Source organism: Pristis pectinata, chromosome 41, assembly GCF_009764475.1.
Source record: "Pristis pectinata isolate sPriPec2 chromosome 41, sPriPec2.1.pri, whole genome shotgun sequence".
NCBI classification, from domain to species: domain Eukaryota; kingdom Metazoa; phylum Chordata; class Chondrichthyes; order Rhinopristiformes; family Pristidae; genus Pristis; species Pristis pectinata.
The window spans coordinates 4,528,997-4,660,168 of NC_067444.1; the positions used below are offsets into that span (position 1 = coordinate 4,528,997).

The 131,172-nt window shown below is 43.0% G+C and overlaps 1 protein-coding gene and 1 long non-coding RNA gene across 13 annotated transcripts; both read left to right on the forward strand.

Annotated features, from left to right (window-relative positions):
* The first annotated feature begins 32,383 nt into the window (after positions 1–32,383).
* On the forward strand, positions 32,384–119,754 carry LOC127566432 (uncharacterized). Of its 12 annotated transcripts, none has more exons than XM_052008836.1 (12): positions 32,384–32,460; positions 41,221–41,253; positions 41,857–42,150; positions 45,662–45,964; positions 103,313–103,615; positions 110,410–110,499; positions 112,316–112,343; positions 112,625–112,668; positions 113,370–113,397; positions 114,654–114,697; positions 116,778–116,818; positions 117,781–119,754. In XM_052008836.1, the coding sequence occupies exons 1-12, from the start codon at positions 32,430–32,432 to the stop codon at positions 117,844–117,846; spliced, it is 1,305 nt and encodes a 434-aa protein (XP_051864796.1). In that variant the 5' UTR covers positions 32,384–32,429; the 3' UTR covers positions 117,847–119,754. The 12 variants fall into 12 exon arrangements, with proteins under 12 accessions (XP_051864796.1, XP_051864797.1, XP_051864789.1 ...); XM_052008837.1 differs by lacking the exon at positions 45,662–45,964 and adding an exon at positions 72,904–73,206; XM_052008829.1 differs by lacking the exon at positions 45,662–45,964 and adding an exon at positions 100,152–100,454.
* LOC127566435 (uncharacterized) lies at positions 49,056–56,845 on the forward strand. The gene is made up of 3 exons (XR_007955713.1): positions 49,056–49,116; positions 54,179–54,268; positions 56,804–56,845. It is a non-coding gene; the product is annotated as an uncharacterized LOC127566435 (long non-coding RNA).
* Positions 119,755–131,172: the final 11,418 nt, after the last annotated feature.

A 131,172-nucleotide genomic window follows, 5' to 3' on the forward strand; every position in this document is an offset into this window, starting at 1 on the left:
AATCTCACCAATACACGCTGTGCATAACAACACAATGGCATTTGGGACTTGATCAAGTCCCACACTATCCAGGAATATTTCGTACTTGTTCACACCGAAAGAGGTGAAATAAGCAAATGTCCATTCTTATTCCTGGAGTTTAGGAACTTACCCAGCACAAGGGGCGAAGTACCACCGCTACCATGTCGTCCGCAGATGATGATAATGTCATATTCTCTTAATCGATTCGCTGGAGAACTGTTGCCTGATTTCCTACTCAACCGCGACCGTATAAAATGAGAGCAGAAATCGTCCCTCTGGAGCTTCGACACAGCTCCGCCATTCATCACGATCAAAGATGGTTCTCTATTTCTATAACGTGTTCCCGTTGACCACTTATACCTTCTGCGCAGCTCGATCCCAATTCCTGAACTCGGCTCCCAGCCCATTAAAATAAAATGCAGAATCGAATCAGGAATCGGAGTGGGCCAATCCGACCCTGGCTCCTTAGCAACCATTAGAGTCATTCAGCATGTAAACAGGTCGATCGGCCCATCTCCTACATGCCGACTGTGTTGCCCAACGATCTAGCTCCATCTTCCCGCGTTTGGTACATAGCTCTCTAAACCTCTTCTTTTCACGTCCTTATCAAGATGGCTTTTAAATGTTGCTATTCTGTCCGCCTCCACCACTGTTTCTGGTAGCTCATTCCAAATACCTACCACGCTTTGCGTGAAGAAGCTGACGTTGATGTCTCGGTCTCTAGCCTCTGATCTTCAACCTATGCCCTCTTGTTTTTAGCACCCACACCCTGGTAAAATTGCTATGTGCTTTCACCCTGGCTATGCCCCTCATGATCTTCTAATGCTCTTAACAGATCACCCTTCAATCTCCTACGTCCCAGGGAATAAAGTCCCAGTTCACACAACCTCCCCTTGCAACACAAGCCCCTAAATCCAAGCAACACCCTAGTAAATCGGTACTCCAAATGCGACCGGACCAACTTCTAATATAACTGCACTACAACTTCCAACCTCCTGTAAGCAATGCCGTCACTGATGAAGGCCAGTGTGTCAAACGCTTTCTTCATCACACTATCTAACCGGGATGCCTCTTTCCGCGAACTCTAAACCAGAACTCATTGGTCTTCCTGTTCCATAGCACTTCCCAGGGCACTGCTATTCTCTGTTTAATTCCTGCCTTGGTGTGATTTCCCAAAGGGCATTCCCTCACATTTATCTCGATTGAAAGCCATTTGCCAATCCTCAGCCCACATTCCTGACTGATCAAGACATCTTAGGCGTGGTTTAAAGGTCGGCACAACTTGGTGAGCCGAAGGGCCTGTATTGTGCTGTATTGTTCTCTGGTTCTAAAGTTCTAATACACCATGTATTTTTGTAAACTTTCTACACTACCACCGCCACCTATTTTATTGTCCGCAAACCTACTAAACATACCTTGCACATTCATATCAAAATCGTTGATATAAATTACAAACAACAGAAGTCGCCAGCACCAACACCTGTGGCACACCACTTGCACAGTCCTCCAGTCCGAAAAACAACCCTCGACCATTATCCTTAACCGTCGTTAAGGCTTTTTGTCGTCCTACTACTCAGCCAATTATGTGTCCAATCCACTATCTGACACTGGATTCCTTGCGCTCTAATCTTACAGACAAACCTGCAATGAGGTACCTTGTGAAAGGCTTTGCTGAAGTCCATATGGACAACATCCACATCCCTACCCTCTTGATGACCTCCTCGACGAATTCCATGTTTTTTTTCAGAAACGATTTTCAACGCTCAAAGCCGTGCTGACTATCCCGAATCATACTCCGTCTCTCCAAGTGTTGGTAGGTGCTGTCCGTCAAGAATACCCTCCAGCTATTTACCCATCACCGATGTCAGACTCACTAGCCAGCAGCTTCCTGGTTTGTCTTCGCGACCCTTTTAAAACCCTTGTTAGCCTCTCTCTACTCCTCCAGAACTTTACCTGTGGCCAGAGATGAAGAAAAATCTCTGTAAAGGCCTCCAGAAATCCTTCTCGAGCTTCCCACAAGGTGCAAGAATAAACCAAGTCAGGCCTGGACATCCATCCACGTGGATGAACCTGAAGGTCGAAACAACGGCGATCCATTTTTGTTGACTTCATTTGCAGTGTGAATATCATCGATGGAAGTGACGCGGATGAGCTTGTCTTTAGTGGGTGTGGCAATTATGACTAAGCAGAAAGATTTGAGGCTGATAGCCAAGAAGATTTAGTTCGTTATGGATGTTTAGTTCCATTGTCTTCCAACAGCACGTTGCATCTGGTGTAATCTTTACACTGGGGCATCTTTATCATATTTATCTTCTCGTGATATAGTATCCGCAAGAAATAAATTTAGAACAGATAAGACGTCGGAATCTTGGTACTTATCGCATGAAATAGCTGACTGAGGTGACCTGGCGGCGCTGAGGTTAATGTCAGTTGCAGTATGTTCTGGCACCATGAAACTGAACATTAAGATCTCTGAACAGGTAGAAATATCATTGATGTCCCAGGGACAAGAAGGAAAGTCATTTCCTCTCGAAAGTGAAATGTCGAACTGTGCACAGCAGCTGAAAATTTTGCGAATCATTTGTCAAACCAGCACCAACATCTGGGAACCTCTCATCGGAAGGAATAAACTCATTCAACTGTATTTCTCCTTTTCATCAACAGAATCGTTGGACTATGCGCAAAATATGTTTTCTTTTTGTTTTTCTCTTGTTTTCTGAACGTATCAACTTGTTTTCTCTCTCATCTTCTTTTCTTTCTCTCTTTCTTTCGCGCTCGCTCTCTCTTTCTCTCTCTCTCTCTCTCTCAGTCTATCTCTCTCACTAACACACTCCTAAGAGTCTGTTGAATGTGCTTGATGTATCCGCCTCCACCATCTCTGATGGCAGTGCTTTCCACGCTCCCACCACTGAAGTATATCCTCAAGTACTGCAATGAGCACATCCCTGTGGATTACATTGAATAACGTCGTTTTGTCGTTCGCCGCATGGAAATATGTTGTTTTCATGCAAAAATGACTGTATTGAATGGAAAAAAAACGAATATTTCACAGCACTGGCGTTCCGCAACAGGACGAAATCTTGTGACACAATGACTCAATAACAACTGGTATTGTTACACAGTCCTTTCCAGTCTCAACAATTCGTGATCTACTTCCAGAAGTCGACGGGAATGAATTTGAAGTTTACAGCAGATAAGACATTTTGATTGAAGTTCGACGACTCTCGGCGGTGTCGCATTGACTGAGGCATCACGTGACCATGTGCTCCTCCCCTTCTGCCATGATTCCCTCAGGCCTTCCGGTTACGAGTAAACAACTCAGGCTCTCTTCCCCAGAACACAGTGATTTGTCCAGGCAGCCGACAGTAAACCATGAATCCCGTCTCTTACTTTCTACTCTTTGGTAAGTCGTAGAACAATTTTCTGTCTACGTTGACCTGTTCTCGGTCTACGCGTTACCGCAGTATTTTGCGTGTGTCGCACTAAATCTTCAGTTTGATCTGACATGGTTGAGTGGAAGCCGGTAAATACTAGATTGATCCTCAATATTTCGGTGAACATTATTGACCCATACTTTTGAGGAATTATCAAGGGGAATTTTACGGGACTATGGGTATTCTTCAATGTGTGTTTTCATTGTTTGTATAACAGACTTCATATATGTCTGTTGTTCATATTCTACTTCTCTCCGTTATTGTCGTGAATAAGCGATATCTTTCAACGCAGATGCATGTTAATGAGTAACCTTTGGTGGAGGACTCCAAAGAATTGTGGTGTTACCAGTTTGGCAAACCTCCATTAATATTTCTACTTCATCAGATGCAGTGTACTGTGCATTTTGAAAGAAGAAGTAAGGAAGGTATCGAGTTAACCCAGCACTGCAAAGACCACTGCACACAGCGGTGAGCATGCATCCAATATAGAACCACATGTGTAGTTGAGTTCAACAACCGAGATGCTTCGAGGGGTAGATGGCTACCAAAATGAAAAAAAAACTAGTAAGGTCTCATCATTGGAAGGATCTTGTTAAGGTGTATGGGAAAGTAACTCTAAATTATTTTCAAGGCATCTTTCATAGTTCCCTGAAACCTAACTACAGAGCGTGAAAGTATGAGTGAAAATCGCAAGCCACTGATCAAGCGTTAGTGAAACCTCTCGTGTGTCAAGTTAAATTCTGATCTATGATAAAAGGTGGGCAGTCAAAACAGGGAGCGTTGTGGCAACATTTCAGTGAGGCCAAAATCCGCTCCCCGCACCAAACCTCATCTGCGACGTGAAGGATCATTTATGACAAACCGATTCTTGCCACATTCACAGGTTACACTGCAATAGACCGCCAGGTCCTCATATTTCCTCCAAACATTCCAGCAATGGTATTGGAAAACGATATCATGGGCAGTCAATGTTTTAGTTGCATGTTTTTAGCTGCTTCATTCTAAGTAGACCAAGTTCCTTTTTTCTGAGAATTAACGCTTCTCTCGGTTCATCCTGCTGACATGACTCAGAAATCCCACAGCTCTTGTTGGAATTAAAGGTTTTCCAGTTTTTTAAAAAAAAATTGTTCTTTATTCTCTAGAATTTCTTCAATTCTTATGAAAAACGATTGTGAAAGTCGTGAGAGCACATTTCTTTGACTGTAGAACGGAATGCTTGTGTGAATGTTGATATCTGAGAAAACATTTTAAGACCAATTTCTCATCTTGTCTGTCGGGTGGAGCACATCATTGAGACATACATCTCTACAGTGGGCGCACGCAGACTAAACAGCAATGTCAAAGGAATAGCTGCCAAGTCAGCTGATTATTCCTCAGCACACAACATTTTCAGTGACACATCTACATCCATCACAAAAAAACAGGGCTAACTTCTATTTCGCCGTCAGCTGCATTGGTGCAGTTCTGTCTCCGTGAGCTACAGTGGCATGCAAAAATTGGGGGTCCACGGTCAAAACTTCTGTTACTGTGAATAGCTAAGCGAGTAAAAGATGCCCTGATTTCTATAAGTCATAAAGTTAAAGATGACACATTTCTTTAATATTTTAAGCAAGATTACTTTTTTTCATTTCCATCTTTTACGGTTTCAAAATTCCAGGATGTATTAGGCTTGTTTAGATGTTGCTTTGCAAACTTTTGATGCAGAATTTTGTGGTGAGAACGCAGGTGTCGCTGCACAGTAGAACAGTGCAGCACCGCTCAAGAGTCTGCTAAATCTTCCTGAAGGTTTTTTGCAGTCAAACGGGGGTTTTGATCTTCCTTTCTAGAAATCCTACGAGCAGTTCTCTCGGAAAGTATTCTTGGTCTTCCAGACCTCAATTAGACCTCCACCGTTCCTGTTAACTGCCATTTCTTAATTACATTACAAACTGAAAACGGCTCCCTGAAAACGCTTTGCTGTCTTCTTATGGCCTTCTCCTGCTTTGTGGGCATCATTTATTTTAATTTTCGGAGGGATAGGTAGCTGCCTATAGGAGCCCATGGCTGATGATCGTTGCGAAAAGGTTTGAGGATTCAGGGTATTTATAAAGCTTTGTAATTTCCATCACCTAGTTTTCCTCACGATGACTGTGAACAAGCCAGAGACCTGACAAGCTAATGAAGGTCTGAGGCATTGGGAAAAGTTATCTGAGAGCTCAATCTCTTGAGGTGCCCAAACTTTTGCATGGAGTTCCTTCCTTATTTTCGCTCTAAAATTCTACAAAACAAAAACAATACACTAATCTTGCTTAAAATGTTGAAAGGAATGTTTCATCTTTACCTTTATGACTTTTGGAGATCAGTTCATCTTCTGCTCAGTTAACTATTCACAGTAATAGAAATTTTGACCAGCGGTGCCCAAACCTTTGCATGCCACTGTACCATTGCATCTTCAGAGACAGCTTCGCCAAGGCGCAGATGGAAAATGGCCTGGTCACGCATATTTCAACGGGACATTGTGGCATTTCGCCCTGTTTCTCATTGCCACGATCGGAGAAAATGTGATTTAACCGCATTGTAAAGACGTAGAGACTTCGTTCGCCAGGGCATATTTCCAAGCCGGAAAGAAGTGAAATTAAAAATAAAATGGTGGGATAACTCAGGCAGCAACTGAGCGGAGATAAAGACAGAAGTATCTACTTGCAGAAGTTTTAATTTCATTTCAAACATGCGGTATTTTCCTTGCTTTGTTTGCTTGTTTCAACATTTCAATTGAGGTGGTGGTCACCACTATAGAATAACCTTATGTTTTCCCAATATGGTATCCCTTGACGTGAAGTTCCATTTCTTCTAATGCCGTCCTTTGGTCCCGCTTTCAAAACACGAGTTGTTCATCCTATTCCAGTTCGCACACAGCAGGAAACCAGAGATTAAAAAAAATGAGTTTTACTGTGAAAAGAAGTTCATACTTCTGAAGCAGTAGCCGTTTCATTCTCTCCCATACATCACTGGTTCCTAGGTGCACGCCGACAACTCAGTCTTTCCCCTTCACTGCAAGACTGCAATACCATCTCTGTTCCAGAAATAATGTTCTGAACTGTGGCACCGGGCGGGACAAAACTTTGTCGTTCGTGCTAATGTGTATCACAACTTCTGGCTGCCGACGCTCACCTTTGAAAATGTTCTGCACCGGCACCAAGGCATCCTCGGCGCTGGCACAAGGGAGTCAACACACCATCCTGTTGTCTCCTGCGCGTCCCCAGAATCTCCTGTCTGTCCCCCGAAGTACTGTTGCACTCTCTGACTTCACCCCTCCCTGCTGAGCCTCAGAGACGGCTACAGTGCCATTGACCACACTGCTGTTGTGCCTAAAAAAGGTCGTCACAAGATCACAAGACGAAGGAGCAGAACTAGACTATTCGGCCCGTCGAGTCTGTTCTATGAGCCAAAATAAAACTATTCCTATCTAGCCCCAATTTCCAGCCGGATCCCCACATCCCTTGATACCTTTACTAATTAGATACCTCTCTATCTCCTCTTTAAACGCCCGCAATGACTGGGCCTCCACAGCTGAACAGAATTCCATAATTTTACTACCCTCTAGCTAAAGTAATTTCTCCTCATTTCTGTTTTAAACCAGTACCCTCTAATTCTAAGATTGTGCCCTCTAGTCCTGGACTCACCCACTATGCCCCCAGCAGTATACTAGAGGTATACATCTTGCTGAGGAGAATGGCCACAGGGGAGAGGAATTGCCACGGTGTCTGTTGATCTTTTACCCTTTTGTTGTAAATATACCTAACTAATATTTTTGTACTCCCCTTTAACTTATTTGCCCAAGATATCTCACGTCCCATTTTTGACCCCCGCCTCCGCCCTGATTTACATCTTAAGTGTATACCTACATCACTTAAATTTGCATATTTTATCATTGTATCCCACATGCATTGACCTGACACCGTTCACAGGCACAGCCAGGAAGGTGGGCTGGGGGGTAGGAAGGTAGACAGATATGTGGATTCTACATATTGGTGGAGAAATAAAGGAACAGAGAGAAAGAACAATAAATGCCGAATTGCACCGCCAAAATGTGCCCCAAAACGCATAGAATCCTTCAGATTATATCCTCTTTGGAGAAAGTATGAGTTGCCCAAACGTGCAAATAATAATTTGCATCTGCAGATAGCCGACTGATCTCCTCCAAAAGAGGAGATTTGGAGCGGGACCTTTGAAAAGAGGTGAGACTCTGTGCCTGTGCTTGTGAGTTTTACCTTGCAGATTCGGTTGGAGTGAGATTTGGAGCGGGACCTTTGATAAGAGATGAGTCTCTATGCATGTCCTTGTGAGTTTCACCTTGCAGAGTCGGGAGTTGGAGAGATATTTGGAGCGGGACATTTGAAATGAGGCGGGTCTCTGTGCCTGTGCTTGTGAGTTTCACTTTGCAGGAATCGAAACGACGCACATTTGCAGATTTTACCAGTCGATTGGCTGAATAACAGCAGCAAATAAAGCGAAGACTTGTATAAGCGGAGCGGCAATGTTGCGAGCGGCTATTGTGTGCATAGGCCAGTGTTAGAGTGGGGCACTAAAGCTTTGGCTCAAGAGGTTTCAGTGAGAAGAGGCGAAGTTAAGTCTCTGGCAAGTGCCTTTCTTTCTTTGCTTTGGTGTTTCCTTCAGTGCTAGGCCAGAGTAGAGAGAATGGCTCCAGGATCAGTGATGTGTTCAGCCTGTGATATGTGCGAGATCTTGGAGATATCCAGTCTCCCTGAGAACTACCTCTGCACGAGATGCATCCAGCTGCATCTCTTTATAGATGTGTTAGGGAACTGGAGCTGCAGCTGGATGACCTACGGCACTTACGGGATAATGAGGAGTACATAGACAAGAGCTACAGGGAGGCAGTCACGGCTAAATTGTAGGACGCATATAGCTGGGTGACTGTCAGCAGAACGACGGAGAATAGGCAGGTAGGTCAACCTGCCAGGGGAAATCCGCAGTGACCAGGTCTCTGGCACTGATGCAGGTCGTGTGGTGCAGAAGGGAAATGGGGAGAAGAGGAGGGGGGTAGTGATTAAGGATTCCACACAGGGTAGACAGGAGATATTGTGGAGGTGAAAGAGACTCCCGGATGGTATGCTGCCTCCCGGGTTCCAGGACCAGGGACGTCTAGGATCGGGTCCACAGCAATCTAAAGAGGGAGGGGGCACATCTAGAGGTCGTGGTAAATATGGTACCTGTTGCATAGGTAGGAAAAGAGATCAGGTTCTGAAGAGGGAATATAGGGAGCTATATACGAAGCGGAAAAGCAGGCCATCAAGGATAGTAATCTTTGTACTGCTGCCTGTGCCACGTGCCAGTGAGAGTAAGAATAGAATGATTTGACAGATGAATGCGTGGCTGAGAAATTGGTGTAGGGGACAGGGTTTCAGATATGTTGATCATTGGGATCTCTTCTGGGGGATGTACGACCTGTACAAAAGGGACGGGTTGCACCTGAACTGGAGGGGGACAAATATTCTTGCGGGCAGGTTTGCTGGAACGGTTGAGGAGGGTTTCAACTAGTTTTGCAGGGGGATGGGAACCAGAGTGATAGGTCAGATGTTGGTGCATTTAGTGTACAAGTAGATGCAGAGTGTAGAAGGACTGTTCTTGGGGAAGTGCACAGCGGAAATGTGGAGACAGTTCAGGGAATACTTGCATGGGGTTCTGGATAGGTTTGTCCCATGGAGTCAGGGTAAGGATGGTAGAGTGAAGGAACCATGGTTGACAAGAGATGGAGAATAAATTGTGAAGCCGAAGAAAGAAGCTTACTTGAGGTTTAGAAAACATGGATCAGACAGGGCTCTGGAGAGATACAAGGTAGCCAGAACGGAGCTTAAGAATCAATTTACGAAAGCTAGAAGGGGCATGAGAAGTCCTTGGCGACTGTGATAAACGAAAACCCCACGGCGTTCTACACGTATGTGAAGAACAGGAGGATGACTGGATTGAAGCTAGGACCGATCATGCATAAAAGAGGAAACATGTGCCTGGTGTCAGAAGAGGTAGGGGAGGTCCTTAATGAATACTTTGCTGTAGTATTCACCAGAGTGAGAGACCTGTAAGTATTGCGTTGGACAGGCTGATGGGCTGGGGCATGTCGACGTGAGGGAAAAGAATGTGCTGGAAATTTTGAAAAACATTAGAATAGAGAGGGCCCCGGGGCCGGGCAGGATATATCCAAGGTTATGGCGGAAAGCGAGGGAAGAGACTGCTGGGCCTGTGGCGATGATCTTTGCGTCCTCACTGGCCACAGGAGTAGTGCCAGATGATTGGAGGGTGGCGAATATTGTTCCTATGTTTAAGAAAGTGAGTAGGGATAACCCTGGGAATTACAGATCAGAGAGTCTTACTTCAGTTGTAGGCAAATTACTGGAGAAGATTCTGACAGATAGGATTTATGGACATTTGCAGAAGTGGAGGCTGAGTAGGGGCACTCAGCATAGCTTTGTGAGGGGCAGGTCGTGCCTCACGAACCTAACTGAATTATTAGAGGATGTGACAAAGCACATTGATGAAGGTAGATCAGTGGATGTGCTGTACATGGATTTTAGTAAGGCCTTTTGATAAAGTTCCAAATGGAAGGCTCATTCAGAAAGTTAGGAAGTATGGGATCCAGTAAAACTCGGCTGTGTGGATTTATAACTGGCTCGCTCCTAGAAGACAGAGGGTGGAGATCGATGTAGCGTATTCTGCCTGGAGGTCGGTGAGAAGTGGTGTTTCACATAGAATCTGTTCTGGGACCGCCTGCCCTTTGTGATTTTTAGAAAATGACTTATATGAAGATGTAGACGGGTGGGTTAGTAAATCTGCTGATGATACAAAGGTCGGTGGTGTTGTGGATTGTGTAGAAGGTTGCTGCAGATTACAACAGGATATTGATAGAATGCAGAGCTGGGCTGAGGAGTTGCAGAGAGAGTTCAATCTGAGAAGTGTGAATTGATATACTTTGGGAGATCGAATTTGAAGGCAGGACTCCCAGCAGTGTGGAGGAACGGAGGGATCTTGGGGTCCACGTCAGCAGATACCCCAAGATTGCCACGCAGGCCAATAGGTTTGTTAAAAAGGCCCATGTGTGTTCGCCGCTAGTCAGGGTATTGAGTTCAAGAGCCGCTAGGTAATGTTGCCGCTCCATAGAACTCTGGTTAGACCACGCTTGGATATTGTACACGCTTGAATATTGTGGATATTGTCGCCTCATTGTCGGAAGGATGTGAAAGCTTTAGAGACGGTGCAGAGGAGATTTACCAGGTAGCTGCTTGGATTGGAGAGGATGTCTTATGAAGATAGGTTGAGTGAGCTAGGGTTTTTCTCGTTGGAGTGAATGGAGGATGAGAGAAGAATTGACAGAGGTTTCCAAGGTGATGAGGCATATTTCGAGTGGACAGTCAGAACCTTTTCCCAGGGCGTCAATGGCTAACACGAGTGGCAGAATTTTAAATGATTCGAGGAAGATACAAGGGGATGTCAGGAGGTACGTTTTTAAAACAGAGCGTGGTGCGTGCATGGAACACACTCCCGGCCGAGGTTGTGGGGTCAGATACATTAGGGACATTTGAGAGACTCTTAGGTAGACACATGAATGATAGAGTAATGGAGGGCTACGTGGGAGGGAAGGGTTATATAGATCTTAGAGCAGGACAAAATGTCGGCACAACATTGTGGGCCGAACGGCCGGTAACGTGCTGTAGTGTTCTATGCTCTGACATAAAGTTTGTTTTTTGTGAATTTAAGATGAATGTTGTTGGCTTTATATTATTGAGTTTATCTGTATAAATTTATTTGAAAGGTAGCTTACTTTTTGTCAGTGCTGAAACAGCTCAGAATTGCCACTTCAGATTTCTGTTATTTGCTCTCACTCCCACGGATAAACTTAGTTTCTGGTTATTTGTGTTTTACAGTTTCAGTATTACTACTATCTTCCCTATTTTGTAGAAATGACTCACGAACAAATGCACATCTGACAGCGAGATCAGCAACTATAATAGGAATAGGAAGCAGTCATAGGAAGCGGCACAATGTTCTAATTGTTTGGACCTACCTTCCTTCTTTGTTCGGTTCGAATTGGACCCCTCACCAAAATATGATCAGGACAGTGGATGGAGACGAATGCCCTCATGGAAAACACCTCTGGGTTCTTAGCCGCCAGCGTATTTTAAAACAAATTGCCACCGATTAACCGAAATTTCCACTCATATTTGAACATTTTCAGTTACAAACTGCTGCTTTGGATTACTTCAGTGCATTATATCACCCTTAATCTGTACAAATCTTCCACGCTGTTTAGCCAGGCTTGAACGTTTCAGACGCTGCAGCTATTAAATCGCAAGTTTCAGACGCTGCAGCTATTAAATCGCAAGTTTCGACCGGGGCATGTCATGTGCGCTGCCTTTTTAACTGCTCATTATCCTGTATGCCTGGGGCAACGACATCATTTCTTGTCGTCGGCAGAAATCCCGCCTTTGATCTAATCGGAGGGAAACAATCACTTCATATTTTGCAAAATATAACACAGAAATATCCTCCATTCGCTCCAACCTCACAACCAAGAAATGCAGGCAATCTGTGGAAATCATAGAATGATACAAAGCAGGCACCGCGATAAAAAAAAAAGCAAGAGTTTAAAGCAACATACAGTCATCATATTGCACCCTTCTTGTCCAGATATATGAAAATCTCCCGTTCATTATTTTATTTTGATCCCTTCTGAAAACCAGTCACAAATCAGACTCCCGTTGGACCTTGAGAGGATGCAATCAAATGACGGCAAGCCACGACGTAAAAATATTTTCTTCTCATCTTCTGGGCAGATATTTCTCAATTTACTCTAAATCCTTCTTAAATTGTCTACATACTATCTAAACTTCAAAACCAGTATTCGGGCATCGGCCATCAACGAGGCCGAGAAATGCATTGATTCAACGACTGGTTTGACTACCAGGGAGATGGACTGTTGACATGAAGTCAAATCTCACGATGCCTTTCGGGAATGCAAATCAAGACATGATCAAAATCAGTAATTAAATGTGATTGTCTTTTCACGGGAATAGTGAGGTGCCCTAGTGCCTTTTACGAATAGTTTATGTGGTCAGCCCTCCTCGGTCACACATATACCTGGTCTACCGTACTGAGGCTCGAATTTGTTTTTTTATTCTTTTTGGTCTGTAAGGTTCTAATTAGCAGTGCAGAATAAATGCCGACATCAGGTGTAACGTCTAAATATTGTGTAGAAATTAGAAGAGAATTTAAAGGTTTTAACTGTCAAACATTAAATACAAGCTTCAACTGAAGGAATGCTTTACCGCAGTATGTTTTAATGCATTGTGTTTCAACACACTTTTGCTTGCTGCACTGACTGTTTTGTCGGTGTTAACCCCTTACAGTGGTGACCACGTCACGTAAATTAATATATTCCGCAGGGTTTGACCATCTTTGAGTCTGTGTTTCAAGCAAGTCTGCACCATGACCTCAATCTCAACCAGAATTGACCTGTGTTCCTTCGGCCATCACTTACACATCCCTTGTTCGTATTATGGCTTCGCAAACTCACTTTCAACCTTCAATGGGATACGGGGAGGAGATAGTCCTTGGAATTGCTCGACACATTGATGAACCAACTTTACTGTTCCATCAATTCCCATGCGGACACATCCATCCATTTGTAAGGAGTGTTTGCAGGACTGTTTTGAGAACAATGTCTGGAGTCTTTTTTTGCTGATAACAACCCAACTGCAGAAAACAACGCTGCTATAGACCTTGAAAAGTACACCTCATTAGTACTATCATATATCAACTTCTGCATAGATAATGTTACCACTGTTAAGAAACTTCGGGTGTTTCCGAACCAGAAACCCTGGATGAATACACAGGTTAGGAAGCTGCTAAAGATTAGAGGTGCTGCTTACAGAGCTAGAGACACCATTGCCTATAGTCTAGCTAGAGAAAATCTTTAACGCGGCATCAGAACAGCTAAACACGACTACAAACTTAGGATCAAGGACAGTTTTAACAATAATATTCCCCGTCGCACGTGGCAAGGAGTACAGGCTTTCAACGATTATAAAATGAAAGACACTCAGCCTGTAAACAGTAACATCTTACTGGCAGAGGACCTTAATAAGTTCTTTGCCCGCTTTTACAGGGAGAACTACAGCAAGGAAATGGTTAGACTGCCTCAAGATTCTTATGGACTGATACTTGATACTAATAAGGTCAGTAGCATACTACACAGTGTCAACGCAAGTAAATAAGTGTTGATGACCACGCACCTGATGGTGTACCAGGGCGTGTTCCTCAGGCATGCGCTAACAAATTATCTGTGGTTTTCATTAACATCTTCAAGTTCTCCCTGACATATGCCGTTGTCCCTACGTGTTTTAAATCAACAATAATTGTGCCCATTCCTAAGCAAAAAAAGATGTGTGCTTCCTGAATGATTATCGCTCGATTGCACTTACACCAATCATAGCCAAATGCTTCGAGAGACTGATTTTGAAGCACTTTAAACGTGCTATCCATGCCATCGTGGACCAGCACCATTTTTCCTACCGGCAAATAGATCAACGGAGGATGCACTTAGTCTTGCCCTCCATACTGTTCTGGCGCACCTGGAAAGACCGGAAACGTATGTCAGGATGCTCTTTTTGGACTTGAGTTCAGCCTTTAACACAGTTATTCCCAGCAGACTAGTGTCCAAACTCCACAGCCTGGGCCTGAATACAACAATCTGTAACTGTATTATGGACTTTCTGACCAATCGTCCGCAGACTGTCAGGTTAGGAGGGCACACATCTTGCGCCCTCACCCTGAATACTGGTGTTCCCAGGGGTGTGTGCTGTATCCCTTCCTGTATGCCCTTTTCACTCATGACTGTTCATCCTTCCATGAAACAACACCATCAATAAAGTTTGCAGGCGACACGACAGTCACTGGCCTGATTATGAACAGTAATGAATTGGCATACAGGGATGAGGTACAAACCTGACAGCCTGGTGTTCCGCCAACAATCTCATTCTCAACACCCAAAAGACTAAAGGGATTGTGGTGGATTTCAGAAAGTCAGGAAAATAGATCTTGGTCCAGTGTTCATTGGATGGCAAGGCTGTGGAGAGAGTCTCCAGTTTTAAATTCCTGGGGCCATACATCACCGAGGACTTTTCCTGGGCAATACACAAGTCAGCTGTCATTAGGAAGGCACAGCAACGCCTCTATTGTTTGAAGAAATTGAGGAGGGCCAGACTGTCTCAGAACATTCTGGTGAACTTCTACCGGTGTGCGGTGGAGAGCATCCTGGCATACAGCATTACTGCTTGGTATGCCAGCTGCACTAGAAGGAGCAGAAGGCTCTGCAAAGGTTCATCAAGATGGCCCAAAACATCATTGGGACTCAGTTCCCAGCGATGGAGGACATCTATCAGGCTCGATGTCGGAGCAGGGCTTTTAACATTATTCGAGAACCAGCTCACCCTGTTCACTACTTTTTAAACTACTCCCCTTGGTAGGCGATACGGGACAATACATGCACACACGACAAGACTGAAACACAGCTTTTTTCCCAAAGCTGTTCAATCGTTGAACATGGACTGACACCTCCTATACATACATACACACACATACTATGTCTTGCCCCCTTTACCGGCTGGACTCATCATGGTATTATTTAATATATTGATATTGATATGCTACCGATTAGCATTATTATCATGATTCATTTCCACACTGCCTTTTTATTTTTTATATTTGTGTGAGTATGTTTGCTTTATTTATAGTTATAGTTTCGCTTATCAATTAACCGTTTTGGTTTTTATTAGGCAATGGAGTGCCATAGTAATCTTGTTGTGTTGTTGTTGCAACAGTACAATGACAAATTAGAATAATAATAATGATATCGTTTTTGAACGTCATTTTTCTCTGAGGCAAAGTGGATCGGCGTGTTTTTCTTTATTATTTTTCTAGGTGCATCTAAATTTCTTTCGTTCAGCTCAGCAACCAGACAAATGAATCCTCCATCACTGGGCATGGCAATAACGCTGTCCAACTCCAGAACTCCTTCCAAAATTAAGCCGCTTTAAATCTTCTAGAAATTAAATTCTCCTCAAATATTATTACTTACGACTTTTCTTTGGTTATAAGGTCGTCTGTTGTGCCAGCTGTCCCCAAATCCTGAAGCTCCAGCGTACTTATTTCCTGGCAACCCCACACATCATTCTGAACATTATTTGAATAAAAGCACAAACAAAAAACAAATTAATGCGTATTTGGATCCCCAAATCCCTTTCTTGATTTCATCACTTATCGCATAACAGTTAGGAAACCCCCTTATTTTGACGATCAACATGAACTGCATGAGCCATATCTACGTGAAAAATAATTTCGCTATTTACCGTCGGTTCTGTGACATTTAATTCATATTCCTCCGCAAAAGCACACAACGTACTGCAATGCAGACGTTGCTTTACTCTTTCCTACTCAAATCGAATGTTAATTCTGAGTAACACTGAATATGTCAATAATCCCGGCTGAATTCCCCTTCACATCGTTCTTACCTCATGTCTGCCTTCATATTTTCCTGGTTGTTTGGCTCCACCTGCTGCGAATGCGTCCAATATGCAATGAACCATTTGAACACAAACCTTTATGAACCCACTGCTGCTTGTGCTCACTATTCTGTAAATACTGGGCTCCAAATTAAGGGCATGAGTCAAATCTGCAGAAAGAGCAATAACCTCGTGCGTAGCATTTACATATGAAAGAGTCCATGCCTTTTCCTTGTTCCCAGTCTGAACAGTAACCTTGTTGTTTCACCGGTAACTATGGATTGGAGTAATTTGGCCTTTCCCATGTGTCTCTTTCAGAGTTTCCGTCCCTATCCCCCACTTCCGTTGTGTGCATGTGCTGGACATCAGAGAATTGTGAAATTATGGGAAGCTGACACAAAGTTGTGTTGACAATACACGTCTACCCCTGACAATATACAATACCAGAATATGATTGTAGTACGATTTGACCTCCTCTACTTTGCTTTCGTGCACAGCGGGCAAGAAATCCGTCGGCAAATTGACATTGAAGAATTGTTTTTAAAATGTTGTCATTAGAGTTCATTTAACTAAGTATTGTTTTCTGTCTTTAGTGTTCCCGATGGTTCAGAGGAGCGCTGCTCAAGGTTGGTGTCATCTTCTTACCTGATTGCTCAGAAAATGATAACATTATGTGGCGTTATGTGGTCACAATACTTCTCAGATTTGTACTTGAAGTTAATTTCTGTCCCCAAATTTTCGATCATACCAATGCAAAGATGCAACTGTCAAGAGTAGGTAAAATAGGGCTCACTTTGTTTCAATTAATTACCATCTTTCCGTTCGGGAGGTAACCAGAAAGATCCATAACTCCGTAATTTTGACCTAATCTGCACAGATCCCGAAGAGTTATTTTGTCAAGGGTAAACATGGGTAAACATGAGAATCTAGTCCTACAGCAGGATGCCAAGTAATCCAATGGCAGTAGCAGGCTCAATGTCAGGACGAAAGAGGTATAGTGTCCTGGGTGCTCTTATGACTGGATTTCAATAATTGCTGGGGTTTCCCAAGGCTTAGAACTCGGTACCTTGTTTCAATGATGTGCATTAGTGATTCAGACTTCAAGGTAAGGACATGATGAAGAAGATTATAAGAGTTTCCGGTTATTTTTCGCCAGTTGAGTGTAAGATCCCCCACGTACCTCGTTGCAGATGAACTGAACAGATTTCCTTTACTTTCTTCCAGCTCTTGGTAAACTGCGACTATTTCCTGACCGTGGGGACAAGATTTATTTGAAAGGAGAATCGGTCACTTTTCGTTGTGAGTCAGATCATGCACTTGCACTCAGTGGATTTTCATTGTATGGCGGAATATTTCATTTGGAAATAAAACCCCAGGCAGCCAGTTCAAAGACAAAAACTGCCATATTTACCATCACGGACATGCCAAATGGACCAAAAAAATTACATGTGCGTTTATGGAAACGGAGTTTATATGTCCCCGTCGACGCGAAGTGATGAAGTGGAGATAACGGTTGTGGGTTAGTCTGAATTTGTATCAATTTTAAATTATCCTGTTTACTTGATGCGTTCACGCATGATATGAGAATATATGTTTGAAAATGTGGAATTCTAAAGTCATGCAAACAGCTGAAAAGTATTTATCTATCATATCGTGAAGGTTATTGTCCTGTTCTCGGGCGCTACATAAACAAGCACAGCTCTTGACAGAAACAGCCAGAGCTCTAATTTTCCCAAAGTTTCTCTTTGTCGCAGGCACGCTTTCTGCATGCGAAGCCCAATGATCCAATGTGCAGAACAGAGACTGTTCGGAGTTTGTCGAACTTTGTTCATCGTTCTAGTTTCGTTCGGTTCAGTATCAATTGAAAAGATGCTGCATTGTAGTGTTGGCAATTGCACTTGGAAATCCAGGTTTTCCACTGTATGAAAGGTTTGGTTCCAAGTTCCAGATATTAGTCTCAACCATGCGCGAATCCAATGTCCTTAACCAGGTAGCACCTTCAGGACAGGCGTCCAAACGTTAAGTAGCAGCACCACCCACATGGGTCAGAATGACTTATTGCAAGTGAAACTGTATCTCGGCTGACATGAAAAAGGAAGGACTGTTGTGAGATCTTAAAGGTAGTCTCAATTCCTTTGGGTTTTTTAATGTTTCAGTTTGTTTCTTTCAGGTTTGCCGAACAGCACACATGCTTTAGTACCCTCAGTGTGGTATTTTCTCCTTCAGAGAAAGCATCACGTGTAAAATATTTAATCAAATGTATTCAAAACAAACCTGGAGACTTTTAAATCTGTTATTAATTCAGCAGCATTGAGACGGTGTCGTCGAGTTGTAATATTTTTGACAGCCGTCAAGTTCGGGAATTGGCGTTTGGAAAAGTTGGCGTAAACATTTTTAGGTATTGATTTTGAAAGGAACTTCTTTCGGTTATGCAAACGTCATAGTTATGCACATCGAAGTTGTTGATATACAGACGACAGCTGACCTGCAATTCGAGACTGAGTAAGAAAGCGGTGAGCAGATTTCAAGAACGATGCCATTTGTTAATTTTGGAATTTCAGGCGGTTGAACAAAACACAATGAGCACCACAGTAGCCAATGTTGTTCCTTTGTTCATGAAGGAAAACAAGTATAATCCTGGAAATGTCCGTCCTGTGGGGTAACACATCCGCGTATTCGGAATAATGAACATGGATTGCATTGAGACCGTGAGCATAGCTTTGTGCAGGACAAATTTCGTTGAGTGTTTTCACGATGTGGCAAAGGTAATAGATGAAGGTAGGACAGTGGATGTTTTCTGCATAGATCTGAGAAAGGCATTTCATAAGGTCCCTCATGGGAAGCTGATTCCGAAGATAGATATACACGGGATGTCCGGTGTCTTGTTAGTTTGGATTCAGATTTGTATTGACTGTAACAGCCATAAGGTAGTGGTCAAAGGGTGTTATTCTGGCTAGAGGTCCTTGACCAATGGTGTTCTGCAGGAACAGGTACTGGCGCCTCTTGTTACGGTGATATATGACTTGGTTGCAAATGTAGATGAGTGGGTTAATGGTACCCAAGGCGACATAAAGTCTGGGGGAGATGTAGACAGTGAAGAGGGCTGTCAAACGATACGGCACAAAATATATCAGCTGGAGACATGGGAGGAGAAATGACAGATCGCGTTTAATCCGAACAAGTGAGAGGTATTGTCTGTAACTGAGTGGCCAATGTAATATCAGGGTATACGCTGAATGGGAAGACTCTTAAGAGCAAAGTTGCACAGATGGGTCTTGTAGTCCAAATCCATATCTCACTGAACGTGGCCACGCAAGTAGAAAAGTAGTAAATGAGGTATGAGGTTGCCTTCTTTTTTCCGGGCATCAATTACAATAGACACATCGTCATGTTGCAGCCATATAAATCTCGGTTCAGGCCGCACTTGAAGTATGGTGTGCAGTGGTGGTCGACCCATGGCAGGAATGACGTGGAAGTTTTGGAAATGACGTGTTATCTCAGACGGATGCCTCGATTGCATGGTATGAACTTGGGTTGCTTTCTCTGGACTTTCGGATTCTGAGTGGAGACCTGATCGAAGTTAATAAGATTATGAGAGGCATGGATAGGGTAGACAGCCTCATTTCCGCAGGGCTTACAGATGACGTATTGGAGGACATGCATTGGAGTAAGAGGGTGAAAGTATTAAGGAGATGTGACGGCAATTTTCCTTTATACAGAGAGTAGCAGTTGCCTGCCACGGGCTGCCGGGGGGCGTACTGGAAGCATATACGATAGTAGTGTTTGTGAGACTGTGAGATGGACACATGGATACTCAGGAAATGGAGGGAGATGGATCATGTGCTGTCAGAAGATATTTACCTTAAATCAGCATCGTGTACAGCACAGGCATTGAGAGGCAAAAGGCTTGTTATGATGCTGTACTGCTCCATGTTCTGCTGAGCGTGTCAAGGTCGAAGGTTGGTTTGATGGACATCTTAAAAGGGAAATGAAATACGCAAAAAGAGAGCCAAAAGGATTGAATGTCATTGCTTAGCTTCAGCTGTGTCAGTTATCTGGCTAATTGCATGTATTTAGCAAACAAGATATTTCCAAATCATCTCCGGAAAAAAATAAACTGTCAAGTGATATATTGCAACCCTGACATGACGCTCACTGACAGAGAGCTCCGAGGAAAGGGAGCGAAGGGGCAATCTCTTCCGTTGTCAGGAAGATTCGGAGGAATGGGACTTATCCTCCGTTTGACTCGACTTTGTCTTAATAAAATATTACTTCTTGCTTTATATCATTTGTTGATTAATTTTATTGAATATTGTGCAAATGCTCCGTTGGAATTTGCCACGTTATCTTTTTGACATGTATTATTCCAACGTCCATTCACGTTGCTCCTCTCACATTTTCCTCCAATCTACTTTAATCCAGTTCCTTGGCCCCTTTCGCTTGTCTTCCCATTCCAATTACCACTCTATTTCAGCAATCCATTCTCTCTCGCTCAGAGGCACGTTTATGTCAAATGATCGGGTTTTCCCCCATGAGTTCTGCGCAGCCTGTATCAGTTCAGAATCATGGAGGATCAGAGAGTAATACAGCATGGAAATAGGCGCTCCGGCCCAACTGGTCTATGGCCAACAAAATGCCCAAAGATGCGAGTCCCATTTTCGGCGTTTGGCTCGTATCCCTCTCAACTTTCCTATCCATGTACCTGTACAAATTACTTTAAAATGTCCTATTTGTGCTTGACACTTCCACTGACAGCTCGGCTCAAAAACATACCATCTTTTGTGTGAAGAGATTGCCCCTTAGGTCCCTTTGATCCTCTCCGATCTCACCTCAAACCTACGCCCTTTTGGTTTCGGTTCCATTTCCCCACCGTATCCATTCACCACATCTATGCCCCTCGTGATTTGTACACCTCTATACCGTCATCCCTCAGTCTCCTGCGCTCTACTGAATAGAATTCTAGCCTGTCCACTCACTCCATGTAATTCTGGTCTTCGAGATCCGGCAACATTCTCGTAAATCGCTCCACGCTTTCGAGCTGAATGACGTCTTTCCGATAAGAGGTTAAACAAATCTGTACACAATGATGCAAGTTGGGACTCACCGACGTCTGGTACAGCTGCAACATAATGTCACTAATGATATGCTCAGCACCTTGAATGATGAAGGTTAGCTTTCCAAGCGCCGTCTTCACCTCCCTGTCTGCGAAGCCACTTTCAGTGCACGATGCACTTGTAATCCTTGTTCACTGTTCAGCAACACACTCCACATCCGCAAAATTAACTGTAAAAGTCCAAACATAGCTTGACTTTCCAAAATACAACAACTCTCATTGATCGGAAATCAACTCCAGTTTCCATTCATCGGTTCATCTACTCAGCTGATCAAGACCCCCTTGTACTTTTTGGTAAATTTCTTCACTATCCACGATACACCTATTGTAGTGTCATCTGCACACTTCCTCACTATGTCTTGTAAATTCTCATCCAAAGTTTTAATAAAAATACGAACAACAGAAAAAACATTTATTTTTTCTTTGCAGATCCTCCAGCGAAACCACTCCTAACAACTGACGGAGCAGATAAAGCATTTGTGTCAGGTGAAAAGGTGAATTTTACTTGTGAATCAATCCATCCTGGACACTCGAACAACGGTTTTGTCCTGTATCGAGACGGGCAACCTGTGTTATCAAAACCCAGAGATAGTCGACTGGTAGACGGGGTCAACTTCACCATCACAGTCAGGGGCTCCGGGTCACAAAATTACTGCTGTGTTCAGACATGCATGGTGTCTGGGAGAAAAGTATCCTCAGAGAAGAGTGAACCAGTGAAGATAAAGGTAGTGGGTAAGTTTTAGTTTTTTCGCGATCGTAGTAAACAGATTATTTAGTTATTGCCCACCATTACGACAAAAACGCCATGATGGACAGGTGTCTTCAAAAGCAGTGCGAAAAAATATTTTCACTCCAGTGATTACTTACGTTTTCAATAAATGTTCCATGAACTGATGCAGCTGTCCCTCCACTGATCGAGAAGAATGTGAAAAATTGCTCTGCTGTGGAGCCTGTTATTGCAAGCACACTTTCAAAGAAAGAGGGTAAAACCTTATTCAACCAAGAGAAATTTGCAGTTGTGGAGAAGGAATCCTGCACCATGTTAATACACCTTTAACCCTCGCTGCATTCTCATTGGGGTTAGCTACGATTGAGAAAATTGCGTGGGAATTACATTTTCGTTTAATGTCCAAGTTTGCTGCAAAATTACTTGGATTGCACAAGGAAACACGGCATGCATCCATGGGGCCGATTTTGTTAAGGGGTCCAGGAAGTTCTCTCAAGCAATATGTAGACGGCAGTAATAATGAAGGCGCAACACTGGACCTCCTGCTTGCTGAAGAAGAGCGATTCACTGACGTGTCCGTGGGCGAGCACTTTCGATGCGATTCTGAAAGACACGATCTAACTCTCTGGAGAAAGGCAAGGAATGATGAGGCGTCTCCTATGAGGATAGGTTGAGCGAGCTGGGACTTTTCTCTTTGGAGCGAAGGAGAATGAGAGGTGACATGATAGAGGTGCACAAGATGATAAGAGGCATAGGTCGAGTGGACAGTGAGAGCTTTTTTCCCAGTACGACATCTGCTAACACGAGTGGACATAATTTCAAAGTGATTGTCTGAAGGAATGAGGGGAATGCCAGAGTAAGATCTTTCACCGAGAGTGGTGAGTGTGTGGAACGCACTGCTTGCAGAGGTTGTGGGGGCATATTCATTAGGGACATTTAAGATACTCCTAGATAGCTACAAGAATGATGGAGAAATGGAGGGCTGTGCGGGACGGAAGGGTTAGATGGATCTTAGAGCAGGATAAAATGTCCGCACGACATTGTGGGCAGAAACGCCTGTACTGTTCTGCAGTGCTCTATATTCTATGAATGTTCAGCATGGTTTTGTGGGTGGCATGTCGTGTCTCGTGAACTTTAATGAGTATTTTCAAGAGGAGGCGAAGACGACTGACAAAGCCAGGGCGGTACACATTGCCTGCATGGACTCTAGCAAGGCCGCTGACAACGTCCCGAGCGGTAGAGTGGTTGGAAATGTTGGATAATGTTCTACTGCAAGTCATTGGCGAGACTGCAGTTGGAGATTTTTTTCAGTTCTGGCCACTACGCTTTGGAAGGATGTCATTGAGCTTTAAATGGTGAAGGAAAGATTCAAAAATTTGAGTGCATGAGGCTTGATACGTTTTTTTAATGTATTGGGTGGGCAGATTTGCAGAACTAGACATAACAAATAAATACTTCCACCCCTTGCCTCTCAGATGAAAACGTTGAGACCAACGTCAGTCTTTGCATGTGCGAAACTCGCAGTTTTGTGGCATTGACGCGTCCATTCACCAAGAATATTTCCATCGTTCAGCTAAAATATGGGCTGATAGGCTGTGTAGTAGAATGGGAAGTAATGATCCAAGTAAAATAACCCAACCATTCAATTTTCATACATTTGTCTCCATGGTATAACTCCTTCGACACGGGCAAGAGTATTGGATTGCCTGCAATCGGCTGATGGGATAGTAACATTGCGCTGTAAGTTGCTGCAGTTCCTAATTGCCAGTGGAACTTTGGTTTTGATCACTGCATCTTCTTCGTGATAAAACCGCCCACATTAAAATGTTCATATGTGCAATCATGAACCCATCACATAACGGAATATGAAAATAATGGAAATTGGAATTTATTAATTGGAGGCGGTGGGGGGGGGGGGGAGGTGGGGGGAAGTTGCCAATATCTGTATGAAATCTCCGACAAGAGCAATAAGTGAAAAATCACGGACACCAGCCTCCCCTCCGTGGAGTCTAGTGTTTAGCTGTCGTTGTCTCGCTGAAGCAGCCAGCATAACCAAAGACCCCGCCCACCCCGCTCAATTACAACACCCTTTAACGATCATTATAGCAGAGCAGAGGGATATCGCAATAAAAACCTCTGCAGCTCTTTGGAATTTTGGTTCAATTGAGCTGTGCTTAATAGACGCAATGTGGGTGCACTGGGTTGGTATAAGAATAAGTCTCTGCAAGGATACACGAGAAGAAGTGAGGGTTACAGCTGTTAAAATATCGTCGGAACACATTGCTGTGAAGGCAAGATTCAATCATGGCAGTGAACCTGTACTCAATCATTACAGGGAGGGGGAAGCAGATAAGCGGGTAGCCATGTGACACGTTGACTCAGTTATCAATGAAACAGAATTCAGTTAAAGATCATGATCTATTAAATAACAATCCGTTTCACACCTTATCTGTTTACCTTTGACCCCAAACATGTAAGCATGGGCGAGAGTTGCCGTTTGGGACAAAGTGACCGAAGCATTCTTAGTTCCAGGTTTTAAAAGGGGCTTTTTCGTGTTGGTAAACGTCATAGCCATGCGCATCAAAATTAATTGGAAAGAGGCGACAGCTGAGATATGTCATTCCATACTGAGTAAGGAAGTGATCAGCAGATTTCCAGAACGATGCCGTTATTAACTCAGGCATTTGTGGCATTAAAAACACATTTAAGGAGCGCTTTAAATTGAAATTATACGATGCAAATCTTAAGAACAAACAAACGTTGGACGAACACAACGAGTTAGGCAGGATCAGTGGAGGCACATGTGGTAAGTCACTGCATGAAGACCAGTGTACATGAACAGAAGGTTGTCCTGTTTCAGGTAACCAACACCTTCGGTGTACATGTCCCACACACAGTCACCCGTCCAACCTGTTTCGTTCTCCCAGTTTAAGTAATCCCCACCCCGCTTCCCCACAACTCCCCCACCATGATTCTTCACTTCTAACCTTTCCAAGAGAATCTGCCTATTTTCCATCCTTTTTTTTCCCTTTATCTCCTTAATCTGACCTATTCCCCAGCGTATCTGCTCTCCCCTCGTCCACAGCACGTACCTATCACTATCTCTTACCTGCATCTATCCGTCACCACCTTGTGCCCACCCCTCCTCCCCTCTTTTGTCCACCTTTCACTGCTCTGCTTTCCCCTCCTAAATATTGCGCTTATGCTTTTCCTATCTTCAATCCGGAAGACGGCTCCTGACCCGAATCGTTGACCGCCTTCTTTTCTCCACGGATGCTGCCTGGCCTGATGAGTTCTTCCAGGATCATTGTGATCTTCATCTGGATTCCATTATCTGCAGTCCTTTGTTTCTCTCTTATCTCTATACCGACCATTTCCATGTTCACAGACGTAGGTCCCAGAAAATTTCCCTCTCCCTCCCCTGGGGCGATATTCAGGAAACCAAATGAGTCACTTTGATTAGCACAAGTAAGCTAGCAGATGATATTGTTAGGTTGTATTTTCAAAAGCGAAGGAAGCTATTAAATATTACAAGGAGATTTTGCTCAGCTCGATAAGTGGGCAGAGAAATTGCAAGTGCCTTTCAGTACATTTTAATGCAGCAGGGCACTGGGGGTTATTGTAGGAAATAGTGCCGTTGGAGTACAAGTATGTAGCTCCATGCAAGTGGCGTCGTTTGCAGACAGGATGGTGATGAAGACCTTTGGAACACTCACCTTCACCGCAATCAGCATATGAGTTGGAACGTTATGTTGAAGCTGGACAAAATGATGGTAAGCCCTCATCTGCAGCGCTGGGTACAGTTTCGGTTACACTGTTACAGGAAACACGTAATTAATCTGTTTAGAATGCAATGAAGATTGTCAAGGATGCTGTCAGGTCTCGAGAGCATGAGGTATTGGGGGAGTTCGGGCAGGAGAGGAAATGGTTTATTGGAACCTACAAGGCTGAGGGATCTCTTGCAGAAATGTTTAAAATCATTAGGGTGTAGATGTGATGAATTCAGGACAGTCTTTTTCCCAGAGGACGGGAATCAAGACCAGAGGCCAGAGGTTTAGCATGAGAGGTAAAGGATTTAAAATGGGCCCGAGGGGCAACTTCACATGAAGACGGTGAGTTTATAAAACAAGTTTCCAGAGATAGGCGCCTGAAGCAGCTGCAATAAAAAAATAAGATATTTGGATAAGTCCATGCATTGCAAAGGTTTACCAGGATATGGGCCAAAGACAGGCCAGTGGGACTAGATTAGCTGGACACATTTTGCTACCGGGATGAGTTCGACCGAAGGGTCTGTTGCTCTGCTGTAATACTCCTTGTTTCTCCACGACTCTAAAGAGCTTCAGACTGCGCACAGGCCGCCCTAAAGAATTTTCAAGTTCATTTGACAAAAGAAACGTTCGACTGGGCGAGATGACTCTTTCAGATTCGGCGGGGACAGCTTCGGCTGATGTCCCGTTTTGTTGTTTCACTTCTCAAACCTGTTGACACCCAGCGTGCGAAACTGCATCCAAGGTCGTTTTTGATATTCACTGTGTGAAATATTCATGGAAAGACAACTCAGGCAATTAACTTACTTTTACGAAGACGAGACTCGAAACTCAATTGTTGGTGTCCACCAGATGGATGAAAGTGCCTATCCGGGTATTATCCAAAATCACGCCGGTGGGGCTTTAGTGACACAACCTTCCACTTTATGTCTACTCTCTCCCCATTGTTTGTACGACATAGAAAGTTGTAATGTCCAGCCATTTGCACTAAAAGGATGCTTTCATAGAGAATAGTTTAACATCAGTGTAAAAGTTGTTAACGTTAATTCCGCTGATGTTCAGACGCGTACGTGTCTTGTGGTGTCAGGGCTGGACACATGTGTTGACTTGTTGTCATTGGCAGCGAACAGGGGTCCTGAAGAAATCCTTGTGCCTTTCTTACCAGCAGTGAAGTTGGATTCCGCACAAGAGCTTGCACTAAGGTTACTGTAGATGTGGTTTGTTTCACTCAGTTTATGGTTCACTTTTAACGCCGCATGCTTGCGGAAGGCATCTGACTGCACAAGTTAACACATCAACATTTTATTTCGATTTCTGCCTTTCAGCTGAGCACATTCGTGAGTGGATTCCGGTTTTACCAGCGGTGAATTTGAGCCTCCTGATTACTGCGACGGGAATCTACTGGTGGAAGATCGGTAGGTTAATCCCTGCGAATAAGAATCCTTTCGCAGAGCAAAAATTAGCACGGTTGTTTCAGCTTTCAGCCTTTGACACTGATCCCCGTCTGGGCTCCGAATGAGAGGTAATGTGCAAAGATACAATGGACTGACAGGTGCCATCCCAAACGTAATGGAAGATTGGTTGTTTGGCCACCTCAAATTTCTTCAAGTCCGTGTGTGATGCGGAGCATCTGTTGAGTGAATTTGTGTGTAGTTGACGGGCTAAAGGGGAGAATATAATGGGGTCAATTTGCGATTGGTGTCAAGAGGCCTATAGTTGTCTGTACACCGTGGGCCGAAACGCCTCTTTCGCTGCTGAATGATTCTGACATTTTCATTGGGCCTTTTACGTAACTGGTACCTTTCATGAAACGAGTGCCCGGCAAATAATGACAAAAATAACGAGAAGAAGCCAACATGAACTTTCCGTTGCTTTCCGACTGTGTGTTACCAGTGTACGAATATAACGCACTCAGTCAACTGTAAGGGGTGCTTGATCCACTCGAGTTGCCTTTCGCATCACCTGGTCCTCTTTTGATACATCTGCACTCGGCCCCATTGCAACAGATCTGGGGGATTCCACCTCAGAGCTGATTGTCTACATTGATTCATCTCCTGAATGCCACTGAATCCTAAGCTCTATCGAGCGCACAGACAATCGGTTGTCTGAATACCTCATGGCATTCTTATCAAACATCCCTACATTCTCCATCGTGGCTTCCTGAGAACACGTTCGCTGGTCCTTCTGCCTGTTGTTTATCTTGACGATATCTCTATCACCCCTTCGTGACCGGTTTTCATTTCCTACCTCCCAGCATACGAAATCCCCCGGAGTCACCATGTGACTGCCCGCGTATCTTGTGGTCACTCCGTCTGCGCCCTTTCACTGCTTCGTCCATTGCGCAATTGTCTGCCCCTTAGGTGGAGTCTCCTTTGAACTGTAGTTTCCCTTCTCCACTCTTGTGACGTACTGCTCTTGGACCCTCGTCCATCATGCTTTATCATGTCTTGAGTGGCTCTAATATTGATGACGCAGTTTGCTTGTATCTGTTTTGTCCATTTCCAATTTACCTCAAGTAACTGTGTATTTTCTAGTTTTCCTTTGTATGTTGCAGAGAACAACGTACTACAGCACAGCAGACAACCCGGCATTACCCAACACTATGCCTTCTCTTTTGATTATATTCACTCTCTCACGGCAGCCATTGTTCCATCGAAAACGCCATTTCTTGCCACATGTAATCATCCTAATCCCCTTATCTCTCCCTCCAGTTCGTTTTATGCAACCCGGGACGAGTTGTATCTCCTTCTGAATACTGATGAAGAGTCTTCCACCAGATTCATTGACTCGTTTTTCTTTCCATGTTCTCTGACCTGCTGACGTTTCCAATATTATCTTTTACCCTCAGACTTCCGGCAACTGCGGTTTATCCAACATTTTAATTACTTCAAATTCCCTGTCTCCCTAAGCCGTATCATTATCATGGACGTCTAGTCCCTAAACGCTTCCATTTCTCATCATGAAGGCCGTTTGACTCTCCGTTTCTTTTTTTAATTTCCATCCAATCTATTGCCCTCTGGTTACACTCTCCTCCGCCTGCCGGGAGTTGTGCTTCCCCTCAAAACTTCCGAAAATCCTCTGCCGTTTTTTTTCCGATCGGAATATCACACTTTGCTTTCACGAGAAGGATTGGTATTGGTATTGGTATTGGTTTATTATTGTCACTTGTACTGAGGTACAGTGAAAAGCTTGTCTTACAAACCGATCGTACAAGTCAATTAATTACAAAGCTAGTTACATTGAGTTAGTACAAAGTGCATTGATGTAGTACAGGTAAACACAGTAATAGTGCAGAGTAAAGTGTCACAGCTAAGAGAAAGTCCAGTGCAATAAGGTGCAAGGTCACAACAAGTAGATCGTGAGGTCATAGTCCATCTCATTTTAGAAAGGAACCGTTCAATAGTCTTATCTCAGTGCGGTAGAAGCTGTCCTCAAGTCTGGCGGTACGTGCCATCAGGCACCTGTATCTTCTACCCGATGGAAGAGGAGAGAAGAGAGAATGTCCCGGGTGAGTGGGATCTTTGATTGTACTGGCTGCTTCACCAAGAGAAATAGAGGCAAAGACAAGAGTCCAAGGAGGGGAGGCTGGTGTCCGTGATGCGCTGGGCTGTTTCCATAACTCTCTGCAGTTTCTTGCGGTCCTGGGGCAGAGCAGTCGCCGTACCAAGCCGTGATACTTCAAGATAGGATGCTTTCTATGTGCGTCAGTAAAAGTTGGTGAGAGTCAAAGTGGACAATCCAAATTTCTTTAGCCTCCTGGGGAAGTAGAGGCGCTGGTCAGCTTTCCTGTCCGTGGCATCTACGTGATAAACGCACATATAAGGTCTTCCTTAATATTAGGCCCTTTTAACTGTTTAATTTTGGTATTTTAAAATGCTACCTGCCTTCTAATAATCTCCTTATCCATTGTGTTCCTAATGTCTGCTTTCGCTCTCTGACGGTTCACAGGGAATTTCAGAAGACGTTGATGAATGAGATGAAATCCAAATTACGCGGAACGGGATGGAAGTTACAGTCACGCTCAAATATTCTGAGACGATGATCCCTTTCTGACATCTTCGTTTGATAACTGAATCCCAAACATGTTGGACAGCCGCGTATTCTCAACCAGCCGTTTGTAGATGTCAATGGCAAAGATCGAATCAGTGAAGGGAATATTTTAAAAATTTTGTCTTTGGACTGAAATCATGTTGCAACTAACACCCCGGGATTCTTTGGCCTCCGAACTGCTTTTTTGCTGCTACATTTTAGCTGTAGTGACCGGTGCGCAAAGTTATACAGATTCCACTGTCCAGCAGCGCTGTAGATCTTCTGTAATTGAGGAAATTGCTTTGCATTTTCTGTACTTTTTGAAGAAATATTCCTGATTTCCCATTTCTGCATTTACGTTGTGTCTGATCTGACATCAACCGTGTTGTTACGTGACCATGTTGCGTCTACATCTTACTTAAAAGCCACGCCACAGAATTATATATTTTATGTATGTTATTGGCTTGGTGAATAATAAATTTTATATATTTTATTGGGTTGATGAAGATAAACACACACACACACACAAACAGACACACACACACACACACAGACACACACACACACACACACACACACACAAACACACACACCTGGTACATCAATGTGTAAAATGTTCATGGCTTTTAAAAGTGGAAATACGATAACATTACTTGTGTAACGTGTAATGTTATTTTAAATGTCACATCGTGTGCTGAATGCTGAACCAATGACAATTCCAAATAGAAGACTTTTTTGATGCTTTGATTACTTAGAAATACACCTGCTTTGTGTGTGTTTTATTTCTCAGTTCATGCATCAGACGAAATAAATGGTGTTTGTAGAATCAACAGATGTCTTTACAGTTTCCGATCATGCTCCAAATCTCTTTCAGTATCAATGCCCAAAGTTTGCACGAGTTCCCCCAAATCACGTGAGCTCCCGGGTATGCTTCGTGGTTATTTTATCTTTTTATGAAATTTCGATGTGGTGCAGATGTGGTGAACGCTAGAAGACCATTGCAGCGGTGTAAATGGAGATAATGTTGTTACTGAGCTGACACCGCCGTCCATATGGACAACATCGGCTGCCCTACTTTCAGCTAAGCTTTTGATGACCTCTAGGAAATCCAAGAGGTTTTTCAGACACGATTTTGAACGCTCAAAGCCGTGCTGACTGTCCAGAATCAGACCTGGTGTCTCCAAATGTTGGTAGTTGCTGTCCGTCAAGAATACCCTTTAGCTAGTTACCCATCATCGATGTCAGACTCACTAGCCTGCAGCTTCCTGGCTTGTCTTCGCGACCCTTTTTAAACAATAATGACACATTAACCTCTCTCTCTACTCCTCTGAAACATTACCCGTGGCCAGAGATGAAGCAAATATCTGTACCAGGTCCTCCTCAGTATATTCTCTAGTTTCTCACAAGATCCAAGAATGCACCCAAGTCAGGCCTGAACATTTATCCAACTGGATGCACTTCGTGGACGAAACAACGGCGATCCATTTTCGGTGACCTCATTTGCAGTGTGATGATCGTCGATGGGAGTGACGCCGTGAGATTGTCCGAGGTGGGTGTGGCCAGCAATAACTACTTGAGCAGAATGACTTAAAGCTGATAGGCAATACATTTTGTTTGGTGAGGATGTTTATTTCTACTGTATTCCAACAGCACGTTACAACTGGTGTAATCTTTACACTGGGGCAAACTGCCGGCTTCTCTGTCATACTCATCTTATCGTGATTAACTATCCCTATGAAATATATTTAGAACAGGTAAGACGCCGCAAGCTTGGTACTTGTCGCATGAAATAGTGACAGTGGCGACCTGGAGGCGCTGAGTTTAATGTCCGTTTCAGTATATTCTGGCACCATTAAAACTGAACATTAAGATCTCTGAACAGATAAAAATAACATCGATGCCCCAGGGACAAGAAGGAAAGTCATTTCCTCTCGAAAGTTAAACGTCACACCGCGCACAGCAGCTGAAAAGTTTGCAAATCATTTGTCAAACTAGCACCAACAACGGAGAACATCTCCTCCCAAGCAATAAACTCATTCAGACTTCTTTCTCCTTTTCATTAACGGAATTATCGGACTATGCGCATAATTTGTTGTTTTCTTTTTGTTTTCTCTCGAGTTATCTTAACAAGTTATCAGCTTGTTTTTCGCTCTCCTCTTGTTTTCCTTTTCTCTTTCTCTCTCTCTCCCTGTCTCTCTTTTTCTCTCTCTCTCCCTCTGGCTCTCTCTCACTCACTCTCTCTTAAGAGTCTGTAGAATATGCCTGATGGTTCTGCCTCCACCACCTCTGCTGGCAGAGATTTCCATGCGTCCACCACTGAAATACATCCATAACGGCAGTGAGCACATTCCTGGGGATTGCATTGAATAACGTCGTTTTGGCATTTTGTCGTCCGTCGCATGGAAATATTTTGTTTTCATGCAAAACTGATTGTATTGAATGGACAGGAGCGAATATTTCACAGCACTGCCATTCCGCAACAGGACGAGATCTTGTGACACAATGAATAAATAACAACTTGCATTGTTACACATTCCTTTCCTGTCTCAACAGTTAGTGATCTTCTTCCAGAAGTCAAGGGGAATGAAGGTGGCGTTTACAGCAGATAAGACATTTCGTTTGAAGTTAGACGACTCTCTGCGGTGCCGCATTGACAGAGGCATCATGAGACCATGTGATCCTCCCCTTCTGCCATCAATCCCTCAGCCCTTCCGGTTCTGAGAAACCGTCTCAGGCGCACTTCCCCAGAACACAGTGATTTTTCCAAGCAGCCGACAGTAAACCATGAATCTCGTCGCTTATTTTCTACTCTTTGGTAAGTCGTGGAACAATTTTCTGTCTGCGGTAATCTGTTCTCGTTCTACGCATTACCGCAAGTATTTTGCGTGCGTGGCACTAAATCTTCAGTTTGATCTGTCATAGTTGAGTGGAAACCAGCAAATACTGGATTAATTGTCAATATTTCTATTAACTTTATTGACCTATGCTTTTGAGGAATTATCAAGGTGTATTTTATAGAACGACGGGTAATCTTCAATGTGTGTTTTCAATGTTTGTAGAATAGATTTAGTCACGTCTATTGTTCATATTCTATTTCTCTCAGTTATTGTTGTGAATAAGCAATATCTTGCAATGCAGCTGCATGTCACTGAGTAAAGGTTGGTGGCGGACTCGAAGGAATTGTGGTGTTACCAGGTTGGCAACACACTATTAATATCTGTACTTCATCAGATGCGGTGCACTGTTCATCTTGAAAGAAGAAGTAGGGAAGGTATCGAGTTAACCCAGCACTGCAAAGACCACTGCCCACAGCAGTGAGCATGCATCCAATATAGAACCACATGTGTAGTTGAGATCAACAACCGAGATGCTTCGAGGGGGAGGTGTCCACGTATATGAGAAAAAGCAGAAAGATCTTACCAGTGGAAGGAATTTGTTGAGGCGTATGGGAAACGAACTCTCAATGACTTGCAAGTCATCTTTCATAGTTCCCTGAAAGGTCACTGCACAGGGTGAAGGTTTGAGTAAAAATCCCAAGCCACTCAGCAAGTTTTCGTGATATTTCCCGTGTGTCAACTTAAATGTTGATCAATGATTAAAGGTGAGCAGTCAAAACAGGGAGCGTTGTGCCAAAATTTCAGTTAGGCCAAAATCCTCAACCCGCAAAAAACCTCATGTGCGACGTGAAGCATCATTTATGACAAACGGATTCTTGCCACATTCACAGGTTACACTGCAATGAAGAACCAGGTTCTCTACTTCCTCCAAACATTCCGGTAATTTCATAGGACAATGATGTCATGGGCAGTCAATGTTTTAGTTGTGTATTTTTAACTGCTTTATTCTGAGTAGACCAAGTTCCTTTTTCTGAGAATTAATGATTCTCCAGGCTAATCCTGCTGACATTACTCAGAAATCTCACAGCTCTTGTCGGAATTAGAAGTTTTAATTAATTTTGTTTCATTTAACACAATGATAGTCGTGAGCGCGCATTTCTGAAGCTGTAGGACACAATGCTTGTGGGAATGCGCAGGCAAGGCTGAGATTTGGGAAAATATTTTCAGAGCAATTCCTCATTTTGCCTGCTCGCGTTGAGCACATCATTGAGACATACATCTGTACAGTGGGCGGACACTGACAAAGACAGGAGTGACAAAGGAACAGCTGCCAAGTCGGCTGATTATTCTTCAGCTTTAGACGTTTTCAGTGGCACTTCTCAAACCCATAACAATATAGAGGGCTAACTTCTATTTCGCCCGTCAGCAGCATGGGTGTAATTCTGTCTCCGTGCGCGACTATCGCATCTTCAAGACATCTTTGGCAAGGCGAACTAGGAACACGGCCTATTCAAGCATATTTCAACAGGACGTGGTTGCATTTCGCCCATTTTCCCACTACCATGATCAGAGAAACAAGTTTCAGACACGTGTTGACCGTCCCATCGATCTCAACCAGAATATACTTGAGTTCCTTTGTCCACCATTCGTAGAATTGATTCGCATACTCATTTTGTCCATTCATCGAGACACTGGGAAGTGGAAGGTCCTCGGAATTCAGCCGTATATTTGATGAATCAATTTCGCGGTTCCATCAATTTCCAAAAAAAAACCATATCGATCAATCCATCAATTCTTGTCTCTCGTAATAATTGGGGGTGCCCTTACCCGGTTCAAGGGACATCCACCTGAATGTTATTTCAGACACCCACCATTACCTCCTTCTTTATCTCCAAATGCTCTGGAATATTAGCCCGCTCCACAGTGATGTCCCTATTCTCCACCTCCTTCACCTTGTGATAACTGCTGCAAAGTACTTATTTCGGCCTCTCTCACATACTCCGCCTCCAAAAACTTGTTTACACCTTTATTGACCAGTGACCCTAATCTCTCCCGACTTTTTCTTTTGATGTCTGCATAGAATACATTTGGACTCTCTTTAATCCGGCTTGACATGGACAATTCATGGTCTCTCTTGGCTCTCGTAATTCCCTTCTTGAATGCCTTTCCAGCTTCATTATAATCCTCAAGTTCCCCGTTTCATTTTAGCTTCCTAAACCTTACGGACGCTTCTTTATTCTTCTTGACAACTTCACCACCTCTCTCGACATCCAAGGTTCCTGCACTGTGCTATCCTTGTGCTTCGTTCTTATTGGAAAACATCTGTCATGTACTTTGTGCAGTTGGTCTTTAAACACCCTATTCATGTGGACTCGCCCAAAACAGCTGTTCTGAATTAACTCGCCCTAATTCCTGCCGATAAAACTCCTAATTTTATCTGCTCCAATTTAATATTCTCCCGGAAAAGCTCACACTTAGACTTATCTAAGACTTGAGAAGCTGTGGTCACTTTTCCCCAGCTGTTCTCCCACTGAAAGCTCATTCCCCAGTACCAGGTCCAGCATGGATCTCTCTTTGAACTATGTACATGCTGATTTAAGAAACCCTCCAGGATGCACCTAACGAATTCTGCCGCTTCTAACCCTCTTGCAATAAAGAATTACCAGTCTAGATTCGAGTCTTTGAAGTCACCAACGACAATACCCCTGCTGTTTATAAACATTTCCCTAATCTCCTGGATAATCTCACTCCTAAGTGTCCTGGTGGCTCTTGGGGGGTTTGTAGTATAATCACATCAGAGTGATAGCAAGTTTCTTATGTTTGACTTCTATCAATATACACTCAGTGTATGAGCCATCCATTATTTCCTCTCTCAATTTAGCTGTGATGTTGTCCCTCATTAATAGTGCAACTGCATCTCCCACACTTTTCTATATTTTCTAAAATATTCAAACCCTGGCCGAGAAAATTATGCCGACGGTTCTATCATTCTCCCAACCAAGTATTTGCAATGGCCACTGATCCATACCCTAGGTCATTCACTATCACCCCTAATATTCCTCACTAAAAAAAAAAATCCTTCAACCCGTTCGTCCCATTTCTTCTATTAACTTTCTCCTTCCACTTCTTCCTCAACAATTTATTGGCCATTACATCTCCCTTCAAAATTTGTCCCAATCCGGAGAAAATCCTTCAGATTATATCACTATCCGTTTTTCAGACAAATATCAGTTGCTTCTGGGGAAATAACTGTCCGATCGTGCAAGTAATAATTTGTTTCTACAGATAGCCTACTGATCTCCTTCAATTTTTTTTTGTGAATATAAGATGAATGCTGTTGGCTTTAAATTATTGATATCAGCTGCACATGTTTATTTGAATGGTAACTTCCGCTTTGTCAGTGCTGAAACAGCTCTGAGCTGTGAGTGCAGATTTCTGTTATCAGCTATTACTCTCACGGCTAAAATTAGTTGCGGTTTCTTTGTGTGATGCAGTTTCAGTATTACTACTATCTTCCCTATTTTGTGGAAATGACGCACGAACATATGCACATCTGACAGTGAATTCAGCAACTAAAATTGAAATAGGAAGCAGTCTCAAGAAGCGGCATAATTTTCTAATTATTTAGACCTAACTCCCTTCTTTGGCCATTTCGAATTGGACCCCTCAACAAAGTATGCTCAGGCTAGTGGAGACGAATTGCTTCATGGAAAACGCTGCTGTAGCTTTCTTGTTAGTGTACGCCTCTTCGCCGCCAGCGTATTTTAAAACAAACTCCCACCAATTAACCGAACTTTCCACTCTATATGTGAACACTTCAGTTGCAAACTGCTGCTTTGGATGACTTCAGTACAGCATATCACTCTCAATCTTTATACATGTTCACGCTGTTCAGACAGGACTGACCGTTTCAGACATTGCAGCTATTAAATCGCACGTTTCGACCGGGAAGTGTCGTGTGCGCAACCTGTTTTAACGGGTCATTATCCTGTATGGCTGCAGGAAGGACATTATTTCATGTCGTCGGCAGAATTCCCGCCTTTCCTCTAATCGGAGGAAAACAACAACTTCATATCTTGCAAAGTATCCTCCATTCGTTCCAACCTCACAACCAAGAAATACAGGCAATCTGTGGAAATCATAGGACGATAAAAAGCAGACACCACGATAAAAAAAAACATTTAAAGCTACAAACAATCATCATATTGCAGCTTTCTTGTCCAGATATATGAAAGTCTCCCGTTCTATATTTTATTTTGATCCCTTCTGAAAACCAGTCACAAATCATACTCCCGTTGGATCTTGACAGGATGCACTCAAATGACGGCAAGCCACAAAGTACAAATATTTTCTTCTCATCTTCTGGGCAGATATTTCTCAATTTGCTCTCAATCCTTCTTAAATTGTCTACAGACTCTCTAACCTTCAAAAGCAGTATTCGGGAATCGGACATTAACGAGGCCGAGAAATGTATTGATTGAAAAACTGGATTGACTACCAGGGAGATGGCCCGTTGACACGAGGTCAAATCCCACGTTGCCTTTCGGCAAAGCAAATCAGGACATCATCGAATTATGAATTAAAGTTTATTGTCTTTACATGGGAATATTGCGGTGCCCTAGTGCCTTTTAGAAATAAAATATGCCGTCAGCGCTCCTCTGTGACACATATATCTGGTCAACAGTACTGATGGTGGATTATTTTTTATTCTATTATTCCAAAAGGTTCTGTTTAGCAGTGCAGAATAAATGCCGGCATCAGGGATAACATCTAAATGCTGTGTAGAAATTAATAGAGAATTGAGAAGGATGTATGTGTAAACCGATAATTACAAGCTTCAATTGAAGGAATGCTTTGGAGTTTACCGTTTTCAATCCTTTTATTAGTTTTCAAATTAATACAGATTGATATATAGCATCGAAGTTTGTACATGTAATACAAAGAGATCTGGATAACAATCAAAGCATAGATAATCATAAAGAACAAAATATTAAAAAATCTGTAGATCCAACGATCACTTAGTAAATGAATATAGTATAAAAGAAAGGAAAGAAAAAGATTTATTATAGAAATTAAAAAAACAAATCAATAAGAAAAATTATAAACAATATAAAGTAAAACAAAATTTAAAAGAAACGAACAGAAAGAAAGGAAAATAAAAACTGGCCTAAAATTTCTCAGTAGAAACAGAACAATATTATGTCTTCAAGTCCGTTCCTCCAAGGTGGAAAGTTATTGAAAGGGGATCTGCTTCATGTGAAAATATTGAGTAAATGGTCTCCAAATATCTTCAAATTTAAGCGAAGGATCAACAGTACCACTCCTAATTTTTTCCAAGTTTAAACATGATATAGTTTGATAGAACCATTAAAAAGTAGTAGGGGGTATTGGATCCTTCCATTGAAGCAAAATGGATCGTTTGGCCTTTAATGTAACAACGACAATCATACGGTTAGCAGAAGCAGATAAATGGCCAGACTCTATCCTTGGTAATCGAAAAATTGCAGTGATAGGGTGAGGTTGTAAATCAATGTTCAATACGTTTGAAATAATGTAAAAAATGCCTATCCAATATTTTCAAGAAGAGGACAGGATCAAAACATTTGTGTCAGAGAAGCCACATTCTATTGACATCTGTCACATATAGGATTTATATGGTTATAAAAACGAGCTAACTTATCTTTGGACATATGGGTCCTGTGGACTACCTTAAACTGCATCAACGAGTGTCTGGCACACATTGAAGATATATTAACTACCGCAGTATGTTTTAATGCATTATGTTTCAACATACAGTTTTTCTTGCTGCACTGATTGTTTTGTCGGTGTTAACGTCTTTATAGTAGTGACCTCTCGTCACGTAAATTAATATATTCGGCAGGGTTTGCCCATCTTTGATTCTGTGCTTCAAGCAAGCCTGGATCATGACATCAATCTCAACCAGAATTGACCTGTGTTCCTTCGTCCATCACTTACGCATTCCTTGTTCGTATTATTGCTTCGCAAACTCACCTTCCCCTTTCACTGGGGTACGGGGAGGCGATGGTCCTTGAAATTGCTTGACACATTGATGAATCAACTTGGCTGTTCCATCAATTGCCAAGGGAACAAATCCATCCACTTGTAAGGAATGTTTCTCATGTCACCTTTGAATGCCATTTTCTCTGCAGCAAAGTCGATCTGCATGTTTTTCTTCTAGGTGCATCTGATTTCTTTTTTTTTCAGCTCGGCAAACAGAAATTTAATTTCTTCTAGAAATTAAATGCCCCTCAAATGTTCGTCGTTTCGACTTTTTATTTGTTTATAAGGTCGTCTGTTGTGTCAGCTGTCCCCAAATCCTGTGTCTGATTTGCTCTACTAAACTTCCAGTTTTCCAATCATGCAGCAAACTTCTTAGTTTTCCCGCCAACCCACAATACATATCTGCTTTAGAAGTCAGTTCCCAATTCAACATCAATTCGGCAAAATAAAAGTTTTATTGCGGTCGCGTTGTACTTGTTGGAAGCTACATCATTGCCGTTGAAGAGAATAACACTTTTATTTCCGTTACTTTCACCTTTTTAATGGAATCCGCTAAAATTAATTTGGATCTGTACTGAAGACCTTCCAATATTTGTGGAAGGCATCTTCCAACGCCTTCTTCCACTTTCTTATCTTCACGGCATTCTACTTGACGGGCCACAGCTGCATGGGACGAGACGAACATGCAATTGAATATTTCCTGTCACGGCGAAATTTGGCGGCATTGTGTGCAAATCCTTTAGGCTCATTGTTAACAGAGTCATAGAGCCACAAAGCGCGGAAACTGGTCCACAGGCCCAAATGGTCCTCGTGGACTAAATTGGCCATGGAAGGTGGTCCTATTTGCCTGCATTTTGCCCATAATCTCTTTGGACTGTCCTCTCAGTATACCTGTGCAACTGTCCTTTAGAAAATGATTTTTTTCTCCCTGCCTCAACTGCTTCCTTTAGTAGATATTCCACATTCCTCTGTATAAAGAAAAAGTTGTCCCTCAAGTTCCTGTTAATCCCCTTCAGGTCTCTCTCCGAATACTTGGAGTCAATGATTAACTGAATCTTTAAATAATGCTGCAATAATTAACGGCAGCAATCTGGTTTATGAATGCCAGTCAGGGAGGGAAATCTTCCATCTTTGGTCTTCCTAAGCTATATGTGCCTTTATTCCTGACGTGGGAAGTAATCAGTTCTTGGGAAATAGTAACACCAAAAGCATGTCGGAATTACTCGTGATATCCACTTTCTGTTGCAGGAGTAAATGTGCGCATGGTTTGAAAGGATCCTAGAAATATTGCAGCAGTGTGTTCTCTATCAGTAGGCTTAATTTCATATTCGGATGTACAACCACTCTTAACTTCCTGCTCAAAACACGTGACATATATCTTGTATTGGAGCTTTTCGTGTACAGCACGTCAGAGGAACTTGCCTACCCCAGAGTAATTGACTCATTTATGTGTACACCACGCCTCTTCACCTGACCTCTCCAGTACCTATTACACGTTCACTCTGTGCTGTGCCTATGTTTCCAGTGTCTCATTGCGTAATGCGCACATGGCGTTAAATAATTGTCACGTTATTTTGCATGTTATGTCTCGTTTTAATGCAGTGTTTGATTCGTGGTTGTGATTGGACAGTCTACGAAGTTAAACTGGAAGTATATTTAATGTTAGGGAGATCTATGACGCCGTTCTTCAACTGACACCTCTGGAGAAAAGATGGCTCTGCTTCAATCTCCACCGCTGAGGCTGCACCGTATTTATTTCTTGGCATCACCACACATCATCTGAATATTATTTGAATACAAGCACAATCAAAACATAAAGTAAAGCGTAGTCGGATCCCAAATCCCTTTGTTGATTTCATCACATCATGCGACAGTTCGAAAAACCCCATATTTGACGATCTACGTGAACCGCATGAGCCATGTCTATGTTAGAAATAAATTCACAATTTACCATCTGTTCTGTGACATTTATTTCATATTTCTCTGCAAAATCACGCAACATGCTGCAATGCAGACGTTGCTTTACTATTTCCGACTCAAATCGAATGCTAATGCTGAGTAACACTGAATATGTCAATAATCCCTGCTGAAGTCTATTTCACATCGTTCTTTCCTCATTTCTACCGTCATATTTTCCTGGTTGTTGGGCTGCACTTGCTGCGCATGCGTCCAATACGCAGTGAGCCATTTGAACACAACCCCTTATTAACCCATTGCTGCCTGTGTTCACTGTTCTGTAAATACTGGGCTCTAAGTGAAAGTGACGTGTCAAAAATGCAGAAAGACCAATAAACTCGGGTGTAACATTTACATATCCACTTCTGTCAGTGTCCATGTTTTCTCCCTTGTTTCCCAGTCTGAACTTTAACCTTGTTATATCACCGGTAACCATGGATATCAGTAATTTGGCCTTATCCATGTGGCTCTTCCAGTGTTTCCATCCCAATCCCCTACTTCCGTTCTGTACACGTGCTTCTGTGCATTAGACATCAGAGAATTGTGAAATCAAGGGAAGCTGGCACAAAATGATGATGAAAATACACTCTAACGCTGACTATATACAATATCAGAATATGATTGCAGTATCATTTGATCACCTCTACCTTTCGTTTCGTGCACTGCGGGTAAGAAGTTAGTCGGCGAACTGACATTGAAGAGTTCTTTTAAAAATGTTGTACTTTGAGTTCATTAAACTAATTATTATTTTCTGTCTTTAGTGCTCCCGATGGTTCACAGGAGCGCTGCTCAAGGTTGGTGTCATCTTCTTATCTGGTTGCTCAGAAAATGATAACATGATGTGGCGTTATGTGGTCACAATAATTCTCAGGTTTGTACTTGAGTTAATTTCTGTAACCAAATGTTCGATCATACCCATCCAAAGATGCGACTGTCAAAAGTAAGTAAAATCGGCCTCACTTTATTTCAATTAACTACCATCTTCCCGTTCGGGAGGTAACCAGAAAGATCCATAACTCCGTAATTTTGACGTAATCTGCACAAATCCCGAAGAGTTATATTGTCACGGGTAAACATGAGAATCTAGTCCTATGGCTGGCTGCCAAGTAATCCAACGGCAGTAGCAGATTCAATAAAACAATGGCTCAATATCAGTACGAAAGGGGTAATGTGTCCTGGGTGCTCTTATGACTTGATTTCAATAATCGCTGGGGTTGCCCAAGGTTTAGAACTCGGTACCTTGTTTCAATGATATGCATCAGTGATTCAGACTTCAAGGTAAGGACATGATTAAGAAGATTATAAGAGCTTCCCTTTATTTTTCGCCAGTTGAGTGTAAGACCCCGCACGTACCTCGTTGTAGATGAACTGAACAGATTTCCTTTCCTTTCTTCCAGAGCTTGGTAAACTGCGACTATTGCCTGACCGTGAGGACAAAATTTATCTGAAAGGAGAATCGGTCACTTTTCGTTGTGAGGCAGATCGTGCACTTACACCCCGTGGATTTTCATTGTATGGCGGAGGACATAATTTGGAAATAAAACCCCAGGCAGCCAGCTCACTGACAAAAGCGGTCACATTTACCATCACGGACATGCAATATGGACCAAGAAATTACATGTGCTTTTATTCAAGCTACGTTACTGGGGCAACATCTGCGCGAAGTGATGAAGTGGAGATAACGGTTGTGGGTTAGTCTGAATTTGTATCGATTTTAAATAATCCTGTTTACTCGATACGTTCACGTATGATATGGAAATAGATGGTTGAATCTGTGGCATTCGGAAGTCATGCAAACAGCTGGATAGTATTTATCTATCATGTCGTGATGGTTATTGTGCTATTATCGGGTGTATCCTAAACAAGTACAGCTCTTGAATGAGAAGGCCAGAGCTCTAAGTCACTCAAAGATTTTTTTTCGTCGCAGGCACACTTTCCACATGGGAAGTCTCGTGTTCCAAGAGTCATGGGTTTTAGTGCAGGACAAGGACTGTGCGAAGTTTGTCGAACTTTGTTCATCGTTCTCGTTTCGTTCGGTTAAGTATCATTTGAAAATATACTGCATTGGAATGTTGGCAGTTGGACTTGGAAATCCAGGTTTTGCGCTGTGTGTAGGTTTTAGTTCCAAGTTCCAGACATCCAGTCTCAACCATGCGTGAATCCAATATCCTGAATTGGGTAGCATCTTCGGGACTGGCGACAAAATCTTAAATGGCAGCACTACCCACACGTTTCACAATGATTTATTGCAGGTGAAACTGCATCTCGTCTGACAAGCTAAAGCAAGGACCGTTCTGAGACCTTAAAGTAGCCTTAATTTATTTGCGTTATATTAATGTTTCAGTTTGTTTCTTTCGTTTGCCAAACACTACACATACTTTACTACATGAAGTATGATATTTTCTCCTTCAGAGGAAGAATCACGTGCAAAATATTTAATCAAACGTATTCAAAACAAAGCTGGAGACATGAATCTGTCATTAATTCAGTAGCATTGAGACGCTGTTATAGAGTTGTAATAATTTTGACGCCGTCAAAGTTCGGTAATTAGCGTTTGGAAAAGGAGTCGAAGCATTTTCAGTTATTGCTTTTGGAAGGAACTTCTTTCGGTTATGCATACGTCATGGTTATGCACATCAGTTTTGTCGACGTACATACGACTGTTGACGTCCAGTTCGAGACTGAACAGGAATGTGGTGAGCAGATTTCAAGAACGATGTCGTTTGTTACTTGGGAATTTAAGGCGGTTGAATAAAACACAACGAACATACCCCATTTATGGACAGCTTTTGAGGAGCATGCTAATACGCGAGAGCATTTTGAGATCAGGAAGAAGTTGATACCGGGTCTTTTCAAGAACATCAATGTGGTTATGTCCCCAAGGGCGGATAACCCTTAACAGCACTGCTGTACAGATGGGTCTTGCAATCCAGATCCATAACTCACTGAAATTTGCCACGCAAGTAGAAAAGTAGTAAATGAGGTATGAGGTTGGCTTCTTTGTTAGTGGCATTAATTACTAAAGACACATCATCATGTTGCAGCTGTATAAATCTTGGGTTAGGCTTCACTTGAAGTGTGGTGGGCAGATCTGGTCGACCCATGGCAGGAATGATGTGGAAGCTTTGGAAATTACGTGCTATCTCAGACAGCTGCCTGGACTGGATGGTATGAACCCGAATCAGAGTTTGCTCATACGTGGGTTGCTTTCTCTGGAGTGTCGGATTCTGAGTGAAGACTTGATCCAAGTTTGTAAGATTATGAGAGGCATGGATAGGATAGGCAGGCATCATTTCCACGGGGTTTACATGGGAAATACTGGAGGACATGCATTGGGTTAAGAGTGATAAAGTGTTAAGGAGATGTGCCGGCAATTTTATTTTACACAGAGAATGTTATATGCCTGCAACGGGCTTCCGGGGGGCGCATTGGAAGCAGATACGATAGTGGCGTTTGTGAGACGGTGAGATGGACACCTGGATGCTGGGTGAATGGAGAGATCTGGTTCATGTGCTGGCAGAAGATATTTACTTTAAATCAGCATCATATGCAGCACAGGCATTCAGGGCCGGAGGGCCAGCTCTTGTGCTGTTCTGCTCCATGTACTGCTGGGTGTGTCAAGGCAGAAGGTTGGTTTGATGGACATCTTCAAAGTGAAATGAAAGACACGAAAGAGAGCCATAAGGATTCAATGCCATTGTTTAGTTTCAGCTGTGTTAGTTATTTGACTAATTGCACGGATTTAGCAAACAAAATATTTCCAAATTATATCTGGAAAGAAAAGAGCCAAGTGATATATTGGAGCCCCGACGTGAGGCTCAATGCCGGAGAGCTCTGAGGGAAGAGTGTTGTCAGGAAGATTCGGAGGAAAGTCACATTTCTTGTTCAAAGACTTATCCTCTGTTTGACTCGTCTTCGCCTGAATGAAATATTACTGTGTGGTTTATTTCATCTGTTCCTTCATTTCATTGAAAATTATTCCAATGCTCCGTTGGAATTTTCCACGCTATCTGTTTGACATTCAGTATTCCAATGTCCGTTCACATTTATCCTCTCACCTTCTAATAGTCTATTTTAATCCAGTGCCTGGCACCTTTTGCTTGTCTCCCCATTTCATTTATCAGATTATTCCGGCAATCCATTCTTTCTCGCTCAGAGCCAGGCTTATGTCAAACGACCGGCTTTTCCCCGGTGGGTTCTGCGCAGCCTGAATCAGTTCAGAATCATGGGGGATCAGAGAGTAACACAACACGGAAGTAGGCGTTCCGGCCCAACTCGTCGATGGCCAACAAAATGCCCAAAGATGCGAGTCCCACTTTCCGCGTTTGCCACGTATCCCCCTCAGCTTTCCTATCCGTCCCTTTACAAATGACTTTCAAATATCCTATCTGAGCTTGACACTTCCACTGACAACTCGTTTCAAAAACATACCACCCTGTGTGTGAAGAGACTGCCCATCTGGACCCCTTTTGATCCTCTCCTCTCACCTCAAACGACACCATCTTGGTTTTGATTCCTTTTGCCTGGTAAAAAGACCATATCCTTTACCCACATCAACCCCCCTCGTGATTTGTACACCTCTATGCGGTCATCCCTCAGTCACCTCCGCTCTAATGAATACAATTCTGGGCAGTCCACTTACCCCCTGTAAATCGGGCCTTCAAGTTCTGGCAACGTTCTCGTAATTCACTGCACGCTTTCGAGCTGAAGGACGTCTGTCCGATAACAGGTTAACCAAATCTCTAGACAGTGCTCCAAATGGGGCCTCGCCGAATACTTGTACAGCTGCAACATAATGTCCCAAATGCTACGCTCTGTACCTTGAATGATGAAGGGGCGCCGTCTTCACTTCCCCGTCTGACTGTGAAACCACTTACAGTGCACGATATACTTGTACTCCTTGGTCACTGTGTTCAACAGCGCTCTCCACGGCCGCAAAATTAACTGCAAAAGCCCAAACATAGTTTCACTTTTCAAAATACAACAACTTGCACTGATGTGAAATCAACTCCAGTTGCCATACCTCTGTCCAGCTACCCAGCTGATCAAGACCCTGCTGCATTTTTGATAAATTTCGTCACTCCAGCGATACACCTATTGTCGTGTCATGTGCACACTTACTCATTATGTCGTGTAAATTCTCATCCAAAGTTTTAATAAAATTACGAACAACAGAAAAAATCATTTCTTCTCTCTTTGCAGGTCCTCCAGCGAAACCACAGCTATCAAACGACAGAGCAAATAAAACATTTGTGTCAGGTGAAGAGGTGATTTTCATTTGTGCAACACCATACTCTGTGGACTCGAACAACGGTTTTGCCCTGTATCGAGACGAGCAACCTGTGTTATCAAAACCTAGCGATATTGGATGGTTCTACGGGGCCACGTTCACCATCAGAGTCACCGGCTGTGGGTCACAAAATTACTACTGTGTTCAGACATGGCGGGTGTCTGGGAGAAACATATCCTCACAGAAGAGTGAACCAGTGAAGATAACGGTAGTGGGTAAGTTTTAATTTTTTCTGCGATTTGAGTAAATCATGTTTTAATTATTGCCCACGATTGCGACAAAATATCCATGATAAACAGGTGTCTTCAAAAGCCGTGCAGAAAAAGATTTCTTTTTCTCTCCAGTCATTACTTACGTTTTCAATAAACATTCCCTGAACTGGTGCAGCTCTCCCTCCACCCATCTAGAAAGATGTGACAAATTGCTCTGCTGTGGAGCCTGTTATTTCAGGCACACTTTCAGAGAGAGAAGGTAAAACCTAAGTGAACCAAGAGAAATTTGCAATTGTGTAGAAGGCATTCTGCACCGTGTTAACCGACCTTTAGTCCTCTTTGCATTCTCGTTGGGGATAGCTTCGATTGAGAAAATTACGTGGGAATTATGTTTTCAATTAATGTCCAAGTTTGCTGGAAAATACTTGAATAGCGGGGTGGATGGGGAAGGGGGGGGTGTGAGAATGACATGCATCCGTCGAGGCGATTTTGTAAAAGGTGTCCAGGAAAGTTATCTCAAGCAATATGTATGCAACCCTAACAATTAAGGAGCAAAACTGAACCTCCTATTTGCAAAAGAAGAAGAGCGATTGGCTGATGTGTTGCGATTCTGAGAGGCGGGGCAAACCACTATTGAGAAAGGCAAGGAATGATGAGAGGGCGCAGAGGAGATTTACCAGGATGCTGCCTGGATTGGAGATCATGTCTTATGAGGATAGGTTAAGTGAGATAGAGCTTTTCTCTTTGGAGAGAAGTAGAATGAGATGTGACTTGATAGAGGTGCACAAGAGACATAGATCGAGTGGGCAGTCAGAGACTTTTCCCAGGGCGACAATGGCTAACATGAGGGTACATCATTTTAAGGTGATTGGAGGAAGGTATAAGGGGGATGTCAGGGGTAAGTTTTATACACATAGAGTGGTGGATGCGTGGAACGCACTGCCGGCAGAGTTTGTGGGGGCAGATCCATTAGGGACATTTAAGGGACTCTAATATCGGACACATGAATGATAGAGAAATGCGGGGCGATGTGGGTGGGAATGGTTAGAGCGGTCTTCGAGCAGGATAAAATGTCAGCAGAATATTGTTCTCCGAAGAGCATGCACCGTGCTGTAATGTCCTATGATCTTTGTTCAGTGAAAGTTCAGCATGGTTTTATGGGTGGCAGTCGTGTCTCGTGAACTGGAATGAGTTTTCTGAAGGGAGGAGACGAAGACGACTGACAAAGCCAGGGCGGTACACGTTGGACTCCAGAAAGGCCGATGACAAGGTCCCGAGTAGTAGAGTGGTCGGGAATGTTAAATCATATTACACATTTGCAAGTTGTTGGTGAAACAGCAATTGGAGCATGGATTTCCTTTCTGGCCGCTACGCTTTGGAAGGATGACACTGAGCTGTAAATGTCAAGGACAGATTTAAAAATATGAGTGCATGAGGTCTGATAGGTTTTTTAAATGGATTCAGTGGCTAAATTTGCAGAATTAGACATCAGAAAATAAATATTCCCGCCTCTTGCCTCCCAGATAAAACGTTGACACCAACGTCTGCCTTTGCAGTGGCAAGACTCACTGTTTTTTGTCATTGACGCTGAATTTTCCTCAGCAAACGCGTCCATTCATCAAGAATACTTCCATCTTCTGCTAAAATGTGGGCTGATAGGCTGTGCAGTACCATCTGGCCGCTCAATTCCAACAACCCATCATGATCATTATAGCAGTGCAGAGGGGAATCGCGAAAAAACAATCTGCAGCTATTTGTAATTTTGGTTCGATTCAGCTGTGTTTAATATGCGCAGTTTTGTTCCACGAGATCAGCATTGGACAAAGTCTATGTAAGGATACATGAGAAAGTCCGAGGGTTACAGCGGATTTCCCCCGTGGGTTCCGCGCAGCCTGAATCAGTTCAGAATCATGGAGCATCAGAGAGTAACACAGAACAGAAATAGGCGCTCCGGCCCAACTCGTCCATGGCCAACAAAATGCCCATAGATGCGAGTCCCATTTTCCGCGTGTGGCACGTATCCTTCTCAACTTTCCTATTCATGTACCTGTACAAATGACTTTCAAATGTCCTCTCTGTGTTTGACACTTCCACTCATTTCAAAAGACATACCACCCTCTACGTGAAGCGACTTCCCCTCAGGTCCCTTTTGATCCTCTCCCCTCTCACCTCAGACGTGCGCCCTCTTGGTTTTTATTCCCTTACCCTGGTAAAAGACCATATCCTTTTCACCAGATCTATTCCCATCGTGATGTGTACACCTCTATGCGTTCATCCCTCAGTATCCTGCGCTCTAATGAATACAATTCCAGGCTGCCCACTCCTACCCTCCCCCTCCCCGTAACGCAGGTCTTCGAGCTGAATGACGTCTTTCCGATAACAGGTTGAACAGGTCTGTACACTATGCTCCGAATGGGGCCTCGCTGACGTTTTGTACAGCTGCAACATAGTGTCCCAAATGCTATGCTCAGTCCCTTGCATTATGAAGGATAGCTTTCCAAACGCCGTCTTCAACTCCCTGTCTGACTGTGAAGCCACTTTCAGTGTCGGATATACTTGTACTCCTCGGTCACTCTGTTCAGCAACACTCTCCAAGACCCCAATTAACTGTAAAAGTCCAAACTTAGTTTGACTTTGCAAAATGCAAAAACTCGCACTGATGTGAAATAAACTCCAGTTGCCATTCCTCTGTCCACCGACCTAGCCGATGAAGATCACCCTTCTTCATCATCCATGATACCAGCTATTGCAGTGTCATTTGCAAATTTAATTACCACTGTGGTATATTCTCATCCAAATGTTTTATAAAAGTACGAGCAACAGGCAAAAACATTTCTTTCGTCTTTGCAGGTCCTCCACCGAAACCACTCCTAACAACTGACGGAGCAGATAAAATACTTTTGTCAGGTGAGAGAGGTGACTTTCACTTGTGCAGCAATCTACCCTAGACAATGGAACAGCAGTTTTGTCCTGTATCAAAACGAGCAACCTCTGGTATCAAGACCCAGTAATAGTGAACGGGTAGACGGGGTCAACTTCACCATCAGTGTCACGAGCTCTGGGTCACAAAATTACCAACTGTGTTTCAGATGTGCTGGTGTCTGGGAGAAATGTATCTTCAGAGAAGAGTGAACCAGTGAATATAACGGTAGTGGGTAAGTATTAACGTTTCCGCGATTTGAGTAAATCATATTTCAATTATTGCTCAGGATTGCGACAAAATTGCCATGATGAACAGGTGTCTTCAAAAGTCGTGCAAGGAAATATTTTTTTAGTCCAGTCATTACTTACGTTTTCAATAAATGTTCCATGAACTGGTGTAGCTCTCCCTCCAACCATCTGGAAGGATGTGACAAATTGCTCTGCTGTGAAGCTTATTGCAGGCACACTTTTAGAGAAAGAGGGGAAAAGCTGAGTGAACCCAGAGAAATTGCAATTGTGTAGAAGGAATTCTGCACCGTGTTAATCGACCTTTAGCCCTCGTTGCATTATCGTTGGGGTTAGCTTCGATTGAGAAAATTGCGAGGGAATTATGTTTTCGTTTAATGTCCAGGTTTGCTGGAAAAAAATACTTCTTTAGCAGAGGAAAAGTGACAGGCATCCATGGGACAGGTTTTGTGAAGGGTGTCCAGGAAAGCTGTCTCTAGCAATATGTGTACGGCGCTAATAATGAAGGCGCAACACTGGACCTCCTATTTGCTGAAAAACGGCGATTGACTGACGTGTCCCGAGGGCGAACACTTTCGATGCGATTCTGAGAGACACGACCTCCCTCTATTGAAAAAGGCAAGGAATGATGAGGCATGTCTTCTGAGGATAGGCTGAGCGAGCTAGTGCTTTTCTCATTGAGCAAGTGAGGATGAGAGGTGACTTCATCGAGGTGTACAAGATGATACGAGGCATAGATCGAGTGGACAGTCAAAGACATTTTCCCAGTGCCACAATGGCTAACACGAAGGGGCATAATTTTAAGGTGATTGGAGAAAGGAATAACATGGGTGTCAGGGTTATTTTTTTTAACACAGATTGGTGGGTGCGTGGAACGCACTGCTTACAGAGGTAGTGTGCGCAGATCCATTAGGGATATGTAAGAGACGCTCAGATAGTCACATGGATGATGGAGAAATGGAGGGCAATGTGCCATAGAAGGGCTAGATAGATCTTACAGCAGGATAAAATATCGGTATAACATTGTTGGCCGAAGGGCCTGTACTGTGCTGTAGTGTTCCATGTTCTATGGTCATTGAATGTTCAGCATGGTTTTTTGGGTGGCAGTTCGTGTCTCGTGAACTTGAATGAGTATTTTGAAGAGGAGACGAAGACGACTGACAAAGCCAGGGCGGTACACGTTTCCTGCATGGACTCCTTGCTGAAGGCCGTTGACAACGTCCCGAGCGGTAGAGTGGTCGGGAATGTTAAATCATATTACACATCTGCAAGGTGTTGGTGAAACTCCAATTGGAACATTGTTTTCCTTTCTGGTCGCTACGTTTTGAAAGGATGACATAGAGCTGTAAATGGTGAAGGACAGATTTAAAAATACGATAGCATGAGGCTTGATAGAATTTTTCATGTATTTGCAGAAATAGATAAGAAAAAAAAATATTCCCTCCTCTTGCCTCCAGATAAAAACATTGAGATCAACGTCTGTCTTTGGAACGGCAAGAGTCACTGTTTTGTGGCATTGACGTTGAATTTTCCACAGCAAACGCGTAGATTCATCAAGAATATTTCCATCGTTCTGCGAAAACATGTGCTGATAGGCTGTGTATTAGAATGGCAAGTATTGATCCAAGTAAACTAACCCAACCATCCAATTTTCATCCATTGGTCTCCCTGGTGTAACCACTTCGACAAGGGCAAGAGTTTTGGATTGCCTGCAATCGGCTGACGGGATAGAACCATTGCCCTGTAAGTTGCCGCAGTGCCCTGATTGCCAGTGGAACTTTGGTTTTGATCACTGCATCTTCTCCGTGAAAAACCGCCCACATTGACGTGTTGTAATGTACACTCGTGAACTCATCAATAACGGAATATGAAAATAATGGAAATTGGAATTTATTAATTGGAGGCGGTGGGGGGGGGGGGGAGGTGGGGGAAGTTGCCAATATCTGTATGAAATCTCCGACAAGAGCATAATGAAAAATCACGGACACCAGCCTCCCCTCCTGGAGTCTAGTGTTTAGCTGTCGTTGTCTCGCTGAAGCAGCCAGCATAACAAAGACCCCGCCCACCCCGCTCAATTACACCCTTTAACGATCATTATAGCAGAGCAGAGGGATATCGCAATAAAAAACCTCTGCAGCTCTTTGAATTTTGGTTCATTGAGCTGTGCTTAATAGACGCAATGTGGGTGCACTGGGTTGGTATAAAATAAGTCTCTGCAAGGATACAGAAGAAGTGAGGGTTACAGCTGTTAAAATATCGTCGGAACACATTGCTGTGAAGGCAAGATTCAATCATGGCAGTGAACCTGTACTCAATCATTACAGGGAGGGGGAAGAGATAAGCGGGTAAGTGACACGTTGACTCAGTTCAATGAAACAGAATTCAGTAAAGATCATGATCTATTAAATAACAATCGTTTCACACCTTATCTGTTTACTTTGACCCCAAACATGTAAGCATGGGCGAGAGTTGCCGTTTGGGACAAAGTGACCGAAATTCTTAGTTCCAGGTTTTAAAAGGGGCTTTTTCGTGTTGGTAAACGTCATAGCCATGCGCATCAAATTTATTGGAAAGAGGCGACAGCTGAGATATGTCATTCCATACTGAGTAAGGAAGTGATCAGCAGATTTCCAGAACGATGCCGTTATTAACTCAGGCATTTGTGGCATTAAAAACACATTTAAGGAGCGCTTTAAATTGAAATTACGATGCAAATCTTAAGAACAAACAAACGTGGACGAACACAACGAGTTAGGCAGGATCAGTGGAGGCACATGTGGTAAGTCACTGCATGAAGACCAGTGTACATGAACAGAAGGTTGTCCTGTTTCAGGTAACCAACACCTTCGGTGTACATGTCCCACACACAGTCACCCGTCCAACCTGTTTCGTTCTCCCAGTTTAAGTAATCCCCACCCCGCTTCCCCACAACTCCCCCACCATGATTCTTCACTTCTAACCTTTCCAAGAGAATCTGCCTATTTTCCATCCTTTTTTTTCCCTTTATCTCCTTAATCTGACCTATTCCCGGCGTATCTGCTCTCCCCTCGTCCACAGCACGTACCTATCACTATCTCTTACCTGCATCTATCCGTCACCACCTTGTGCCCACCCCTCCTCCCTCTTTGTCCACCTTTCACTGCTCTGCTTTCCCCTCCTAAATATTGCGCTTATGCTTTTCCTATCTTCAATCCGGAAGACGGCTCCTGACCCGAATCGTTGACCGCCTTCTTTTCTCCACGGATGCTGCCTGGCCTGATGAGTTCTTCCAGGATCATTGTGATCTTCATCTGGATTCCATTCTGCAGTCCTTTGTTTCTCTCTTATCTCTATACCGCCATTTCCATGTTCACAGACGTAGGTCCCAGAAAATTTCCCTCTCCCTCCCCTGGGGCGATATTCAGGAAAAAATGAGTCACTTTGATTAGCACAAGTAAGCTAGCAGATGATATTGTTAGGTTGTATTTTCAAAAGCGAAGGAAGCTATTAAATATTACAAGGAGATTTGCTCAGCTCGATAAGTGGGCAGAGAAATTGCAAGTGCCTTTCAGTACATTTTAATGCAGCAGGGCACTGGGGTTATGTAGGAAATAGTGCCGTTGGAGTACAAGTATGTAGTCCATGGAAGTGGCGTCGTTTGCAGACAGGATGGTGATGAAGACCTTTGGAACACTCACCTTCACCGCAATCAGCATATGAGTTGGAACGTTATGTTGAGCTGGACAAAATGATGGTAAGCCCTCATCTGCAGCGCTGGGTACAGTTTCGGTTACACTGTTACAGGAAACACGTAATTAATCTGTTTAGAATGCAATGAAGATTGACAAGGATGCTGTCAGGTCTCGAATGCATGAGGTATTGGGGGAGTTCGGGCAGGAGAGGAATGGTTTATTGGAACCTACAAGGCTGAGGGATCTCTTGCAGAAATGTTTAAAATCATTAGGGTGTAGATGTGATGAATTCAGGACAGTCTTTTTCCCAGAGGACGGGAATCAAACCAGAGGCCAGAGGTTTAGCATGAGAGGTAAAGGATTTAAAATGGGCCCGAGGGGCAACTTCACATGAAGACGGTGAGTTTATAAAACAAGTTTCCAGAGATAGGCGCCTGAAGCAGCTGCAATAAAAAAATAAGATATTTGGATAAGTCCATGCATTGCAAAGGTTTACCAGGATATGGGCCAAAGACAGGCCAGTGGGACTAGATTAGCTGGACACATTTTGCTACCGGGATGAGTTCGACCGAAGGGTCTGTTGCTCTGCTGTAATACTCCTTGTTTCTCCACGACTCTAAAGAGCTTCAGACTGCGCACAGGCCGCCCTAAAGAATTTTCAAGTTCATTTGACAAAAGAAACGTTCGACTGGGCGAGATGACTCTTTCAGATTCGGCGGGGACAGCTTCGGCTGATGTCCCGTTTTGTTGTTTCACTTCTCAAACCTGTTGACACCCAGCGTGCGAAACTGCATCCAAGGTCGTTTTTGATATTCACTGTGTGAAATATTCATGGAAAGACAACTCAGGCAATTAACTTACTTTTACGAAGACGAGACTCGAAACTCAATTGTTGGTGTCCACCAGATGGATGAAAGTGCCTATCCGGGTATTATCCAAAATCACGCCGGTGGGGCTTTAGTGACACAACCTTCCACTTTATGTCTACTCTCTCCCCATTGTTTGTACGACATAGAAAGTTGTAATGTCCAGCCATTTGCACTAAAAGGATGCTTTCATAGAGAATAGTTTAACAGCAGTGTAAAAGTTGTTAACGTTAATTCCGCTGATGTTCAGACGCGTACGTGTCTTGTGGTGTCAGGGCTGGACACATGTGTTGACTTGTTGTCATTGGCAGCGAACAGGGGTCCTGAAGAAATCCTTGTGCCTTTCTTACCAGCAGTGAAGTTGGATTCCGCACAAGAGCTTGCACTAAGGTTACTGTAGATGTGGTTTGTTTCACTCAGTTTATGGTTCACTTTTAACGCCGCATGCTTGCGGAAGGCATCTGACTGCACAAGTTAACACATCAACATTTTTTTCGATTTCTGCCTTTCAGCTGAGCACATTCGTGAGTGGATTCCGGTTTTACCAGCGGTGAATTTGAGCCTCCTGATTACTGCGACGGGAATCTACTGGTGGAAGATCGGTAGGTTAATCCCTGCGAATAAGAATCCTTTCGCAGAGCAAAAATTAGCACGGTTGTTTCAGCTTTCAGCCTTTGACACTGATCCCCGTCTGGGCTCCGAATGAGAGGTAATGTGCAAAGATACAATGGACTGACAGGTGCCATCCCAAACGTAATGGAAGATTGGTTGTTTGGCCACCTCAAATTTCTTCAAGTCCGTGTGTGATGCGGAGCATCTGTTGAGTGAATTTGTGTGTAGTTGACGGGCTAAAGGGGAGAATATAATGGGGTCAATTTGCGATTGGTGTCAAGAGGCCTATAGTTGTCTGTACACCGTGGGCCGAAACGCCTCTTTCGCTGCTGAATGATTCTGACATTTTCATTGGGCCTTTTACGTAACTGGTACCTTTCATGAAACGAGTGCCCGGCAAATAATGACAAAAATAACGAGAAGAAGCCAACATGAACTTTCCGTTGCTTTCCGACTGTGTGTTACCAGTGTACGAATATAACGCACTCAGTCAACTGTAAGGGGTGCTTGATCCACTCGAGTTGCCTTTCGCATCACCTGGTCCTCTTTTGATACATCTGCACTCGGCCCCATTGCAACAGATCTGGGGGATTCCACCTCAGAGCTGATTGTCTACATTGATTCATCTCCTGAATGCCACTGAATCCTAAGCTCTATCGAGCGCACAGACAATCGGTTGTCTGAATACCTCATGGCATTCTTATCAAACATCCCTACATTCTCCATCGTGGCTTCCTGAGAACACGTTCGCTGGTCCTTCTGCCTGTTGTTTATCTTGACGATATCTCTATCACCCCTTCGTGACCGGTTTTCATTTCCTACCTCCCAGCATACGAAATCCCCCGGAGTCACCATGTGACTGCCCGCGTATCTTGTGGTCACTCCGTCTGCGCCCTTTCACTGCTTCGTCCATTGCGCAATTGTCTGCCCCTTAGGTGGAGCTCCTTTGAACTGTAGTTTCCCTTCTCCACTCTTGTGACGTACTGCTCTTGGACCCTCGTCCATCATGCTTTATCATGTCTTGAGTGGCTCTAATATTGATGACGCAGTTTGCTTGTATCTGTTTTGTCCATTTCCAATTTACCTCAAGTAACTGTGTATTTTCTAGTTTTCCTTTGTATGTTGCAGAGAACAACGTACTACAGCACAGCAGACAACCCGGCATTACCCAACACTATGCCTTCTCTTTTGATTATATTCACTCTCTCACGGCAGCCATTGTTCCATCGAAAACGCCATTTCTTGCCACATGTAATCATCCTAATCCCTTATCTCTCCCTCCAGTTCGTTTTATGCAACCCGGGACGAGTTGTATCTCCTTCTGAATACTGATGAAGAGTCTTCCACCAGATTCATTGACTCGTTTTTCTTTCCATGTTCTCTGACCTGCTGACGTTTCCAATATTATCTTTTAGCCCTCAGACTTCCGGCAACTGCGGTTTATCCAACATTTTAATTACTTCAAATTCCTGTCTCCCTAAGCCGTATGCATTATCATGGACGTCTAGTCCCTAAACGCTTCCATTTCTCATCATGAAGGCCGTTTGACTCTCCGTTTCTTTTTTTAATTTCCATCCAATCTATTGCCCTCTGGTTACACTCTCCTCCGCCTGCCGGGAGGTTGTGCTTCCCCTCAAAACTTCCGAAAATCCTCTGCCGTTTTTTTTCCGATCGGAATATCACACTTTGCTTTCACGAGAAGGATTGGTATTGGTATTGGTATTGGTTTATTATTGTCACTTGTACTGAGGTACAGTGAAAAGCTTGTCTTACAAACCGATCGTACAAGTCAATTAATTACAAAGCTAGTTACATTGAGTTAGTACAAAGTGCATTGATGTAGTACAGGTAAACACAGTAATAGTGCAGAGTAAAGTGTCACAGCTAAGAGAAAGTCCAGTGCAATAAGGTGCAAGGTCACAACAAGTAGATCGTGAGGTCATAGTCCATCTCATTTAGAAAGGAACCGTTCAATAGTCCTTATCTCAGTGCGGTAGAAGCTGTCCTCAAGTCTGGCGGTACGTGCCATCAGGCACCTGTATCTTCTACCCGATGGAAGAGGAGAGAAGAGAGAATGTCCCGGGTGAGTGGGATCTTTGATTGTACTGGCTGCTTCACCAAGAGAAATAGAGGGCAAAGACAAGAGTCCAAGGAGGGGAGGCTGGTGTCCGTGATGCGCTGGGCTGTTTCCATAACTCTCTGCAGTTTCTTGCGGTCCTGGGGCAGAGCAGTCGCCGTACCAAGCCGTGATAACTTCAAGATAGGATGCTTTCTATGTGCGTCAGTAAAAGTTGGTGAGAGTCAAAGTGGACAATCCAAATTTCTTTAGCCTCCTGGGGAAGTAGAGGCGCTGGTCAGCTTTCCTGTCCGTGGCATCTACGTGATAAACGCACATATAAGGTCTTCCTTAATATTAGGCCCTTTTAACTGTTTAATTTTGGTATTTTAAAATGCTACCTGCCTTCTAATAATCTCCTTATCCATTGTGTTCCTAATGTCTGCTTTCGCTCTCTGACGGTTCACAGGGAATTTCAGAAGACGTTGATGAATGAGATGAAATCCAAATTACGCGGAACGGGATAGGAAGTTACAGTCACGCTCAAATATTCTGAGACGATGATCCCTTTCTGACATCTTCGTTTGATAACTGAATCCCAAACATGTTGGACAGCCGCGTATTCTCAACCAGCCGTTTGTAGGATGTCAATGGCAAAGATCGAATCAGTGAAGGGAATATTTTAAAAATTTTGTCTTTGGACTGAAATCATGTTGCAACTAACACCCCGGGATTCTTTGGCCTCCGAACTGCTTTTTGCTGCTACATTTTAGCTGTAGTGACCGGTGCGCAAAGTTATACAGATTCCACTGTCCAGCAGCGCTGTAGATCTTCTGTAATTGAGGAAATTGCTTTGCATTTTCTGTACTTTTTGAAGAAATATTCCTGATTTCCCATTTCTGCATTTACGTTGTGTCTGATCTGACATCAACCGTGTTGTTACGTGACCATGTTGCGTCTACATCTTACTTAAAAGCCACGCCACAGAATTATATATTTTATGTATGTTATTGGCTTGGTGAATAATAATTTTATATATTTTATTGGGGTTGATGAAGATAAACACACACACACACACAAACAGACACACACACACACACACAGACACACACACACACACCACACACACACACAAACACCACACACCTGGTACATCAATGTGTAAAATGTTCATGGCTTTTAAAAGTGGAAATACGATAACATTACTTGTGTAACGTGTAATGTTATTTTAAATGTCACATCGTGTGCTGAATGCTGAACCAATGACAATTCCAAATAGAAGACTTTTTTGATGCTTTGATTACTTAGAAATACACCTGCTTTGTGTGTGTTTTATTTCTCAGTTCATGCATCAGACGAAATAATGTGTTTGTAGAATCAACAGATGTCTTTACAGTTTCCGATCATGCTCCAAATCTCTTTCAGTATCATGCCCAAAGTTTGCACGAGTTCCCCCAAATCACGTGAGCTCCCGGGTATGCTTCGTGGTTATTTTATCTTTTTATGAAATTTCGATGTGGTGCAGATGTGGTGAACGCTAGAAGACCATTGCAGCGGTGTAAATGGAGATAATGTTGTTACTGAGCTGACACCGCCGTCCATATGGACAACATCGGCTGCCCTACTTTCAGCTAAGCTTTTGATGACCTCTAGGAAATCCAAGAGGTTTTTCAGACACGATTTTGAACGCTCAAAGCCGTGCTGACTGTCCAGAATCAGACCTGGTGTCTCCAAATGTTGGTAGTTGCTGTCCGTCAAGAATACCTTTAGCTAGTTACCCATCATCGATGTCAGACTCACTAGCCTGCAGCTTCCTGGCTTGTCTTCGCGACCCTTTTTAAACAATAATGACACATTAACCTCTCTCTCTACTCCTCTGAAACATTACCCGTGGCCAGAGATGAAGCAAATATCTGTACCAGGTCCTCCTCAGTATATTCTCTAGTTTCTCACAAGATCCAAGAATGCACCCAAGTCAGGCCTGAACATTTAATCCAACTGGATGCACTTCGTGGACGAAACAACGGCGATCCATTTTCGGTGACCTCATTTGCAGTGTGATGATCGGCGATGGAGTGACGCCGTGAGATTGTCCGAGGTGGGTGTGGCCAGCAATAACTACTTGAGCAGAATGACTTAAAGCTGATAGGCAATACATTTTGTTTGGTGAGGATGTTTATTTCTACTGTATTCCAACAGCACGTTACAACTGGTGTAATCTTTACACTGGGGCAAACTGCCGGCTTCTCTGTCATACTCATCTTATCGTGATTAACTATCCCTATGAAATATATTTAGAAACAGGTAAGACGCCGCAAGCTTGGTACTTGTCGCATGAAATAGTGACAGTGGCGACCTGGAGGCGCTGAGTTTAATGTCCGTTTCAGTATATTCTGGCACCATTAAAACTGAACATTAAGATCTCTGAACAGATAAAAATAACATCGATGCCCCAGGGACAAGAAGGAAAGTCATTTCCTCTCGAAAGTTAAACGTCACACCGCGCACAGGCAGCTGAAAAGTTGCAAATCATTTGTCAAACTAGCACCAACAACGGAGAACATCTCCTCCCAAGCAATAAACTCATTCAGACTTCTTTCTCCTTTTCATTAACGGAATTATCGGACTCTGCGCATAATTTGTTGTTTTCTTTTTGTTTTCTCTCGAGTTATCTTAACAAGTTATCAGCTTGTTTTCGCTCTCCTCTTGTTTTCCTTTTCTCTTTCTCTCTCTCTCCCTGTCTCTCTTTTTCTCTCTCTCTCCCTCTGGCTCTCTCTCACTCACTCTCTCTTAAGAGTCTGTAGAATATGCCTGATGGTTCTGCCTCACCACCTCTGCTGGCAGAGATTTCCATGCGTCCACCACTGAAATACATCCATAACGGCAGTGAGCACATTCCTGGGGATTGCATTGAATAACGTCGTTTTGGCATTTTGTCGTCCGTCGCATGGAAAATATTTTGTTTTCATGCAAAACTGATTGTATTGAATGGACAGGAGCGAATATTTCACAGCACTGCCATTCCGCAACAGGACGAGATCTTGTGACACAATGAATAAATAACAACTTGCATTGTTACACATTCCTTTCCTGTCTCAACAGTTAGTGATCTTCTTCCAGAAGTCAAGGGGAATGAAGGTGGCGTTTACAGCAGATAAGACATTTCGTTTTGAAGTTAGACGACTCTCTGCGGTGCCGCATTGACAGAGGCATCATGAGACCATGTGATCCTCCCCTTCTGCCATCAATCCCTCAGCCCTTCCGGTTCTGAGAAACCGTCTCAGGCGCACTTCCCCAGAACACAGTGATTTTTCCAAGCAGCCGACAGTAAACCATGAATCTCGTCGCTTATTTCTACTCTTTGGTAAGTCGTGGAACAATTTTCTGTCTGCGGTAATCTGTTCTCGTTCTACGCATTACCGCAAGTATTTTGCGTGCGTGGCACTAAATCTTCAGTTTGATCTGTCATAGTGAGTGGAAACCAGCAAATACTGGATTAATTGTCAATATTTCTATTAACTTTATTGACCTATGCTTTTGAGGAATTATCAAGGGGTATTTTATAGAACGACGGTAATCTTCAATGTGTGTTTTCAATGTTTGTAGAATAGATTTTAGTCACGTCTATTGTTCATATTCTATTTCTCCTCAGTTATTGTTTGTGAATAAGCAATATCTTGCAATGCAGCTGCATGTCACTGAGTAAAGGTTGGTGGCGGACTCGAAGGAATTGTGGTGTTACCAGGTTGGCAACACACTATTAATATCTGTACTTCATCAGATGCGGTGCAACTGTTCATCTTGAAAGAAGAAGTAGGGAAGGTATCGAGTTAACCCAGCACTGCAAAGACCACTGCCCACAGCAGTGAGCATGCATCCAATATAGAACCACATGTGTAGTTGAGATCAACAACCGAGATGCTTCGAGGGGGAGGTGTCCACGTATATGAGAAAAAGCAGAAAGATCTTACCAGTGGAAGGAATTTGTTGAGGCGTATGGGAAACGAACTCTCAATGACTTGCAAGTCATCTTTCATAGTTCCCTGAAAGGTCACTGCACAGGGTGAAGGTTTGAGTAAAATCCCAAGCCACTCAGCAAGTTTTCGTGATATTTCCCGTGTGTCAACTTAAATGTTGATCAATGATTAAAGGTGAGCAGTCAAAACAGGGAGCGTTGTGCCAAAATTTCAGTTAGGCCAAAATCCTCAACCCGCAAAAAACCTCATGTGCGACGTGAAGCATCATTTATGACAAACGGATTCTTGCCACATTCACAGGTTACACTGCAATGAAGAACCAGGTTCTCTACTTCCTCCAAACATTCCGGTAATTTCATAGGACAATGATGTCATGGGCAGTCAATGTTTTAGTTGTGTATTTTTAACTGCTTTATTCTGAGTAGACCAAGTTCCTTTTTCTGAGAATTAATGATTCTCCAGGCTAATCCTGCTGACATTACTCAGAAATCTCACAGCTCTTGTCGGAATTAGAAGTTTTAATTAATTTTGTTTCATTTAACACAATGATAGTCGTGAGCGCGCATTTCTGAAGCTGTAGGACACAATGCTTGTGGGAATGCGCAGGCAAGGCTGAGATTTGGGAAAATATTTTCAGAGCAATTCCTCATTTTGCCTGCTCGCGTTTGAGCACATCATTGAGACATACATCTGTACAGTGGGCGGACACTGACAAAGACAGGAGTGACAAAGGAACAGCTGCCAAGTCGGCTGATTATTCTTCAGCTTTAGACGTTTTCAGTGGCACTTCTCAAACCCATAACAATATAGAGGGCTAACTTCTATTTCGCCCGTCAGCAGCATGGGTGTAATTCTGTCTCCGTGCGCGACTATCGCATCTTCAAGACATCTTTGGCAAGGCGAACTAGGAACACGGCCTATTCAAGCATATTTTCAACAGGACGTGGTTGCATTTCGCCCATTTTCCCACTACCATGATCAGAGAAACAAGTTTCAGACACGTGTTGACCGTCCCATCGATCTCAACCAGAATATACTTGAGTTCCTTTGTCCACCATTCGTAGAATTGATTCGCATACTCATTTTGTCCATTCATCGAGACACTGGGAAGTGGAAGGTCCTCGGAATTCAGCCGTATATTTGATGAATCAATTTCGCGGTTCCATCAATTTCCAAAAAAAAACCATATCGATCAATCCATCAATTCTTGTCTCTCGTAATAATTGGGGGTGCCCTTACCCGGTTCAAGGGACATCCACCTGAATGTTATTTCAGACACCCACCATTACCTCCTTCTTTATCTCCAAATGCTCTGGAATATTAGCCCGCTCCACAGTGATGTCCCTATTCTCCACCTCCTTCACCTTGTGATAACTGCTGCAAAGTACTTATTTCGGCCTCTCTCACATACTCCGCCTCCAAAAACTTGTTTACACCTTTATTGACCAGTGACCCTAATCTCTCCCGACTTTTTCTTTTGATGTCTGCATAGAATACATTTGGACTCTCTTTAATCCGGCTTGACATGGACAATTCATGGTCTCTCTTGGCTCTCGTAATTCCCTTCTTGAATGCCTTTCCAGCTTCATTATAATCCTCAAGTTCCCCGTTTCATTTTAGCTTCCTAAACCTTACGGACGCTTCTTTATTCTTCTTGACAACTTCACCACCTCTCTCGACATCCAAGGTTCCTGCACTGTGCTATCCTTGTGCTTCGTTCTTATTGGAAAACATCTGTCATGTACTTTGTGCAGTTGGTCTTTAAACACCCTATTCATGTGGACTCGCCCAAAACAGCTGTTCTGAATTAACTCGCCCTAATTCCTGCCGATAAAACTCCTAATTTTATCTGCTCCAATTTAATATTCTCCCGGAAAAGCTCACACTTAGACTTATCTAAGACTTGAGAAGCTGTGGTCACTTTTCCCCAGCTGTTCTCCCACTGAAAGCTCATTCCCCAGTACCAGGTCCAGCATGGATCTCTCTTTGAACTATGTACATGCTGATTTAAGAAACCCTCCAGGATGCACCTAACGAATTCTGCCGCTTCTAACCCTCTTGCAATAAAGAATTACCAGTCTAGATTCGAGTCTTTGAAGTCACCAACGACAATACCCCTGCTGTTTATAAACATTTCCCTAATCTCCTGGATAATCTCACTCCTAAGTGTCCTGGTGGCTCTTGGGGGGTTTGTAGTATAATCACATCAGAGTGATAGCAAGTTTCTTATGTTTGACTTCTATCAATATACACTCAGTGTATGAGCCATCCATTATTTCCTCTCTCAATTTAGCTGTGATGTTGTCCCTCATTAATAGTGCAACTGCATCTCCCACACTTTTCTATATTTTCTAAAATATTCAAACCCTGGCCGAGAAAATTATGCCGACGGTTCTATCATTCTCCCAACCAAGTATTTGCAATGGCCACTGATCCATACCCTAGGTCATTCACTATCACCCCTAATATTCCTCACTAAAAAAAAAAAATCCTTCAACCCGTTCGTCCCATTTCTTCTATTAACTTTCTCCTTCCACTTCTTCCTCAACAATTTATTGGCCATTACATCTCCCTTCAAAATTTGTCCCAATCCGGAGAAAATCCTTCAGATTATATCACTATCCGTTTTTCAGACAAATATCAGTTGCTTCTGGGGAAATAACTGTCCGATCGTGCAAGTAATAATTTGTTTCTACAGATAGCCTACTGATCTCCTTCAATTTTTTTTTGTGAATATAAGATGAATGCTGTTGGCTTTAAATTATTGATATCAGCTGCACATGTTTATTTGAATGGTAACTTCCGCTTTGTCAGTGCTGAAACAGCTCTGAGCTGTGAGTGCAGATTTCTGTTATCAGCTATTACTCTCACGGCTAAAATTAGTTGCGGTTTCTTTGTGTGATGCAGTTTCAGTATTACTACTATCTTCCCTATTTTGTGGAAATGACGCACGAACATATGCACATCTGACAGTGAATTCAGCAACTAAAATTGAAATAGGAAGCAGTCTCAAGAAGCGGCATAATTTTCTAATTATTTAGACCTAACTCCCTTCTTTGGCCATTTCGAATTGGACCCCTCAACAAAGTATGCTCAGGCTAGTGGAGACGAATTGCTTCATGGAAAACGCTGCTGTAGCTTTCTTGTTAGTGTACGCCTCTTCGCCGCCAGCGTATTTTAAAACAAACTCCCACCAATTAACCGAACTTTCCACTCTATATGTGAACACTTCAGTTGCAAACTGCTGCTTTGGATGACTTCAGTACAGCATATCACTCTCAATCTTTATACATGTTCACGCTGTTCAGACAGGACTGACCGTTTCAGACATTGCAGCTATTAAATCGCACGTTTCGACCGGGAAGTGTCGTGTGCGCAACCTGTTTAACGGGTCATTATCCTGTATGGCTGCAGGAAGGACATTATTTCATGTCGTCGGCAGAATTCCCGCCTTTCCTCTAATCGGAGGAAAACAACAACTTCATATCTTGCAAAGTATCCTCCATTCGTTCCAACCTCACAACCAAGAAATACAGGCAATCTGTGGAAATCATAGGACGATAAAAAGCAGACACCACGATAAAAAAAAACATTTAAAGCTACAAACAATCATCATATTGCAGCTTTCTTGTCCAGATATATGAAAGTCTCCCGTTCTATATTTTATTTTGATCCCTTCTGAAAACCAGTCACAAATCATACTCCCGTTGGATCTTGACAGGATGCACTCAAATGACGGCAAGCCACAAAGTACAAATATTTTCTTCTCATCTTCTGGGCAGATATTTCTCAATTTGCTCTCAATCCTTCTTAAATTGTCTACAGACTCTCTAACCTTCAAAAGCAGTATTCGGGAATCGGACATTAACGAGGCCGAGAAATGTATTGATTGAAAAACTGGATTGACTACCAGGGAGATGGCCCGTTGACACGAGGTCAAATCCCACGTTGCCTTTCGGCAAAGCAAATCAGGACATCATCGAATTATGAATTAAAGTTTATTGTCTTTACATGGGAATATTGCGGTGCCCTAGTGCCTTTTAGAAATAAAATATGCCGTCAGCGCTCCTCTGTGACACATATATCTGGTCAACAGTACTGATGGTGGATTATTTTTTATTCTATTATTCCAAAAGGTTCTGTTTAGCAGTGCAGAATAAATGCCGGCATCAGGGATAACATCTAAATGCTGTGTAGAAATTAATAGAGAATTGAGAAGGATGTATGTGTAAACCGATAATTACAAGCTTCAATTGAAGGAATGCTTTGGAGTTTACCGTTTTCAATCCTTTTATTAGTTTTCAAATTAATACAGATTGATATATAGCATCGAAGTTTGTACATGTAATACAAAGAGATCTGGATAACAATCAAAGCATAGATAATCATAAAGAACAAAATATTAAAAAAATCTGTAGATCCAACGATCACTTAGTAAATGAATATAGTATAAAAGAAAGGAAAGAAAAAGATTTATTATAGAAATTAAAAAAACAAATCAATAAGAAAAATTATAAACAATATAAAGTAAAACAAAATTTAAAAGAAACGAACAGAAAGAAAGGAAAATAAAAACTGGCCTAAAATTTCTCAGTAGAAACAGAACAATATTATGTCTTCAAGTCCGTTCCTCCAAGGTGGAAAGTTATTGAAAGGGGATCTGCTTCATGTGAAAATATTGAGTAAATGGTCTCCAAATATCTTCAAATTTAAGCGAAGGATCAACAGTACCACTCCTAATTTTTTCCAAGTTTAAACATGATATAGTTTGATAGAACCATTAAAAAGTAGTAGGGGGTATTGGATCCTTCCATTGAAGCAAAATGGATCGTTTGGCCTTTAATGTAACAACGACAATCATACGGTTAGCAGAAGCAGATAAATGGCCAGACTCTATCCTTGGTAATCGAAAAATTGCAGTGATAGGGTGAGGTTGTAAATCAATGTTCAATACGTTTGAAATAATGTAAAAAATGCCTATCCAATATTTTTCAAGAAGAGGACAGGATCAAAACATTTGTGTCAGAGAAGCCACATTCTATTGACATCTGTCACATATAGGATTTATATGGTTATAAAAACGAGCTAACTTATCTTTGGACATATGGGTCCTGTGGACTACCTTAAACTGCATCAACGAGTGTCTGGCACACATTGAAGATATATTAACTACCGCAGTATGTTTTAATGCATTATGTTTCAACATACAGTTTTTCTTGCTGCACTGATTGTTTTGTCGGTGTTAACGTCTTTATAGTAGTGACCTCTCGTCACGTAAATTAATATATTCGGCAGGGTTTGCCCATCTTTGATTCTGTGCTTCAAGCAAGCCTGGATCATGACATCAATCTCAACCAGAATTGACCTGTGTTCCTTCGTCCATCACTTACGCATTCCTTGTTCGTATTATTGCTTCGCAAACTCACCTTCCCCTTTCACTGGGGTACGGGGAGGCGATGGTCCTTGAAATTGCTTGACACATTGATGAATCAACTTGGCTGTTCCATCAATTGCCAAGGGAACAAATCCATCCACTTGTAAGGAATGTTTCTCATGTCACCTTTGAATGCCATTTTCTCTGCAGCAAAGTCGATCTGCATGTTTTTCTTCTAGGTGCATCTGATTTCTTTTTTTTCAGCTCGGCAAACAGAAATTTAATTTCTTCTAGAAATTAAATGCCCCTCAAATGTTCGTCGTTTCGACTTTTTATTTGTTTATAAGGTCGTCTGTTGTGTCAGCTGTCCCCAAATCCTGTGTCTGATTTGCTCTACTAAACTTCCAGTTTTCCAATCATGCAGCAAACTTCTTAGTTTTCCCGCCAACCCACAATACATATCTGCTTTAGAAGTCAGTTCCCAATTCAACATCAATTCGGCAAAATAAAAGTTTTATTGCGGTCGCGTTGTACTTGTTGGAAGCTACATCATTGCCGTTGAAGAGAATAACACTTTTATTTCCGTTACTTTCACCTTTTTAATGGAATCCGCTAAAATTAATTTGGATCTGTACTGAAGACCTTCCAATATTTGTGGAAGGCATCTTCCAACGCCTTCTTCCACTTTCTTATCTTCACGGCATTCTACTTGACGGGCCACAGCTGCATGGGACGAGACGAACATGCAATTGAATATTTCCTGTCACGGCGAAATTTGGCGGCATTGTGTGCAAATCCTTTAGGCTCATTGTTAACAGAGTCATAGAGCCACAAAGCGCGGAAACTGGTCCACAGGCCCAAATGGTCCTCGTGGACTAAATTGGCCATGGAAGGTGGTCCTATTTGCCTGCATTTTGCCCATAATCTCTTTGGACTGTCCTCTCAGTATACCTGTGCAACTGTCCTTTAGAAAATGATTTTTTTCTCCCTGCCTCAACTGCTTCCTTTAGTAGATATTCCACATTCCTCTGTATAAAGAAAAAAGTTGTCCCTCAAGTTCCTGTTAATCCCCTTCAGGTCTCTCTCCGAATACTTGGAGTCAATGATTAACTGAATCTTTAAATAATGCTGCAATAATTAACGGCAGCAATCTGGTTTATGAATGCCAGTCAGGGAGGGAAATCTTCCATCTTTGGTCTTCCTAAGCTATATGTGCCTTTATTCCTGACGTGGGAAGTAATCAGTTCTTGGGAAATAGTAACACCAAAAGCATGTCGGAATTACTCGTGATATCCACTTTCTGTTGCAGGAGTAAATGTGCGCATGGTTTGAAAGGATCCTAGAAATATTGCAGCAGTGTGTTCTCTATCAGTAGGCTTAATTTCATATTCGGATGTACAACCACTCTTAACTTCCTGCTCAAAACACGTGACATATATCTTGTATTGGAGCTTTTCGTGTACAGCACGTCAGAGGAACTTGCCTACCCCAGAGTAATTGACTCATTTATGTGTACACCACGCCTCTTCACCTGACCTCTCCAGTACCTATTACACGTTCACTCTGTGCTGTGCCTATGTTTCCAGTGTCTCATTGCGTAATGCGCACATGGCGTTAAATAATTGTCACGTTATTTTGCATGTTATGTCTCGTTTTAATGCAGTGTTTGATTCGTGGTTGTGATTGGACAGTCTACGAAGTTAAACTGGAAGTATATTTAATGTTAGGGAGATCTATGACGCCGTTCTTCAACTGACACCTCTGGAGAAAAGATGGCTCTGCTTCAATCTCCACCGCTGAGGCTGCACCGTATTTATTTCTTGGCATCACCACACATCATCTGAATATTATTTGAATACAAGCACAATCAAAACATAAAGTAAAGCGTAGTCGGATCCCAAATCCCTTTGTTGATTTCATCACATCATGCGACAGTTCGAAAAACCCCATATTTTGACGATCTACGTGAACCGCATGAGCCATGTCTATGTTAGAAATAAATTCACAATTTACCATCTGTTCTGTGACATTTATTTCATATTTCTCTGCAAAATCACGCAACATGCTGCAATGCAGACGTTGCTTTACTATTTCCGACTCAAATCGAATGCTAATGCTGAGTAACACTGAATATGTCAATAATCCCTGCTGAAGTCTATTTCACATCGTTCTTTCCTCATTTCTACCGTCATATTTTCCTGGTTGTTGGGCTGCACTTGCTGCGCATGCGTCCAATACGCAGTGAGCCATTTGAACACAACCCCTTATTAACCCATTGCTGCCTGTGTTCACTGTTCTGTAAATACTGGGCTCTAAGTGAAAGTGACGTGTCAAAAATGCAGAAAGACCAATAAACTCGGGTGTAACATTTACATATCCACTTCTGTCAGTGTCCATGTTTTCTCCCTTGTTTCCCAGTCTGAACTTTAACCTTGTTATATCACCGGTAACCATGGATATCAGTAATTTGGCCTTATCCATGTGGCTCTTCCAGTGTTTCCATCCCAATCCCCTACTTCCGTTCTGTACACGTGCTTCTGTGCATTAGACATCAGAGAATTGTGAAATCAAGGGAAGCTGGCACAAAATGATGATGAAAATACACTCTAACGCTGACTATATACAATATCAGAATATGATTGCAGTATCATTTGATCACCTCTACCTTTCGTTTCGTGCACTGCGGGTAAGAAGTTAGTCGGCGAACTGACATTGAAGAGTTCTTTTAAAAATGTTGTACTTTGAGTTCATTAAACTAATTATTATTTTCTGTCTTTAGTGCTCCCGATGGTTCACAGGAGCGCTGCTCAAGGTTGGTGTCATCTTCTTATCTGGTTGCTCAGAAAATGATAACATGATGTGGCGTTATGTGGTCACAATAATTCTCAGGTTTGTACTTGAGTTAATTTCTGTAACCAAATGTTCGATCATACCCATCCAAAGATGCGACTGTCAAAAGTAAGTAAAATCGGCCTCACTTTATTTCAATTAACTACCATCTTCCCGTTCGGGAGGTAACCAGAAAGATCCATAACTCCGTAATTTTGACGTAATCTGCACAAATCCCGAAGAGTTATATTGTCACGGGTAAACATGAGAATCTAGTCCTATGGCTGGCTGCCAAGTAATCCAACGGCAGTAGCGGATTGAATAAAACAATGGCTCAATATCAGTACGAAAGGGGTAATGTGTCCTGGGTGCTCTTATGACTTGATTTCAATAATCGCTGGGGTTGCCCAAGGTTTAGAACTCGGTACCTTGTTTCAATGATATGCATCAGTGATTCAGACTTCAAGGTAAGGACATGATTAAGAAGATTATAAGAGCTTCCCTTTATTTTTCGCCAGTTGAGTGTAAGACCCCGCACGTACCTCGTTGTAGATGAACTGAACAGATTTCCTTTCCTTTCTTCCAGAGCTTGGTAAACTGCGACTATTGCCTGACCGTGAGGACAAAATTTATCTGAAAGGAGAATCGGTCACTTTTCGTTGTGAGGCAGATCGTGCACTTACACCCCGTGGATTTTCATTGTATGGCGGAGGACATAATTTGGAAATAAAACCCCAGGCAGCCAGCTCACTGACAAAAGCGGTCACATTTACCATCACGGACATGCAATATGGACCAAGAAATTACATGTGCTTTTATTCAAGCTACGTTACTGGGGCAACATCTGCGCGAAGTGATGAAGTGGAGATAACGGTTGTGGGTTAGTCTGAATTTGTATCGATTTTAAATAATCCTGTTTACTCGATACGTTCACGTATGATATGGAAATAGATGGTTGAATCTGTGGCATTCGGAAGTCATGCAAACAGCTGGATAGTATTTATCTATCATGTCGTGATGGTTATTGTGCTATTATCGGGTGTATCCTAAACAAGTACAGCTCTTGAATGAGAAGGCCAGAGCTCTAAGTCACTCAAAGATTTTTTTTCGTCGCAGGCACACTTTCCACATGGGAAGTCTCGTGTTCCAAGAGTCATGGGTTTTAGTGCAGGACAAGGACTGTGCGAAGTTTGTCGAACTTTGTTCATCGTTCTCGTTTCGTTCGGTTAAGTATCATTTGAAAATATACTGCATTGGAATGTTGGCAGTTGGACTTGGAAATCCAGGTTTTGCGCTGTGTGTAGGTTTTAGTTCCAAGTTCCAGACATCCAGTCTCAACCATGCGTGAATCCAATATCCTGAATTGGGTAGCATCTTCGGGACTGGCGACAAAATCTTAAATGGCAGCACTACCCACACGTTTCACAATGATTTATTGCAGGTGAAACTGCATCTCGTCTGACAAGCTAAAGCAAGGACCGTTCTGAGACCTTAAAGTAGCCTTAATTTATTTGCGTTATATTAATGTTTCAGTTTGTTTCTTTCGTTTGCCAAACACTACACATACTTTACTACATGAAGTATGATATTTTCTCCTTCAGAGGAAGAATCACGTGCAAAATATTTAATCAAACGTATTCAAAACAAAGCTGGAGACATGAATCTGTCATTAATTCAGTAGCATTGAGACGCTGTTATAGAGTTGTAATAATTTTGACGCCGTCAAAGTTCGGTAATTAGCGTTTGGAAAAGGAGTCGAAGCATTTTCAGTTATTGCTTTTGGAAGGAACTTCTTTCGGTTATGCATACGTCATGGTTATGCACATCAGTTTTGTCGACGTACATACGACTGTTGACGTCCAGTTCGAGACTGAACAGGAATGTGGTGAGCAGATTTCAAGAACGATGTCGTTTGTTACTTGGGAATTTAAGGCGGTTGAATAAAACACAACGAACATACCCCATTTATGGACAGCTTTTGAGGAGCATGCTAATACGCGAGAGCATTTTGAGATCAGGAAGAAGTTGATACCGGGTCTTTTCAAGAACATCAATGTGGTTATGTCCCCAAGGGCGGATAACCCTTAACAGCACTGCTGTACAGATGGGTCTTGCAATCCAGATCCATAACTCACTGAAATTTGCCACGCAAGTAGAAAAGTAGTAAATGAGGTATGAGGTTGGCTTCTTTGTTAGTGGCATTAATTACTAAAGACACATCATCATGTTGCAGCTGTATAAATCTTGGGTTAGGCTTCACTTGAAGTGTGGTGGGCAGATCTGGTCGACCCATGGCAGGAATGATGTGGAAGCTTTGGAAATTACGTGCTATCTCAGACAGCTGCCTGGACTGGATGGTATGAACCCGAATCAGAGTTTGCTCATACGTGGGTTGCTTTCTCTGGAGTGTCGGATTCTGAGTGAAGACTTGATCCAAGTTTGTAAGATTATGAGAGGCATGGATAGGATAGGCAGCATCATTTCCACGGGGTTTACATGGGAAATACTGGAGGACATGCATTGGGTTAAGAGTGATAAAGTGTTAAGGAGATGTGCCGGCAATTTTATTTTACACAGAGAATGTTATATGCCTGCAACGGGCTTCCGGGGGGCGCATTGGAAGCAGATACGATAGTGGCGTTTGTGAGACGGTGAGATGGACACCTGGATGCTGGGTGAATGGAGAGATCTGGTTCATGTGCTGGCAGAAGATATTTACTTTAAATCAGCATCATATGCAGCACAGGCATTCAGGGCCGGAGGGCCAGCTCTTGTGCTGTTCTGCTCCATGTACTGCTGGGTGTGTCAAGGCAGAAGGTTGGTTTGATGGACATCTTCAAAGTGAAATGAAAGACACGAAAGAGAGCCATAAGGATTCAATGCCATTGTTTAGTTTCAGCTGTGTTAGTTATTTGACTAATTGCACGGATTTAGCAAACAAAATATTTCCAAATTATATCTGGAAAGAAAAGAGCCAAGTGATATATTGGAGCCCCGACGTGAGGCTCAATGCCGGAGAGCTCTGAGGGAAGAGTGTTGTCAGGAAGATTCGGAGGAAAGTCACATTTCTTGTTCAAAGACTTATCCTCTGTTTGACTCGTCTTCGCCTGAATGAAATATTACTGTGTGGTTTATTTCATCTGTTCCTTCATTTCATTGAAAATTATTCCAATGCTCCGTTGGAATTTTCCACGCTATCTGTTTGACATTCAGTATTCCAATGTCCGTTCACATTTATCCTCTCACCTTCTAATAGTCTATTTTAATCCAGTGCCTTGGCACCTTTTGCTTGTCTCCCCATTTCATTTATCAGATTATTCCGGCAATCCATTCTTTCTCGCTCAGAGCCAGGCTTATGTCAAACGACCGGCTTTTCCCCGGTGGGTTCTGCGCAGCCTGAATCAGTTCAGAATCATGGGGGATCAGAGAGTAACACAACACGGAAGTAGGCGTTCCGGCCCAACTCGTCGATGGCCAACAAAATGCCCAAAGATGCGAGTCCCACTTTCCGCGTTTGCCACGTATCCCCCTCAGCTTTCCTATCCGTCCCTTTACAAATGACTTTCAAATATCCTATCTGAGCTTGACACTTCCACTGACAACTCGTTTCAAAAACATACCACCCTGTGTGTGAAGAGACTGCCCATCTGGACCCTTTTGATCCTCTCCTCTCACCTCAAACGACACCATCTTGGTTTTGATTCCTTTTGCCTGGTAAAAAGACCATATCCTTTACCCACATCAACCCCCCTCGTGATTTGTACACCTCTATGCGGTCATCCCTCAGTCACCTCCGCTCTAATGAATACAATTCTGGGCAGTCCACTTACCCCCTGTAAATCGGGCCTTCAAGTTCTGGCAACGTTCTCGTAATTCACTGCACGCTTTCGAGCTGAAGGACGTCTGTCCGATAACAGGTTAACCAAATCTCTAGACAGTGCTCCAAATGGGGCCTCGCCGAATACTTGTACAGCTGCAACATAATGTCCCAAATGCTACGCTCTGTACCTTGAATGATGAAGGGCGCCGTCTTCACTTCCCCGTCTGACTGTGAAACCACTTACAGTGCACGATATACTTGTACTCCTTGGTCACTGTGTTCAACAGCGCTCTCCACGGCCGCAAAATTAACTGCAAAAGCCCAAACATAGTTTCACTTTTCAAAATACAACAACTTGCACTGATGTGAAATCAACTCCAGTTGCCATACCTCTGTCCAGCTACCCAGCTGATCAAGACCCTGCTGCATTTTTGATAAATTTCGTCACTCCAGCGATACACCTATTGTCGTGTCATGTGCACACTTACTCATTATGTCGTGTAAATTCTCATCCAAAGTTTTAATAAAATTACGAACAACAGAAAAAATCATTTCTTCTCTCTTTGCAGGTCCTCCAGCGAAACCACAGCTATCAAACGACAGAGCAAATAAAACATTTGTGTCAGGTGAAGAGGTGATTTTCATTTGTGCAACACCATACTCTGTGGACTCGAACAACGGTTTTGCCCTGTATCGAGACGAGCAACCTGTGTTATCAAAACCTAGCGATATTGGATGGTTCTACGGGGCCACGTTCACCATCAGAGTCACCGGCTGTGGGTCACAAAATTACTACTGTGTTCAGACATGGCGGGTGTCTGGGAGAAACATATCCTCACAGAAGAGTGAACCAGTGAAGATAACGGTAGTGGGTAAGTTTTAATTTTTCTGCGATTTGAGTAAATCATGTTTTAATTATTGCCCACGATTGCGACAAAATATCCATGATAAACAGGTGTCTTCAAAAGCCGTGCAGAAAAAGATTTCTTTTTCTCTCCAGTCATTACTTACGTTTTCAATAAACATTCCCTGAACTGGTGCAGCTCTCCCTCCACCCATCTAGAAAGATGTGACAAATTGCTCTGCTGTGGAGCCTGTTATTTCAGGCACACTTTCAGAGAGAGAAGGTAAAACCTAAGTGAACCAAGAGAAATTTGCAATTGTGTAGAAGGCATTCTGCACCGTGTTAACCGACCTTTAGTCCTCTTTGCATTCTCGTTGGGGATAGCTTCGATTGAGAAAATTACGTGGGAATTATGTTTTCAATTAATGTCCAAGTTTGCTGGAAAAATACTTGAATAGCGGGTGGATGGGGAAGGGGGGGGTGTGAGAATGACATGCATCCGTCGAGGCGATTTTGTAAAAGGTGTCCAGGAAAGTTATCTCAAGCAATATGTATGCAACCCTAACAATTAAGGAGCAAAACTGAACCTCCTATTTGCAAAAGAAGAAGAGCGATTGGCTGATGTGTTGCGATTCTGAGAGGCGGGGCAAACCACTATTGAGAAAGGCAAGGAATGATGAGAGGGCGCAGAGGAGATTTACCAGGATGCTGCCTGGATTGGAGATCATGTCTTATGAGGATAGGTTAAGTGAGATAGAGCTTTTCTCTTTGGAGAGAAGTAGAATGAGATGTGACTTGATAGAGGTGCACAAGAGACATAGATCGAGTGGGCAGTCAGAGACTTTTCCCAGGGCGACAATGGCTAACATGAGGGTACATCATTTTAAGGTGATTGGAGGAAGGTATAAGGGGGATGTCAGGGGTAAGTTTTATACACATAGAGTGGTGGATGCGTGGAACGCACTGCCGGCAGAGTTTGTGGGGGCAGATCCATTAGGGACATTTAAGGGACTCTAATATCGACACATGAATGATAGAGAAATGCGGGGCGATGTGGGTGGGAATGGTTAGAGAGGTCTTCGAGCAGGATAAAATGTCAGCAGAATATTGTTCTCCGAAGAGCATGCACCGTGCTGTAATGTCCTATGATCTTTGTTCAGTGAAAGTTCAGCATGGTTTTATGGGTGGCAGTCGTGTCTCGTGAACTGGAATGAGTTTTCTGAAGGGGAGACGAAGACGACTGACAAAGCCAGGGCGGTACACGTTGGACTCCAGAAAGGCCGATGACAAGGTCCCGAGTAGTAGAGTGGTCGGGAATGTTAAATCATATTACACATTTGCAAGTTGTTGGTGAAACAGCAATTGGAGCATGGATTTCCTTTCTGGCCGCTACGCTTTGGAAGGATGACACTGAGCTGTAAATGTCAAGGACAGATTTAAAAATATGAGTGCATGAGGTCTGATAGGTTTTTTAAATGGATTCAGTGGCTAAATTTGCAGAATTAGACATCAGAAAATAAATATTCCCGCCTCTTGCCTCCCAGATAAAAACGTTGACACCAACGTCTGCCTTTGCAGTGGCAAGACTCACTGTTTTTTGTCATTGACGCTGAATTTTCCTCAGCAAACGCGTCCATTCATCAAGAATACTTCCATCTTTCTGCTAAAATGTGGGCTGATAGGCTGTGCAGTACCATCTGGCCGCTCAATTCCAACAACCCATCATGATCATTATAGCAGTGCAGAGGGGAATCGCGAAAAAACAATCTGCAGCTATTTGTAATTTTGGTTCGATTCAGCTGTGTTTAATATGCGCAGTTTTGTTCCACGAGATCAGCATTGGACAAAGTCTATGTAAGGATACATGAGAAAGTCCGAGGGTTACAGCGGATTTCCCCCGTGGGTTCCGCGCAGCCTGAATCAGTTCAGAATCATGGAGCATCAGAGAGTAACACAGAACAGAAATAGGCGCTCCGGCCCAACTCGTCCATGGCCAACAAAATGCCCATAGATGCGAGTCCCATTTTCCGCGTGTGGCACGTATCCTTCTCAACTTTCCTATTCATGTACCTGTACAAATGACTTTCAAATGTCCTCTCTGTGTTTGACACTTCCACTCATTTCAAAGACATACCACCCTCTACGTGAAGCGACTTCCCCTCAGGTCCCTTTTGATCCTCTCCCCTCTCACCTCAGACGTGCGCCCTCTTGGTTTTTATTCCCTTACCCTGGTAAAAGACCATATCCTTTCACCAGATCTATTCCCATCGTGATGTGTACACCTCTATGCGTTCATCCCTCAGTATCCTGCGCTCTAATGAATACAATTCCAGGCTGCCCACTCCTACCCTCCCCCTCCCCGTAACGCAGGTCTTCGAGCTGAATGACGTCTTTCCGATAACAGGTTGAACAGGTCTGTACACTATGCTCCGAATGGGGCCTCGCTGACGTTTTGTACAGCTGCAACATAGTGTCCCAAATGCTATGCTCAGTCCCTTGCATTATGAAGGATAGCTTTCCAAACGCCGTCTTCAACTCCCTGTCTGACTGTGAAGCCACTTTCAGTGTCGGATATACTTGTACTCCTCGGTCACTCTGTTCAGCAACACTCTCCAAGACCCCAATTAACTGTAAAAGTCCAAACTTAGTTTGACTTTGCAAAATGCAAAAACTCGCACTGATGTGAAATAAACTCCAGTTGCCATTCCTCTGTCCACCGACCTAGCCGATGAAGATCACCCTTCTTCATCATCCATGATACCAGCTATTGCAGTGTCATTTGCAAATTTAATTACCAACTGTGGTATATTCTCATCCAAATGTTTTATAAAAGTACGAGCAACAGGCAAAAACATTTCTTTCGTCTTTGCAGGTCCTCCACCGAAACCACTCCTAACAACTGACGGAGCAGATAAAATACTTTTGTCAGGTGAAGAGGTGACTTTCACTTGTGCAGCAATCTACCCTAGACAATGGAACAGCAGTTTTGTCCTGTATCAAAACGAGCAACCTCTGGTATCAAGACCCAGTAATAGTGAACGGGTAGACGGGGTCAACTTCACCATCAGTGTCACGAGCTCTGGGTCACAAAATTACCACTGTGTTCAGATGTGCCTGGTGTCTGGGAGAAATGTATCTTCAGAGAAGAGTGAACCAGTGAATATAACGGTAGTGGGTAAGTATTAACGTTTCCGCGATTTGAGTAAATCATATTTCAATTATTGCTCAGGATTGCGACAAATTGCCATGATGAACAGGTGTCTTCAAAAGTCGTGCAAGGAAATATTTTTTTAGTCCAGTCATTACTTACGTTTTCAATAAATGTTCCATGAACTGGTGTAGCTCTCCCTCCAACCATCTGGAAGGATGTGACAAATTGCTCTGCTGTGAAGCTTATTGCAGGCACACTTTTAGAGAAAGAGGGGAAAAGCTGAGTGAACCCAGAGAAATTTGCAATTGTGTAGAAGGAATTCTGCACCGTGTTAATCGACCTTTAGCCCTCGTTGCATTATCGTTGGGGTTAGCTTCGATTGAGAAAATTGCGAGGGAATTATGTTTTCGTTTAATGTCCAGGTTTGCTGGAAAAAAATACTTCTTTAGCAGAGGGAAAAGTGACAGGCATCCATGGGACAGGTTTTGTGAAGGGTGTCCAGGAAAGCTGTCTCTAGCAATATGTGTACGGCGCTAATAATGAAGGCGCAACACTGGACCTCCTATTTGCTGAAAAACGGCGATTGACTGACGTGTCCCGAGGGCGAACACTTTCGATGCGATTCTGAGAGACACGACCTCCCTCTATTGAAAAAGGCAAGGAATGATGAGGCATGTCTTCTGAGGATAGGCTGAGCGAGCTAGTGCTTTTCTCATTGAGCAAGTGAGGATGAGAGGTGACTTCATCGAGGTGTACAAGATGATACGAGGCATAGATCGAGTGGACAGTCAAAGACATTTTCCCAGTGCCACAATGGCTAACACGAAGGGGCATAATTTTAAGGTGATTGGAGAAAGGAATAACATGGGTGTCAGGGTTATTTTTTTTAACACAGATTGGTGGGTGCGTGGAACGCACTGCTTACAGAGGTAGTGTGCGCAGATCCATTAGGGATATGTAAGAGACGCTCAGATAGTCACATGGATGATGGAGAAATGGAGGGCAATGTGCCATAGAAGGGCTAGATAGATCTTACAGCAGGATAAAATATCGGTATAACATTGTTGGCCGAAGGGCCTGTACTGTGCTGTAGTGTTCCATGTTCTATGGTCATTGAATGTTCAGCATGGTTTTTTGGGTGGCAGTTCGTGTCTCGTGAACTTGAATGAGTATTTTGAAGAGGAGACGAAGACGACTGACAAAGCCAGGGCGGTACACGTTTCCTGCATGGACTCCTTGCTGAAGGCCGTTGACAACGTCCCGAGCGGTAGAGTGGTCGGGAATGTTAAATCATATTACACATCTGCAAGGTGTTGGTGAAACTCCAATTGGAACATTGTTTTCCTTTCTGGTCGCTACGTTTTGAAAGGATGACATAGAGCTGTAAATGGTGAAGGACAGATTTAAAAATACGATAGCATGAGGCTTGATAGAATTTTTCATGTATTTGCAGAAATAGATAAGAAAAAAAAATATTCCCTCCTCTTGCCTCCCAGATAAAAACATTGAGATCAACGTCTGTCTTTGGAACGGCAAGAGTCACTGTTTTGTGGCATTGACGTTGAATTTTCCACAGCAAACGCGTAGATTCATCAAGAATATTTCCATCGTTCTGCGAAAACATGTGCTGATAGGCTGTGTATTAGAATGGCAAGTATTGATCCAAGTAAACTAACCCAACCATCCAATTTTCATCCATTGGTCTCCCTGGTGTAACCACTTCGACAAGGGCAAGAGTTTTGGATTGCCTGCAATCGGCTGACGGGATAGAACCATTGCCCTGTAAGTTGCCGCAGTGCCCTGATTGCCAGTGGAACTTTGGTTTTGATCACTGCATCTTCTCCGTGAAAATACCGCCCACATTGACGTGTTGTAATGTACACTCGTGAACTCATCACAAAACGGAATATGAAAATAAAGGTAATTTGAATTTATTAATCGGAGGCGGGCGAATGGGAAGTTCCCAATATCTGTATGAAATCTCCGACAAGATCTATAACTGAAAAATCACGGACACCAGCCTCCCCTCCTTGGACTCTGTCTTTACCTGTCGTTGTCTTGGTGAAGCAGCCAGCATAATCAAAGACCCCGCCCACCCCGCTCAATTCCAACACCCTTTAACGATCATTATAGCAGAGCAGAGGGATAACGCAAAAAAAAACCTCTGCAGCTCTTTGTAATTTTGGTTCGATTGAGCTGTGCTTAATAGACGCAGTGTGGGTTCACTGGGTTGGCATTGGAAAAAATCTCTGCAAGGATACGTGAGAAGAACTGAGGGTTACAGCTGTTAAAATATCGTCGGAACACATTGCTGTGAAGGCAAGATTCAATCATGGCAGTGAACCTGTACTCAATCATTACAGGGTGGGGGAAGAAGATAAGCAGGTTGACTCAGTTTTCAATGAAACAGAATTCAGTTAAAGATCATGATCTATTAAATAACAATCGTGTCACACCTTATCTGTTTACTTATGACCCCAAACATGTAAGCATGGGCCAGAGTTGCCGTTTGGGATAAACTGACCGAAAAAATCTTAGTTCCAGGTTTTAAATGGGGCTTTTTCGTGTTGGTAAACGTCATAGCCATGCGCATCAAATTTATTAGGAAAGAGGCGACAGCTGAGATATGTCATTCCATACTAAGTAAGGAAGTGATCAGCAGATTTCCAGAACGATACCGTTATTAACTCAGGCATTTGTGGCATTAAAAACACATTTAAGGAGCGCTTTAAATTGAAATTAGACGATGCAAATCTTAAGAACAAACAAACGATGGACGAACACAACGAGTTAGGCAGGATCAGTGGAGGCACATGTGGTAAGTCACTGCATGAAGACCAGTGTACATGAACAGAAGGTTGTCCTGTTTCAGGTAACCAACACCTTCGGTGTACATGTCCCACACACAGTCACCCGTCCAACCTGTTTCGTTCTCCCAGTTTAAGTAATCCCCACCCCGCTTCCCCACAACTCCCCCACCATGATTCTTCACTTCTAACCTTTCCAAGAGAATCTCCCTATTTTCCATCCTTTTTTTCCCTTTATCTCCTTAATCTGACCTATTCCCCGGCGTATCTGCTCTCCCCTCGTCCACAGCACGTACCTATCACTATCTCTTACCTGCATCTATCCGTCACCACCTTGTGCCCACCCCTTCTCCCCTCTTTTGTCCACCTTTCACTGCTCTGCTTTCCCCTCCTAAATATTGCGCTTATGCTTTTCCTATCTTCAATCCGGAAGACGGCTCCTGACCCGAATCGTTGACCGCCTTCTTTTCTCCACGGATGCTGCCTGGCCTGATGAGTTCTTCCAGGATCATTGTGATCTTCATCTGGATTCCACTATCTGCAGTCCTTTGTTTCTCTCTTATCTCTATACCTGCCATTTCCATGTTCACAGACGTAGGTCCCAGAAAATTTCCCTCTCCCTCCCCTGGGGCGATATTCAGGAAACTAAATGAGTCACTTTGATTAGCACAAGTAAGCTAGCAGATGATATTGTTAGGTTGTATTTTCAAAACCGAAGGAAGCTATTAAATATTACAAGGAGATTTTGCTCAGCTCGATAAGTGGGCAGAGAAATTGCAAGTGCCTTTCAGTACATTTTAATGCAGCAGGGCACTGGGGATTATTGTAGGAAATAGTGCCGTTGGAGTACAAGTATGTAGTTCCATGGAAGTGGCGTCGTTTGCAGACAGGATGGTGATGAAGACCTTTGGAACACTCACCTTCACCGCAATCAGCATATGAGTTGGAACGTTATGTTGCAGCTGGACAAAATGATGGTAAACCCTTATCTGCAGCGCTGGGTACAGTTTCGGTTACACTGTTACAGGAAACACGTAATTAATCTGTTTAGAATGCAATGAAGATTGACAAGGATGCTGTCAAGTCTCGAATGCATGAGGTATTGGGGGAGTTCGGGCAGGAGAGGAAATGGTTTATTGGAACCTACAAGGCTGAGGGATCTCTTGCAGAAATGTTTAAAATCATTAGGGTGTAGATGTGATGAATTCAGGACAGTCATTTTCCCAGAGGACGGGAATCAAAACCAGAGGCCAGAGGTTTAGCATGAGAGGTAAAGGATTTAAAATGGGCCCGAGGGGCAACTTCACATGAAGACGGTGATTTTGTAAAACGAGTTTCCAGAGATAGGCGCCTGAAGCAGCTGCAATAAAAAAATAAGATATTTGGATAAGTCCATGCATTGCAAAGGTTTACCAGGATATGGGCCAAAGACAGGCCAGTGGGACTAGATTAGCTGGACACATTTTGCTACCGGGATGAGTTCGACCGAAGGGTCTGTTGCTCTGCTGTAATACTCCTTGTTTCTCCACGACTCTAAAGAGCTTCAGACTGCGCACAGGCCGCCCTAAAGAATTTTCAAGTTCATTTGACAAAAGAAACGTTCGACTGGGCGAGATGACTCTTTCAGATTCGGCGGGGACAGCTTCGGCTGATGTCCCGTTTTGTTGTTTCACTTCTCAAACCTGTTGACACCCAGCGTGCGAAACTGCATCCAAGGTCGTTTTTGATATTCACTGTGTGAAATATTCATGGAAAGACAACTCAGGCAATTAACTTACTTTTACGAAGACGAGACTCGAAACTCAATTGTTGGTGTCCACCAGATGGATGAAAGTGCCTATCCGGGTATTATCCAAAATCACGCCGGTGGGGCTTTAGTGACACAACCTTCCACTTTATGTCTACTCTCTCCCCATTGTTTGTACGACATAGAAAGTTGTAATGTCCAGCCATTTGCACTAAAAGGATGCTTTCATAGAGAATAGTTTAACATCAGTGTAAAAGTTGTTAACGTTAATTCCGCTGATGTTCAGACGCGTACGTGTCTTGTGGTGTCAGAGCTGGACACATGTGTTGACTTGTTGTCATTGGCAGCGAACAGGGGTCCTGAAGAAATCCTTGTGCCTCTTACCAGCAGTGAAGTTGGATTCCGCACAAGAGCTTGCACTAAGATTACTGTAGATGTGGTTTGTTTCACTCAGTTTATGGTTCACTTTTAACGCCGCATGCTTGCGGAAGGCATCTGACTGCACAAGTTAACACATCAACATTTTATTTCGATTTCTGCCTTTCAGCTGAGCACATTCGTGAGTGGATTCCGGTTTTACCAGCGGTGAATTTGAGCCTCCTGATTACTGCGACGGGAATCTACTGGTGGAAGATCGGTAGGTTAATCCCTGCGAATAAGAATCCTTTCGCAGAGCAAAAATTAGCACGGTTGTTTCAGCTTTCAGCCTTTGACACTGATCCCCGTCTGGGCTCCGAATGAGAGGTAATGTGCAAAGATACAATGGACTGACAGGTGCCATCCCAAACGTAATGGAAGATTGGTTGTTTGGCCACCTCAAATTTCTTCAAGTCCGTGTGTGATGCGAAGCATCTGTTGAGTGAATTTGCGTGTAGTTGACGGGCTAAAGGGGAGAATATAATGGGGTCAATTTGCGATTGGTGTCAAGAGGCCTATAGTTGTCTGTACACCGTGGGCCGAAACGCCTCTTTCGCTGCTGAATGATTCTGACATTTTCATTGGGCCTTTTACGTAACTGGTACCTTTCATGAAACGAGTGCCCGGCAAATAATGACAAAAATAACGAGAAGAAGCCAACATGAACTTTCCGTTGCTTTCCGACTGTGTGTTACCAGTGTACGAATATAACGCACTCAGTCAACTGTAAGGGGTGCTTGATCCACTCGAGTTGCCTTTCGCATCACCTGGTCCTCTTTTGATACATCTGCACTCGGCCCCATTGCAACAGATCTGGGGGATTCCACCTCAGAGCTGATTGTCTACATTGATTCATCTCCTGAATGCCACTGAATCCTAAGCTCTATCGAGCGCACAGACAATCGGTTGTCTGAATACCTCATGGCATTCTTATCAAACATCCCTACATTCTCCATCGTGGCTTCCTGAGAACACGTTCGCTGGTCCTTCTGCCTGTTGTTTTTCTTGACGATATCTCTATCACCCCTTCGTGACCGGTTTTCATTTCCTACCTCCCAGCATACGAAATCCCCCGGAGTCACCATGTGACTGCCCGCGTATCTTGTGGTCACTCCGTCTGCGCCCTTTCACTGCTTCGTCCATTGCGCAATAGTCTGCCCCTTAGGTGGAGCCTCCTTTGAACTGTAGTTTCCCTTCTCCACTCTTGTGACGTACTGCTCTTGGACCCTCGTCCATCATGCTTTATCATGTCTTGAGTGGCTCTAATATTGATGACGCAGTTTGCTTGTATCTGTTTTGTCCATTTCCAATTTACCTCAAGTAACTGTGTATTTTCTAGTTTTCCTTTGTATGTTGCAGAGAACAACGTACTACAGCACAGCAGACAACCCGGCATTACCCAACACTATGCCTTCTCTTTTGATTATATTCACTCTCTCACGGCAGCCATTGTTCCATCGAAAACGCCATTTCTTGCCACATGTAATCATCCTAATCCCCTTATCTCTCCCTCCAGTTCGTTTTATGCAACCCGGGACGAGTTGTATCTCCTTCTGAATACTGATGAAGAGTCTTCCACCAGATTCATTGACTCGTTTTTCTTTCCATGTTCTCTGACCTGCTGACGTTTCCAATATTATCTTTTGCCCTCAGACTTCCGGCAACTGCGGTTTATCCAACATTTTAATTACTTCAAATTCCCTGTCTCCCTAAGCCGTATCATTATCATGGACGTCTAGTCCCTAAACGCTTCCATTTCTCATCATGAAGGCCGTTTGACTCTCCGTTTCTTTTTTTAATTTCCATCCAATCTATTGCCCTCTGGTTACACTCTCCTCCGCCTGCCGGGAGTTGTGCTTCCCCTCAAAACTTCCGAAAATCCTCTGCCGTTTTTTTTTCCGATCGGAATATCACACTTTGCTTTCACGAGAAGGATTGGTATTGGTATTGGTATTGGTTTATTATTGTCACTTGTACTGAGGTACAGTGAAAAGCTTGTCTTACAAACCGATCGTACAAGTCAATTAATTACAAAGCTAGTTACATTGAGTTAGTACAAAGTGCATTGATGTAGTACAGGTAAACACAGTAATAGTGCAGAGTAAAGTGTCACAGCTAAGAGTAAGTCCAGTGCAATAAGGTGCAAGGTCACAACAAGTAGATCGTGAGGTCATAGTCCATCTCATTTTAGAAAGGAACCGTTCAATAGTCTTATCTCAGTGCGGTAGAAGCTGTCCTCAAGTCTGGCGGTACGTGCCATCAGGCACCTGTATCTTCTACCCGATGGAAGAGGAGAGAAGAGAGAATGTCCCGGGTGAGTGGGATCTTTGATTGTACTGGCTGCTTCACCAAGAGAAATAGAGGCAAAGACAAGAGTCCAAGGAGGGGAGGCTGGTGTCCGTGATGCGCTGGGCTGTTTCCATAACTCTCTGCAGTTTCTTGCGGTCCTGGGGCAGAGCAGTCGCCGTACCAAGCCGTGATACTTCAAGATAGGATGCTTTCTATGTGCGTCAGTAAAAGTTGGTGAGAGTCAAAGTGGACAATCCAAATTTCTTTAGCCTCCTGGGGAAGTAGAGGCGCTGGTCAGCTTTCCTGTCCGTGGCATCTACGTGATAAACGCACATATAAGGTCTTCCTTAATATTAGGACCTTTTAACTGTTTAATTTTGGTATTTTAAAATGCTACCTGCCTTCCAATAATCTCCTTATCCATTGTGTTCCTAATGTCTGCTTTCGCTCTCTGACGGTTCACAGGGAATTTCAGAAGACGTTGATGAATGAGATGAAATCCAAATTACGCGGAACGGGATGGAAGTTACAGTCACGCTCAAATATTCTGAGACGATGATCCCTTTCTGACATCTTCGTTTGATAACTGAATCCCAAACATGTTGGACAGCCGCGTATTCTCAACCAGCCGTTTGTAGATGTCAATGGCAAAGGTCGAATCAGTGAAGGGAATATTTTAAAAATTTTGTCTTTGGACTGAAATCATGTTGCAACTAACACCCCGGGATTCTTTGGCCTCCGAACTGCTTTTTGCTGCTACATTTCAGCTGTAGTGACCGGTGCGCAAAGTTATACAGATTCCACTGTCCAGCAGCGCTGTAGATCTTCTGTAATTGAGGAAATTGCTTTGCATTTTCTGTACTTTTTGAAGAAATATTCCTGATTTCCCATTTCTGCATTTACGTTGTGTCTGATCTGACATCAACCGTGTTGTTACGTGACCATGTTGCGTCTACATCTTACTTAAAAGCCACGCCACAGAATTATATATTTTATGTATGTTATTGGCTTGGTGAATAATAAATTTTATATATTTTATTGGGTTGATGAAGATAAACACACACACACACACAAACAGACACACACACACACAGACACACACACACACACACACACACACACACACAAACACACACACCTGGTACATCAATGTGTAAAATGTTCATGGCTTTTAAAAGTGGAAATACGATAACATTACTTGTGTAACGTGTAATGTTATTTTAAATGTCACATCGTGTGCTGAATGCTGAACCAATGACAATTCCAAATAGAAGACTTTTTTGATGCTTTGATTACTTAGAAATACACCTGCTTTGTGTGTGTTTTATTTCTCAGTTCATGCATCAGACGAAATAAATGGTGTTTGTAGAATCAACAGATGTCTTTACAGTTTCCGATCATGCTCCAAATCTCTTTCAGTATCAATGCCCAAAGTTTGCACGAGTTCCCCCAAATCACGTGAGCTCCCGGGTATGCTTCGTGGTTATTTTATCTTTTTATGAAATTTCGATGTGGTGCAGATGTGGTGAACGCTAGAAGACCATTGCAGCGGTGTAAATGGAGATAATGTTGTTACTGAGCTGACACCGCCGTCCATATGGACAACATCGGCTGCCCTACTTTCAGCTAAGCTTTTGATGACCTCTAGGAAATCCAAGAGGTTTTTCAGACACGATTTTGAACGCTCAAAGCCGTGCTGACTGTCCAGAATCAGACCTGGTGTCTCCAAATGTTGGTAGTTGCTGTCCGTCAAGAATACCCTTTAGCTAGTTACCCATCATCGATGTCAGACTCACTAGCCTGCAGCTTCCTGGCTTGTCTTCGCGACCCTTTTTAAACAATAATGACACATTAACCTCTCTCTCTACTCCTCTGAAACATTACCCGTGGCCAGAGATGAAGCAAATATCTGTACCAGGTCCTCCTCAGTATATTCTCTAGTTTCTCACAAGATCCAAGAATGCACCCAAGTCAGGCCTGAACATTTATCCAACTGGATGCACTTCGTGGACGAAACAACGGCGATCCATTTTCGGTGACCTCATTTGCAGTGTGATGATCGTCGATGGGAGTGACGCCGTGAGATTGTCCGAGGTGGGTGTGGCCAGCAATAACTACTTGAGCAGAATGACTTAAAGCTGATAGGCAATACATTTTGTTTGGTGAGGATGTTTATTTCTACTGTATTCCAACAGCACGTTACAACTGGTGTAATCTTTACACTGGGGCAAACTGCCGGCTTCTCTGTCATACTCATCTTATCGTGATTAACTATCCCTATGAAATATATTTAGAACAGGTAAGACGCCGCAAGCTTGGTACTTGTCGCATGAAATAGTGACAGTGGCGACCTGGAGGCGCTGAGTTTAATGTCCGTTTCAGTATATTCTGGCACCATTAAAACTGAACATTAAGATCTCTGAACAGATAAAAATAACATCGATGCCCCAGGGACAAGAAGGAAAGTCATTTCCTCTCGAAAGTTAAACGTCACACAGTGCACAGCAGCTGAAAAGTTTGCAAATCATTTGTCAAACTAGCACCAACAACGGAGAACATCTCCTCCCAAGCAATAAACTCATTCAGACTTCTTTCTCCTTTTCATTAACGGAATTATCGGACTATGCGCATAATTTGTTGTTTTCTTTTTGTTTTCTCTCGAGTTATCTTAACAAGTTATCAGCTTGTTTTCGCTCTCCTCTTGTTTTCCTTTTCTCTTTCTCTCTCTCTCCCTGTCTCTCTTTTTCTCTCTCTCTCCCTCTGGCTCTCTCTCACTCACTCTCTCTTAAGAGTCTGTAGAATATGCCTGATGGTTCTGCCTCCACCACCTCTGCTGGCAGAGATTTCCATGCGTCCACCACTGAAATACATCCATAACGGCAGTGAGCACATTCCTGGGGATTGCATTGAATAACGTCGTTTTGGCATTTTGTCGTCCGTCGCATGGAAATATTTTGTTTTCATGCAAAACTGATTGTATTGAATGGACAGGAGCGAATATTTCACAGCACTGCCATTCCGCAACAGGACGAGATCTTGTGACACAATGAATAAATAACAACTTGCATTGTTACACATTCCTTTCCTGTCTCAACAGTTAGTGATCTTCTTCCAGAAGTCAAGGGGAATGAAGGTGGCGTTTACAGCAGATAAAACATTTCGTTTGAAGTTAGACGACTCTCTGCGGTGCCGCATTGACAGAGGCATCATGAGACCATGTGATCCTCCCCTTCTGCCATCAATCCCTCAGCCCTTCCGGTTCTGAGAAACCGTCTCAGGCGCACTTCCCCAGAACACAGTGATTTTTCCAAGCAGCCGACAGTAAACCATGAATCTCGTCGCTTATTTTCTACTCTTTGGTAAGTCGTGGAACAATTTTCTGTCTGCGGTAATCTGTGCTCGTTCTACGCATTACCGCAAGTATTTTGCGTGCGTGGCACTAAATCTTCAGTTTGATCTGTCATAGTTGAGTGGAAACCAGCAAATACTGGATTAATTGTCAATATTTCTGTTAACTTTATTGACCTATGCTTTTGAGGAATTATCAAGGGGTATTTTATAGAACGACGGGTAATCTTCAATGTGTGTTTTCAATGTTTGTAGAATAGATTTTAGTCACGTCTATTGTTCATATTCTATTTCTCTCAGTTATTGTTGTGAATAAGCAATATCTTGCAATGCAGCTGCATGTCACTGAGTAAAGGTTGGTGGCGGACTCGAAGGAATTGTGGTGTTACCAGGTTGGCAACACACTATTAATATCTGTACTTCATCAGATGCGGTGCACTGTTCATCTTGAAAGAAGAAGTAGGGAAGGTATCGAGTTAACCCAGCACTGCAAAGACCACTGCCCACAGCAGTGAGCATGCATCCAATATAGAACCACATGTGTAGTTGAGATCAACAACCGAGATGCTTCGAGGGGGAGGTGTCCACGTATATGAGAAAAAGCAGAAAGATCTTACCAGTGGAAGGAATTTGTTGAGGCGTATGGGAAACGAACTCTCAATGACTTGCAAGTCATCTTTCATAGTTCCCTGAAAGGTCACTGCACAGGGTGAAGGTTTGAGTAAAAATCCCAAGCCACTCAGCAAGTTTTCGTGATATTTCCCGTGTGTCAACTTAAATGTTGATCAATGATTAAAGGTGAGCAGTCAAAACAGGGAGCGTTGTGCCAAAATTTCAGTTAGGCCAAAATCCTCAACCCGCAAAAAACCTCATGTGCGACGTGAAGCATCATTTATGACAAACGGATTCTTGCCACATTCACAGGTTACACTGCAATGAGGAACCAGGTTCTCTACTTCCTCCAAACATTCCCGTAATTTCATAGGACAATGATGTCATGGGCAGTCAATGTTTTAGTTGTGTATTTTTAACTGCTTTATTCTGAGTAGACCAAGTTCCTTTTTCTGAGAATTAATGATTCTCCAGGCTAATCCTGCTGACATTACTCAGAAATCTCACAGCTCTTGTCGGAATTAGAAGTTTTAATTAATTTTGTTTCATTTAACACAATGATAGTCGTGAGCGCGCATTTCTGAAGCTGTAGGACACAATGCTTGTGGGAATGCGCAGGCAAGGCTGAGATTTGGGAAAATATTTTCAGAGCAATTCCTCATTTTGCCTGCTCGCGTTGAGCACATCATTGAGACATACATCTGTACAGTGGGCGGACACTGTCAAAGACAGGAGTGACAAAGGAACAGCTGCCAAGTCGGCTGATTATTCTTCAGCTTTAGACGTTTTCAGTGGCACTTCTCAAACCCATAACAATATAGAGGGCTAACTTCTATTTCGCCCGTCAGCAGCATGGGTGTAATTCTGTCTCCGTGCGCGACTATCGCATCTTCAAGACATCTTTGGCAAGGCGAACTAGGAACACGGCCTATTCAAGCATATTTCAACAGGACGTGGTTGCATTTCGCCCATTTTCCCACTACCATGATCAGAGAAACAAGTTTCAGACACGTGTTGACCGTCCCATCGATCTCAACCAGAATATACTTGAGTTCCTTTGTCCACCATTCGTAGAATTGATTCGCATACTCATTTTGTCCATTCATCGAGACACTGGGAAGTGGAAGGTCCTCGGAATTCAGCCGTATATTTGATGAATCAATTTCGCGGTTCCATCAATTTCCAAAAAAAAACCATATCGATCAATCCATCAATTCTTGTCTCTCGTAATAATTGGGGGTGCCCTTACCCGGTTCAAGGGACATCCACCTGAATGTTATTTCAGACACCCACCATTACCTCCTTCTTTATCTCCAAATGCTCTGGAATATTAGCCCGCTCCACAGTGATGTCCCTATTCTCCACCTCCTTCACCTTGTGATAACTGCTGCAAAGTACTTATTTCGGCCTCTCTCACATACTCCGCCTCCAAAAACTTGTTTACACCTTTATTGACCAGTGACCCTAATCTCTCCCGACTTTTTCTTTTGATGTCTGCATAGAATACATTTGGACTCTCTTTAATCCGGCTTGACATGGACAATTCATGGTCTCTCTTGGCTCTCGTAATTCCCTTCTTGAATGCCTTTCCAGCTTCATTATAATCCTCAAGTTCCCCGTTTCATTTTAGCTTCCTAAACCTTACGGACGCTTCTTTATTCTTCTTGACAACTTCACCACCTCTCTCGACATCCAAGGTTCCTGCACTGTGCTATCCTTGTGCTTCGTTCTTATTGGAAAACATCTGTCATGTACTTTGTGCAGTTGGTCTTTAAACACCCTATTCATGTGGACTCGCCCAAAACAGCTGTTCTGAATTAACTCGCCCTAATTCCTGCCGATAAAACTCCTAATTTTATCTGCTCCAATTTAATATTCTCCCGGAAAAGCTCACACTTAGACTTATCTAAGACTTGAGAAGCTGTGGTCACTTTTCCCCAGCTGTTCTCCCACTGAAAGCTCATTCCCCAGTACCAGGTCCAGCATGGATCTCTCTTTGAACTATGTACATGCTGATTTAAGAAACCCTCCAGGATGCACCTAACGAATTCTGCCGCTTCTAACCCTCTTGCAATAAAGAATTACCAGTCTAGATTCGAGTCTTTGAAGTCACCAACGACAATACCCCTGCTGTTTATAAACATTTCCCTAATCTCCTGGATAATCTCACTCCTAAGTGTCCTGGTGGCTCTTGGGGGGTTTGTAGTATAATCACATCAGAGTGATAGCAAGTTTCTTATGTTTGACTTCTATCAATATACACTCAGTGTATGAGCCATCCATTATTTCCTCTCTCAATTTAGCTGTGATGTTGTCCCTCATTAATAGTGCAACTGCATCTCCCACACTTTTCTATATTTTCTAAAATATTCAAACCCTGGCCGAGAAAATTATGCCGACGGTTCTATCATTCTCCCAACCAAGTATTTGCAATGGCCACTGATCCATACCCTAGGTCATTCACTATCACCCCTAATATTCCTCACTAAAAAAAAAAAATCCTTCAACCCGTTCGTCCCATTTCTTCTATTAACTTTCTCCTTCCACTTCTTCCTCAACAATTTATTGGCCATTACATCTCCCTTCAAAATTTGTCCCAATCCGGAGAAAATCCTTCAGATTATATCACTATCCGTTTTTCAGACAAATATCAGTTGCTTCTGGGGAAATAACTGTCCGATCGTGCAAGTAATAATTTGTTTCTACAGATAGCCTACTGATCTCCTTCAATTTTTTTTTTGTGAATATAAGATGAATGCTGTTGGCTTTAAATTATTGATATCAGCTGCACATGTTTATTTGAATGGTAACTTCCGCTTTGTCAGTGCTGAAACAGCTCTGAGCTGTGAGTGCAGATTTCTGTTATCAGCTATTACTCTCACGGCTAAAATTAGTTGCGGTTTCTTTGTGTGATGCAGTTTCAGTATTACTACTATCTTCCCTATTTTGTGGAAATGACGCACGAACATATGCACATCTGACAGTGAATTCAGCAACTAAAATTGAAATAGGAAGCAGTCTCAAGAAGCGGCATAATTTTCTAATTATTTAGACCTAACTCCCTTCTTTGGCCATTTCGAATTGGACCCCTCAACAAAGTATGCTCAGGCTAGTGGAGACGAATTGCTTCATGGAAAACGCTGCTGTAGCTTTCTTGTTAGTGTACGCCTCTTCGCCGCCAGCGTATTTTAAAACAAACTCCCACCAATTAACCGAACTTTCCACTCTATATGTGAACACTTCAGTTGCAAACTGCTGCTTTGGATGACTTCAGTACAGTATATCACTCTCAATCTTTATACATGTTCACGCTGTTCAGACAGGACTGACCGTTTCAGACATTGCAGCTATTAAATCGCACGTTTCGACCGGGAAGTGTCGTGTGCGCAACCTGTTTAACGGGTCATTATCCTGTATGGCTGCAGGAAGGACATTATTTCATGTCGTCGGCAGAATTCCCGCCTTTCCTCTAATCGGAGGAAAACAACAACTTCATATCTTGCAAAGTATCCTCCATTCGTTCCAACCTCACAACCAAGAAATACAGGCAATCTGTGGAAATCATAGGACGATAAAAAGCAGACACCACGATAAAAAAAAACATTTAAAGCTACAAACAATCATCATATTGCAGCTTTCTTGTCCAGATATATGAAAGTCTCCCGTTCTATATTTTATTTTGATCCCTTCTGAAAACCAGTCACAAATCATACTCCCGTTGGATCTTGACAGGATGCACTCAAATGACGGCAAGCCACAAAGTACAAATATTTTCTTCTCATCTTCTGGGCAGATATTTCTCAATTTGCTCTCAATCCTTCTTAAATTGTCTACAGACTCTCTAACCTTCAAAAGCAGTATTCGGGAATCGGACATTAACGAGGCCGAGAAATGTATTGATTGAAAAACTGGATTGACTACCAGGGAGATGGCCCGTTGACACGAGGTCAAATCCCACGTTGCCTTTCGGCAACGCAAATCAGGACATCATCGAATTATGAATTAAAGTTTATTGTCTTTACATGGGAATATTGCGGTGCCCTAGTGCCTTTTAGAAATAAAATATGCCGTCAGCGCTCCTCTGTGACACATATATCTGGTCAACAGTACTGATGGTGGATTATTTTTTATTCTATTATTCCAAAAGGTTCTGTTTAGCAGTGCAGAATAAATGCCGGCATCAGGGATAACATCTAAATGCTGTGTAGAAATTAATAGAGAATTGAGAAGGATGTATGTGTAAACCGATAATTACAAGCTTCAATTGAAGGAATGCTTTGGAGTTTACCGTTTTCAATCCTTTTATTAGTTTTCAAATTAATACAGATTGATATATAGCATCGAAGTTTGTACATGTAATACAAAGAGATCTGGATAACAATCAAAGCATAGATAATCATAAAGAACAAAATATTAAAAAAATCTGTAGATCCAACGATCACTTAGTAAATGAATATAGTATAAAAGAAAGGAAAGAAAAAGATTTATTATAGAAATTAAAAAACAAATCAATAAGAAAAATTATAAACAATATAAAGTAAAACAAAATTTAAAAGAAACGAACAGAAAGAAAGGAAAATAAAAACTGGCCTAAAATTTCTCAGTAGAAACAGAACAATATTATGTCTTCAAGTCCGTTCCTCCAAGGTGGAAAGTTATTGAAAGGGGATCTGCTTCATGTGAAAATATTGAGTAAATGGTCTCCAAATATCTTCAAATTTAAGCGAAGGATCAACAGTACCACTCCTAATTTTTTCCAAGTTTAAACATGATATAGTTTGATAGAACCATTAAAAAGTAGTAGGGGGTATTGGATCCTTCCATTGAAGCAAAATGGATCGTTTGGCCTTTAATGTAACAACGACAATCATACGGTTAGCAGAAGCAGATAAATGGCCAGACTCTATCCTTGGTAATCGAAAAATTGCAGTGATAGGGTGAGGTTGTAAATCAATGTTCAATACGTTTGAAATAATGTAAAAAATGCCTATCCAATATTTTTCAAGAAGAGGACAGGATCAAAACATTTGTGTCAGAGAAGCCACATTCTATTGACATCTGTCACATATAGGATTTATATGGTTATAAAAACGAGCTAACTTATCTTTGGACATATGGGTCCTGTGGACTACCTTAAACTGCATCAACGAGTGTCTGGCACACATTGAAGATGTATTAACTACCGCAGTATGTTTTAATGCATTATGTTTCAACATACAGTTTTTCTTGCTGCACTGATTGTTTTGTCGGTGTTAACGTCTTTATAGTAGTGACCTCTCGTCACGTAAATTAATATATTCGGCAGGGTTTGCCCATCTTTGATTCTGTGCTTCAAGCAAGCCTGGATCATGACATCAATCTCAACCAGAATTGACCTGTGTTCCTTCGTCCATCACTTACGCATTCCTTGTTCGTATTATTGCTTCGCAAACTCACCTTCCCCTTTCACTGGGGTACGGGGAGGCGATGGTCCTTGAAATTGCTTGACACATTGATGAATCAACTTGGCTGTTCCATCAATTGCCAAGGGAACAAATCCATCCACTTGTAAGGAATGTTTCTCATGTCACCTTTGAATGCCATTTTCTCTGCAGCAAAGTCGATCTGCATGTTTTTCTTCTAGGTGCATCTGATTTCTTTTTTTTCAGCTCGGCAAACAGAAATTTAATTTCTTCTAGAAATTAAATGCCCCTCAAATGTTCGTCGTTTCGACTTTTTATTTGTTTATAAGGTCGTCTGTTGTGTCATCTGTCCCCAAATCCTGTGTCTGATTTGCTCTACTAAACTTCCAGTTTTCCAATCATGCAGCAAACTTCTTATTTTTCCCGCCAACCCACAATACATATCTGCTTTAGAAGTCAGTTCCCAATTCAACATCAATTCGGCAAAATAAAAGTTTTATTGCGGTCGCGTTGTACTTGTTGGAAGCTACATCATTGCCGTTGAAGAGAATAACACTTTTATTTCCGTTACTTTCACCTTTTTAATGGAATCCGCTAAAATTAATTTGGATCTGTACTGAAGACCTTCCAATATTTGTGGAAGGCATCTTCCAACGCCTTCTTCCACTTTCTTATCTTCACGGCATTCTACTTGACGGGCCACAGCCGCATGGGACGAGACGAACATGCAATTGAATATTTCCTGTCACGGCGAAATTTGGCGGCATTGTGTGCAAATCCTTTAGGCTCATTGTTAACAGAGTCATAGAGCCACAAAGCGCGGAAACTGGTCCACAGGCCCAAATGGTCCTCGTGGACTAAATTGGCCATGGAAGGTGGTCCTATTTGCCTGCATTTTGCCCATAATCTCTTTGGACTGTCCTCTCAGTATACCTGTGCAACTGTCCTTTAGAAAATGATTTTTTTCTCCCTGCCTCAACTGCTTCCTTTAGTAGATATTCCACATTCCTCTGTATAAAGAAAAAAGTTGTCCCTCAAGTTCCTGTTAATCCCCTTCAGGTCTCTCTCCGAATACTTGGAGTCAATGATTAACTGAATCTTTAAATAATGCTGCAATAATTAACGGCAGCAATCTGGTTTATGAATGCCAGTCAGGGAGGGAAATCTTCCATCTTTGGTCTTCCTAAGCTATATGTGCCTTTATTCCTGACGTGGGAAGTAATCAGTTCTTGGGAAATAGTAACACCAAAAGCATGTCGGAATTACTCGTGATATCCACTTTCTGTTGCAGGAGTAAATGTGCGCATGGTTTGAAAGGATCCTAGAAATATTGCAGCAGTGTGTTCTCTATCAGTAGGCTTAATTTCATATTCGGATGTACAACCACTCTTAACTTCCTGCTCAAAACACGTGACATATATCTTGTATTGGAGCTTTTCGTGTACAGCACGTCAGAGGAACTTGCCTACCCCAGAGTAATTGACTCATTTATGTGTACACCACGCCTCTTCACCTGACCTCTCCAGTACCTATTACACGTTCACTCTGTGCTGTGCCTATGTTTCCAGTGTCTCATTGCGTAATGCGCACATGGCGTTAAATAATTGTCACGTTATTTTGCATGTTATGTCTCGTTTTAATGCAGTGTTTGATTCGTGGTTGTGATTGGACAGTCTACGAAGTTAAACTGGAAGTATATTTAATGTTAGGGAGATCTATGACGCCGTTCTTCAACTGACACCTCTGGAGAAAAGATGGCTCTGCTTCAATCTCCACCGCTGAGGCTGCACCGTATTTATTTCTTGGCATCACCACACATCATCTGAATATTATTTGAATACAAGCACAATCAAAACATAAAGTAAAGCGTAGTCGGATCCCAAATCCCTTTGTTGATTTCATCACATCATGCGACAGTTCGAAAAACCCCATATTTTGACGATCTACGTGAACCGCATGAGCCATGTCTATGTTAGAAATAAATTCACAATTTACCATCTGTTCTGTGACATTTATTTCATATTTCTCTGCAAAATCACGCAACATGCTGCAATGCAGACGTTGCTTTACTATTTCCGACTCAAATCGAATGCTAATGCTGAGTAACACTGAATATGTCAATAATCCCTGCTGAAGTCTATTTCACATCGTTCTTTCCTCATTTCTACCGTCATATTTTCCTGGTTGTTGGGCTGCACTTGCTGCGCATGCGTCCAATACGCAGTGAGCCATTTGAACACAACCCCTTATTAACCCATTGCTGCCTGTGTTCACTGTTCTGTAAATACTGGGCTCTAAGTGAAAGTGACGTGTCAAAAATGCAGAAAGACCAATAAACTCGGGTGTAACATTTACATATCCACTTCTGTCAGTGTCCATGTTTTCTCCCTTGTTTCCCAGTCTGAACTTTAACCTTGTTATATCACCGGTAACCATGGATATCAGTAATTTGGCCTTATCCATGTGGCTCTTCCAGTGTTTCCATCCCAATCCCCTACTTCCGTTCTGTACACGTGCTTCTGTGCATTAGACATCAGAGAATTGTGAAATCAAGGGAAGCTGGCACAAAATGATGATGAAAATACACTCTAACGCTGACTATATACAATATCAGAATATGATTGCAGTATCATTTGATCACCTCTACCTTTCGTTTCGTGCACTGCGGGTAAGAAGTTAGTCGGCGAACTGACATTGAAGAGTTCTTTTAAAAATGTTGTACTTTGAGTTCATTAAACTAATTATTATTTTCTGTCTTTAGTGCTCCCGATGGTTCACAGGAGCGCTGCTCAAGGTTGGTGTCATCTTCTTATCTGGTTGCTCAGAAAATGATAACATGATGTGGCGTTATGTGGTCACAATAATTCTCAGGTTTGTACTTGAGTTAATTTCTGTAACCAAATGTTCGATCATACCCATCCAAAGATGCGACTGTCAAAAGTAAGTAAAATCGGCCTCACTTTATTTCAATTAACTACCATCTTCCCGTTCGGGAGGTAACCAGAAAGATCCATAACTCCGTAATTTTGACGTAATCTGCACAAATCCCGAAGAGTTATATTGTCACGGGTAAACATGAGAATCTAGTCCTATGGCTGGCTGCCAAGTAATCCAACGGCAGTAGCGGATTGAATAAAACAATGGCTCAATATCAGTACGAAAGGGGTAATGTGTCCTGGGTGCTCTTATGACTTGATTTCAATAATCGCTGGGGTTGCCCAAGGTTTAGAACTCGGTACCTTGTTTCAATGATATGCATCAGTGATTCAGACTTCAAGGTAAGGACATGATTAAGAAGATTATAAGAGCTTCCCTTTATTTTTCGCCAGTTGAGTGTAAGACCCCGCACGTACCTCGTTGTAGATGAACTGAACAGATTTCCTTTCCTTTCTTCCAGAGCTTGGTAAACTGCGACTATTGCCTGACCGTGAGGACAAAATTTATCTGAAAGGAGAATCGGTCACTTTTCGTTGTGAGGCAGATCGTGCACTTACACCCCGTGGATTTTCATTGTATGGCGGAGGACATAATTTGGAAATAAAACCCCAGGCAGCCAGCTCACTGACAAAAGCGGTCACATTTACCATCACGGACATGCAATATGGACCAAGAAATTACATGTGCTTTTATTCAAGCTACGTTACTGGGGCAACATCTGCGCGAAGTGATGAAGTGGAGATAACGGTTGTGGGTTAGTCTGAATTTGTATCGATTTTAAATAATCCTGTTTACTCGATACGTTCACGTATGATATGGAAATAGATGGTTGAATCTGTGGCATTCGGAAGTCATGCAAACAGCTGGATAGTATTTATCTATCATGTCGTGATGGTTATTGTGCTATTATCGGGTGTATCCTAAACAAGTACAGCTCTTGAATGAGAAGGCCAGAGCTCTAAGTCACTCAAAGATTTTTTTTCGTCGCAGGCACACTTTCCACATGGGAAGTCTCGTGTTCCAAGAGTCATGGGTTTTAGTGCAGGACAAGGACTGTGCGGAGTTTGTCGAACTTTGTTCATCGTTCTCGTTTCGTTCGGTTAAGTATCATTTGAAAATATACTGCATTGGAATGTTGGCAGTTGGACTTGGAAATCCAGGATTTGCGCTGTGTGTAGGTTTTAGTTCCAAGTTCCAGACATCCAGTCTCAACCATGCGTGAATCCAATATCCTGAATTGGGTAGCATCTTCGGGACTGGCGACAAAATCTTAAATGGCAGCACTACCCACACGTTTCACAATGATTTATTGCAGGTGAAACTGCATCTCGTCTGACAAGCTAAAGCAAGGACCGTTCTGAGACCTTAAAGTAGCCTTAATTTATTTGCGTTATATTAATGTTTCAGTTTGTTTCTTTCGTTTGCCAAACACTACACATACTTTACTACATGAAGTATGATATTTTCTCCTTCAGAGGAAGAATCACGTGCAAAATATTTAATCAAACGTATTCAAAACAAAGCTGGAGACATGAATCTGTCATTAATTCAGTAGCATTGAGACGCTGTTATAGAGTTGTAATAATTTTGACGCCGTCAAAGTTCGGTAATTAGCGTTTGGAAAAGGAGTCGAAGCATTTTCAGTTATTGCTTTTGGAAGGAACTTCTTTCGGTTATGCATACGTCATAGTTATGCACATCAGTTTTGTCGACGTACATACGACTGTTGACGTCCAGTTCGAGACTGAACAGGAATGTGGTGAGCAGATTTCAAGAACGATGTCGTTTGTTACTTGGGAATTTAAGGCGGTTGAATAAAACACAACGAACATACCCCATTTATGGACAGCTTTTGAGGAGCATGCTAATACGCGAGAGCATTTTGAGATCAGGAAGAAGTTGATACCGGGTCTTTTCAAGAACATCAATGTGGTTATGTCCCCAAGGGCGGATAACCCTTAACAGCACTGCTGTACAGATGGGTCTTGCAATCCAGATCCATAACTCACTGAAATTTGCCACGCAAGTAGAAAAGTAGTAAATGAGGTATGAGGTTGGCTTCTTTGTTAGTGGCATTAATTACTAAAGACGCATCATCATGTTGCAGCTGTATAAATCTTGGGTTAGGCTTCACTTGAAGTGTGGTGGGCAGATCTGGTCGACCCATGGCAGGAATGATGTGGAAGCTTTGGAAATTACGTGCTATCTCAGACAGCTGCCTGGACTGGATGGTATGAACCCGAATCAGAGTTTGCTCATACGTGGGTTGCTTTCTCTGGAGTGTCGGATTCTGAGTGAAGACTTGATCTAAGTTTGTAAGATTATGAGAGGCATGGATAGGATAGGCAGCATCATTTCCACGGGGTTTACATGGGAAATACTGGAGGACATGCATTGGGTTAAGAGTGATAAAGTGTTAAGGAGATGTGCCGGCAATTTTATTTTACACAGAGAATGTTATATGCCTGCAACGGGCTTCCGGGGGGCGCATTGGAAGCAGATACGATAGTGGCGTTTGTGAGACGGTGAGATGGACACCTGGATGCTGGGTGAATGGAGAGATCTGGTTCATGTGCTGGCAGAAGATATTTACTTTAAATCAGCATCATATGCAGCACAGGCATTCAGGGCCGGAGGGCCAGCTCTTGTGCTGTTCTGCTCCATGTACTGCTGGGTGTGTCAAGGCAGAAGGTTGGTTTGATGGACATCTTCAAAGTGAAATGAAAGACACGAAAGAGAGCCATAAGGATTCAATGCCATTGTTTAGTTTCAGCTGTGTTAGTTATTTGACTAATTGCACGGATTTAGCAAACAAAATATTTCCAAATTATATCTGGAAAGAAAAGAGCCAAGTGATATATTGGAGCCCCGACGTGAGGCTCAATGCCGGAGAGCTCTGAGGGAAGAGTGTTGTCAGGAAGATTCGGAGGAAAGTCACATTTCTTGTTCAAAGACTTATCCTCTGTTTGACTCGTCTTCGCCTGAATGAAATATTACTGTGTGGTTTATTTCATCTGTTCCTTCATTTCATTGAAAATTATTCCAATGCTCCGTTGGAATTTTCCACGCTATCTGTTTGACATTCAGTATTCCAATGTCCGTTCACATTTATCCTCTCACCTTCTAATAGTCTATTTTAATCCAGTGCCTTGGCACCTTTTGCTTGTCTCCCCATTTCATTTATCAGATTATTCCGGCAATCCATTCTTTCTCGCTCAGAGCCAGGCTTATGTCAAACGACCGGCTTTTCCCCGGTGGGTTCTGCGCAGCCTGAATCAGTTCAGAATCATGGGGGATCAGAGAGTAACACAACACGGAAGTAGGCGCTCCGGCCCAACTCGTCGATGGCCAACAAAATGCCCAAAGATGCGAGTCCCACTTTCCGCGTTTGCCACGTATCCCCCTCAGCTTTCCTATCCGTCCCTTTACAAATGACTTTCAAATATCCTATCTGAGCTTGACACTGCCACTGACAACTCGTTTCAAAAACATACCACCCTGTGTGTGAAGAGACTGCCCATCTGGACCCTTTTGATCCTCTCCTCTCACCTCAAACGACACCATCTTGGTTTTGATTCCTTTTGCCTGGTAAAAAGACCATATACTTTACCCACATCAACCCCCCTCGTGATTTGTACACCTCTATGCCGTCATCCCTCAGTCACCTCCGCTCTAATGAATACAATTCTGGGCAGTCCACTTACCCCCTGTAAATCGGGCCTTCAAGTTCTGGCAACGTTCTCGTAATTCACTGCACGCTTTCGAGCTGAATGACGTCTGTCCGATAACAGGTTAACCAAATCTCTAGACAGTGCTCCAAATGGGGCCTCGCCGAATACTTGTACAGCTGCAACATAATGTCCCAAATGCTACGCTCTGTACCTTGAATGATGAAGGACGCCGTCTTCACTTCCCCGTCTGACTGTGAAACCACTTACAGTGCACGATATACTTGTACTCCTTGGTCACTGTGTTCAACAGCGCTCTCCACGGCCGCAAAATTAACTGCAAAAGCCCAAACATAGTTTCACTTTTCAAAATACAACAACTTGCACTGATGTGAAATCAACTCCAGTTGCCATACCTCTGTCCAGCTACCCAGCTGATCAAGACCCTGCTGCATTTTTGATAAATTTCGTCACTCCAGCGATACACCTATTGTCGTGTCATGTGCACACTTACTCATTATGTCGTGTAAATTCTCATCCAAAGTTTTAATAAAATTACGAACAACAGAAAAAATCATTTCTTCTCTCTTTGCAGGTCCTCCAGCGAAACCACAGCTATCAAACGACAGAGCAAATAAAACATTTGTGGCAGGTGAAGAGGTGATTTTCATTTGTGCAACATCATACTCTGTGGACTCGAACAACGGTTTTGCCCTGTATCGAGACGTGCAACCTGTGTTATCAAAACCTCGCGATAGTGGATGGGTCTACGGGGCCACGTTCACCATCAGAGTCACCGGCTGTGGGTCACAAAATTACTACTGTGTTCAGACATGTCGGGTGTCTGGGAGAAACATATCCTCACAGAAGAGTGAACCAGTGAAGATAACGGTAGTGGGTAAGTTTTAATTTTTCTGCGATTTGAGTAAATCATGTTTTAATTATTGCCCACGATTGCGACAAAATATCCATGATAAACAGGTGTCTTCAAAAGCCGTGCAGAAAAAGATTTCTTTTTCCCTCCAGTCATTACTTACGTTTTCAATAAACATTCCCTGAACTGGTGCAGCTCTCCCTCCACCCATCTAGAAAGATGTGACAAATTGCTCTGCTGTGGAGCCTGTTATTTCAGGCACACTTTCAGAGAGAGAAGGTAAAACCTAAGTGAACCAAGAGAAATTTGCAATTGTGTAGAAGGCATTCTGCACCGTGTTAACCGACCTTTAGTCCTCTTTGCATTCTCGTTGGGGATAGCTTCGATTGAGAAAATTACGTGGGAATTATGTTTTCAATTAATGTCCAAGTTTGCTGGAAAAATACTTGAATAGCGGGTGGATGGGGAAGGGGGGGGGGGGGGGTGTGAGAATGACATGCATCCATGGAGGCGATTTTGTAAAAGGTGTCCAGGAAAGTTATCTCAAGCAATATGTATGCAACCCTAACAATTAAGGAGCAAAACTGGACCTCCTATTTGCAAAAGAAGAAGAGCGATTGGCTGATGTGTTGCGATTCTGAGAGGCGGGGCAAACCACTATTGAGAAAGGCAAGGAATGATGAGAGGGCGCAGAGGAGATTTACCAGGATGCTGCCTGGATTGGAGATCATGTCTTATGAGGATAGGTTAAGTGAGATAGAGCTTTTCACTTTGGAGAGAAGTAGAATGAGATGTGACTTGATAGAGGTGCACAAGAGACATAGATCGAGTGGGCAGTCAGAGACTTTTCCCAGGGCGACAATGGCTAACATGAGGGTACATCATTTTAAGGTGATTGGAGGAAGGTATAAGGGGGATGTCAGGGGTAAGTTTTATACACATAGAGTGGTGGATGCGTGGAACGCACTGCCGGCAGAGTTTGTGGGGGCAGATCCATTAGGGACATTTAAGGGACTCTAATATCGACACATGAATGATAGAGAAATGCGGGGCGATGTGGGTGGGAATGGTTAGAGAGGTCTTTGAGCAGGATAAAATGTCAGCAGAATATTGTTCTCCGAAGAGCATGCACCGTGCTGTAATGTCCTATGATCTTTGTTCAGTGAAAGTTCAGCATGGTTTTATGGGTGGCAGTCGTGTCTCGTGAACTGGAATGAGTTTTCTGAAGGGGAGACGAAGACGACTGACAAAGCCAGGGCGGTACACGTTGCCTGCATGGACTCCAGAAAGGCCGATGACAAGGTCCCGAGTAGTAGAGTGGTCGGGAATGTTAAATCATATTACACATTTGCAAGTTGTTGGTGAAACAGCAATTGGAGCATGGATTTCCTTTCTGGCCGCTACGCTTTGGAAGGATGACACTGAGCTGTAAATGTCAAGGACAGATTTAAAAATATGAGTGCATGAGGTCTGATAGGTTTTTTAAATGGATTCAGTGGCTAAATTTGCAGAATTAGACATCAGAAAATAAATATTCCCGCCTCTTGCCTCCCAGATAAAAACGTTGACACCAACGTCTGTCTTTGCAGTGGCAAGACTCACTGTTTTTTGTCATTGACGCTGAATTTTCCTCAGCAAACGCGTCCATTCATCAAGAATACTTCCATCTTTCTGCTAAAATGTGGGCTGATAGGCTGTGCAGTACCAACTGGCCGCTCAATTCCAACAACCCATCATGATCATTATAGCAGTGCAGAGGGGAATCGCGAAAAAACAATCTGCAGCTATTTGTAATTTTGGTTCGATTCAGCTGTGTTTAATGTACGCAGTTTTGTTCCACGAGATCAGCATTGGACAAAGTCTATGTAAGGATACATGAGAAAGTCCGAGGGTTACAGCGGATTTCCCCCGTGGGTTCCGCGCAGCCTGAATCAGTTCAGAATCATGGAGCATCAGAGAGTAACACAGAACAGAAATAGGCGCTCCGGCCCAACTCGTCCATGGCCAACAAAATGCCCATAGATGCGAGTCCCATTTTCCGCGTGTGGCACGTATCCTTCTCAACTTTCCTATTCATGTACCTGTACAAATGACTTTCAAATGTCCTCTCTGTGTTTGACACTTCCACTCATTTCAAAGACATACCACCCTCTACGTGAAGCGACTTCCCCTCAGGTCCCTTTTGATCCTCTCCCCTCTCACCTCAGACGTGCGCCCTCTTGGTTTTTATTCCCTTACCCTGGTAAAAGACCATATCCTTTCACCAGATCTATTCCCATCGTGATGTGTACACCTCTATGCGTTCATCCCTCAGTATCCTGCGCTCTAATGAATACAATTCCAGGCTGCCCACTCCTATCCCTCCCCCTCCCCGTAACGCAGGTCTTCGAGCTGAATGACGTCTTTCCGATAACAGGTTGAACAGGTCTGTACACTATGCTCCGAATGGGGCCTCGCTGACGTTTTGTACAGCTGCAACATAGTGTCCCAAATGCTATGCTCAGTCCCTTGAATTATGAAGGATAGCTTTCCAAACGCCGTCTTCAACTCCCTGTCTGACTGTGAAGCCACTTTCAGTGTCGGATATACTTGTACTCCTCGGTCACTCTGTTCAGCAACACTCTCCACGACCCCAATTAACTGTAAAAGTCCAAAATTTAGTTTGACTTTGCAAAATGCAAAATCTCGCACTGATGTGAAATAAACTCCAGTTGCCATTCCTCTGTCCACCGATCTAGCCGATGAAGATCACCCTTATTCATCCACGATACCAGCTATTGCAGTGTCATTTTCAAATTTAATTACCAGGTCTTGTATATTCTCATCCAAATGTTTTATAAAAGTACGAGCAACAGGCAAAAACATTTCTTTCGTCTTTGCAGGTCCTCCACCGAAACCACTCCTAACAACTGACGGAGCAGATAAAACATTTGTGTTAGGTGAAGAGGTGATTTTCACTTGTGCAGCAATCTTCCCTAGACAATGGAACAGCAGTTTTGTCCTGTATCGAGACGAGCAACCTGTGTTATCAAAACCCAGAGATAGTGGATGGGTAGACGGGGTCAAGTTCACCATCAGAATCACGAGCTCTGGGTCACAGAATTACCATTGTGTTCAGATGTGCCTGGTGTCTGGGAGAAATGTATCTTCAGAGAAGAGTGAACCAGTGAAGTTAACGGTAGTGGGTAAGTTTTAGTTTTTCCGCGATTTGAGTAAATCATGTCTTAATTACTGCTCACGATTGCGACAAATTGCCATGATGAACAGGTGTCTTCAAAAGCCGTGCAAGAAAATATTCTTTACTACAGTCATTACTTACGTTTTGAATATATGTTCCATGAACTGGCGTAGCTCTCCCTCCACCCATTTAGAAGGATGTGACAAATTGTTCTGCTGTGGAGCCTGTTATTACAGGCACACTTTTAGAGAAAGAGGGGAAAACCTGAGTGAACCAAGAGAAATTTGCAAAAGTGTAGAAGGAATTCTGCACCGTGTTAATCGACCTTTAGCCCTCGTTGCATTCTCGTTGGGGTTTGCTTCGATTGAGAAAATTGCGTGGGAATTATGTTTTCGTTTAGTGTCCAGGTTTGCTGGAAAAATACTTGTATAGCAGGGGGAAAAGTGACATGCATCCATGGGACAGATTTTGTAAAAGGTGTCCAGGAGAGTTGTGTCTAGCAATATGTGTACTGCGCTAATACTGAAGACACAACACTGGACCTGCTATTTGCTGAAGAAGGGAGATTGACTGACGTGTCCGTTGGGGAGCATTTTCGATGCGATTCTGAGAGACACGACCTACCTCTATTAAAAAAGGCAAGGAATTCTGAGGCATGTCTTATGATAATAGGCTGAGCCAGCTAGTGCTTTTCTCATTGAGCAAGTGAGGATGAGAGGTGACTTCATATAGGTGTACAAGATGATACGAAGCATAGATCGAGTGGACAGTCAGAGATTTTCCCAGTGCGACAATGGCTAACACGATGGGGACATAATTTTAAGGTGATTGGGGAAAGGAATAATGGGGGTGGCAGGGTTAATTTTTTACACAGAGAGTGGTGGGTGCGTGGAACCCACTGCTTGCAGAGGTAGTGTGCTCAGATTCATTAGGGGCATTTAAGAGACTCTTAGATAGGCACATGGATGATGGAAAAATGGAGGGCTATGTGGGATGGAAGGGCGAGATAGATCTTACTGCAGGATAAAATGTCGCCACAACATTGTGGGCCGAAGGGCCTGTACTGTGCTGTAGTGTTCTATGTTCTATGGTCATTGAACGTTCAGCATGGATTTGTGGGTGGCAGTTCGTGTCTCGTGAACTTGAATGAGTTTTTTTGAAGACGAGACGTAGACGACTGACAAAGCCAGCGCGGTACAAGTTTCCTGCATGGACTCCAGCAAGGCCGTTGACAAAGCCCCGAGCGGTATAGTGGTCGGGAATGTTAAATCATATTACGCATCTGCAAGTTGTTGGTGAAACTGCGATTAGAGCATTGTTTTCCTTTCTGGTCGTTACGCTTTGAAGGGATGACATTGAGCTGTAAATGGTGAAGGACAGATTTTAAAGTACGATAGCATTAGGTTTGATAGACTTTTTAAATCTATTTGCAGAATTAGACATAAGGAAATAAATATTCCCGCCTGTTGCCTCCCAGATAAAAAACGTTGAGATCAACGTCTGTCTTTGCAACGGCAAGACTCACTGTTTTCTGGCATTGACGCTGAATTTTCCACAGCAAACACGTCGATTTGTCAATAATGCTTCCATCGTTCTGCTGACATATGGGTTGATAGGCTCTGTAGTAGAATGGCAAGTATTGATCCAAATAAAATAACCCAACCATTCAATTTTCAATCATTTGTATCCCTGGCGTAACCACTTCGACAAAGGCAAGAGTTTTGGATTGCCTGCAATCGGCTGACGGGCTAGAAACGTTTCCCTATAAGTTTCCGCAGTTCCCTGATTGCCGGTACAACTTTGGTTATGATCACTGCATCTTCTCCGTGATAAAACCGCCCACATTAAAATGTTCATATGCACAATCGTGAACTCATCACATGACGCAATATGAAAATAATGGTAATTAGAATTTATTAATCGAAGGCGGGGTGGGGCGAAGCTGCCAATATCTTCATGAAATGTGCGACAAGAGAAATAAGTGACGGTTCAATTCAAACACCCCATAACAATCATTATGGCAGAGTTGAGGGAAAATGCAAAAAAAAATGCACCTCTGTAACTATTTGTAATTTTGGTTCAGTTGAGCTGTGTTTAATGTATGCAGTGTTGGTCCACGAGTTTAGCATTGGACAAAATCTATGCAAGGATACATCAGAAAGACTGAAGGTTACAGCTGTTTAAATATTATCAGAACACACTTCTGTGAAGGCAATATTTCATTATGGAAGTAAACCTGGACTCAATCATTGCAGGGATGGGGATCCAGATAAGCAGGTTGACTGAATTTTAAATGGAACGGAATTTAGTCAAACATCACGTTCTATAAAATAACAATTCGAGTCATACGTTATCGATTTACGCATGTCCCCAAACATGTAAGTATATTTTAATATATTTTCGACACCTGAGAGTGAGATGTGCACTGTTTTGTCTTGTCAGCATTCGATAAATTATCTTTCTGTCATCTCACATCGCCACAGCTCGCACCCGACCGTGAAGATAGAACACCTGTGTCAGGGGAACACGTCATTTTCACTTGTAGAACCGGTTATCGATATTCAGCCAGCAGTGTTTACCTGTCTAAAGCCAGACAATCTGTTCAAACAAAGGGAAAATATATTTCATTCACCATCCGCTGTCACGTTTACCATCACGGATGCGAGGCCATTTACCGCAGATTGCCGATTCGTTCAAAAAGTCTCTGTTTTTGGGATAGTATTATACTCAGAGTGTAGTGAAGTCGTGAAGATAACAGTCGTGGGTGCGTTACAGTTACTGCCGATTAGAGAGAGTGTCGTGTGGCATTGGGAGGCAATTCTTGATTTTAAACATGGTGGTCAGAAGGACATTTCTTAACGTGATAAAATGAAAGTATACTTTTGTATCCCATTCATAACCTCGTTTTTCAGTGTTTGGGCATAACAAGAAATAGCGCAAGTTTAGTTTAACCGTTCGGACATACGTATCTTTCTGCTTTTCTGAGTAGCTAAAACCTGCCTTGATAGCTTTCTTGAACAGCATATTACTGAACCAATAAGGGAACACGCTGCCTTAGATTTGGTCCTGTGCAATGAGGCAGGTAAAATTAACAATGTTGCAGTCAGGGATCCTCTTGAAAAGAGTCATAGTATGAATGCATTTCTCATACAAATGTAGGTTGCAACATTTTGAAAGAAAAGCAGTGTCTTATGCCTGAACAAGGCAAACAACAACGTGATGAGGGTAGATTTGTCTGGCGAAGAGTGGGAACATAGGTTACATGGTAGGACAATTGAGGAGCAGTAGAAGACTTTGAAAGAGATTTTTCACAGTGCTCAACACACGTATATTTCAGTTAAACGGCGAGACAGTAATGTTGGGGACAGCCAGCCTTGGATAACTAAGGAAATAAAGGAAGGCATCAAACTCCCGCATGCAGACAAAGTCCCCAGATGTCAAATAGAGAGGTCATTGGGATGCGATGGGAGGTGAGGATCTGGTCATCACTAAGGAGGTAGTGCTGAGCAAACTAGTGGACCTACATAGAGATGTCCCCTGATCCTGATGGAATGCATCCCAGGGTACGGAGAGAAATGGTGGAAGTCATAGTAGAGGCGCTTGTGATAAGTGACTAAAATTCTCTGGATTCTGGGCAGGTCCCGGCATTTGAAAGACAGCGAATTTCACGCCACTACTCAAAGAAGAATGCAAGCAAAAGGCAGGTAACTACAGGCCAGCTAGCTTAACGTCTGAAGTCGGGAGAATGATTGAAGCAATTACTGAGGAAGGAATAGCGAGACATCTGGATTGAAATGGTTGCATCAGGCAGGTACAGAATGGATAGGGAATGGCAGGTTCTGCTTGACAAGCTTACTGGAGTTCTTTGAGGATATAACGAGGGAAGTGGATAAGGGGGGACAGGTGGATGTTGTCTCCTTGGATTTCCAGAAGGCGTTCGATAAGGTGCCGCATAAAAGACGCACACAGAGATAAGGGTGCATGGAGTTGGAAGTAATATATTAACATGGAGAGAGGATTGGTTAACCAATAGAAGACAGAGAGTTTGGATAAATGTTTCTCTGGGTGGAAATCCGTAATGAGCGTGGCGCTGCATGGGTCGGTGCTGGGCCCGCAAGTCCTTACCGTATACTGTATATTAACAATTTGGAAGAGGGGATCGAGTGCATCTAAGTTTGATGTTACCAATAAATCGAATGAAAAAGAAAATTGTGCAAAGGATGCGAAGAGTCTGCAGAGAGATATAGATGGTTAAAGTGAATGGGCAAGGGTGTGGCAGATTGAGTACAGTTGGTAAATGCGAGGTCATCCACCTTGGAAGGAAAATAGATCAGATAAGATAAGATCTTTATTAGTCACAAGTACATCGGAACACACAGTGAAATACACCTTTTGCGTAGTGAGTTTGGGGAGGGCAGCCCGCAAATATTTCAATTATTATTTCAATGATGAAAGATTGCAGGGTGGTGTTGTGCAGCGGGACTTGGGGGTACTGTTGCATGGATCGGAAAATGTTGCTTTACAGGTACAACAGGGTATCAAGATCGCAAATGGAATGTTGGTCTTAATTTCTGGAGAGATTGAATTTTAGAGCAGGGAGGTTATGCTGCAACTGCACAGGGTACTGATGAGGTCGCACATGGGAGTACTGCGTGCAGTTATGGCCTCCTAACTTGAGAAGAGATATACTGACTTTGGAGGCTGTGCAGAGGAGGTTTAGCGGGTTGATTCCGGAGATCAGGGGTCGGTCTATGTGGAGATGTTGAGTCGCCTGGGACTATTCTCGCTGGAATTCAGAAGAATGAGAGAGGGTATCTTGTGGGTACGTGCAACATTATGAAAGAGACATATAAGAAGAGACATGGAAGTTTCCATTGGTAGATGAGATTAGAACGAGGGGACATAACCTCGAGAGTCGGGGGAGCAGATTTAAGACGGAGATGAGGAGAAACTGCTTTGCACAGGAAATAATGAATCTGTGAAATTCTCTTGCCAAAGAAGCAATAGAGGCTACCTCATTAAATATGTTCAAGGCACAGCTGACAGAATTTTGCAAAGTAGTGAAGGGCGACAGGGAAAAGGCAGGTTCGTGAATCTGAATCCATGGCCAGATCGGCCATGATCTTCGTGGATGGCGGAACAGGCTCGACAGGTCAGATGGCCTACTCCTGCTCCTATTTCTTATGTTCTTATTGATGGAGGCGTTTTTCTTTTCAAATGCGAACTGTAGAATAGGAGTGAACCAAGAGAAATATCCAATTATGCAGAAGGAATTTTATAAAACTCCTAACCCCTTATTGGATTCTCATTCGGATTAGCTGTCGTTAATGGATCTTGCTGTTCCACTCGGTTATTCCATGAGCACCCCGGTGGTAGATGCAAGTCTTGGATTTCCAGACGGGTGATTTGCAAAGTCGTGAAATGCCATTACTCACGCAGGTGTAAATTGCAAACGAAAATATTATTAAATGTCCATTCATTCCATTGCATTGGAACGCCTGTGAAATATATGGACGTTCGCTCTTCTGCGTGGTTTAACAGTTTTGGATTGTTTAAGCATTTCTTTAGCGTTTTGCTTTAATATTTCATTCGTTTAAGGGCATTGTTTTAAACAACGCACAGTTTTTAAATGGAATATTTGGTGGATTTCAGGCAAATACAACGGGTTTCAATCAGGAATTCACTTTCAAACAGATTCAGACACAATTTATTAATATTTCTGACAGCCGTCAAGAGCAAGTTGTAAAGACTTGGAATACACCACTTGCGAACGTGAAGGAATAGTTTTCATTTAGTAGATTTTCGGAGCACTTGTATTCCTTCCATTTATGTGCCACGTCTTCTGGCACGGCCAGAAACACGGAGATGATGGGTGGCATCTTCTGGGATGTTGTCGAGAAATAACTACACCGTGTGTTAATTAGGGCACCTAATCTTGAGATAAATCGAAAATAACTTCACCAGTGCAGGTACAGTCCAAAATCACATTGTACAATTGAAGGGTGTATCACCCACACCTTCCAGAAGTTTGGTTCATTAATACTAGTTTTAAAGATCGTCCGATAAAGGGTCAACTGTGCAGAGAGAGAGAGGAAAGGCTTAGGAGTAACTACCACCGTCTCTGTTGGCTCGCTACCATGTTCTACGCTTTGTGATTCACATGAGCACCGCTGCTCAAATTTGAATTAGGACGACCATCCTCAATTAAATGCACGCCCTCTAGTGTTATACATCTCGAACCTAGGAAGAAAGATACCGAATCTCTGCTCTACCTCTTCCTGTCATCAACTGATAAACTTCGATCAGGCACCCCTCAGCCGCCCTGCTCCCGAAACAACCTACGGTTTTCCAACCTTTCCTTACAGCACATGACCTCTAATCCCTGCAGCATCGTGGTGAACCACTTCTACACCTTCTCCAAACCCTCTCCATCCTTCCTATAACGAGGCGACCATAATTGAACGTATTACGGCAGACGCGGCCTAATTAGAGTCCTTTTTAAAGGTGTAACAAAACGTCCTGACTCTTAAACTCAGTGCTTCGAGTAATAAAGGCAAACATACCATACGCCTTCTTTACCATCCTATCAGCTTGTGAAACCACGTTCAGGCTGCTATGGAGTTGGACCCCAAACCCCCCCCCCCCCCGGCCATCAACACTTCTAAGCGGTTTGCCATTAACAGAGTACCATCTCTTTACATTTGATCAACACAAGGTATGAATTCTTGCTGAGTGCATCTGTTTACTCTATTCGACATGAAAACATTTTGTTCATGCTCTTCCTTTGCTCTCCCTTTCTAGAAAAGGCCTTTCAAGCGTGGATGCCAGCTTTAGGTGTCTTGGCGCTGATCCCCGTGAGTGTTCTGCTGGGTATCTGCTGCTGGAGAAAAGGTAGGCTAACCCATCATTTAGAAGGATAAATATCAACTTCGCATTCTGCCGCAGTTGTAATTTTGCAGCCGAGATGTGTAGAATAAATTGAGTTAAAGTGTGGAACCCGTGCAATGAAATAAAAATCGTTCTAGGAAATGCAATCTCGCAAAATGACGACAGGTAGTCCTGGACCAAAGGGAGAATGAGGCAGCCAGTAGATTGCTGCCTCTGAGCACCTTGGTGGGGTTCCGACTCATACTCTCTTCGAGTGACCACGTGAGCCTCCTCCCACATTCCACACACACGTGGTTTCTTGCTTCAATTCATCCCTGCAAATTGTCCTTTACGTGAAGATGTTTGGGTGTGTTGAGGGAAGCTCGATACCGATGCGGGGAGAACATATCAGGATAATGGCAATGGCTGCTTCATGGTTGGCACAGACTAGTTGGGATGAAGGGCCTCCTTCTCTTCTGTAAGCGCAACAAAAAACTGGCATTGGACATGTAACTTCCAGGGACCCTTCTTGAGACGAGTTACTAACAATGTCCCTCGATGAGTAAATCCGGTTTTTCCAGTTCTTACCCGAATGTGTATCAGCATCATGTGAAACGTAGGTACACGCTCATTTGTATGAGGTGCTTGATCCAAACTGGAAGACATCTCACTTCTATCTTCTCCTCTTCCGACATACCTACATACGGCTCTGCAGCTTAATCTCTTCTGCAACACGCCTCCTCTTTACCAGTGAGATGCGTCAAGTACAGGGACGCTCGATTACTTAGGTGTCTCATGATCTCTTCCCAAATGCACATATGTTTTGCTCCTTTGCATCCTGAGAAGAATTTCACCAATTCTTTCACTCAGCTTTTGCCTTTGTCCTCAGCTTTCTTGTGTCCTCATGTTCCAGTCTTTCCCGCGATATTCCACGGCATGAGAAATCTAATGACTTACCATGCGATTGTTCGTCGTTCTGCTTGCGCGTCTTCAACACTTCGGTCATTGCTGTTAAGTGTGTCCCTTATCCAGCGCCACCCTTGAATGCTTCGCTCCTGTTTCCACTTCAGACCCATGCTCTTCATCAGCATGGGTACATTCTCGTTGCCGAAGTCCCTCTGATTTTGCTCAGTAGACATCAATGCAATCCCACCGCATTCGCCCTCTCTGAACGTCCATGCAAGCACCCCGAACCATTGCACCCAATTGGGGGAATATTTGTAAGTGCTTTGGGCGATTATTTTTCCGATTAGCTTGAAGAACCTTGAGGCCCATTTGGTTTTCAATGCGGCTCATTCTTGTGAAATGACGTTGAAATAGATTTGGACACTTCTAATTCGGCAACTCTTTCTCTCTCTGTAACAGAATTGGACATACCTGCTGTTCGTCACCGATCTTTGTATTTTTTTCTTAGCTTTTGTCTCGCCGTAATCACAACCTGACATGCTGGGCAAGCCGCATAGCCCGGCAAATCGAAGTAGTTCAAACTTTGCCTCTGTTGTTACTTTCCAACTGCCTCTAAGAAACACGACGACCACGGTTTCTCCCCAATGTAAGCGTGGCCAACACTGACATCTCCAGATCAAATCTATTCCCTTTGACTCTTTCCAGAGATGCTGCCTCACCTGCCGAATGTTTCCAGCATTTTCTGTATTTCTGTTTCGGCATCTGTAGTGTTTTATTCATATTTTCCTCTCGCGTTCACACTTCTTATGCGGTAACCTGAATTTGTTTCATCATTGGGCATACATTCCAATTGTTAAAAGATGCGTCATGATCTCCAAAATGCCCTTGATATTTTAATTTTAATAATATTGTTCTACCCGTTTATCGTTCACAGGGAAGTCCAGAAGCCACAGAAGAATGAGGTGAGTCCATAATTTCAGCAGATATAGATGTAAATAATACCTAATGTTGTCCTTCGAACTGCTATTTATCCCTGCATGTTGACATGCAGTAACACATTACAATTGCATTTGCATGTCTACGTCGCGTTCAATACAGTCTGAATCCTCCTTAAAAATACCGCTGGCACATTTCGACATGTTAGGCCGAATCCTTGTCCGATATCTGTCCCGCTATCCTCAATATATTCCAGCTTTCTCCATGTAACATTATATGATTCAATTGTTGATTTTGTTCTTTTAAGGACAACGGCACCTCCTCAAGACCAAATATATGAGAGCGTCGATAGTAAGTTTCATACTGTACCCCTGCATCTAAAATTTCCTCGTGTAGAATGTGTCATGTAATAAGTTAAACAAAAGACACAATGTTGTTATGAGAATTGACGTAAATCTTTATAGCGTGCACGATGTTTTGTGAGTCTGCAGTGAATAACATTCAGTATAGATATATACAGTTTTGACTGTCGTCTCGTGAGAAACGATGGATATTTGAAAGGTTGAATGTCGCTGACTTAACCCTTGATTAAACGGTGAATATATTCCCCACATTACGATCGGAGAAGCAGCACTAGAGAAAATGCTGGAAACACAGAGCATGTCAGCAAACGTCAGTGGAGAGGCTGACGATGTCAAAGCTTCAGGTCTAATGTAAAACGAGAAAATGTGAGAAATACTTCAGCAAGTCGGAAAACGTCTGGGAAAAAATGTCCCGGACTTGAGACGTGCGCTGGTCTTCTCTCCGCAGATACTGCCTGATTTGCAGAGTGTTTACAACATTTTCTTTCTAGTTTTAACTTCGGCTTTCTGATATTTACTGATGTTAATTGAAATCGATCAGATCCTTTGGGAAGTTTGGAATTTTAACGCGATATTGCTTTGTTACTATACACAGAAAGGCAACGTTTAAAGAAGCTTGCTGTTCTAAAATGTCCTTGCATGCTTACTTACATTTTACGAATTTTTAATTCATCTCTGCATCATTTACAGCCAATGTCACAGACCAGGGTGAAACGAGGTGAGAATATAACTTAAGCGGAAACACGGGGAAATAAGACACACGAGCAAATACTCGGGACTATTTTTGTCTGCTGAATGAGTTCCGGCATTTAGGTTTCAGAAAGCAGCTCTAAAACATGTCGGAAAACCGCATAGTTCAGCAAATTATTGGCAGAGTTAAATTTTTAAGAAAAGGTGTATTGCAGCAAATAATTTCGATCTTTGTGCCTTGTTTCAGATGGCACGCGATGAACAACTTTTCAAACAGAAAAAAACAGAAAAAAAAATAGATTGGTCGCCGTTTAAATTCTGACTAAATGTGGAAGGATATTTTTAAAAGATGCAAGATTAGTCCACACGTCCTCTCATGCCTCCTGCGTCATTAAATAAGATGACCGTTGTGCATTATGGCGTCACTTTACCATCACCTATCCATTCATTCCCTAATATCTAAAAGGCTACGGACTACCCCTTATCCATAGATAGGGAAAAACGCATCTACCGCCCTTTTGCACAGAGAAATTCCAAGGCTTTCCTTACATCCTGAATAAAGTGATGATTGTCCATTTTTTTTAGCGGAAGCTACAATCTAATTTACGTTCAAAGCCCACTTGCTCTAGATTTACTTGCCAGTGAAACATGAGACCTGCAGCTAATCTGCCAAACGCAAACAATATATTGGAATTACAACATTTATAGCCCTGCAAAATAAGATAATGTTATTCCAGTCAAACTAATCTCTCTTCAAGGAACAATTGGAGATCCCACGAAAGCTGCAGAAACCATCGTATTCTCCCTATCACGGGTCTATGGTGTCTGTGGTTTGGAGAAAATGGAAGTACAGAATACCTCAGACGTAGTCTTATCATGGCGCAGTATACTTGAACAAACAATGCATTTCACGGGTCATGTTGGAGAGAGGGCCAAAGTGCTCTTTCGTCTTTCATTCTGCTTGTTGTCACTGTGTGTTAACATCCCGTAACCCGTGGAAAATGATCGCGAGTTCTTGCTGAAAAGCAATGCTTATAATTCTTCAACAGTTTGCAAAATACCTCCTGTTTGTTCTTTGTTCCAAGAGCTTCCAGGATTTTACACTTTTTGCACATGTTACAACCCCCTCAGCCCTCAATCTGTCCACGCCGCTTTCAATGCAATCGTTATTCCCTTGAAATTACCAAGTATCCATGTATCAACTCTGAATTCCACTGAGCGCAAAATTTTGCAGTCAATGCCATGTAATGTAAGATGATTGATTTCCTGATTTATGTTTTTAAGGACTCCGCCAAGTGATGAAGACCAAATTAACTGCAATATCTTATGTAAGCATGATATTACTTTTGCTTTTGAATTAAGTGTAAGACTTCTTTATTAGTCAAATGTACATCGAAACACAGTGAAATGCATCTTTGCGTGGAATGTTCTGGGGGCAGCCCGCTTCCAACTCCAACACACCATACCCACAACATCCTGACCCGTACGTCTTTTGAACGTTGGAGGAAACCGGAGCACCCGGAGGAAACCCGCGCAGTCACGGGGAGTACATACAGACTCCTTACAGACAGCGGCTGGAATTGATCCCACGACGCTGGCGCTGTAACAGCGTTACCCTAACCGCTATACTATCGCGCCTGCCCTTACACTACCGTGTCTGCCTTTTCAGTGCTTATTATCGCCAATTAATAAATCATAAACTCACGCAGTCGCCAGGTGCACGGGGAATCTCAGATATCACTGGATGTCAGTAGAGCCCTAAAAACCGCGACACTGTGACTAGTCCGGACACACGTTAGCTGAAGAGAAAAAGTAGACTTTCATCTGTATGCCTCTTTCTCTGCAAACTCGCTGGCCAATATAATGACAGTTGGATGTTATATTTATTCAAGGGATATTGGCTTTGCATGCTGAGCCAGAATTTAATTGTCCATCCCTAGCTGCCCATAAGAAGGTGGCGGTGTGCTGCCTACCAGAAACGCTGCAGTGTTTGCGGTGTGGCGAGACGTGCAATACAGACGGGGAGCGAGTACCAGGATTTTGACCCAGCGAAGATGAAGGGATGGAAACATATTTCTATGTCAGGATGGTGCTTAGCTTGGACGGCAACTTCCAGGCAACGTGGCTTCCCTACGATTTTGTTGCCCCTGTCCTTCTAGCTCTCGGGGTAGTAGATTTGGAAGGTGCCGTTTTAGGTGAGTTGGTGAGTTGCTACAGTGCATCGCATACATGGTGAAAACAGCTGCTCAAATGCGTCGGTGATGGCGTAATTGACAGGTTGTGGATAGGATGACCATCAAGGGGGAAGCTATGTCCTGTATGTGGTCGAGCTTCTTGAATTTTCAAGCTGAACTCATCCAGGAAAGTGAAGTGTGTTCCATCACACCTCTGGCTTGAGCCTTGTAGATGATACAATCATAGCCCAGTTCCTCATTAAGTAGCAAACACAATCATTATATTTGATTCGCTTTTGTATCCACGTTCCTTCCAAATTTTTCCCATGCTTTCTTGACTTCTGAAGAATGAGGAATCATTTCCAAGAAACACACACTTCTTACGGTGCTCGGTGATGCAGAGCTTTGTTTTCACTGGTATATCGGGAAGCAGTAGTCATAGTCTGAAAACTGCCAACTCAGTATGGGAATGGAAAGATATTATTGAAGGCAGGGGAGATGATTCATTAGAATCCTCTGTCTTATTGGAGTTAAAGAGCGGCAGGGTTTGTGATTCATATAAGGATTCGAAGCCTCTTTGATCTATTTAATGGTGAGCGGAATGCCTCCCCCGCCATAGGCTGATTACGTTATCTTCTTCATACTCACAGTGTGAACAAGGAAATTCAGTTTTAGTGGTACATACCGGCCTTTGCAGACAGGTTGTGCGGTAGCAACGTGGCCAGCTGGTGGATCTGCTGCCTCATAGCTCCGTTGAACCCGCTTCCATCCTGATATCTGGTGATATCTGCGTGGAGCGTTGACGTTCTTCCTGTGACCGAGAGTTTGCCCTCTGCTTTAGAATGTCGGAGATAACTGGAGCTCATAGAGGACACATTCTAGGTCACAAGGACCAAGTAAAGTGAACTTTTTTTTTAAACTTTATTGACGCACTGTAAATGGCCTCTAGGCTGAAGATAGCTGAGAAGATCCCGCGGTCGTTATGTTTGCTGGGGTGGTGGGGATGACATTTTATAAACTTCGTGAAGGGATATAATTTTAAAAAATGATGGACTGAGACGGTCTCCATTACTCATGTAAGGAATTGTGTAAATGTCTACATTCAGTGATTAGCAATAGAAACGAAACATGATGACAGGAAAAAAAACAGTCGCAGCAGGAGGTTGACTATCCTCTTGGAAACCCAAAATAATGTATCTTAAGCACTGATGCGTTTTTCTTCTGTGTTATATAGATGCTGATCTGAACATGAAACCTCAACCGAAGGAACATTACGTGAGTTGAACATGACCGTTTCGTTATCATTTATAAAAAAAAAGATACTTGCACTCAGGGAAAAAAATCTGATGTCTGCCGACGTTCTGGTTGACCAAAAGACATTTTCTTCCCAGTGTTAGGAGAAAATATACCTATTTTACCTCAATTCGGTAAAGCTGAAAGAGCGAAGTGGGAGTAATATAGGGCTAGGGATAGGAGTTAAACGGATGTATCTTTCTTTTGATGGAATTAAACACGAATTTGCCCTTGAACGGAATCTCACGCGGTTATTTGTAATATTGCACCACCTACTGGAAGTATTAGCAAGTAGGTATAATAGCTGTCCCATGGCGGAATTACGCATTCTGGAAGAAGCAGGCAATTAGTTCAGTTGCAATTTGACTGCAGAAAATTTACGGAAGTTGTATTGACCTCCTGTGTAAAGAAAACAATCCAGTAATTGACTCCACTGAACCATTTACTGTTGGCAACTTTACACTAGTCATCCTTCATCCCACCTCAAATATTAAATAGTCTGTTGTTCTTTAAACTAAGTTTGTTTGGTGAGCTTCTGGCGCGATTAGACTGCATTATTTCATCAGTCAAGAGCACCTGCATCTGCAAGCAAAAGGAGCTGATTCATAGAACATAGGACGGCACGGCATTGTACGGACCCTTCGGCAAACGATATTATGCCGACCTTTATAAACCTACTCCACCATCAAACTAACTCTTCCCTCCCACACAGTCCATAACCCTCCATTTTTCTGGACTCAGAAAAGAAACACTGTGCCAGTAACATCACGCGTACCTTTAATTACCAGCGTTCAGACAACAGCCTGCACAGAGCCCCGTGCCAATTCTGTATTTTAATCGTTTTATTAGCCAGATTGTCCTAAGATTAGTTGGCATTATCTTCAGTTGTTAACAGGTGTTGGTTGATCTCATCGCCGATTTAACAGTGATATCACTCACCTCAGGTTGCGCAAGAAAACTTCAAAATCCCCGATGACGATGGGACGGTCTACGCCTCTGTGAAGCTGTAATAGGTTGGAAGGTCTTCAGGGATGCTGCGACCACTTCGCAATGTGCTCGGTGCCGACTAAAGCGATGACAATGGAGACTTAGCCTGCTGCACAGCATCCAGCAATACTTCATGCCTGCAATCTTTTGAAAGCATTGAAATGAGCAAGTTATATTAGTCTTTCTTGATATGCGATTTTACAAGCACCTCCCAGGCCAATCCTTCTTCCCCAAACATGCATGTGGTTTCCAGAGTATGGTCCGGTCTTCGATTCACTTAGTCGTTAAAGACCAGCCGTCTGGGCTGCTTCTTAGCAGAGAACGTGCAAGATTGTCCTCAAGTAGGCCATTTGGCCCTTCGAGTGAGTCCCCCCATTCCATTGCATATTAGAAAATCCTCCGTCTTACTAACATAATAGCGCCTTAGTAGAGAGCACCAAATATTGTTTCATGAAGAACATAACACCAAATACGTTCTTAATGCCTGACGTATTCTTACACCACTGTAACCCTTGCTCCAAACGAAGCATTGGCTTGCACCTAACCTGCCAAGACCATTAATAACCTTGAATATGCCAATGAGATCGCGTAAATTCAATGGTTTAAAATGCAGAATAAAATAAAAGATAAACTTTTTTTACAATATTGCCACAGCAAGTAGATATTCCTATTAGAGGAAGACAGGACCAAAGGACAATCGTCATTGATCCATAATAATTACTGTGAAATGCAATTCAATGAATGTACATATCCTTGGTAACAGGATTTTGCCTTCCAAATAGCTTGATGGACCTGCACATTAAATTCAGTGATGCTTGCAGACACGGAATCCTCAAAAAAAACAACACTTTACAGCACTTAAAATAACTCTGCTGTTATTTTCCAACGTGCACGATTTAATATTTTCCCACAAATTAGATTCCGCTTGCCATGTACGTAAATTGTAATTTCAGCGTATAACTGAAACGAGGGTGCGTCGTGATGATCACCCCATTTATAGGAACCGTAAATCAGTGTTAGCAGCGCGATATTGCATTACCTCTGGATCTGGGTCTGTTCTTTTCCTGACCTCTGCCATACGCTGTGCCATATTTATGATCAAGACCCCACTATTTATTGCAAGGGACACATATTACAGCAACCGGTACTTACGGTTTGTAAAGTGTGTGAAGTCACATGCGTTTGAATATTTAGTAATAACTTCGAATATTTAACTAACGTTGAAATTTAACAAAACTGTAACTTTCAATATTTTATCAAACGCCTTGTAGATTTAAATGATTTACTAACATAGCGACGGTGTTTATTCATCTATTAACAACCTCCATTCAGGTCGAAAGCGAATAATACTAGAGAGCACCCTAACTGACAGGGAGTTATAAAATCATACCACACAGAAACAGGCTCCTCGACTCACGATAGCCAAGCCTCCATTTACACTCTAACTGACCCGTAGCCTTTTATGCCTTGGCGATTGAACTGTTCAAGTAGATACTTCTCAGATGTTGCAACAATACCAACTGTTAGCCCTCCACCGTAGAAGTGCTCTCCAGATACCCACCATCTGGGATAAAAATATACCACTCAGATCCCCTCTAAGGCTTTCGGTAACATTATACCCTCTGGTTATGGACACTGTTGTGAAGTAAAACGTTTCCAACTGTCTACGTGTTCTACCGAACTATTTCGCTCATAACTTCGTACACCGCGGTTCAGCTCCCTTATCAGCCTCCGCCTAATCAACCACGTGCATAGTCGATCTAGCGACAAGATTGTGCAAGCCGTCATAGTTTACTTCGAATCTCTGGGAGTCCATATAATAGGTAATGAAATGACTCTGCCGGTGTTTCCGTCTGAACGCTTACAATGCGTGCTATTTCGATTGACTTATATTTTTGTAAGAAACATCGGAAATAAAAAAATATAACAGACCATCTCTTCTAACGGTTCCATCTTCCACGAAATTTCAACACATACATTTGCAAAGACCACAAAGCTCCACTTTGACAATGCAATACATGAACTGCTGTCTGTCATCGTTACACCAGAGGAGACTCGAAATGCTGCTAACCAGGGGGATAATTGCCGTCAGTGATGCGGAGTGCGGTTGGGTGAGCTGAGGGGCAGTAAATAATTTGGATTAAGCACTGAGGCTCAAGCGCGATGGCCAATCGTTGTATACTCCTCTGCGTTATCGGTGTTTCATCCGTTGACTTTCGACTTCACTAGGCTAATCATTAGACTGAAGATAAACTGCCTGCATCCCCTTTCAGATTTGTGTTCTGGGTGATGACTATCAGCAAGAAATAAATTCAGATTAAATTACCCCCCATAATTTTACCACTTCTTGAACAGAATGACGGATGTAATCAGCAGCAGGGTCTGTGCTTCATTTCAGCACCGGGACACTGATCACGAATTCCTCTGCGGAGTGACGTACGCCATTGGTGCAAGAGTGCCAAAAAGAATCGTTGATTCCTTGAAGTCACATGCTACACCCAACACGGGCGCTGAATGGTAACTTTGATCATTTCTCAAACATTCTGGGTCACCTCCAAGGCCCAGTCCCCAAAATTAACCATGCAATTAAATTCATGTTCCTCTTATGGATCTCATTATTGTCCTATAGAAAACATATCTGCAACTTATGGATATCCCCTCCATTATTGCCACAACCACTTCATAACAGATGACGAAATCAGACAAAATCTTTTCATTGTATGATCCCTCTGAATGGCTTATTTTCTGACGAACATATGCGACGAGTAATGGGACAAACACTTCCCTGGAGATTGCACTGAGTGTCATTGCAGAAGTGTTTTGAGGTTCATTGTACAGGATCTGGAGTTTTGCCTGTAAAACTGAGCGTCTTCACTGTAATATAAAGGATATTTCACAGCACAGGCGTTTCTGAATGTGAGGATTGCTTGGGATACAAAGAATCTGTAAGCATTGTTTCCGTTCCCTTTACAAACTCATCAGTTTGTGACATTTACGCGATTTTCACACACTAACTTTCTGGAGGTTGCTTGTTTTAAGATATTGAATTTTAACTCATAGAAATCTCTGTGACGTCACGAGGCTTGATCAACCTTCCCTTCTGCAACTATTTTCTTATGTCTTCCGGTATTAGTAACAGTCTTCGTCGCTCTGCCCTAGAGAGGTATGATGTGTTCAAGCAGCACGCAGAAGATCATGAATACCGCCGCTTTGTTTCTTTTATTTGGTGAGTCGTCAAGCAACCTACATTGATGTGCTCAGTAACTGCAATTCACCGTGCTAGGTCGTGTGGCCGTTGGTAGTTTATTGGAACAAAGCTAACGCTAGATTGATTGTTAATACTTTGCTGGAACTTCATCAATCCATGTTTCGGCTAAATTGTTAAGAATTTTTTTTCACCCATGTATTTATTCTGCAATATTGATTCCAATTGTTTGAATAATAGTCTTGGTTAGTCATGCTTGGCGTCAACTTTCACCTTAAATTACTGCTCTGAACGGAAAGAATTTCACTAGACCTCAAAGACCCTGCCGAATCTCCAGAGGAGAAATCGGTATAGATGTTTAACTATCCGGTTAAGAACAGACTATGACAATTCTCTATATACGGATGAGATGTATCGTGTATCTTATGGCAGACAATGTGAATATGTAGATACCACACGACAAGCAATAGTAAGCAAAGAAAAATGATTCCACCGGCTGTGGATATTTTACATATTTTAGTTGTTTTATTCTGACTGTATTTGCGTCTTGTGGGACAAATTTCCTCTTTTTTCTTAACTGCGTTCTCGTTTAAAACCAGAGCATTCTGCTTTCAATCCAATTTGCTTCAATGCTGTGGTCAGAAGCAATAAGTTTCCATTTTATTGTGTTTTCTTTCTTGTTTTGTGGACTTCTTCGATTTAAGCTCAAGCCTGATTCCGACACCCGGGACTATTCACATACAAAACATTTACAACGAATGTTTCTGTTGACTATAAGTGAGGCAGTGTTGAGAGATGAGCTATTTTGAAGCCTTTTCTCATTTTGTCCTTCATATTTAAGCACATCACTGAGATAGAGATTTACAGTGGGCGGAGTCTCGTGTCCTTTAAGAACCACAGGCAGCTGCTGCAAATTATGCCCGTTGATTTATTCCTGAACACAACATTTGGTAAATTTCTACTTCCCGTCTTTCATGCCTCGTCCATTCCGCTGCTGTGCGCCTCCTCTAGAATTCGTTATTAAGAAGCAGATGTTTGCATTTAACGGTGAACAGCGTGCTGAAAAGACGCAGAAAACAGGCGCTGCCCAGTCCCGATAATTGGCAGTATTGCTCATGCGCGAAATCAACAGTTCTTGTCCTGAGTGCAATATCATAGACTTTTATGACCTAGGCATATTCTAGGTCCACTCTCCAACTGCTTCTGAAGTGTTGGCCTGTGTAGCTGCTTGATTCAAGTAGGCACTGTATCCAGCATGGCCAGAGGTGAAACAAGAAGCAGCAATGTGGGAAATACACTGTGGCGCAGCTGATGGAACAGCTGCTTCACAGCTACAACAACTCGGGTTCAATTCCCACCTCCGCTGCAATTTGTATGGAGTTTGAACATTCTTCCTGTGACCTGGTGAATTTCCCCCATGTTGTCTGCTTTTCTCATTGAGACGTACGGCTTGATAGGTTAAAGAGCCGATGTAAAGTGATCCTTGTGTCTCAGTGAGCGACACAATCTGGGGGTTGGAGGGTGACGAAGGACTGAAATAACTTGCTTCCACGTTTACTCAGGTGACATCTGTTCATAGGTAAACACGGATACTGCCTAGCCTGTTGAATATTTACAGAGTTCTTATTTAGTTTTTACTGCACAATTTCGGACTTGGATTTTGCATTCCAAATCATGCAAATATCCTCCTAATGGAACAGTTACAATGTCCAGGGTGCTGGCGCCAGTGTTCCATTTGTTGAACAGCATGTCTCTCAGACAGATCTTTTGGATACATATTCAAAGATGCCATACCCAGATATGTTATAATTTATGGCCATCTGTTTATTTTAGACAAAAGACGCTGCATGCTTCAGCAGAACATCGGTCATCATCCCATGTCACTGATTCCCATGTGGATAATGTTAGCTTGGTTTGAAACATTCACATCTTCTGTTCAGCCACAGATGCTGGCTTTACCCATGGGACCAGTCCGGGCAACAAACCCTCCCAGTCCCAAAAATGCAACTTAAGAGAACAGTGCCCATTCCCTTAAAGATATTGTTCAACAGAAGTACTACATTAGTTTTGATGTCCAATATTGAAAGCCTCTTGCAGCAGGGTGCTGCGTTGAGGTTTTCTGTTCAGTCGAACTGCTATGATTTCTCTCCTCACACAGACTGCAGGCACTGAACTAAATATGTCTATATGAGATAAGTGCTGACGGTAAGATGAAATCATATTTCACTTTGGGCATGTTATTGTCAAGGCATGTGTGCTGCCAGTTCCTGAAATCAGGAACTAGCAGCACAGAGACGCAGCTGTGCTTTGCGTTATGCTCCACCACAGCCTTCTCTCACGCGATATCTACATGACCATCTGCTTCCTCCTTTTCACATCTAGCCAACTCAGCTGGATTTCTTAATTTGCAAGTGTCTTTAACGTTAATTTCTCTTAACTTTTCATCTGTCGTATTTGCAGTATTTGCAGTTCATTTCTGTAGTTCCCCGCCCCACCCCCCCTCTCTTTCTCTCTCTCACGCTCCCTCTCTCGCTCGCTTTCTCCAGATGTGGACCATGGTGTATTATGATATTATGATTAGCCATGCACTCCGTTGGTATCACTGAATTCCAGTAAACTTACCAACTTATTTTTATTAGGAACTTAATATCCGTACTCAAACATTGTCATATGCTACAGGTGGACCTGGGTTTGCGGCTTGGCAGCATGCCTCTTCATAGATTAGAAAAGCATACCTCTTCAGAGATTAGAAAAGCATACCAGAACCAGAGAGAGATCAGGTGGGCAAAGAAATAGTCGACATTACGAGGGAATATTATATATATGGCGGTTTATTTCTGTGAATTCTTCGAACAAGTTCGACTTACTTTAACTGAGCACCTCCAATTTCAAAGCGAGCCCTTCTATTTTGATAGACTTTTTTGATCCTTGTACTGAAACATTACCAGTACCTGTATATGTTCTCTTAATCTTGGTTCGGTATTTTATTTTACGTTCAAGCGATTTGTCGTCGTCATGGGCAACCCACTTGTAACATTTGGACATGCAAAAAATTCTGCTGAACATGTTCAGACAGCCTGAGAATGTATTTGAAGTCCACTTGTTCTGCTCCTCGGGGTTGAAAACAAAACGGACATACTGACGAGCACAGTGGGAGGAGACACGTGCCCTTCATGCAACACAGAGAAGCAACTGCCAATTGTGCTCTGCATTTATTTCATAGTCACACAAGTGTTCCAGTCATATTCTCACCCTTTGCGTCTCTCTCATTCCACGACAGAATGCAAGCGCTGGAACAACCATTCCGATTCTGAGATTAGACGTTTATGCCTTTTTGTAAAATTACACAGGGTTGAAATAGAACTGCCTCCTTTTTCCTTCCATCGACAGATTTAACAAGGGGCCGAAATGGACCGTTGATGTGGTGGCGCATACTTTCAGGGGGCTTTGTTCAATTGGATTCTCCTTCACCCCAACTAAGGACATGAGCCCTTCAATTGGGTGCAACCAGAACCATTTGAATCAATGGGATCTTACTCCCAACCCTATTTATACTATCTCACCAACTTTTACCGATGCACCATAGAAAGCATCCTATCTGGATGTATCAGGGCTTGGTACGGCAACTGCTCTGCCCAGGACTGCAAGAAGCTGCAGATAGTTGTGGACACAGCCCAGCGTACCACGGACACCAGCCTCCCCTCCTTAGACTCTGTCTTTACCTCTTGTTGTCTTGGTGTAGCAGCCAGCATAATCAAAGACACGACCCACCCGGGACATTCTCTCTTCTCTCCTCTTCCATCGGGTAGAAGATACAGTTGCCTGAGGGCAAGTACCACCAGGCTCAAGGACAGCTTCTGTCCCACTGTGATAAGACTATTGAACGGTTCCTTTATTACAATGAGATGGACTCTGACCTCACGGTCTACCTTGTTGTGACCTTGCACCTTATTGCACTGCACTTTCTCTGTATCTGTGACACTTTACCCTGTACTGGTTTTGTTTTTACCTGCACTACATCAATGCACTTTGTACTAACTCAATGTAACTGCACTGTGTAGAGAATTGACTTGACCATCGGTTTGTAAGACAAGCTTTTCACTGTACCTCGGTACAAGTGACAATAATAAACTAGTACCAATACAACGATCCAAATATGCGAATTGGGAACAGGGTTAGGCCACGTGGCCTCTCCAGGCTGCTCCTCCAATCTCTTAATACTGTGTGTAACTATCTCTGACTTAAGGATTACCAAAGAATGTGTTTCCTTGCCCGCATGCACAATACAGGTGCAAGGAATCAAGATGATCTGAGAGGGGAAAAAATCTCACCAGCATATTAAATGGTTGCACATTACTTAAAGACACAATTGACCGATTATGGCAGCAGTAAAGAAATTGACTGAAGAGAATAGGCTACTCATATTTCTATTTCCTAATCCATTGTGTTCTGAGTTGATGAATAATAATTAAACTTTAATGCCAATGTGTCAGATATCTGGACAACGCGTTATGATTGCTGCAATGTATATTTCTGCCAAGGCTAAAATTTCTGCATATTGTCCCACTGATATTTACATTTTCGTCCCCTGAGCATGATATAGAGACAACCTTTGTTTGTCTTACGACCGTCATGGAAAGGTCGTAGTCATAGTCATTCAACTCTCCAGCATTGTCAAGAAATCCAATTTATTTTGGCCTCAATCTGTTTTCCTTTCTGAATGTTGAGATATTGTCCATTATGTGTTTTCACTTTAACTCGCTCTATGTGTGTGTTTTTTCCGTCCTGAAAATGTTCAGTTCCCCATTGGCATCCTTCCACGTTGTAATTCTTACGGCCTGTTTTCCAGAAATCCGAACTTCTGTTGGATTCGAGAACCAAATCTCACCCGTAATCCTACTTCCAACCTAAATGGAAGCAGTGACATTGCTCCAAAGAATTATTTAAAACTGCAATCAGTTGGAGACTTTGCACAACGGGAGCTTTTGTTTAGTCACAATCAACGTACTGAATCATTTTCTTGCCCCCTGATTCTCCCACATTCAGAATAAGTTCCTTTCCATTAGTGGTGATATGCCTCTGAAATGAAACCAAATGCACAAGCCACTGCAGATACTGGAATATAGATCTAAAACAACCTGGGAGAGGAACGCAGCGGGTCACACTTTATGTGAGGAGGCAGCGTGATGGTGGACGTTTCGGGTCGAGACTCTGCATCAGGACTGAGAGCGCAGAGCGAAAGATGGACGGTTTAAGGAGGTGAGAGGGAGGGGTAAGACATGGGTCTGGTGGGTGATAGGTCGATGCAGGTGAGATGGATGATTATGGGATGATGGAGCCAAGTGGGTGAGGGGGCAGCTTTGAAAGAGGGGTTGGTGGGTTGAAAGTAGGAACAGATGAGGGGGAAAATTAAACAAATGGAGTTAAGTGTGAGGAGGGGAACGGGAAGTTAAAGGCAAAGGCGGGAAAGTAATAAATGCAACCAACTAATGGAGCGATGATGGCCATATGGATACAGATGAGTTTGGGGATTGGGAATGTCGGCCAATGGAGAATAAACCCAACTGGACAGTGTGTGTGTGGAGCTCAGATGGAACCACCTGGGCAAATGCAAAGAAGCAAGGAAATGGGGCGAACTGAAAAGGTAAACAAAAGGGGGAGAGAACCGAGGCGCACAGATCAGAGGAGGAAACAAATATAAATGGGGTGGACTTATCTGAAATTGCAAACTGCAATGTTCTTACCAATGCGGTACATGGGCTGCTCTTGAGCTGCCACAACTTTTCCGCTTATAATCAAAGTCGAATTCAAAGTTGAGTTTATTGTCATATGCAGAAGTCCATTACACTGTATGTACAGGTGCAATGAAAAAAAAAACTTACTTGGAACATCAGCACAGGAACATAGCAGTAGATGTACAACATTCATTAGAAAAACATAAATTAACAGCATAAATTATGCAAAGTTTAGCAGGAAAGAACAAATAGAACAAAAACATACAATCCAGCGTGGTGCAAGGTGGTCAAAGTGGTCATAGTGTTTCTATAACAGAGGCAGAAACAAAGACATTGCAGCCCCAAAGTAGAATTTACACAACACAACATTCTCTTTTCATGTTATATCAATATCACAAGATCATAAGACGAGGGAGCAGAAGTAGGCAATTCGGCCCATCGAGTCTGTTCCAAGGAAAAGGGAAAGAACAAAAAAGAAATGAGAAATTGTGGGGGGGGGGGGGCAAAAAACAGTATTCTACACCCAATTTCCGGCCTTATGCCCATATCCCTTGATACCCCGACTATTTAGATATCTATCTATCTCTTCCTTAAACGCCTCCAATGATCTGGCCTCCACTGCTGTACCTGGCAAGGAATTCCACAAATTCACCACCCTCTGGCTAAAGAAATTTCTCCTCATCTCTATTTTAAACCTGTAACCTCTAATTCTAAGATTGTGCCCTCTGGTCCTGGACTCACCCACCAAGGGAAACAGCCTAGCCACATCTACTCTGTCCAGTCCTTTCAACATTTTAAATGTCTCTGTGAGGTCCCCTCTCATTCTTCTGTACTCCACTGAGTACAGTCCAAGAGCCATCAAACACTCATCATATGTAAGCCCTTTCATTCCTGGAATCATCCCCGTAAGTCTCCTCTGAACTCTCTCCAACATCAGCACATATTTCCTAAGATATGGGGCCCAAAACTGTGCACAGTATTCCAAATGAGGCCTCACTAGTGCCCCTTAGAGTCTCATCAACCCTTCCTTACTTTTCTACATTATACCTCGAGAAATGAATGCCAACATAGCATTTTCTTTCTTTACCACCGTCCCGACCTGGTGGTTAACCTTTCAGGTATCCTGCACGAGGACCCCCAAGTCCCTTTGCGCTTCTGTACATTGAATTTTCTCTCCTTCCAGATAATAATCTACCCGTTTATATCTGTTTCCAAAGTGTACAACTCTCTTTCCGTAAACTTCAAACCAACTTTCCCAGCCTTTTCTCTACTGTGCAGACCAGATGTCCAATTTAACTACGAAAGTGGTTCGAAAGCATACGGTTCACTGGATCACAGGCAACACATTGTTTAAGTAATCTAGAGAAATATGAAGCTAACGTGTCACTGTCTCATCCTGCATTTTGTGTATTATGACTGGGGAAAATGTGGATTCGTTGCTTTCAAGTCAACGCACTTTGTGGTTGATCTGAAATAGTCAGAAGGATGCAAAAACTTCACAACTGGGCAGTGTTCCGTGTAAGATCGTTGATCTCTCATTAATTAGAGTAGCGATAACTCTGTGGGAGTTGTCAAAACCAGTGGAAAATTGCGGCGAAATTTCACTTTCCCTTCCCTAATTTAGTTCCATGTCAGTATTGGCAGCATGTAGAGGGTGACCACTTCGGGGAACCGTCTCCCTTTTAATATATTTTGCAGAAGAATTTTCTGCAGAATTTAAGAGACAGTAAAGGCAGAAAGTGGACGTCCTGTCGAATATATTCTGGATGGATTGTTCTGTGAATTACTTGTGCTGGGGAAAAGCCTTCTATCTTTGTATAAGCACGTGTCTTGAGTTAAAACCGTTACATTCCTTTACGACGCGTACCTGCCTGAACTTTCAAGTCAGAAATAGTTACATGGAACACAGTTAGTTCCATGACCAACAGACCGCAATCAGTTAGGATAGGAAGCAACCTCCAGAACGAATATTCTCAACACTGGTGCCCCAAAAGGCTGCGTCCTCAGCGCTCTACTGTACTCCCTATACACTGATGACTGCGTGGCTAGATTCTGCTCCAACTCTATCTGCAAGTTTGCAGATGATACCACCGTAGTGGGACGTATCTCAAATAACGAGGAGACGGGGTACAGGAAAGTGACAGAGAACTTCCTGACATGGTGTCACGATAACAACCTTTCCCTCAATGTCAGCAAAAGAAAAGAGCTGGTCATTGACTTCAGGGAAGGGGACGGTGTTCATGCATCTGTCTACATCAACGGTAGAGGGTCGAGAGGGTCGAGAGCTTCAAGTTCCAGGGAGTGAACATCACCAAAAGCCTGTCCTGGTAAAATCACGTAGACTCTGCGGCCAAGAGAGCTCACCAGCTCCTCTACTTCCTCAGGGGGCTAAAGAAATTCGGTATGTCCCCTTTGACACTCACCAACTTTTATCGATGCACCATAGAAATCATCCTGTCTGGCTGCATCACAGCTTGGTATGGTACTGCTCTTCTCAAGATCGTATGAAAATGCAGAGAGTTGTAGACACAAAACAACGCATCACTGACACTAGCCTGCCCTCCTTAGACTCTGTCTTTACCTCTCGCTGCCTTGGTGAAGCAGCCGACATAATCAAAGACACCATCTACCCGGGTCATTCTCTCTTGTCTCCTATCCCATCAGGCAGAAAATACATGAGCCTGAGGGCACGTACCACCAGGCTCAAGAACAGCTTCTATCACACGGTCATAAGACTATTGAACTGTTCCCTCATACGATGAGATGGAATCTAACCTCACAATCTACCATGTGGTGACCTTGCACCTTATTGTCCACCTGCACTGCGCTTTCACTGCAGCTGTGACACTTTACTCTGTGAGCTGTCATTGTTTTTACCTGTACCATCTCAATGCACTCTGTACAAACTAAATGTAACTGCACTGTGTAATTAATTGACCTGTACGATCAGCATGTAAGACAAGTTATTCACTGGACCTCGGTACAAGTGACAATAATAAACCAATATCAATAGTTCATTCTTTTCCTATTTTTCTCCTCTGGTCGTTCTTTCCATTTCGGGTAAACAAAATCTTTGCGATAACTCGGAGCACCTGTGGATGGCATCCAAATCTAAATGTCATTTTGATATTAACATAAAATTTTGTATTCTGAAAATATATCTCAGGCCCACTTCCGCTCTTTGTCCGAAAGAGCACATCTCCGAGATACCGATCAGCAGAGTGGGCATAGAAGAAGGCCCATCGGGTAACATACTCAGCTCTGCTAATTTGCTCATTATTCACCTTTTTAACAAACAATCTGTATCGGCCGATGCCGCCCAAGTCCGGAGCAGACCGATAAAGGGGAAAGTGCAATTTGATTTATCTGTGTTTTCATGTAAAGTTGCACAATGCTGCAAATTCTAGCCGGCGCACTGCCACCAGGCGCAACCATGGCCTTTCAGTGACTGTTTCACTCAGACACTGAGCGAATTCCTGATGTCGGAAGGGACGAGGGTCAGAGTGGTAACAGAATGAAAGAAAGGAATGAAGAAAGGAAGGAATGAAGGAAGGAAGGAAGGAAGGAAGGAAGGAAGGAAGGAAGGAAGGAAGGAAGGAAGGAAGGAAGGAAGGAAGGAAGGAAGGAAGGAAGGAAGGAAGGAAGGAAGGAAGGAAGGAGGGAGGGAAGGAAGGAAGGAAGGAAGGAAGGAAGGAAGGAAGGAAGGAAGGAAGGAAGGAAGGAAGGAAGGAAGGAAGGAAGGAAGGAAGGAAGGAAGGAAGGAAGGAAGGAAGGAAGGAAGGAAGGAAGGAAGGAAGGAAGGAAGGAGGGAAGGAAGGAAGGAAGGAAGGAAGGAGGGAAGGAAGGAAGGAGGGAAGGGAGGAAGGAAGGAGGGAAGGAAGGAAGGAAGGAAGGAAGGAAGGAAGGAAGGAAGGAAGGAGGGAGGGAGGGAAGGAAGGAAGGAAGGAAGCAAGGAGGGAGGGAAGGAAGGAAGGAAGGAAGGAAGGAAGGAAGGAAGGAAGGAAGGAAGGGAATGAAGGAAGGAAGGAAGGAAGGAAGGAAGGAGGGAAGGAGGGAAGGAAGGAAGGAAGGAAGGAAGGAAGGAAGGAAGGAGGGAAGGAGGGAAGGAAGGAAGGAAGGAGGGAAGGAAGGAAGGAAGGAGGGAGGGAGGGAAGGAAGGAAGGAAGGAAGGAAGGAAGGAAGGAAGGAAGGAAGGAAGGAAGGAAGGAAGGAAGGAAGGAAGGAAGGAGGCAGGGAGGGAAGAAAGGAAGGAAGGAAGGAAAGAAGGAAGCAAGGAGGGAGGGAAGGAAGGAAGGAAGGAAGTAAGGAAGGAAGGAAGGAAGTGAATGAAGGAAGTAAGGAAGGAAGGAAGGAAGGAAGGAAGGAGGGAGGGAGGGAAGGAAGGAAGGAAGGAAGGAAGGAAGGAAGGA

Bases quoted from the DNA above. Each gene is read 5' to 3' on its own strand.
- LOC127566432 (XM_052008836.1), top strand. From the start codon at position 32,430: ATGAATCTCGTCGCTTATTTTCTACTCTTTG. The intron at 45,965-103,312 runs GTAAGTTTTAAT...TCGTCTTTGCAG, and splicing joins AGTGAAGATAACGGTAGTGG to GTCCTCCACCGAAACCACTC. The intron at 116,819-117,780 runs GTGAGTTGAACA...CACTCACCTCAG, and splicing joins CTCAACCGAAGGAACATTAC to GTTGCGCAAGAAAACTTCAA.